Here is a 135,031-nt window from a genome sequence, read left to right as displayed (position 1 = left end):
CTTTCCCTAGCAGCAACAGGGCAAAGAGGAAAAATAAAGGGGGAAATGGTACATAGATCAGTTTATGGCTCAGGGGCATTTAAGCCACCCTTGTGCCATGCCTTAGAACTGGGGTGGGCAAAATTTGGCCCTCCAGATGTTGGACTGCAACTCCCATCAGGCATAGCCAGCATAGCTAATGGTGAGGCATGATGGGAGTTGCTGTCCAACCACACCTGGCGGGTGACAAGTTGCCCACCCCTTGTGCTAGAAGATCAGTAGACTTCAACCTTTTCAGAACTGGGACTCATATTTGGCATCCACCTATGGGAGATCCACTTAAAAACAACAAGTTATGAGACACACTTTCTTTGGTGTTTCTTCTCCACACACGCACCCCGTACAAAACTTTAAAAGCTCAGGAGAGCCAGCGTGGTGTAGTGGCAAGAATGTTGGACTGGGAGCTGGGAGATCCGGGTTCTAGCCCCCACTCGGCCATGTAAGCTCACTGGGTGACTTTGGGCCAGTCACAGACTCTCAGCCCAACCCACCTCACAGGGTGGTTGTTGTGAGGATAAAATGGAGAGGAGGAGGATAATGCAAGCCGCCTTGGATTCCTTACAAGAGGAAAAAAGGCAGGGTATAAATGCGAGCGAGCGAGGTGATGGGTTCGGAGATCTCCCTCCCCCTTAGGTCCATCACTTGAAGAGCAACTACATTACTTTATAAACAGCCATCTGTGTTTCCATTGGAGTCCAGGAAAAAATCAAAGAAAACACACCTTTATCAAGGTCCCAGTAGATCCTCTGATCTTAAAAAGCCTGGGAAACAGCTGAACAATATAGGTACTTAAAAATCTATTTCAGACTCAGTCAAGATGGGGACTTTCTTTTCCACTGCATGTGTGAAATTAACACAGCAAAGCTAGGAAGGTTGTGTTATCACCAATTACTGCTGTTGGGAAAGGTCACTGTACTCATCTATGCATTTCCTAGAAATGTCAAGGACTGCACTTCTTGCATTTCATGGCATTTTCAACCCACTGATGCATGCATGAGTGGACCGTAATTCATAAGGAAGATCCATTTCTGCACGCTGGTGTCTTTGTTGTTAAGATCTCCCAAATTCCCAGCATAGATAAATTAAAATTAGTTTTGAGAGATCTATTCCTAGACTATCTCAAAACAAGCAATGCTGATAAGGATTCAATCCTGGGTATCAAATGCTCTTGCACACTGCCAAGACAAATTGCCACTGCAAACCGAGGTGGAAAACGTTCTTCAGCCACAACAGCTTTTGTGTGACCTACGTGTATTTTTCCTTAAATGAATCCTAGACTCCATTCTTCTCCACCAATTGATTTATACCTCACTTTCTCAGCCGTTTAAGATTTTCATTCCCATGGTTTCCTGAAAGGTGATCTAGTTGTCAACATCTTGTTCTGAAGACACTTTAAAAAATGAAAGCATCACTTTACACACATTCTCTCAACCATATACTCTTGTAGACTGTGTGGCCTTTGTTTACCCTTAATATCCTCAGTCTGAAGGGATGGGAACATTGTTTTCATAACTAGCGTAAATGGTTCAAATCAATTCACCTGCACTGAATTAGATATTTGGAGAGATCTTTGAAGAACTCAGAAATGATCTCTCCAAACTGAATGGAGAAGCAGATGACACTCAATAGTGCAAACACAAAAATCCTAACTTCAAATATATGCTGATGGGATCTGAATTGACCACAAACTACTCAGGAAAGATCTATATATTGCGTTAGAAAGCTAAAGCGGCTTTAGTGTTAGCACTACAAAAGCAAGTTCAGCATTAGAAACTAGGAAAGGAACTGAAAATAAAAGCACGAAGTACTCAAATACCATTATATTGATAGAGCCCAGAATGAGAATACCGAATGCAGCTCTACTTGCCACATCTTGACAGGTAGGGGTGAGAAAAGACCTGGCAAAAGACAGTGAGTAGGAGCTATAGGAACCCTTCCCTATGAAGAAAGGCAGTTTAGGGGGCATTTTTTTAGCAGAGAGGTGTTGGCCTAACGTCCACAGCAGAAGATGCACACATCAGACATCTGGGGAGGGACACTATGTTTCTATGCTAGTGCTAGAAACCTCTGAGCCAAGATGGGAGAGCTGGAGTGCCTGGTTTTAAAGGAGAACTTAGCATAACAGAAACCTGGTGGAATGGAGAGAAGCAGTGGGATATGGTAATGTCTGGATATATACTGTATAGAAAGGACTGGGAAGGGTGTGCTGGAGATGTTGCTCTGTACGTCAAAGAGGGCATAGTGTCAAGCAGACTAGAAAACTTAAAAGGGGCAAAGTCCTCAGAGTGATATTGAGACTGAAAATGAAATCAGGGAGGCCTCCAAACGAGGAAGTGGTGTAAAAATGGGTGACTTCAATTACCCCTATATTGACTAGATAAATGCATGTTCCAGCCATGACAAAGAGGTTAAGTTTCTCAGTGCCCTAAATGACTGTGGCCTAGAACAGTTGGTCATGGAACCAACCAGACGGGCATCGACCCTGGTTTTAATCCTAAATTGTGCCGCCCAGGACTTAGCATGAAATGTGAGTGTTGTTGAACAAACTGGAAACAGCAACCACAGTGTAATATATATTTAAGTAGAAAATTGTCAAGGAAGTCCAACAGAGTTACATTTCAGTTCAAAAGAGGAAACTTCTTTAAAATGAGTGAACTGGTAAAAATGAAGTTGAAAAGGGGAGCCAAGAGGGTTAAATTCTTTCAAAATGCTTGGAGATTACTCAGAACAACAATACCTCAGCTAGAATGTATACTACAGGTAAGGAAAGATAGCATGAAGTCCAAGCTGTCACCAGCATGGTTAAAGAGCAGTGTCAAGGAAGCTATTTGAGAAAAGAAGGCTTCCTTCAGAAAATGGAAGTCTTGCCCAAATGAGAACAAAAGGGAGCACAAGCTTGCACAAAGGAGATGCAAGCAGACAATAAGAGATGCAAAAAAGCATTCTGAAGAGCATATTGCTAAGACCATCAAGGCCAACAAAAAAAGATTTCTTTAAATTTACCAGAAGCAGGAAGCCAGCTAGGGAGGCAGTTGGACAGTTGAATGACAACAAAGTTAAAAAAAGTACTAAAGGAGGATAAGGAGGTTATCGAGAAACTAAATGAATTCTTTTCATCTGTCTTCGCTACAGAAGATGTAGGGCAGATACCTGTGCCTGAACTGGTATTTTCAGGAAGGAAGTCTGAGGAACTGAGGCAAATAGTGGTGGTGAAGTTCTCAGCCGTATTGACAAATTGAAAGTAAACAAATCACTGGGCCCAGATGGTATCCATTTTAGAGTTCTTAAAGAACTCAGATATGAAATTACAAATCTTCTAACAAAATGTGTAACATGTCCTTAAGATCAGCCTCCGTACCAGAGGACTGGAGTATGGCCAATGTAACGCCACTTTTTTTTAAGTGATCTGGGGGGATCCAGGAAATTACAGGCCAGTTAGCTTAATGTCTCTTCTGGGAAATTTGGTTAAATTGAAAGCATTACTAAAGATAAAATTAGTGAGCATATATAGGACAAGCCCTGCTGAAAAAGAATCAGCATGGCTTCCATAATGGTTGGATATGTCTCACTAACCTTTTAGAGTTCTTTGAGTGTCAATAAACATGTGGACAAGAGTGATCCAGTAGACACTGTTTACTTGGACTTCCAAAAGGCTTCTGATAAAGACCCTTGAGCAAACCTAGCAGTCATGAAAGAAGAGAAGAGGTCCTCTTATGGATCAGTAACTGGTTAAAGAAAAAGAGAGCAGGAATAAATGGTAATTTCTCCCAATGAAGGGATGACAACAGCTGTTGTCCCATAGGGATCTGTATTGGGACCAATGCTTTTCAACTTGTTCGTAAATGATCTGGAATTAGGAGTGAGCAACAAATGAGGTGACCAAGTTTATTGATGACAATAAATTATTTAGGGTGGTTAAAACAAAAAAGGATTGTGAAGAACTCTGAAAGAACTCTTCAAACTGGGAGAATGGGTATCATAATGGCAAATGTAAAATGATGCACATAGGGGCAAAAAATCCCAACTTCACATATAATTTGATGGGATCTGCGCTAGTGGTGACTAACCAAGAGGGAGATCTTGGGGTTGTGGTGGACAGCTTGATGAAAAAGTTGACTCAGTGTGGAGCTGCTGTGAATAAGAATTCCCTGTTGGGCATAATTAAGAAACAAATTGAAAATAAAACTGCCAAATAATACCCCCCTTTAACAAATCTATCATGTGACTACACTTGGAATCCTATGTACAGTTCTGGGCACCACACCTAGTAGAGTTGGAAAAAGTACAGAAAAGAGCAACTACAATGATCAAGGGACTGGAACAGCTCCCCTATAAGGAAAGGTTTACAACAGCTGGGATAATTTAGCTTAGAAAAAAGGCGAGTAAGGGGAGCCATAATAGAGGTGTACAAAAGTATGCATGGTATGAAAAAGTGGATAGGGAGACATTTTTCTCCCTCTCACACTAGAACCTGGGGTCATCCCCATGAAACTAGTTGGTGGGAGATTCAGGACAGATAAAAGGAAGTACTTCTTCACACAGTGCATAGTTAAACTATGGAATTCGATACCACAAGATGTAGTTATGGGCACCAATTTGGATGGCTTTAAAAGGGGATTGGACAAATTCATGAAGGATAAGGCTACTAGTACTAATGGCTATATGCTACTTGCAGTATCAGAGGCAGTTTGCCTACATACACCAGTTGCTTTGGAACATGGGTGGGAGGGTGCTTTTGCACTCATGTCTTACTTGTAGGCTTCCCATAGGCATCTGGTTGGCCACTGTGTGAACAGAATGCTGGACTAGATGGACCTTGCTCTGATGCAGCATGGCTCTTATGTTCATGTTAAAAGGTTCAAAAATTAATGGTGTGAACAGAGTAAAGAATTTTCTTCTGTCATTACAGAACTCATTGCAACTCAATGTAAGTCGGTTAGTATTAAGACAATGGGCATTATCCTATACTGCCACTGCACCTCCACTAGGTCCGTTGTGCTAGCAGGACTTACTGCTAGCACAACATGAGCTAGTGATTATGATAGCAACCCTGGAAACACTCATTTCTGGATCAGGACAAGTCAGCGGAGGTCTGCACCCCTAATATAAGATTTCTTCCTGTGGGGGTTCTGCTACACAATATAAGAAACTGCAAATTCAGATTGTAGTGTAGGTGTAGTATCCAGTACTGTCACTCTGCCTCCGCTCATTCTTTTGAGCCAGCAGGACCAGCCACCTGTGAAACAGGAAGCTAGCACTTTCTAAAGCAACTCCAAAAATGAGCAGAAACTCATTTCTGGGACAGGTTAGTGGAAGTCCCTTCTGGGAGTTCTGCTGTCCTCCCCTGTTCAGGACAAAGTGTTTCTGGCCTTTCTGGATGCTTGAGGAACTGCTGGCTTTCCATTGGGCTAGCGGTGAGTCCTGCTAGTACATGGGTAGCATAGGATACTGCTCACAGTATTTTACAAAATATCACAAGTTGTAATGGCCACTATATTAAAGAGCTTCCTCTAGGCCTCTTTTGCTGGGGAGGTGAGGCTGCTTGTGAGCTTTAAGAGGCATCCACCTAACCACTGTTTGAATCCACCGTGATCAGATCTAGCAAGGTAGGGGTTTAAATCTATTTGTAACTGCCCCGCCCCCAAGCGCACTTTCAGAAATTTGGAAAGGTTTAACAGTATTTCTATATATTTCCCCAGCACTAGAACAATCTAGTCATTGAGAAAAAGTATGAAGCGCCAGAGGCTAAATAAAGGCTTTGAGGTACACATGCTGTTACAACACAACAGTTTTGTTTTTTTTTTGTATCAAAGAACTGCACTAACCAGTTTTCAATGCAGAAGAATCAGACACAAGAACTGTGCACACATCAGAACTTCTAGAAAGCTTTGAATGTGGCTGATAGTATCTCTAGGATGTAATATGAACCCATAGTACCATCATGAACACAAATACAAATTTGGCAACTTTTTATTCCAAGCTTATTAGAATTACAGCATTTTATCTCATGCCAAAAGTACAGCTTAATCATACGAAGCACAGAATTCTTTAACCACCACTTTTAAAAACAAATCTTTTCCACAAATGGTTAGTTGGAGTTTCTCCAAAGATGTATTTTATACATAATTGGTAAAGCAGCTTGATTTGCCTACAGCTAGGCAGAATGTGTTTTAATACATATTTTCAATATGTATTCAGTGTAAATAATACATTGAAAAGGGGTTTGTGTTCATGTACAACAAATTAGGCTTTGTTCTCATAATGGGTTGATGTAGTCATAAGTTTACTTCTATAATGGTATCAACTGGATTCCATGAAGTGCAAATGTCTTTCCTTGCGGCTGAACCAGCCTCAGAGGAAGCATCAAAATTGGGATTTTAAGGTCCTTAGCTTTATTTTCTGAGGATTTCAAATCAATATTTATGTAGCCAAAATGCCCAAGTGCTTTGTATTAAGGAAGCAGAGGTGCCAAACATATATAAAGTTAACAAGCCAAAAAGTGACAATTCTAAGATTCAGATCAATCAGCTGCACTATCTTCCCTCTTTCCAGCTGTTTGCCAGCATTAATACAGAATTTAAAGAATATATTAAAATGAAGTTGATCCTACAGGTGTAGGGTTGGATCCAGATAGCCATCTGTGGAAGGGGTGGGGGTGTGTGTTGAAGGCTGACTTTCTAATCCCTCCTCTCTCCACCAGCCCCCAGAGCCTCCCAAATATGTTCCCTTGAGTCAGGGCCCCTGCACACTGCAGTAAGCTGGGGTGAAGGGCAAGGGAGAGATCACAGAAAATCTGGCAGAGATGCCTTCTGTAAGGTATCTGGATTTAACCCATAATCCAGATAAGCATGGAAGTATCAACAAGGTATATATATCTTCATATTGCCAATCTAAGACATTAGTCATTAAACTTTAGACAGGGAAAGAACTTTCTTTGCTTATTTGCTGTGATCAGAAGGAATTCTAAGTCCAATGCCATCATACGAGGAGGTCATTTGGACAATAATCCAATTATTCATATACTTTTGCCAGTAGCTTTTAGTATTTTAAAATCGGGAGTACTGAACTTGCTCAGTCTGTTATGCACCTCTACTCATTTTGCTCAGGTAGCTATCAAGGCACATGCCTGGCATATGATAAATTACTTAAAACTACTAAGGACAGTAAGATGATCTGCTAAAACTTTATTTTCTTTCAGTGCTCAAGAGCACTAAGTGCTATTCTATATCTTCATTTAGGGAAACACTAACCCATACATCTCACACTTGCAACTACTGCTTGAAGCCTATTGTCCTAGTTTATAGCAAATATTTCACAATTTTATCAGTGACTGAGCTACGGTTAGTGAACACAAACTTGGCATGTAAATTTCAAATCAAGCAATAAGGTGGCGTTATGCAACAAGAAAACTATCTGCAAGAAAATCTTTTGAAGCAGTACTTTAGTGTTTGCTAATGAGCATCTTGTAAATATTCCTATGAACAAACCATAAATGCCATCGTCTAAGAAGTCTGAAAGAAATCCACACTCGATGTGATGTTACCATGCCTAGGATTTGCAAGACCAATCACTCAGTTAGAAGCGAGTCCAACAATGTGCAAACATTCCCAACATTCTATTAGGAACAACAAGTGCTACTCAACCAGGAGACTGCTGAGATCTCATTCCACAAAAATCAGTCTCCGTGTCAGCAGTCACAGTGAAGATTCTGAATGAAACATCACCCAGTTCTTCTATGCTGCTACAAAATTAAGACAGCTATTCTAGCATCCTTGTCAATAATGCTAGGTAAAACGTTACTGTTTACATCCAACATATTTTAAAAAACAACTGTCAACTAATTTATTTGCAAACATGTACCATTATTCCAACATGAGTTCAGAAAGTGCTTCCTGTGAGAACTGAATCAAAGAATGATTGGTATCCTGACTTTAAACACTTTCACATGGAGGCAAGACCCACTAATTGCAGTGACTTACTTCCACATAATTGTGATTAAAACAATAGCCCTAACCTTGCAAATCTAGCATTCTATAGCATGAGCATTTCCATTCTGCATTATACAATCTCGTATTTACAAAATACTTAAAAAGCTTTACAAATGACTTACAAAAAAGTGCAAAAATTCTCTTACCCCATTTTCTGAGGCAACAACATTCTTCATAAATTCTACATAATAGCAGCCTATGAAAGCAAATAAGGTGCTTAGCTTATGCTCAGGAGCTAACTGATTTAAGTACCAAAATGCAGTACATTTTGTTGATCAGCAGGTCCAGTTCTTGTATTACTGTCGCAAGGGAGCGCCAGCCAAGTTTGCAAGCTCAATGAGTGCCAGTGCCCCATGCAAGCGTTCACGCTGTTCTTGAAGCCGGCTACAGAGGGCTGAATGTGCAATATTTTTTTCCTCATCCTCATCTTCAGACTGAAGGTATTCCATGGGATCTTGCTGCTCCTGGTCAGGCTTATGAATAGTTTTGCTTTTCAATGTAGGAGTGCGCTGTTCTCTCATTTCCCAGTACCTATCAAGGAATATGAAATGCTGGCATATAAATTATCACAGGAACATTGTAGCCATCCCGCCCCGTAAGGATTTTTCATATTATGAAGATAAGGAAAGAGTTGGTTCATTCAAGGCAAAGACAACTCTGAGGTAACAAAGAGCAGGAAGCCCTTTAAAAAATGTCCTGATCAGTGTGGTATGAAATACTATAGAAAAAAATGATCAAGATAACGTTGCTTTCAAAACTAACTAGACTTCTCTATCCTCAATGCTATTGTTATAGAAAAGACTTACTTTGCCAGCCATTCAGCAACAGCCTTGTTGTCTGCACTTTGCTTTTTATTCAATCTATCTGTAGGTTCTTCTCTCCTCAGCTTTGCATATGGATGCTTGGGGCAATGACGATTTGCATGTGTGAATCTGCTTACACATCCTTATTTAAAGGGAAGGGAAAAAAACACTGAGCATGCAGACACAAAGCCATTACATGATCTTTCCTATGTATAAAACATTTATATTGGGCTCATAATATGTAATATAAAACCATGCACTAAGTTTGCATTTGTCTTAGTTTTATCAAGTAAAGACTAGTGGGCCTGGCAAGCAAAGTTTTGGCTAATGTGTTCTAGTCAACATGTAAAACTCAGGCAACTTCCCAGGCTCCCTCATCCACTGCTTCCAAATTTCTCTTCCATTGTTTTCCCCACACCACAGAACATAAGCTGTATGAGATACCTTCCTGCAGCCACACTTTTACTAGCCATGAATTCATTCCCCTTGTCATTCTTTCCTTCAAGCCATACTCTCCTTAGGTCAGAAAGAAGGGACTCACATGTGCACACAAATTTGTGTACCAAAATAAACAGAAAATAGTCCCATAGTCAGTGCTTTATGTGTACTAGGGTTCCTCAGGGTAAACTCTAGAATTCATTTTAAGTACTACAGAGGCATCTATGCATCTGAGGAACAATGCCTCTGTCCATGCTAAGAGTACATTTTCTGCCCTACTGAACTATAGCTTACCCACTCCATGCCCCCCACCCCCTTTACCATTAAAGATGCAGGCATGACCATCACACACTGGCTTGAGTCCTAGCACCTCTTTTTTTACAAAATAAACACTGCCCCCCATCTTCTTTGCTCACATCATGTAGGATCAGGGAATCCCATTTCTTCTCCACAAAAATTTATCCCTGGTTTCTCCCCCACCCCAATTTCAGTTCATTATAAAGGACCCCCTGCCCCCAATACACAGATGCCACCTTTCAGGGGCTCCACTCCAGATTTCACAAGCACTAACAACGTTATTTTCAGCCATCTTCCCACAACCCCATGTGCTATTCCTGGTGAGGCTTCATCTCTCCTGCTACATTACAAGATATAAAGTGACATTTTCCAAAACATATTTTTGTGTTTCAGAACTCTGTGCAAGTTCCAGCCAAAGTAAAGCACACTTGATATCACCAATTTCAGCTGAGAAATTTCAACTTGTTTAACACCCTCGCATTGATTTACTTTGGCTGGATCATGCCCTTCGTTTTCAAACTATTAGCAGTCTTCCTTCCACTTTAAGGGATTACTTCTTCTGATGTGTATTATATACAGGATGTTTCAAAAAGATGGACCAGTTTGAAATCGCTATATCTCTGCAACCACGAACCGCCCATGAATGAAACTCTTACCACTTGAAAGGGTGGGGTATAGAATTTCAAATGATTACCGCTAGATGCCTCTCTCAGCGCACAAACAGCACCGCCACATTGGCACCTGCAGGTTCAACGTTTTCTAAATGACACGCTGCCTCAACGTTGGATAGGCTGCACGGGACCCCAAGACTTGGCATTACACTCTTGGCCCCCAAGATCTCCAGACATTACACCCTGCGACTTTTTCTTGTGGGGATACGTCAAAGAAAGTGTTTTTGTGCCACCATTAGCAACTAATCTGGATGACCTCAAAAACAGAATCACAGCAGCGGTGACTTCAGTGGAAGAAGACGCTCTGAGAGGCGTTTGGGGCAAATTCAACTATCGTCTCGATATTGTCCGTACAGCAGGTGGAGGGCACATAGAGCATTTATAAAATGGTTAGTAAAACTTGATAACTCATTAAACGGTTTGTAACTTTTGGTGTAATTGTAACATGTTGTCATCACGAAATATACTGCTTTGAAATTGGGTCCATCATTTTGAAACACCTGTACATTTGTACTTCTGATTGTATTCACCAATATTGCTTTTAACAGCTCACCTGGTAGCCATAGGTGACAAGAAATTCCATGCAGAGGAGTAAGTGGGATAGCAGAGGAAGGATGGATCTCTGCCCCTCCACTACTAGTTTGTTTGGTTTCTGTGCTGGTTGTGATGGAAAGAAAGCCTAGTCTTCTGCTCCATCCCTCCTCTCCATCCTCTTCTTCTACCTGCTTGGTTGAAAACCTGGTGCTTTTTTTTTTTAAGACTAACCTGCTAAAAGGCTAGTATCTTGCAGAGCATGGAGGAAGGGACTTCCCCTCCTCTGCAGCCAACATGCAGAATGCTAGCATCTTAGCAGGTGAATAAAGAACATCTGAAGGCTAGTAACATTTTGGGCTTATTTACAAGGCTCTTACTCACAGCAGTTTATTTGAACAAAGGTGATTTTCTCATGGCTCACCGTTTTCTGCACAGACAAAAGGTTTCTCTCCTGTATGGAGACGCTGGTGTGTTTTAAGTTGCCCACTCTGAACAAAGGCTTTCCCACATTCTGGGTAGTCACACAAATAAGGCCTTTCACCTGGGGGGAAAAGTTGAACAACGATCATTTATACCGTCTGAGGTTTTCCAATGATGTGCTGTAGAAATTAAAGCACTAAAAGTTCCTTCTGGAACTGTGTTATTCTTGCCAGAGCTATAATGTTATCAAATTTTAAAATGTGTTTGTTTACTTCAAAAGGATGCTAAAAAAATTAAGGAACAAGAACGCAATAGAAACTACTGAAAACTTAGAATAGAGCAATTGCAAATGCCTTAGTTGGCATGCTACCTGGCCACAGTCATGCCCTAGTCATTTTGACAATTGATATAAGGCTCTTTTAGGACCCACTGGTTTCAGTCAGAGAAAGTTAAGCACATATTTAAATACACGCTTAAGGGCGTAATCCTATGGATGTTTAGACAGAAAAAAGGCCTCCAGTTCCTAGCTTTTCCCAGCCAGCCATGCTGGCTGGGGAATGCTGAGAGTTGTAGGCCTTTTCTCTGTCTAAACATGCACAGGATTGCACCCTAAGTCTTACAATGGCATTTAGAGGCACTTATCTACGTAGAGAGTGGCCAATAATTCCAAGAAAGTGTGAAGAACTTCAGAATGATTTGCCACTTCATTCTTTCAAGATATTCATGAAAGAGCAGAATCCACACAACCTACCCCTAAAATTTAATGAGAGTTTAAGGAAAAAGCAAAAATGCTAAACTTAACCCCCTAAAGCCAATGAGTAATCAGCCTATGCTGATTGTGGCCTATGATTGAAGTGTAAGCATAATTAAAAGACTGCTGTAGTCTTTCACACTGTAGTGAATCTATTGACACTTCAGTGTGCATTAAGTCACAGCCACCATTCCACAGATTACAGAATAGCAACAGAGTTAGAACCCAAATCATTAATACTTTGAAATAAATGGGAACTAAGTCAGTTATGGGTCTATTTTAGGTGTGACTAAATCTGGATCCAATCAACGGTTCATAAGAAAATATGGAACATCAGGGGGATTATTTGAGTCTTCCCACTAATTAAATACATGTACCACTTATAAGCAAGAGAAGAATACGAAGAAGTATTTATTACATGGTTAATGTGAGATAAGGTCTGTTTTCAGTCTTATTTTACTTTTTTAGTCAGAAATATTGAACTTAACTTTCAGCACTCTAGGAATCAAGTATTTCCAAGACATTTCTCCTGATTATATTATCAAACTGCAAAGCAATTTCTGTACTTGTATGGCCAGACCCTATCATGCTACCAAATTTCAGTATATCACATATTCCAGTTAGGTACTGACAAATGGATTAGCTTACTTTTACATTATTCTCCAATGACTGGACTGAAGGCCTGTGTTTGGCTTTACCCCTTGTTGACTCATTCCACTTACCAGTGTGAGTTCTTTTGTGTGCCTGTAAAGACTTCTCACGTGGGAAGACTCTGTTGCAAACATTACAGCGAATCCTGCTAGAAGAATGCTCTCCCTCATTTATTAGATCTCGGACTGTGTCTGCTCTTGGTCGGCCTCGTCTAATCCCATCCTAGTAAATGAACAGGCCATGATCAAAATACTGATGATCAAAAATACCATATAAAAAAAAGGGGTCAGGGGAAGCGCATAAGCCAGTGGAAATATTAGGTGCATTTCTTGGCAGCCCAAAGCTCTGAAATATATCACTGACCATTAATTAATACCTAAGTCTGCATTTGTGGTTCCCAGGAACATGACAACTTCCTCACTTTGTTAAGCACTTTACTCAAGACCAATTTGGCACTGGATTGTTTTGACTTCAGGTACTTTTATAAGCATACCAAAAAGATTACATTCAGATCAGTGACAGCCACGCTAGCTCTTGCCTTTCAGTGTTCCTCTAAAAGGAGGTATTAAATAGTTACAGCTTTTACAGCCACAGCCCTGAGTTACCACGTATTTGGAGGCAGAGGGCCTTAAAATACAGAGGGCCCTATCCTTCATAGTTTAGGATAGGGCTAGGCAACCCAGTGCCCTCCAAATGTTTCGGACTACGTCCCACAGTCCCTGAGCATTAGCCACACTGGCCTGTACTTATGGGGTTGTAGTCCAAAACATCTGGAGGGCACCATGTTGCCTACCCCAGGTTTGGGAAGAGCATCAGCCCAGCATACTACGGAAGCAGCCTGCTGCGAGAGAGGTTTTTTTTTTTTTTTAAAGGGCTGAAAGCGCGCGCACCGCATCAGCGACTTAAGGTCTACGGGGCGAGAATGGCGCTTGCGCTACCTGTCTAGTCGCGCGCCCGCACTGGTCAACGGTGAATCCCGCGTGCGCGCGCGAGCCAGCGCTCGCGGCCGACATTAAAAAAAACGAAATCTGGGTTTTGGCGCGCGGAGGTGTCGTCATCCAGAGCGTGAATCACCCGCGGAAGTGACTTAACTGTAAACCTCCGAGTGATTTCGGAAAGGGGGCGGGGTGGGGGTTGCTCGGACATTTTAAAAGGGCGCTCCTTCAAAGGAGCCCCATCCCTCAACCGTCGTCCCCGCCACGCGCGCCTTTCCCTGCCCCACCCCCGGCTGCCTCCCGTTTTAACCCCATCGACCCCGCCGCACTCACCCTCAAATGCCCGCTGCCCCCGATGCCGCTGTCCGGGCTGCCCGCTTCTTCGTCCTCTCCGCCCGAGCGCCCAGCCGCGCCTCGGGGCCCGCTGCCGGTCCCTCCTCCGCCTCCGAGCGGCTGAGTCGTGGCGGGCGGAGGGCTGAGGGTGACGTTGTGCGCGTTCTCCCCCCAACGCCACGGGTAGACCATGAAGTCGCTGAAGCCCGGGCTGGTGGGGATGGGCGGCGGCGCCGGGAGGCAGCCGGGACCCTCGCCGCCCCCGCGGGGCTGCTTGACAGGAGTGGTTTTGATGACAGAGACCAAGACACGCTTCGGGGAGTCTCCCGGGCAGAACATCACAGGTGGAGGGCCCGGCCGTTCAGACATCCTGCGCCAGCACGCTCCCCGTCACAATTCGATCCGGTGCTGCCGCCGCCGCTTCTGGCTCTTCCTCGGTGCCCGGAGGGGCGCCTTAGGTTTGCATGACAGAGAAAGCGGGAAGGCTCCCTCGTGGAGACACCGACCAGGCGCAGTCGCGCTTCGGTGCCCGAACTGATCGCGGCCTCTTCTTCCCCACGCCCACGCGCGGGCTCTCGCCACTAGCAGCCGCGACCCGCCGACCACCACCGAGCCCTAGACTTTCCCGCGTTACATTTCGCGCCTGGGCGGAACCAATCACCAAGTCGGGCGGAAACGTCAGGAGAGTGACAGACGCTCGAAGCCAATCAGGAGGGGGAGAAAGCGCCAGCTCCTCTCGCTTCAAAGGCGATCGGTTGAGCAAAAAGACGCGTCGGGTTGTGCCTAGCCGTATTCGGGTTCAGCCATTGGCTCACGTTATCCGACGGCAGCCAACAGAATTCGAAAATTGGCTGGAAGTGTAGGGCGCCGGCATCCCACCAAGGCCGGCCCCCAGCCTCCCTCGTGAAAGATTCTGGTTGGCGCCGATTGGCCCTCAGCTGAAAAGAGGCAGGCTCTGTAGTGCTGGCGGTTAAATGCGCAGTAAACATGCTTCGGGAGAGGGAGGGAGCTGAAGTGGGGCTAGGCGCGTTACGCGGCCTCAGGCGGCTGGCCTACCGTAACCGCTAAGCCGGGTTGCTAGGCGCTCTGTGCAGCGCACCATCATGTGATCCATTTAAAGAACGGGAGGGGTAAACAATAATGCCAGCTCCAGAAAGCGTTCAAGTTTACGAGAAATGCTGACGTTCTTTGTTGTTGTTCAGTCGTGTCCGACTCTTCGTGACCCCATGGACCATAGCGCGCCAGGCCTTCCTGTCCTGCGCTCCCTCCCGGAGTGTGCTCAAGTCCATATTCATTGCATCGGTGATGCTATCTAGCCATCTCATCCACTGCCGTCCCCTTCTCTTGCCTGCGGTCTTTCTTACAAACGCGCATATATGAGGGCACTGGAAATCCCGAGGGAAAGGCGCCCACTTTCACTTGCGCTCCACGTAAGCAATAAAGGAGCTCTGCAGTCTCACAGACTGTGCTTGCACACAACTTGGGCTCCAACTGTCCACGCTTAGACTTGGGACTTTCAGCTTTGATGCGCTTCCTCTGCAGGCTGGTTGGGGGAAAACGCAAGCCCGTGTTGATGAGGCGAGCTTGCAGCAAGACACCAGAAGACCCAACCCAGCAGTGCCCACGCCCGTTCTATGTCATTAATCTCATTGTGTAACCACATTCTTAATAATGAACGTTTCTATAGCGCTTTCAAGTATTTAAAGTTATTCACATGCATTATCAAGATATAATCCTTAAAACATCCTCCCCCCCCCCCTTATTATAGGTAGGGGTGCTGAGGTAAAAAGAGAAATGTCAGTGAGTGAGGCAGAGGCAAGTGGGGCTTCCTGATTTGTAGCTCTGCCCTTAGAGGGCATCCCATGCATGTTTAGACAGAAGAAGTCCTACAACATGCTGGCTGGGGAATACTAGGAGTTGTAAAACTTTTTTCTGTCTAAACATGCATAGGATTGCCTCCAAGACTCTAAGCTACAAATCAGGAAGTCCCTTATTTGAATCTTGCCTTTGCCATGAACTCACAGGCCATTTCTCTTTGAGCTTCAGCACCCCCACCTGCAATATAGGGGATAATAATACTTACCTTAACAGTGTTGTTTTAAGGAGTATGCCTTGATAATTCATGTGAAGCACTTTAAATACTTGGAAGTGCTATAGAAATGTTCATTATTATTAATAGCATATTAAAACATCTTAGATATTTCTGGTTATATGTCTGCCTGGACATTTTCAGCACTTTGCTGTAGTGAGGAAGGGCCTTATGCTCCCCCCCCCCCTTTTAACGTGCCTTACTGAGAACTTAATTAGGCATGTAGGTAGCAAGAGATTTGGAGAGCAGCATAATTACTGACATATTTATTACTACATCCAATAGCAATCAACATCCATGTATTGGCTCACCCATGTAATCCTCCTCCACAGCTCAAGGGGGAAGGTTTCTCCTCTCCCATTAACTCAGGCGTGGGGGTTTCCCCTTTCCTCTGGCTGAAAGAGAAAGTGTGCTCCTTGGCTTCCAAGTTGCACAGTGCCTGCTTCACATATCCAGAAGGAATGTGTTTTTACTAATACAATCTGTATTATCTGCTCAGTGAACATACCTTTTATTTATTTATTTATATACCGCCAATAATGAACTTGAGCACACACCGGGAGAGAGTGGAGGACAGGAAGGCCTGGCGTGCTATGGTCCATGGGGTCATGAAGAGTCGGACACGACTTAGCGACTGAACAACAACAACAACAGTACCGCCAATAGCTGAAGCTCTCTGGGTGGTTCACAAAAATTAAAACCAAAAAGCACACAATAAAACAATATAAAATATAAAAAAAATTAAAACCACAGTATAACAATGCAACCAGAATAAAACCAGAGTAAAACCTAGCAGCAATGCAGAGATTTAAAATACAGATGTAAAACAGCAAAGCTAATAAGCTAGCATGCTAAAATGCCTGGGGAAATAAACAGGTCTTCACCTGGCGCCGGAAGGAATACAATGTAGGTGCCAGGCGAACCTCATTATGGAGGTCATTCCACAGCTGGTGTGCCACAGCAGAAAAGGCCTTCCTTCTAGCAGCCACCCACCTCACTTCCTTTGGCGGGGGCTCATGGAGAACGGTTGCTGAGGATGATCTTAAGGTCCGGGCAGGCACATATGGGAGGAGGTGATCCTTCAGATAACCTGGCTCCAAGCCCTTTAGGGCTTTGAATGTTAAAACCAGCACTTCGAATCAGGTCTGGAAATGGACTGGCAGCCAGTGCAGCTAGAAAAGTACTGGCGTCATATGAGCTCATTGGCCAGTCCCTGTTAACAATCTCGCTGCCCTATTTTGGACCAGCTGAAGTTTCTGGACCGTTTTAAAAGGCAGCCCCACATATAACGCATTGCAGTAATCCAGATGAGAAGTTATCAGAGCATGGATAACTGTAGCTAGGCTACCTCTGTCCAGATAAGGGCATAGTTGGTACACCAGCCTAAGTGCTCCATGCCACTGAGTTCACCTGTGCCTCAAGTGACAGCTCTGGCTCCAAGAGCACCCCCAAACTATGAATCTGATCCTTTAGGGGGAGTGCAACCCCCTCCAGAACAGGTTGAATATCACCTAGCCCGACAGACAAACCACCCGCTAACAGTACCTCCGTCTTGTCTGAATTGAGTTTCAGTTTATTGGCTCTCATCCAGTCCATTACCGTGCCCAGGCACTGATTCAGAACAGCCACTGCCTCACCTGGTTTTGATGAGAAAGAGAGGTAGAGCTGGGTGTCATCTGCATATTGATGGCACCTCAGCCCACACCTCCGGATAACCTCCCCCAGTGGTTTCATGTAGATGTTGAACAGCATGGGGGATAAAATAGAGCTCTGTGGAACTCCATGGCATAATTGCCATGGCACAGAGCAATATTCCCTCAGCACCACCTTCTGGAATCAGCCATCCAAGTAGGAGCAGAACCACTGCAGTGCCTCCAACTCCCAACTTAGACAACCTATCCAGAAGGATACCATGGTCGATGGTATTGACAGCCGCTGAGAGGTCCAGGAGAATCAACAGGGTCGTGCTGCCCCTGTCCCTCCCCCAGCAGAGGTCATCCCACAGGGCAACCAAGGAAGTTTCCATTCCAAAACCAGGTCTGAAGCCCAGCTGAAATGGATCTAGATAATCCATTTCATTCAAGAGTGCCTGGAGCTGTCCTACAACCACCCGCTCAAGCACCTTGCCCAGGAAGGGGATGTTGGCCACTGGCCTACAATTGTTAACATCCTCTGGGTCCAGGTTAGGCTTTTTCAGGAGTGGCCTGATTACCGCCTCTTTTAAAGAGGCCGGCACCACTCCCTCTCTCAAAGAGAAATTTACAACCTCCAGGACCCAGCCAGACATCCCCTCATTTGATTTAATAAGCCATGAAGGGCAAGGGTCAAGCACACAAGTGGTCGATTGGACTTGGCCAAGCACGATGTCCGCATCCTCAGGCCTCAGTAACTGAAACTCATCCAATAAAACTGGACCAGACAGTGCTCTGAATGCCTCTACCAATGGAACTGCATTAATCATGGTGTCCAATTCATGATGAATCTGAGCGACTTCGTCTTCAAAGTGCTGTGCAAGCTCGTCACAGCATGCAACCAAGGGTTCCACAGTCTGTCTCCCTGGCCCAAAATGTAACAGGTTGCGAACCACTCAGAAAAGCTCTGCTGGACGACACTGAGAAGATGCAATGATGGAGGAAAAGAACTGTCTCTTTGCCACCCTCACTACCACAGAGTAGGCTCGATAATGAGCTCTGACCTGTGTTCAGTCAGACTCAGCACGAGTTTTCCTCCACCTGTGTTCTAGCCATCTCCCCTCTTGCTTCATTGCCCTCAGCTCGTGTATATACCAAGGAGCTGGCTGGGTTCTGTTCAGAGAGATAGGGTGCTTGGGTGTGATCGTGTTGGTATATACATATACTGGCTTATTTAAACAATCTTCTCTAGGTAAAGAGTAAGAGTGCATAGAATTTTAGTTTCACAACATAATCCAAGCCATGTTTATTCAGAAATATTTTATTAAATTCAGTGGGGCCACTCTGACCAAATAAAGCTAAAATCCTTAGTACATAGAATTCAGTGAGACTTATTTATGTACAGATATGCATCTGAGCAGCTTTGTGACCTGATCCTAACCAAATTTATTTGGAAGTAGGTGCCACTGATGGCAGAGTCTTTAATCCTAGATATAATTCTCCCTTACAAATATAACAAAGGAGACTTAGCTCACCAATATTTGAAACTGAAATGGAAGATTCAGTTTTATCCCAGCTTAACCACATGGGTAATGTCACTACTTGGTAAGTTTTTGCAGACACCTGGAGTCCATGGAATTACTAAGGATCCCAATGACCAAGCATTGGAAAAATCCCTAGTCCATTCTTTCCACCGTTTTTTCACCCAACAGGAGACCACTGGTGTAGTTTAAGGATCCTCATGAAACAAAGTGAGCAATGTGTTTTCCTGGACGTGGAGTGGATGTATTGTAGGTATCTTTTTACAGCCCATGGAGCTGGCCCTACCCATCTTAACCACAAGCATCCCCTATCTCTCTCCATATGTATGTGTGTGTGTGTGTGTATATATATATATTTTGTTGTTCAGTCGTTCAGTCGTGTCCGTCCCTCCGTGACCCCATGGACCATAGCACGCCAGGCCTTCCTGTCCTCCGCTCTCTCCCGGAGCGTGCTCAAGTTCATATTCATTGCATCCGTGATGCTATCTAGCCATCTCATCCTCTGCCGTCCCGTTCTCCTTTTGCCTTCAGTCTTTCCCAGCATCAGGGTCTTTTCCAGGGAGTTTTCTCTTCGCATTAGGTGGCCAAAATATTGGAGCTTCAGCTTCATTATCTGTCCTTCCAATGAGCACTCAGGGTTGATTTCCTTTAGGATGGACTGATTTGACCTCCTTGCAGTCCAGGGCACTCGTAAGAGTCTTCTCCAGCACCACAGTTCGAAAGCATCGATTCTTCGTCGCTCAGCCTTCCTTATAGTCCAGCTCTCACAGCCATACATTACTACTGGGAAAACCATAGCTTTGATTAGACGGACCTTTGTCGGCAAGGTGATGTCTCTGCTTCTTACTATGCTGTCTAGGTTGGCCATAGCTTTCCTCCCAAGGAGCAAGCGTCTTTTAATTTCATGCCTACAGTCACCGTCTGCGGTGATCTTGGAGCCCAAGAAAGTAAAATCTGTCACTGCTTCCATTTCTTCCCCTTCTATATGCCAGGAAGTGATGGGGCCAGATGCCATGATCTTCGTTTTTTTAATGTTGAGTTTCAAACCAGCTTTTGCACTCTCCTCTTTCACCCTCAACAAGAGACTCTTTAGATCCTCTTCGCTTTCTGCCATTAGGGTGGTATCGTCTGCATATCAGAGGTTGTTGATAATTCTCCCAGCAGTCTTAATTCTGACCTCTGATTCATCCAACCCGGCATTTCTCATGATGTACTCTGCATATAAGTTAAATAAGCAGGGTGACAATATGCAGCCTTGTCGTACTCCTTTCCCAATTTTGAACCAATCGGTTGTTCCATGTCTGGTTCTTACTGTTGCTTCTTGACCCTCGTACAGGTTTCTCAGGAGACAGGTAAGGTGGTCTGGTACTCCCATCACTTTCAGAATTTGCCACAGTTTGTTGTGATCCACACAATCAAAGGCTTTAGCGTAGTCAATGAAGCAGAAATAGACGTTTTTCTGGAATTCTCTTGCTTTCTCCATGATGCAGCGAATGTTGGCGATTTGATCTCTAGTTTCTCTGTCTCTTCTAAACCCAGCTTGTACTTCCGGTAGTTCTCGGTTCGCATACTGCTGAAGCCTAGCTTGTAGGATTTTGAGCATCACCTTGCTGGCATGTGAAATGAGCGCAATTGTGCGGTAGTTTGAACACTCTTTGGCGTTGCCCTTCTTTGGAATTGGAATGTAAACTGACCTTTTCCAGTCTTGTGGCCACTGTTGAGTGTTCCAGATTTGTTGGCATATTGAATGCAGCACTTTAACAGCATCATCTTTTAGGATTTTAAATAGCTCGGCTGGAATACTGTCATCTCCGCTAGCTTTGTTGTTATTAATGCTTCCTAAGGCCCACTTGACTTCACTCTCGAGGATGTCCGGCTCAAGTTCAGTGACCGCACTATCATGGCTATCAGGGGCATTCAGATCTTTCCTGTATAGTTCTTCTGTGTATTCTTGCCACCTCTTCTTAATCTCATCTGCTTCTGTGAGGTCCCTGCCTTCTTTGTCCTTTATCATGCCCGTCTTTGCACAAAACGTTCCCTTGAGATCTCCAATTTTCTTGAAGAGATCTCTAGTCTTTCCCATTCTGTTGTTTTCCTCGATTTCTTTGCATTGTTCATTTAAGAAGGCCTTCTTGTCTCTCCTTGCTATTCTCTGGAACTCTGCATTCAGTTGGGTATATCTTCCCCTTTCTCCCTTGCTTTTCGCTTCCCTTCTTTCGTGAGCTACTTGTAAAGCCTCCTCAGACAGCCACTTGGCTTTCTTGCATTTCTTTTTCTTTGGGATGGATTGAGTTGCTGCCTCCTGAACAATGTTACGGACCTCCGTCCATAGTTCCTCAGGCACTCTGTCTATCAGGTCTAATCCCTGAAATCTATTCCTCACCTCCACTGTATATGCATCAGGGATATGATTTAGGTCATACCTGAACGGTTTAGTGGTTTTCCCGACGTTCTTCAATTTAAGCCGAAATTTTGCAAGAAGCAGCTCATGATCTGAGCCACAGTCAGCTCCAGGTCTTGTTTTTACTGACTGTATGGAGCTTCTCCATCTTTGGCTGCAAAGGACATAATCAATCTGATTTCGATATTGACCATCTGGTGATGTCCATGTGTAGAGTCACCTCTTGTGCTGTTGGAAAAGAGTGTTTGCTATGATCAGCATGTTCTCTTGGCAAAACTCTATTAGCTTTTGTCCTGCTTCATTTTGTACACCAAGGCCATGCCTGCCTGTTATCCCGGTGATTTCTTGACTTCCCACTTTAGCATTCCAATCCCCTATGATGAAGAGGACATCTTTTTTTGGTGTTAGTTCTAGAAGGTGTTGTAGGTCTTCATAGAACCGATCAACCTCAGCTTCTTCGGCCTCAGTGTTTGGGGCATAGACTTGAATTACTGTGATGTTGAATGGTTTGCCTTGGATTCGTACTGAGATCATTCTATCGTTTTTATGATTGTACCCCAGTACTGCTTTTCCCACCCTTTTGTTGACTATGAGTGCTACTCCATTTCTTCTAAGGGATTCTTGCCCACAATAGTAGATATGATGGTCACCTGAATTAAATTCGCCCATGCCTGTCCATTTTAGTTCGCTGATTCCCAAGATGTCGATGTTCAATCTTGCCATCTCATGTTTGACCACCTCCAGCTTACCTTGATTCATTGATCTGACATTCCAGGTTCCTATACAATATTGTTCTTTACAGCATTGGATTTTCTTTTCACCACCAGACACATCCACAGCTGAGTGTCCTTTCGGCTTTGGCCCAGCCGCTTCACTCTTTCTGGCGCTACTTGGAAATACCCTCTGCTCTTCCCCAGTAGCATATTGGACACCTTCCGACCTGAGGGGCTCATCTTCCAGCGTCATCTCTTTTAGCCTTGTGATACGTTCCATGGGGTTTTCTTGGCAAGAATACTGGAGTGGGTTGCCATTTCCTTCTCCAGTGGACCACATTTTGTCAGAACTCTCTGCCATGACCTGTCCGTCTTGGGTGGCCCTGCACGGCATAGCTTATGGCTTCACTGAGTTACGCAAGCCCCTTCGCCACAACAAGGCAGTGATCCATGAAGGGGAACTATATATGCTACCTTGAGCCTTTTAGAAGAAAAACATTGTGAAAATGTACTACATAACAATATATAATTCCATATTACTTTAGGTGTTTTTTTTTAAGTATCTGATTTACCTTGCTTTTTTTTTTATAACTCAGATTGTTAATGAGTAGAATTTGTACTCTTGTGCTATTCACAAATGGCCTTCAGTGAAATAAACTTAATTCTAATTCTACTATTTGTAAAACCAGTATTATAATACCCAACCACTGCGGCCTCCTAGACATACTACAAAATATCCCCATAGGCTGTTGTGGTGTTTTGCTTCCAGGTTATGCAGTTTATATGCATCATTAGCTCCACTGTGCCCACACTAGTCAATCTGTTTAAGAGCAGTAATTAACAGTATCTAATTAAGCGGACGCCCTTTTTCTATGTGGAGCCAAGACAGGCCCTAACCAGAGATTTTTATTTTATGTTGCTGCTTTTGCTTCCAAAGCTGGGCACGTGACGCCACAGACGCTCTACGTCATCGGCCAGCGGCGTGGGAAATTGTGTGAGCGGAGGGGATCCCGCGTTTTCATTGGTCAGCTGAGGCGGAAGTGCGCACGCTGATTGGTCAATGCCTCTGAGCGTGGCCGAGGCGCATTATTGGGTATGACCATGAGGAGCGTGGAGCGTGGATTGGTTGTCCGCGCAGGCCGTGGAGCAGCAGCGCCGTGTTCATTGGGCAGTGCAGTCGGACGGGGCGGGCGAGCGGCCATGGCGTGGTTACTTGGGCCGTTCTGAGGACGGCTTGCTTCTTTCTGTCGCATTCGGGAAGGGGCGGCCGTCGGTGCCGCCGCCGGTTGGCGATGATGAAGGGCGCGCTGGCCAGCCCCGTGGCCGCCGCCACAACCATGCAGGAGAGTTTCGGCTGCGCCGTCGCCAACCGCTTCCACCAGCTGCTCGACGACGAGTCCGACCCTTTCGACATCCTCCGCGAGGCTGAGCGGCGCAAGCAGCAGAGCAAAAAGCGCGAAGAAGCGGCCGTCTCCACCGGCAGGAAGCCCGGCGCTGGCGTAGCTGCCGTTGCCTCGGCGGCCAAAAGGGAATCCCAGAAGGAGCGCAAGGGCTCCCCGCTCCTGCAGCCGGAGAGCCCCCCAGCGCCCGGTATGGAGGGGGAGGGCGCGGAAGAGAGCGAGCGCGGCTTGCGGGAGCAGGAATCACGAGCGCTTCAGCGGGCGAAGGCAGGCGCCGGGCGCTGCAGCCCTTGAGAGAGGCGAGTTTACTTGGAAGCAAGTCCCCTTGATCTCTGCGGGCTTCCCTGCAAGTAAACCTGCGTAGTTACTTATAGCGCAACCCTTGCCATGTCTACTCAGAAGGAAGCCCCCTTGAGCTCAATGTGGCTTGCTCCCAAGTAAGAGGGTATAGGAATGTAGCCGTAGCTCCTTTCCTCTTCGACACTTCCAATGGTGTTCTTTAAAGCGCACCCCCCCTTTTGTTCATGTGACTAGGCAAGGGTGGAATAAGGAGAATCCGGATTCAGGACTGCGCATACGAAGACGGGGGGCGGAGGCGAGAGTGGCAGCAGGGGATTCGGATTCACTAACGCGCAGCGCACGAGGTGGTGGCTTGCTGCGGACGTGATGCCGCTTTCTGGGCCCGGGCGTGTGTGCGTTCCTGCTTCCCTCCCTGCGCAGTTCGCGCTTCTCCCTGCAGGCCTGCCCCGCCTGATACGGCAGCGAGCGCGCGCAACTCCTTTCCTTGGAAACCAGGGACGGGGTTGCGCAGCCGCCCGCTGGCCTCATGGTGAGCTCCCGGCTCCTCCCTGAGCGGGTCGTGGGCGAGTCTCCTACCTGGGACGGGGGCAGGGCCGTCGCCTGCGTAAAGGCGCGCTATTGTGGCGTCTGGCGGGGAGCTTTGCAGCAGCTGCCGCAGGCGGCGATTGTGTTGAAGGTTAAGTGTGGCTGAAACTTGGCTGCGTCTTGTCTCCGCCCTCAGTCCCGATGAACTGGGCTGGCCAGCCGAGAGGTAGCAGGTGCTTCGCTTGCCTCCCAACCCATCATTGTTTCTGGTTAACTCTGCACAGGGAAAGTCGTTTCTCTCCAAACGGTCAGAAAGTGCTGGGTTGGCTGCCTTGAAAGCCTCTTCGAGGTGAGCTCACCATGACTCAAGCTACTCTTCAAAAAAAACTTTGGCTGAACAGCATCCGAAAGGGCAGCCTTCCCCAACCTGGTGCCCTCCAGATGTGTTGGGATTATAACTCAGTGGCCATGTTGGCTGGGCATGAGGGGAGTTGTAGTCCAACGCATCCAGAAGGCTCCGGGTTTGGGTCAGGTTTTGGAAGGCTTTCCACATATGTACAAGCATGTTAGTCGATTCACAGAGTGAAAAACAGAGTGTAGGCTTGGCCCCTCAATCACCTCTCCCCTCTTGTGCAGCCTTCTCATGTACAGGCCACACTGGGTTGTCCATGTTCTTGTGAACAACTCTGTATTTGCAAGAACCAGATTAAAAATCATGAGGTTGCGGGATAGTGGTTTTCAACCTGTGTGTCACAAGAGATGCTGATCCGTGTGTGTGCCTTGAGAAATTAAACCTAAATAGGTTTGATGCATCCACTGTTTGATGCTCCTCCAAGCAGGGAAGCCCCATATAGCATTGCTGTCTTCTCTCTTCACCTGCCAATATATGGATGGTACCCTATTGTGGGAACAGCACACTGGCTTCCCTGATGCAGACAGCCATGTGGGAATTCCAGAAGGGTTGCCATTGCTGACATAGCAGTGGCCCACTTCTGAATGATTGTGTAGAGGTGTGGATGGGATGTCAGGAACAAATATTAACTGTTCACTTCTGCCCACCTTTTGTTATGGGAACTGATTAAGAAAATTCATACCTTTTTTGAGTATCACAGGAAGTATGCCTCCAATTTTAGCCCAGAAAAAAAATACCTGGGTCCCAATTATAAGTAGCCTTGGAAATATAGCACGCAAATTGCATATAAATGTAATATAAAACAAAAATTAGGACAAGAAAATGGCAAGGAAGGAGCATGATTTATTACTGAAATGTAAAGTAGGCAATGACACAAATCCATGCATGCCTTGGAATACTTCTTACAGAACCATGTGTCGTATCTGTGTCTAGCTGTTTAGTGTCCCACTGTCTATATCCAGCCACTTCAGTTTAACTTGGGACTGGAGGAGCTGTCCAAAATGTCTGTGTGATACACCATCACTCTCCTTGCAGATACATTCATGTGGAGATTTGGGAAGTCCATGGATTGCAGTGATTCTGTCATTATGGCAGCACTGTTCATCTGTTATGCAATAACATGAATTGCTTTGGTTGGCTATGGCAGGGTGTTGATAGCAAGGGGCATTACACTCTGTCACTTCGCACTCTCTTTGCAAATGTGACTCCAGGAAAGTTGGGGCATATGACATGGAGAATATTTTTTGTCTGAATGGGTACTCTTAAGTTCATTGTGCTCCGGTATTTATACCGTTCATACCGAGAAGAGTGAAAAGGAGAAGAAGGGAATAAGAGCACAAGTTCCTCTTTGATGATGTATTTGCATCCCCAGGCCTAAATTGTAACATTGTCCAAAAGTCACTGGAATAGATCTGCTTTTCCCCTTACCTGGATATCTTTGTCCACTACACAGAATATGGGTGCTCGGCTATGTAGGAAGCAGACTTAAGTAGTGTGATATCCCTACATTACTATAGTGAAAATAAAATTGCTGGGTGGAAAGCAGCAATATTCAGGTTCTGAATATGTGTTGATAGTACAGATGTAAGGGAAACTCTGCTGAATAACTCCTGCCAAAGTAGCTGTCAGTATTTAATGTAACTGTTACACTCGTGTAGCAAAATCACAGCAGACACTTATTCTGGTGGTGTCCTGCTGCTGTCCTGCTTTACTTGATTAGTTGGTAGTCTATGTAAAATGGTTCTTATAAGTACACAGAATGTTTGAGCAATTGTGTGTGCACGATGCAGCATTTTGTTAAGCATACATGCTGCTGCTGCCTTTTCTTACTCTGTAATCTGTTGTGTTTATACAAATTGTTTTTAGAGTCTCACATCTGCATACTGCAGCTAACTAATTTTGTATAAGCTCTTGCAAGCTGGATGTTGGACTAGGTATCACTTCTACCTCTTAAATTGTTCTTTATAGCCCAGGAATTTTGATAAATCTGGAGTATAGCCTGTTTATCCCAGGCATGGAAGCAGCTAGTAATCTTGTGTTTTTTCCAGCTAGGTAGTGTTATTCTGTGCAGAGAATAGCATGTTAGCAGCAGACAATCTGTCTCCAAAGTCATAGCTGCAGTGATTAGCAAAGTCAGTTTTGTATTTACAAAAATGCACAGAAGCATATCACAGAGCATAAGCAGTCCCAGGATTATCCGGTGCTTCATGTCTCACTGCTCTTGATCTCCAAATTGAAATCATCTAGCAAGCCCGTGAGCGATCAGACTTTTTATACTTTCAGCAGGACATGTCTTGATGTAGCTTTTAATCTTCTGCTGTAGCCTGCAAATTATCTTCTGATATACTACTGCCCTTTTCCAGAAACTACATTTGTAGTGAAGTGGGGAAAGAATACCTTTGGATGTTCCCCAACTTCATCATAGATTGCTGTAGTGAAGAAGCGGAAATATGCAGGTTAACTCCCTATGGACATTTGCTAAGGATGCCATGGGAATCGCTACCCTTTTGGTGGGGGTTGCCAGTAAAAGGTTCTGTTGTATCTACAATGCCTTTGTTTGTTGCCCAATTTGCTCAAATCATTTTCCAACTATGTGGCTGCTGTGATGTGAGAAATAAATGAAGCCAAGGTTCCTGTGAGCCCAGAATACCTACCCACTCTTACATGTTCCCAAGGTAAATCACATGTGAGAGTTGGCTAGAGCAGGTCATTATTTAACTCTCATCATCCCTGACCATCAGCTCTGCTGGCTGGGGCTGATGGGAGTTGGAGTCCAAAACATCGGGAGGGCATCAGATTGCTGGCCCCTTACATAAAGAGCTACAAGTTATCAGAGTTTAAAATGACTTTAAAAGGATTGCAAAGCCTGTGAGAATAAAACGGTATTTGCCTGCCATTGAAAGAACAACGCAGATGCCTGGCAAACCTTTCTTGGGAGGGCATTCCGTAACTGGGGAGCTTCTACTGAAAAGACCTGCTCTCAAGTGCCACCTACCACATCTCTTTATATGGCGGCACTCGGAGCAGGGCCTCTGATGACTTCAGGGCTCAGGTAGGAATATATGGAAAGAGGCAGTCCTTCAGAGGCTGTAGTACCAAGCCCTATGAAGGGCTTTGTAAGTTAACACCAGCACTTTGAATTGGGCCTGGAAACTAACCAGGAGCCAAAAATACTGGAATGATAACATTGTAACGCTTGGTTCTAGTCAGTACTCTTGTTGCCATATTTTGTACTAACTGAAGTTTCCAGACCGACTTCAAAGGCAGTCCCGTATAGAATGCATTGCAGTAATCTAAGTGGGAATTTACCAGAGCATTGATCGCTGAAGCCAGGCTATCTCTGTCCCAGTAGGGTCATAATTGGCATACCAGCCTAAGCTGGTAAAAGGAGCTGCATGCCACTGTGGGCACTTGTGCTTCTAGTGGCAAAGATGGATTTGCAAGCACTCAGGGGCTACGAATGTGATCCTTTCAAGGGAGTGCAATCTCTTCCAGAACAGGTTGAACACAATTCATCTGGACAGACAGACCACGCACTAACAATGCCTCTGTCTTGTCTGGATTGATCTTCAGTTTGTTGGCCCTCATCCATTCCTAATTGCAACTGGACACTGATTAAGCACTTCAGCTGCCTTACCTGGATCTGATGAAAGAGAGAGCTGCATATCATCAGCATACTGATGGCATTACACTCTTAAATCTCCAGATAACCTCACTCAGTAGTTTTATGTAGATGATAAATAGCGTGGGGGATAGGATGGAATCTTGTGGGATTCCTAGGGATACATGCCATGAGGTTGAGCAGAAATGCCCCAGCACCACCTTCTGGAAGTGGTCACCCGGGTATGAACAGAAATCTGTACTGCCTGTTCCTAATTCAGACTACCTCTCCAGAAGGATACCATAATTAATGGTATTAAAAGCTGCTGAGAGGTCCAGGAGGATCAACAGGTCATACTCCCTGCCTTTCACCTGGCATAGGTCATCCCACAGAGCGACGGAGGCAGTGCCAAAACCAGGCCTTAACCTTGATTGTAATGGATCTAGAAAATCTGTTTCACCTAAGAGCACCTGAAACTGGCTACCACATGCTATTATACTTTTCTTACCCTCAGATAATCAGTGTAGGAAAAAGAGCACAACCCTATCATTTGAAGCAAGATACATGGGTTTTTCTTTTTAGCAGTGAGTACATGAAGCTGGAACCTGCCCAAATCCTCTGCTTGCTCAATGTGGTTTAAGTGAAAGTAGTGTTTGCGCTGTACTTTGAACCATACAGAATAAGTTCTTTCCATATATGAAATACATGAATGTGGGACAAAATATGGGGAGTGATATGAGTTCGCACGATTGGGGAGGGAAAAGAAGCCACTGTGGCTTATTTTCCCGCCCTGTGTGGCTGTGTAATTACCATAATTATCCTTGCCAGGCTCAGCTTGTCGTGACGTCCGAACCTAGTGGGGATGGTTTACATACCAGCCTGGAGCCCATAGCTTGTTCTAGGGTTGTGGGGTGTTTTGTAACCCCACTTCGGATGTCGTGACAAGCTTGGCCTGGTGAAAGTAATTATGGTAGTTAGGCGTTGTGCAACTGTCATGTGTGGGATGGGAAAATAAGCCACAGTGACTAATTTTCCCTCCCCGATCATGTGAACCCACCTGTAGTAGGTTTAGCCTTTGTAACTCAAATGTGTTTTCTGTGATTTCCTTGTTGTTAGTAGTGGAGCATTTCAATTACATGCTTGAATATTCAAAAGAAACACTTCAGGAACAGTGATCTCATATTTGCCTGCTATTTAAAGTCCATATGAAAAGCAGAACTTTATTTGCATAGACAGCTTAAAAACAATAGATATAATTAATAAATATCTGTTCTGTTGAACTTCCTAAAATAAACCATTGGCAGCATCTGACTATTTAAGGGGTAGGTGGTAACGTTTGAATACTGGGATTTTGACATATTCAAGTGATGTATTTTTGCATACTCAAGTGATGTGTTTGTTACCAAATGAGTTTCACTGAGTTTGAAAAAAAACCCTTAATTCTGATTTTAAAATAAAATTAAAAAAGAACAGCTGCTTCCAATGTGCATTGCTTCTCCTAATATATAGGAGATATAATGACCTGGTTTGCACATATTGCCAATTCCTGGGTTAAACAATGGGGTGTTCCTGGGTGGTTCTGTGATCCGGAGAGAAAGTCGAAGTGGGTGCACCGGAGGCAGCTTGCTCATGCTAACAAACAACCCATATTTTGTTAACTATCTTTTTTTTTTTACTGTGGGATGTATTATGAAAGTTGCAGGAGTGGCCAGTTAGCTCGCAGCTTGCATTTAAAGCAAGAGATGGCAAAAGAGAACACTTCCTTGCAAAAAATACCAGTATATTTTTACCAGGTCTCAAAATTAACACACTATTTGAAAGGAAGGAAGAGGTGGACAGCAAGGATACATGAAAGGCATGTGCCACTGAGCTTTCATCGGGTTGTTGCCACCTCTGACTCCCAAGACACACTGCCCTCATTCAGTGAAAATGATGATGTTGCAGAATTAAACGGGTAGCAATTTATTAATTTTTAATGCTTTCCTTTGAACTTGTTCCCCTGCTGTTATAACTACCAATCAGGAAAGAGATCTTGGGGTTGTGGTGGACAGCGCAATGAAGATGTCATCCCAGTGTGCAGCTGCTGTAAAAAGGCAAACTCCATGTTAGGCATAATTAGAAAAGGAATTGAGAATAAAACTGCCAATATCATACTGCCCCTGTACAAATCCATGGTGCGGCCACACTTGGTATACTTTGTCCAGTTCTAGTCACCACACCTAAAAAAAGGTAGAGCTGAAAAAAAAAGTGCAGAAAAGGGCAACTAAAATGATCAACCACTGGAGGATCTTCCCTATGAGAGAAGGTTACAACAGCTGGGCTTGTTTAGCTTGGAAAAAGGGAGGGTAAGGGGAGAAATGATAGAGGACTACAAAATTATGCATGGTGTGGAGAATGTGGATAGGGAGACATTGTTCTCCCTCTCTCAATCATCCTATGAAGCTGATTGGTGGGAGATTCAGGACAGCTAAAAGGAAGTCCTTCACACAGCGCATAGTTAAAGTATGGAATTCGCTACCGCAGGATGTAGTGATAGCCACCAGTTTGTGGCTTTAAAAGGGGGTTAGACAAATTCCTGTTGGAAAAGGCTATCCAAGGCTACTAGTCCTGATGGCTACCTCCAGTATCAGAGGCAGTGAGCCTATGTACACCAGCGTTGGGGAACATGGATGGGAGGGTGCTGTTGCTCTCATGCCCTACTTGGGAATTCCTGGTCAACAGCTGGTTGGTCACTGTGTGAACAGAATGCTGGACTAGATGGACCCTTGGTCTGATCCAGCAGGGATCTTCTTATGTACTTAACTCAAAATTAGGTTCTCCCGTCACATCAACAGAACGGCTGTTAGACTTTTTGTAGCTGCTACACAATAATACTACTGCTTGTTTTCATATTTGAGTTCGTTAACTTTCTGTCCCTTACTTCCCTGAGTAAATGTTCTCCCTGGGATTTGGCTGCTTTGCGCAGTTCTGATCCTATCAGATTGTGACAGCATCTACATATATCACTATACTATCAATACATTAACAGAGAGGCTGGAAAAATCACATAGCTATGATTGGGCACAGCAACACATGTTCGCATCTAGGAATAATATTTTGCAAGCTCTGTATTACAGCATTCATCTGAATTATGTATATTTGGTACGTTAAAGCAGTGTAGCAATATAAGCTGATTGTCATTAGCTCTGTGGCAAGATTTGATCTTTGCTTATTGTGTTAGGGTTCTCCCTGCCCACCCCCACCCCCAAAAACCCTTTTTTGGGGGCAACAGCGCGTATGTCGAAACAGTTGCATTCAGGTCATAGTCTGAATATTGGACTGAAGTGGATTTGAGAGTTTTTCTTGGGTGAAGTCTCATTTGTGAGTACAGTGTGATGACAAATTCAGAAATCAGGTCTGCTTGAATGCCACTTACCTGCTCACATGTGACTTTAATCTAGTCGTTGTTGCCTTTTTCTCTTCCCCACTCCCTTCTCCTTGTTTCTGGTTAAACATTCACTCCTCTCCTCTGTGCGAGGGTGGTAAACTTTTGAAATCTTCAGTTGCATAGCCTTCTCCTTTGCCAGTAGCTGGGATGCAAACTGAAGTTATTAATAAGAAAACTCCAGATTGTGACAAGGTCCCCAGGCTACATCAAATGTCATGTGGGTGGATTTCTGCTTGTTCAGTGGCACTTCCTAACAACATAAGAAGAGCCATCCTGGATCAGACCAAGGGTCCATCTAGTCCAGCATTCTGTTCACACAGCGGCCAACCAGCTGCACATGGGAAACCTACCAGCTGGAAATGAGTGCAACAGCACCATCTCACCCAGGTTCCCCAGCAGCTGGTGTACATAGGCATACTGCCTCTGATACTGGGGTTAGCTTATAACCATCAGGGCTAGTAGCCATTGATAGCCTTATCCTCCATGAATTTGTCCAGTCCCCTTTTAAAGTCATCCAAACTGGTCGCCATCACTACATCTTGTGGAAATGAATTTCATAGTTTAACTATGTGCTGTGTGAAGAAGTACTTCCTTTTATCTGTCCTGAATTTCCCACCAATCAGCTTCATGGAATGACCCTGGGTTCTAGTATTATGAGAGAAGGAGAAAAATGACTCCTTATCCACTTTCTCTAAACTGTGTGTAATTTTGTACACCTCTGTCTTGTGTCCCCTCACTCACCTTTTTCCTGTCGCTCTCTTCCGTGTATCCTCTTGTGCTCTTCCCAGATATATTCCAGAGGGTTCCCCACATGAGGAGCTGCGGGGGGATTGGGGAATCATTCCATCAGTGGTGTCTGTTGCACTGGCAGGCAGACATCACTGCATATAACCCTCCTGTGGGATTGCAGAAGCAGTTATACATCCAGTTTTTGGCACCACCTTTGAAAATGTACATGGTTTTTCTTGTAAAAATGTCAGCCGTTTAGATTTATCTCTTTGTAATTATTTTTGTAAATGCAGACACAGGATACAATCAGCTTTGACTTTTTAAAACAATGGAAAGCCAAATAATGGTTAGATAAGTAAATCTCTCTGCATTTCTCGAAGGGTTCTACAACCAACTGATCTACATAAGGATATAATGTGCAGTAATATAGTAGATTTCTTCCAATATATATTGAAAACTTCAAATTAGTTTGAAATGTTTTATAAGGAACATGGCTATGTTATTTCCTCTTCATCTTTCAGTCTGTGGCTCTTAACATCCTTTGTACTATTACTGTGCAGTCAGGTAAAGTTCTGGATTTTAAAAAAGCTGGTTTGAGTACATCACATTTATTCGGAAGCTTTGATATGTCATTGGTGGCTTTATTTTGTTAAGTGGCACCATAGATCTTTTAAATCCAGAAAATGTGGATGCTGCTTGCTGAAATACAGGCATGTTAGATCCTTGGAATGAATCTTTCAACATTCTGCTGCTTGGATTATGGTAATTGGTATCATGTCAACACCGGCAGAATTTCTTTACATAACTTTTCTGGGCAATTGTTTTTCTTCACCAGAGTGAAGGTTTGTACGATGTCATAGAAGATGAAATATTCAACATAAGATATAAACAGACCAAGTTTATGTAATGCCTCCACAATAGCCTTGTGCCTCTTTTTTCCATATATTGGAAGGCCCAAATTCATTGCCAAAGGAAGTTCTCTGACAATCTTGCATCTTGCAGGGCTTCCAGTTGCCTTAAGATTGCAAAAAAGCCACCCCGAGTGCAATTTTTGGTAGAAAGGCGGGGTACAAATAGAATAAATGAATAAATAAAAAAGACTAGGAAGTTGTGATATTGTGTATTTATTCAAAGCATTTCTATCTCACTCTTCAGTCAAAAGACTCTCAGAGCAGCTTGCAAGAATCGATAATTATACAGCCCCTGCCCTGAAGCTTACAATCTAAAAAGACACAAGATGCAAGGAAAGGGATAAGAACATAAAAGATCCATGCTGTATCAGACCAAGGGTCCATCTGGTCCAGCATTCTGTTCACACTTTGGGGAATTGGGAGGGAAGAGGAGGGAAAGCATGATGGTTGCCCAGATGGATGGGATGTACCTGTTCTGGAACCGATGTTACTCAGGTTTGTCTTACATCTATTGTTCTCTGCTGAGATGACAAGAAAGATGTTCTTTGCTAGCTGGTTCCTTTTCCCTTTCTTGTCTTCTGTAGTTTCTCTTTTGAATTCAAGTTTTCCTCTCCCTTCCCCTCAGGGAAAGATGTTTCCTCAGCTGCCCTTCTGGTTGAGGGAGGAAGAGGCCACCACTGGGAACCAGATAGTGGTAGATCACTAAGTTGATCTTGAGAGCTAGATGAGCGATAATGCAGTAATTTTCAACAGGAAGTTCAGAGTGCTGATTACATTTGATGTGCTTAAATTGCCCATTAAAAGTGCCAGTAAGATCATTTTATTTTCTGTCTAATCACTTTTGCAGTTGAAGTTGGAGTGGGTGCATCTTCACTGCAGTCTTTGCAAGCTTGCTTCATTCTGTTGCCAACTTTTTGTGGGGGCTTACATTAATACTTACATCCCCAGGAGGACTGCTTTTTCTGTCACCACCTGGGCAGAGTATGAGAATTGTTTCATGGATCCTTGGGAGTATGTACATTAAAAAATGTATTCTGTTGTGTGTGGATTTAACTGACTGAACAGTTGATGTTTAGCTCCTTTAGCCTAGTTTATTATTTCTTAACCCCATTTTCTACTGGAGGTATTCAATATAAAGTAAACTGAGAATGCTTCTAGATAAAAACATCAAACAAATAAACACACCAGGAAACACCAATGAAGAGTACAAATACACAGTCGCATTAAAATAGTTGGCCATAAAACAAAATATTAGACTGGTATTAAAATAGGTAGCAGAAAGCAGAACTGAGCAGCCCAGCATCAGGCAGCTTGTGGCCCTCCAGATGTTTTGGCCTACAACTCCCATCATCCCTCACCATTGGCCATGCTGGCTAGGGCTGATGGGAGTTGTCTGCAAGTTGCCCACCCCTGGTTTAAAATAAATGTACCTCAGAAACTGACTGGAACAAAACATTCTTAAATGGCAGATAGCATTGGCTTGAATCCAATGTCAAGCTAAGTCTCATTCATCTCAGTGGGTCTACTTTAAGTAGGACTAACATTGAATACAACACTTGCGATGATCATCAATTTGATAAAAATTTAATTGATTTTAATGCTACTAATGTAAGTAACTTGGTGCTCCACAGGCCAGAAGCGAGCTCCAAAAAGGGGAGAACAGCAGGGATGGAATGAAAACAGAGGTACAGATGTAAAGCAAGATAAAGCTGAATGGAAACCTTTCAGGGAATATCGTCCCCATGAAATGGAAAGACAAGCAGAGTTTACTCTAGAAAGGTAGGTGCTGTTTGAAGAGATATAAGGTGGCCCTTGGAAGGATTTTGAGTTGATCTTACAAGGTGCCATTTAGTTAGACCTGCAGTAGATGGATTCTAGACGTGGTCAACAAAGTCATGGCTATGACTAACAGAGCCTTGTTTTCTTTCTGTGCTTGGCTGGAGATCCCCATTTGAAGTAAGTAGCCCTACATTCACCTGCTCACGTGTAGGGAGACATGGGTGTGCACACAAGTCCTGCTCCTAGGGTCCCTGTGCTCCCCCTACCCAGTTATCAGGCGGAGTTCGCAACTGCGGGAACTCTGTAAACACCTTCAGCTGAATGTGCTTACAGAGCCCTCTTCAGACCTACGTACTCCATGTGTGAAGGTCTAACTGGGAAACCGGAGCATGGGGATGCTGGGAGCAGGTCTTACATGCACGCCCATGTCCCCCTACACATTTCAGCCCTACATGTGAGCGGGCAAATGCCTGCATAGGGCTACTGTGTCTCAGGTTTCTAGGTGCCATTCCTTCCATGCATCAGATTTGCTTATGTGAGATGGAGGCTTTCTTCATGCAAATGTATCCTTGGTTTACATATTGCTAATTGATAATTCTAAGATGTAAAACCTAAAATCAAGGTGCTGTTTATCATAACCATCTGTAAAACAAAGCAGGACCCTTGGCTGCTGAATCTTGTGATGTGGGTATAAGGTTGTTGATCAAACACAGGGGAGGGAAACCTTCCTTCTGTTGGGGGTAATTGTTGGGGTCTGGATGCTGGCAGTGGATGGAGCCACCCCTCCTCTCTCTCTCTCCCCCCTCTCTTTCCTGCCAGGGGAGAGACAGATCACTTTTGCCAGAGGTGTGAACTGATTGCTTTTGAAATTAGGCTGAGGGCCATGGGCAGTGAATGATGTGCGGTGGAAGATTTTCCAGTTCTTTATCTTTCCACAGGAAATTTTCTATTTCATAATGGAAAATTTGCAATTGTATGCCAATTGCAAATACAATATTAGGTAAGCATGGCAGTTTCAAAGTTGTAATTAATGTCTTTCAGGTGACTATTCCTGGCAAATATATGAAAGAATATGTATATGTCATTGAAATACATATGTCTTGGAGTGTAATAAGTGGCAGCGAAACTGAAGCGGCCCCCAACAACCTCAGTGGAAAAGAGCTGTTGAAGTAGATGCATGGTTGTCAGCATATCAACCACAGTTCTTTGGGTTGCTAAAATCAATTAGCATTTCAATAGTTTTTTCAGTGCCTTTGTTTTTTCTTCTTAAATTTAAACAATGTAAAGGAAGTACATGCTACTGTTTTTAATTTTTTACAAGTATTCCAATAAAAGTTTCTACATAATACAACATTTAAATCACATTGTGTGCTTTCATTCCACACACACAAACCCAACATTTCAAGTCAAATACGTGTGGTGTATTGGGCCAAAAATTAACATGGTGTACTTTTTAAAATGTTCTTTACTAAATGCAATAAAATAAAAATAATAAATTAGATCTGTCTACAGCATCAGAAATTTTTCTGATGCAAATGAACATAATTTTCACTGGAAGGTTTTCCAGTTCAAAATCCTCTGAAAACTTTATCACTGGCCATGGTTTGACCACCCTTGGTCAAACATCATGCCTTGTGGTGTTTGGACATAATGGTCCCTAGGGTGATGCAACAACTCCTTGGTTTCAACAATTTGGGGATAGTCATAGATTTTATTTCTTTTTGAAGCTGGAATTACAAATCGTCCAACTCTGGAGGTGGAATTTTCAGCCACCTTACTGAGCCTTTGGGCTGCCCTTTAGAGACTTCGATTGTAGTCTTTGGAAGGAGGCTTCAGAATTTCTTCCAGTATGCTAGATAATGGCCACAGAATCAAGTCTGATTATTGCTCATTGGAGCAAAGCAATGCAATCATAGCTTTGATTTTGTTTTTTTTAAATCTCAAGGGAAAGCATAAAAAAGCTTTAGTTATGTTGTCTTTTATGTATGTGTAATGGGTTAAATCTGTCACGTGAGCAGACTTCTACTTGTGCAATTTTACTTCCCTTGTTTTCCTCCCCCTGCATCCCCAAATCTTCTTCAGAGGGTCCCTCAACCCTCAAGCAGATTTGAGGGGGTGCACGGGAGGGAGGTGAAATCCGTTCCGCCAGTGGTTTCTGTCCTGCTGGTGGATAGCCAGCATTGGATTCAGCCATGTTTGTATTTCTAGTACATCTACATGGCATTGACCTTTTAAGGTGTGTTAGAACAAACTAAGGTATATTATCTTTCAGACCAATGGACCGATTTGATCGGGAAAGGCCAATGAGGGGTCGTGGGGGAGGAAGAGGTGGAATGCGAGGCAGAGGAAGAGGTGGTGGAATGAATAGGACTTTCAACGGCTTTGATCAGAGAGGGAAACGGGAGTTTGACCGGCAGAGTGGGAGTGACAAAACGTAAGTACGTTCTGTATGTTCTTCCAGTAGCTTAATAAATAGCATCTTAGCGATACTTGTTCTGTGGGTGATCATGAATAGTGGTGATGGGGAGCTGAACACAGGAGCAGGCAGTCTTCAGGCTTGAAGGATCTACTTTGTGTTTTGCTAGAACCCTGTGAACCATCAGTGCGCGTGCAAATGACATATTCTTAGAATCAAAGAATTCTGAGGCTGGGGATGTGTTTTGAGAACCCATACTGAACAGAGTTCACAGTTCTTTGATGGAAATCCACTCCTGGTTGCCTCAGTCTTCCTTAATTTCAGCAGTGTACATTTTGGATGAGGCAGGGAATCATTTTGTTGCTGCCATCACTAAGCAACTGGGAGTCAGAAATCCTTGCCAATCTACTGCAAGTGATCTGGAGATCTACTAGTAGATCCCAATCGGCTTTCTGCCCATCTCTGGTTTACCACACTTGTACAACTTGCTTTTATATATATATTTTCCCTTCCAAGAAGAAGGGAACTAAAAGAATATTATTTCTGTCTCTAGAGGAGTCCGAGCAGAAGACAAAAGGGGTGGAAGTGGACCTCGCAACTGGGGAGCAGTTAAGGATGATCTGAGGTATGATAATATTAGTGATTGTCTTGGACTGTTACCTAGTTGAGAGTGTAGTTTCCAAGTTGCATGTGTCATTATATGTTGATTATGTACTTAGCTCTTCATTTCTGGGTTTGCTACTTGACCTTTGTCTCATAGCTTTCAAATTCTGCATTGTAACAAATTTGGTTTAAGCCCATGGGAGGCAATATAAGGTGTAGGTCATGCCACGCCATGCCACATGTTGACAATGGCTTGAATCCTAAGATAGGTTAACTTAAGGACCAAGTTCATGGAAGGAAATTTTTTCATCCCTTCGTTCCACCCGTACCCTCTGAAAAGCTTCTCCAGAGAGTTGGGGGCCCGCCTGATCAATGTGAGATTTGGCATAGGGACTGCCAGGGGGAGTATGGGATGGAAAATTTTCCTTCTGTGAATTTCCTTTCAGTTAACTGATGTTATGATCCACACCCCATCCCAGATTGTTTAGAAGTGCCCCAGAACCTCTGAAGAGGCTTTTCGGGGACATAGCTGGCTGCAGGTGAGAGGACAGGATAGGAAACTTTCCTTCTGTGAATTTCTATAGGTTAACATAGCTTAAGATCCAAGCCAGTATCAGTGACGCATGGACATGGCTACAAGTTATACCAGCTCAGCACGAAGTCTGTACGCAGCATCAAAGAAAGCTTTGAAGGCCTGAGCTTAGCTCTATAACATGAAAAGTAAAGTGTGGTCTGGTTATGTGAACAAACCTTGGGTATGGCTGTAAGGAGGGGATCAAAAGCTTTTGTTTCTGTTTTCAATTAGCTGCAGTTTAATATGTCCAAAACTTAAAAGCTGATTTTAATCTTAACTATGGCTTCAGGAAACAAGCTAACTTCATATTTACATTCCAGGATTCACCTTGGTACTGAAAACAGATTTAGGAGCTGAGATGTTTGATAAGTCTAGCCCAGATCACAGCAGTTATGCCAGTTTTATACTCTTGTATATCTGAGAATGTTGTTACATGTCCCTCACCTCATTCCACATTCACAATTACTGTTGCAGAATAACAGAATTCCCACTTCATCCATGGGCATGCATTGGGGCACTGTCTAGATCTGGCTGGGCAATTTGTGGCCCTCCAGATGTTTTGGGCTACAACTCCCATCAGCCCTCACCATTGTCTGTTGGCTAGGGCTGATGGGAAACATTGGCCAAAACATCTGGAGGGCCACAAGTTGCCCGCCCCTGATCCAGATGTTCTTTCTCAGGTGACAACATGTTTTGTTCTAGTCATGCTATTTTTTCTTAGCTGGCGCAATTGAGAGTATGATTCTGTACATCAGGGATTAGGAGCCTCTGGCCCATGGTGGATTCTGTCCAGCCCATGGCCTCTCCTCAACCTGCCCCTTCCTTGCTGAGATGTGAGCCCCCAGCCTGCTCCATTTCCATGCTAGGCAGGGAGGAAAAGAAGCCTGGTTCACATGGTCACAGGGTGCTTAATAAGCCACAGTAGCTTGTTAACCACCCTGCGCGTACTGATTGCGTGCTGAGGGGTTCTGGCCAGAGTGGCTTGTTGCTGTGGGTTAAGAAGCCTCCCAGAATCCATGAGGTGTTGTAGGGTTCTGGGTATACTTGTTATCTATGGCAACAAGCCACCCTGGCTGGGGTTACCACCCTGGCTTGGTCACGCTGCCAAGGGTAATTATGCTAATCCCCCCAGTGTGTGACTGGTGCACACAATGGGAGAGTAAGCTTATTTCCCCAGCTGCGATCGTGACTTATTTCCCCAGCTGTGACTTATTTCCCCAGCTGCGATCGTGCAAACTGGGCCAAAAGGGGATAGGAGAAATAAAGGGTGGCCCACACCCACCACTAGTATGTGGCCCTGAGGAAATGTGACCCTCAACATATAAAACAGTCCCTATCCCTGCTATGACGGTTTGTATCCCACCTTTTCCAACTTTGAGATGGCTTATACAACAAAACAGTAAGTCATATAGACTGGACTTGTTTTTTTTACTGAAAACCATGTAAACCATGCAGAATTTACCTTTCCCCTAAAAATTGTTCCAAGAAGATTTGGTAACATGTCTGTGTCCTTTTGACTTGGGGTTTTAAGAGCTGAGAGAGAAACTAGCTTTTGTATTTTTATTCAGTTTTAAGCTACTTCGTCCTTTTCTCTGAACTTGGGAGCCAACATAAGATTTATGCAGAAAGACTTATCAGTCCTGCTTTAATGAAGAATCCAAATCCTTGTGATAAAAGGACCTTGCTTACTGGTAGAGTTCATGCCTCATGTGTGTCTATGTTTCCAGGACCAATATTTGGATTTCCTGCTAAGTGTTGTCTGGAGGAGGGTCTGGTTTTCTTATAATACTGATAGTTATTTTGTTGTTTTGTTTATTACATTTTTATACCTCCCAATAACCAAAGCTCTCTGGGTGGTTATTCAGTTCAGTGCTTCAATTTGCACTTAAAATTACTTGATTACAAAACATTGTAACTTGCACAAAGGGTAAGAATTAGTTTATGGTCGCTCTGGGGAAAACTGAAATTGATACTATGTGAGCAGAAATTTGACTTCTAGCTCCACTAGACAGAAACTAAAACACAAGCATTGACAGAATTGGCACAGACAACTCATGTCTACATGCTAGCTTTGTGGCACAAAAAAGAGCCAAGGGGCAGAGTGGAATTTTTATTTAATAAAAATTTTTAGGGCCACAATTAAGGTATTGTACTCTTTCTGTCGTTCAGTACATAAGCATTATGCTTATTAGTTGCAGAGATTAATATTCTTTGAGCCCCCCGCCCCCCAGACACTAAGGCAGCCTTCCCCAGTGGTCATGCTGGCTGGGGGTAATAGGAGTTGTAGTCCAACACATTTGGAGGACATCCGGTTAGGGAAGGCTGCACCTAGGTGTGGTGCTTATTCTGAACAGCCCATAATGAGGTATGCTGAACAATGCAGTCTTTGGTTTCCAAAGGTACATTAATGTTTTACAGTGAGTTGGAACAAACTGCCCCTATGGAAGAAACTCCAGAAACAGAAGAGAACCCTGGAGCACCTGAGGGAGAATCTCCAGCTAAGTATGGACTGGTTTTGAGTATCTTGCTCTTGTTGCTCCTTAAGTTACCATTAGAAAGTCTGTCCTCTTGGTGGGGAGTTTTATTCCAGCATCATGCCAAGACCAGATTGTGGCATGGTAATGATCTAAAGTCAGGAAAATGGAATTGATACTGGTGTACTGTGCTACCAAGGATGGTCTCAGATTGACGGCTTAATCTTAAGGAGATGCTTTAACTCAGGAGTGAGCAACCTGGGCAGTTGTTGAGTTAACTTCAAGTTGTTTGACCCCCAAACAACCCAGAGTTTCTGGGTTCTCATGTCATGAAATAACCAGAAATGGGGCGTTCCTGGGTTGTTAATTAAAAGCTGAAATGGCTTGCATGTTCTGCTCATCCCCAGCAAGTGGATTAAACAACCCAGGAATTGCTGCCGGTATGTGCAAACCAGATCATAACAAGTTCTGGAAATATATGAAGCTGCACTCTCAACGTGTGATTTAAATCTTTTTGAAAGGTCTTTATCCACAACCCAGAAGGGAGGGGTGGAACAGAAGCTCTTGGGCAACTGGAACTACATGACTGTGTTGGCTGAAGGGAAGCCCTGGTGATTAGCTAGGATTTTCTGATATGGATTTATTAGGTACATTAATGTTTTACAGCGAGTTGGAACAGACTGCTGTTCCAGTTAGCTAATGGCATGGTGTAATTCTCATGAAACGTTAAGGCACACAATGCACAACTGTTTCCGGTGGGCAGAATACATTTGCCTGTCTTCTGGGTTGCCTTTCATCACTTAAATGGCTTATAGCTGAGACAAATTGCTTCCACTTACTCCTCATTCATACTCCAGATCACTGCTGTGTTTTTACCTTTTCATGCAGGACAGAATACTTACTCCTGGCTCCTGAATGAAAATAGGGGTAGACAAGAAACCTGAATCAGCTTTATATAGCCAGGCTTTGAATAGCACATGCTTTATACAAGTGTGTGAGAGAAACTCCCAACTTCTTTCTGAGGACAGTGTGAAATGCTATACAGACTACAAACAAGAAGAGCCCCAGCATACATATTTTTTCCTTTGCTTCAAGATTGCTCTTAATCTTAAATTTGACAAGACTGCTCTTCCAGTTAGCTAATTGCATGGTGTAATCACCACTGGAATTATTGCCACAGCCATGCTGTGTTCCCATCCCTGAACTTGATGAAGTTCTTGAATACCTTTCTAGAAAATATATCCATCGTATTACATTATGCCAGGCTAATTACCGGCAAGGATTAAGGGTTGGCTATGTTTTTCTTTCACACAACAAATGTCGGTCATAGGTATATACAAGACAGCCAAGCTAGTAAAAATGTATGGCGGTAAAGAACAATTTTGGACTTCTTCACAAGGCAGAGATATGTGTCTCAGATGTTCCTTGGGTGAGCTTGCATGCAGCTATTGCACTACATTTACTGAGATTGCTTTTGAATATACATCTTGGACTTGTTATGGCAAAACTAAACAGCAGATCTGTGTTTTAAAAAACTGGTGACATGTCAGCTGAACATCTGCTGCTATTGCAGTACAGGAACAAGTAAGTTTCGTATGTACCTGACTCATGCTGCAGGATAAGCCTAGTGGTGGAATCTTATAGAACAGCCTTGCTCAGCCTGGGTCCTTCCACATGTTGGGGACTACAACTCCCATCAGCCCCAGCCAACATGGTCAGTGGTCAGGAATACTGAGAGTTGTAGCCTAAAAGGTCTGGAGGGCACCAGGTTGAGGAAGGCTGCTGTTGATCTTAACAGAAGTCATGCTTTGAGTATCACAAGTTTGAGTACACTGAAAATGCCAGGTGAAGTACTCATCTGGTCTTATGACCAGGGCCGAGAAGGTCAAGTTAACTCCACCCTGAAAGCAGGTATCCAAATGATACTTTATCCCAAGTAAATACGCAGTGATCAGATAGCAAAACTTAACTTGGATGTATTACCAACAAAATGTAGGCTGTAAAGACTGGTCTAAAAAGACAGTTCCTTGACCATGATTTTACTATTGATGTCACAATAATTGAAAGCGAGTTTCGCAAGAGCATTTGATGTCCAGTTCGGTTATAAACATATTTATAATATCTAAATCAGTGTCCAAAGTCCTTTTTTCCTATTAGTATTTGCTACTAGTGAACTCAGGTGCTGAGTTCTGACAGCTATGTAATCAAAATGGGACTACTGAGAAACAAGAGGGAAGCACCAGCATGCTTGGGGGAACCCTAAGGTGTGCAGAAGTAGAAAAACATATTTAGGAGGGGGCAGATGCTAAATGGGCAACCCTGCAAAACAGCCTGATGAGGACTGAATATGCTCAGTTGCCATGTTCAGTGGTCATGCTGGGGGAGGATCCAGAACAGGTTATCTTGGAAGAGGGCATGGCTGGCTGACTGATTGGAATGCTGAATGGGAGTACTCCATGCTGTATAATTTTGTCGCATGTCCCACTTGTGCAAGCTCTCCTTACCACCATTCAGAAAGGGAAGAACCACTTTCAGCACTGTGTGCAAACCGGGTATCTGCCTTCAATGAAGTTGTACCCTGCCTTTCCCTTCTTGGCATTTCACAGGCTAATGGTTTTTACTTTACAACTATAAACCCTTAGAATTGCTGAAGGAGAACCAGTGGAAGAAGTAGTTCAAGAGATGACACTGGATGAGTGGAAAAATCTTCAGGAACAAAATCGACCAAAGCCTGAATTCAACATCCGGAAGCCTGAAACCACTGTTCCTTCCAAAGCAGTGGTGATTCACAAGTCAAAATATAGAGATGATGTAAGCATTAACTTAGAATTTAGAGGGTTCTTCCTTTAAACCCTCTGTTAAAATTTATGGGTTTTTAATATTGAATTGTAGAACTTTTAGGTCATCACAGCAATATCTGAAGGTTTTTTGTGTTTTAACTTCCAGCAGCATAGAGTTCTTTCTCCATTCTTATTTGACAGCTCAGTCATACTGACCAAACAGAAGCATTTTTGTTGAAGTTCTGGTTTGCTGTGACAACTGAATATCAGTGGTTCAGTTTGCTGCATTTTTTAATCTCTAGTTTACAATCTCACCTGATTGTAACCCTACATCCAACTCCTCCATTTCACATGAACATAACCTGTCCAGTGAACAGGGGGGGAGAGGCGAGGGGAGCATCGCAGCAGCATCCACTCCCACCTTGTTGCATTCAGTGAAGATACGCATAGAGCTCTGAGCAAGTACCTGTCAACAGTTGTAGGCTTTATCTTGTGATCAGGGACCTTTATTGTGCAGACAGAACCTACCCATGGAATTGTGTGTGCTTAGCTCTGCAATAATATTAATATGGGAACATTGGATGCTGCCTTATACCAAGTCAGACTGTTGGTCCATCTAGTCGACGCTGACTGGCAGCAGCTCTCCAGGGTTTCAGCCAGGAATATTCCACGGTGGTCAGGTTTGGATGGTGCAGTGCAACCCCACTGGGGGTTGCATATTCATAAAGGCAGCCACATGTACCTGGCATGTGCTGCAGCTCATCGTGAGTTAAATCACCCATGCTGAGCCTGGCATGTTGTGTGAACCAGGTTACCCCTCAGGCTAGAGATGCTACTGCGATACTGAAGAGCTTGGGAGCGCATGAATACCCATGGGTATTAATAATAGATAGTTCAAAAGCTTTCATAAATATAAGGGTTGTACAATTAAAAGCTACCGTTCAGCATGGTGGAGCATGTTGGCTACTGCTTTTGTAAAGGGCAAAATGTTGGTAAGTAACCATTCAAAGCCATTAAGTGCCCCGTGTCATATCTCTGTTAGAGAGGAGACAATCCATTGAGCCTGTTGCGCTTGGAACTGTAACTATGTTGTACGATGTTCAGTTGGTGTAACATTATTAACACACTTCAGGGAGCAACTTATTATTGTCAAGTGGCTGAAAAGGATACCATAAGGCAGGGGTGGGCAACTTGTGGCCCTTCAGATGTTTTTGTCTACAACTCCCTGTGCTGGTGAGGCATCTGGAGGCGCACAAGTTGTTTACCCCTCCTTAAGGGCTGCTGTCTCAGGATCTTCCTCATATTTTCCCTGCTCCAGTTCTTCTGCCATCTTAAGTATAGTGGATGGTGATTTGGGACAGGGCCTCTTCAGCAGTAGCCCCAAGGTTGTGGAACTTCCTCCAGAAGAGGTCTGTTTTGCTTCCTTACTCCTGGTTTTTCCATAGTTGGCCAAGATGGTCCTCATTCAGACTTTTCATTGTGTTGTGTTGTTTTGAGGAAGTGCTTAGGGCTCTTACTTTAGTGTTCATTTATTGTATCTTATTTCATTTTGTTCTTCTATTTAAGTCAGATTTGTATAAGCCACCTTATAGACCCACTGGGCCAAAAGGTGGATTGGAAATAGTAAATTTTTTGAAAACTTTAACTGTCTCACTTCATGTCCCCTTTCCACAGCTTCTAGAAAGTCTTCGGTGTTCCTTTTGGCATGGTTTTCTTTGTAGATGCCAGGCTTAATGTAGATGCATTCCATTCTAGGTGCTGAAGGAGGATTTTGAGGATGATTCTCACTTTTTCCGAAAAGCAGCAAATGACATCACTTCTCAGCTGGACATAAATTTTGGGAATCTGCCTCGTCCTGGGCGTGGAGCCAGAGGAGCACGAGGTGGGCGCGGGCGTGTCCGGAGAGTTGAGGATTCAGGACCCAGGCCAGAAGTGATGGTAATATTAATAGCGATCTCCTGAATACCTGTCCTTATGTAGCCAAAATGGCACCATCCACGCCCAAGGGGGACATATGGAGGAATCCCAAGATACGTAGAATCATAAAAACTTCCTAGGAAAAAAGCTCTTAAGGGGGAAATTCTCCAAAACATGTTAATAAGAATTGAGTATGTTCAGTGGCCATGAAAAGTTGACTCACTATTGGGAAAATAATGGTCCACACTGCAACATTTCGTTGCAGGCCTGCTTCTGCTACTTATTAATGTTGACCCCCCCCCCCCAATTACCTGCTCCAGGAGAAAAAAAAAGAGATCCTAACAAGAGATAAAATACAGGTTGGCTGTTCACTTCTTTTTTGGCCACTGAGAACTCCAAGATGTCAGGAATGCTTAAAGGAATGTGAGGAATTCTAAGGCAGGGATGGGCCTGATAAGGCCTGGCAGGGTTAGTTGTCCCCTCTGCCTCAGAGTGAAAGCTCTTCTTTCCAATAAGCAGCTGCTTGGAGATGAGAGCTTTCCCCTGTGGGGCAGAGGGGCTGGGGAGGAAGCTGTTGAGTGATTCAGTCCTGCTTCCTTCTCAGCTGTATCCTGCACTGGCTCATCCTGCTTGCTTGTGAGCAGGCATGATGCTCGTGCTTACTTTTGAGAAGACACGCGGAGGCTCGATACTGGCGATGCAATTAAAAGGTGCTGCTGAGTGATCCAGTCTTCTCCAAAATGAAACCTGACCTTCAGGCCAAAAAAGGGTGCCCATTCCTGTTCTAAAGGATTAGGAGTGAACTCAGAAGTGCCTAGAAATAGAAGGGACTGTGTACTGTCAGTGGAAATGCATAAGCAGCAAGAAAACTGTAACCTTTATATTTCTACTAGCATTCCAAAATTTGCAGCCACCATCAGTCAGAAGGCTCACAGATATGGGTGGGAATTAAGAGTTCTGCTTAGGAGAGTGCTGTAAGATGCACTGTTGGTGGAGAAAAGAGCAGTAAGGTGGGAAACCTGAATTTGGAATAAATCAGTTCAGTTATTCTGCTCTTCCTTCAAGAAGTTCAGCCATAAGCTTTGTTTGCTTTAATCTCAACTCATGAGGTAGGATGGGCTGATACATGGGCCAGTTCACATGACAGCCTATTATGGGTTAATTTACCCACAAGGAGCTGTAGTTGATGCCATCTGCAGTTATGAATATGGAAGCCCCAGCCGTGCCTTGCCATGTCATCCGAACCTGGCTGGTGGGGTTTATTTGAGCGTTAAACAGCTCTCACATAATGCTAAAACAGACAATGGGTTATGCAAGGGTTGTTTAACCCTCAAATAACCTTGCCACCTGGGTTAAGATGACACAAGCTACGACAACGCCAGGTGGGGGCTTGCATATTCATGGTGGAGCACCCCAAGGGTGAATTGGACAATTGTGTTGGCCAAGCCACGTCAATGCTGATCCAAGGACACCAAAGTGAACTTCATGGGCTAAATCTGATATGCGACTTCCTTGATTCAAATCTAGCACTCGAATCAAAGTTCTGCGTTTGTTAAGTTTCTGGCCATGGATTCTTAACGGGCTGCGCAGATGGAAAAATGACATGCCTAATATACACTGAAACTGTCCAACCACTGTTAAAGTAGACAGCTCCATTAAATGTTTGGGTGAAACACCAAAATAGAAACAATGACTGACAAAGCCAAATTTATGTGCATCTGAGTAACTAGATAAACAAGCAGTTATAATCTAACAAAAAAGGTGGTGTATAAACATTATTTTAAAGTTTTGAGTCGTGCTCTTCTCCCTTAGATGCACACCACTGCTCCAAATCCTGATGACCCTGAGGATTTTCCTGCTTTAGCTTGAAAAAACTGAATGGCACCTCCAAAAGCAGTTGTGAAGATACCAGTTCTATGTTGCTGTGGAAGAGAATCATCCAAGTCTACAGAGAGAAATGACTTTTGTGTGTGAATTTTGCACTTCTATTGTGTTAAGAGCCTAGACATACCCAGTGGGCTAAGAGGCAAGGTCCAGCACCACTGTTTTTGGATTAGCTGTGTGAAGGCTTATGGTATCGTACACGAGGGGTTTCAAATAAAGGTTCAAGATGATGGTGTCAAACAGGTACAGAGGGATGACTCTTTGTCCATGGTGTCACAATGTAAACTATACAAGATGATACATTGGAGACTGGATAGCAAACCCCTATAGACACTTGACAATTCTTTTCCTGACTTCACTGTGTGAAATGTACCTTTGCCATACTCAGGTAATTGCACAATTTTCAGAGGCTGGCAAATAAAGAACAAAACAGAAAACCTGCTCACTGGTTGGGGTGTGAGGTGCTATTTTTGCATCATTTGTTTTAATATTTGAGGCTGCAAATTGTAGTCTATATTATTTCATTTCCGGTTTCAAAAAGTGCTTTCTCCTGTGAGGTTTTTGGGAGTTAGATGTAAAGTAAGCAAACTATACAACTGTAAGTGCTCAGGAAGAAAAGTGGTAAGCTCTGTACAGGGCCTGTATTTCTTCAGACCAGTGGTGTGGGCTTGCATGATGAAATGCTTCCCTACTAGTTAACATTCATATATAGAAAGCTATAAGGTCAAGGACACTAGGCTAAAATCCTAGTTCTCTATGGAGGGAAGTTCTCGTATGGATAACCATTCAGTATGAACCCCCACCTGAAATGGTAGGGACTGGACAGGTTTACACCACTTCAAAGGGTTTGATTTGCCTTTGCACTCCTGGATTTTATTTACCACTGCGGTAGCCTCCAAGTGCTCTCTAAACCCTCTCTAACTGCATCGGGACTTATCTGTCCAGTTTCTGGTTTCCCACATCATTCGTGAATAATAGTAAAAACTCAAGTTATTTTACAGATGATTGTCACTACTCATTGCTTCCTGCTGAGAGGCAGGTCAAGGTGTGTGAGAGGGTATACTTTGGCATTTGTATCAGAGTACAAAATCCCCCAAGAGAAGTGCCCCTAGGAAAAGTGTTATTTCATACTACACATGAAGAAATTAATGATGGCTCACTTGCAAAAAAAGTTATGAATAAAACTGTAAATACATATTTTCTTAACAGTTTTACTAACTTGTTTTCTGTTGTAAGATAGATAGGCCTAGTGTCTTTCCATCAATCCTGCATACGGGCTTTTTCGAAAGTTCTGTATTATCCATCACTTGTGGTGGAACCTCATATAAGTAACAGCTTTTATTTGTATACAGTTCTTTTACAAGTTAGTCAATATTTATATAATCAAATTACAGAGATTTAATGAGATACATACTACAAATTAAATGTCCAAAGTTAGGTATCAAGTTTCCCCTTAAAATATGTATAGCAAAATAAACTTTTGTCTGATTTTTAAAAAAATATTAGATTTTTTTTTAAAAGATGAGCAATATTGATTACACCATATACTTTGAACAAACGATCTGTACAAGAGTTGACAAGGCAGTACAGAGAAAAAATACAGGACAACATCATCGGGAACTACAAGCGGCAACTCTGAGAAAGCTTTATTTTTGTCCAGTCTTTAAACAGCACAGCTGTCAATATCATAGGTAAATGTTTGGGAGTAACGTTGCAGTAAATGCAGAGTTTGGAAAGTATACTGCAATTGTGCTAACCAGTACAGAGGTGAAATGATTTCATTTGGCATGTAGAGAGTGTAAGAGGCAAAATGTTGGAAATGCCATTCACTCATCAGTTACAAACCTTATGCAATGGAAAAGTACTGAGAACCTTTGGTTTACAAGCCTGGAAAGATGCAACAAACATGCTCCATGTACTTCATCACTTAGAAATTGGGGAGTATTTTCCCAGCCTAATGTCAGGCTGTTACTATTATTTAACTGACAGGCTTAATGCTAGAAGAGATGCCTTCAGTCCATTTCAAGCAGTGGGTTGCACTAGCCCTACCCGCATTTCTATTTTGTTAAGTATAAAGGCGTATGAAATTATGTACAAAAATGTTATAGTTCAGGGTTTAAGGAGTTCAGGGTTTAAGGTAAGCCCCACATATCAACTTTTTGACATAAATGGCAAATGTAATTCCAGATGCACCTGGCAGTAACTGCTATTGAAATCATTGGGGGTTCCTATTTAACATGTTCAGGATTGGGTTCTAAGTTAATGGGGGGGGTGTCCCATTAATGTTTAGTGCAGCAAAGGTGTATGTGTGCAGAATTGGGGAGGCAGCCAGTAAACAGACAAGGGCATGTACTATAGTGGGTTGCAAGGAATCCCTATGTTCTGTCAAGGCCTTACTGCTAATCTTAAAACTAGGTTAAAGCTCAAGCACATGCTATAATCCTACCTTACTATCTCCTTGGATTGGGCTGGTATTCTTCATGAGCATCAAATTATATAGCAAATGACATAGTGGATTGACTCTGAACCTACCAAATGGCACTTAAGGCTACATACAGGCCTTGGATGACTGGAATAGTTTCATTTGACTATTTTATTAGTATTTTATACACTGGCTCACCAGTTAATTTACACAATGATTTCACAAGGTAACAGAACAGCTTTTCCAATAGCAAATTATATGGGATAGCATTTTCATGAGTAGTCATTAAAAGAGAAACCCTGAATGAATTTGAAATATCTTTTTTGTCAAACTACCCTAGAGAGAGAGAGATAATCCCTATGACTTTTATGCTAAAGAAATGGGGAAGAAGTATACTATAAGCTCTTAACAAAACCCATAGCTATCTCAAGAAATGTGCTAGGTGTTGGTCTGAACTTCAGTCCATTAGGCACAGTAATCTACGCTAAGGCATAGTTGGGTTCTTAGATTTGAATTTTAGGATGCAAGCTAAAACTAGATGGGATGACAAGTGCTTGTGATATAAGGCTGATCTGACTGTTCAAAATGCATTAATGGGATCTGTTAATTAATTTGAAATAATCCCAGTCTTAAAAGCCTCCTGAACCTCCAGGGAAACATTTTATCACTGGACATATTTCTACTGCTAAGAATACAAAGTAAATGTGTGCAATGTCAGTTACAGCAGTATAAATGAGGGATTTTTTGGCAGTTACTACTGCTACATGAGTAAAATCAACAATGAACTTGGCTACAACTATGGCAAGGAATGTCTGGGTAGGTTTTATAAAATAATCAGCTGGTAAAAAAACTTTGTACGTCCTTCAAAAACAACACAGGGACATCAGAGAAATCTGCAACAGATTCAAATGAGTTTGGATTTCTATGAAATCCGACTTGCGGATTCTGCAGTGGGCTGGCTTTCCGAGTCATGTGGATTCCATGGTCTGCTAAAAAGGGGGGCAGATTTGTGCAAATTCGCACTTGTGCAAGTGGAACAAAATTCTTGTATGTTATACTGAAAAAAATTCTGATTCTATCAATGAGCGGACGATGGAACAAAAGATGCCTGACAATCCATGAAACACAGACTGGAATGGATTTAACAATCTGTACATCCCTACCTATGTCTTCAGTTTCATGGTTTTTGTTTTACTCTAAACAAAAGTAAAGCAGGCAACAAATAAAATTTAAAAACGTGCATATTCCCATTTATAATTTGCAATGATTTACACTTAAAGTGAAAGACAAGATGTGTATAGACAAGGAGTTCATTCTGCTATGAGATAAATTATTTAGAGCTGTGCGCAAATGGCCTCTCGAAATTCTCCATCCTATTTGTGGGCAGAGAAACTGGGGAAACAAATGTCACCGAATTTCTCCAGCGGGAGGAGAAATTCTCTAATAGTTTCTCACAGGCAGGGCTCACCATTGGCAGGGCTTGTAGCACAGCTGCCTGCGCTTCCTGATCTGAAACAGCCAGATGGGAGGAGTTAACTCTTGATGGCGTCCCCTGTGCTTCAACTGAAGTTCCAGAAGCCAAGGACGCAATGAAAGCTAGGACTCCTGCGCACAATCCTCTGCCACCTCATAAGTAAACACAAGAACCCTGAAGCCAACCCATGATAATTTCTCCAAAAGAATTTCTCCCTTGAATTTCTTCAAAGAAAAAGTGAAAAATGTGGAAGAAATTTTCAATATAACACTAGTATTATTCCTACATGCACTGCTTAGCTGAACACCAAAGTACAAGAAACAATATTTCATAGCAGATGCTGGAGATATGGGATGAGTGTACAGACTGACATACACAATTGGTTTCCCTATATAAAAAAGGAAAACTATAAATGACAAAACTAACATTTTAAACACACCTGCATTCCAGAAAAACCCTTGCAAACGCTATTCTGTAGGGCATGAGCTTGAGTAAATGGCAGCATACTACTGCAGCCGTGGGCCACCTGTGGTACTCTGCCTCATTTTAGAAGCCTTCTGCAAGTAATCAGTTCAAACCTCCAACGGGCAATCTTCTCTTTTCCTGGCAGCCTGCTGCATGGGGAAAGACAACTGGGATGGCCTGCTCACTTTTGGCTCTGGTCTGCAGCCCTCAGCAGGAAGAATAAAGCTGCACTCCCACCGACCCACCCCTGCTCTACCAGGACATATTCTTACGGGTTGTTAGTACTCTTTATAACCTGAGTGGCTGGTAAATGAACTATAACGTACTACATAGACAATACTGAGCAGAGCCCTATCTTGCACACCCATCCAAAGTATGGATTCTCTACTCCTTCAACTCTGCAAAAGGGAGGAATCCAATGTGAAAACAACAAGGGGTATTTCGTTGGGTGGGGAGGGGAGGACGCTGGAGAGGCCAGGATAGGACTTATCTTGAGGCTCTGCCAACCTCCTGCCCTCCCCCTCTGAAACACCTTTGCTAGATGGGCAAAAAAGCCCACCTAGCGAAAAATGCAGGGCAGGAGGATAGGGAGACAAACACTGCCTCTGCCACTCCTCCTGCCCTGCAAAGGATGCTCTTAAGCCTCTGGGTTCGGGGGCTTACGATCATTGAGGGCAGAACCCATAGGACTGTGCCATAATGCTTTAATAAATCAGACAAGGAGAACAGAAAGGAGGCCACCACAACTTTATCCCCTCAGTTACAGCTCCACAGGAACCGAGGCTCAGTAGTAGAGCCCATACTTTGCACAGAGAAGGCCACAGGTTCAACCCCCTACTTTTGCAGGTAGGGCTAGGAAAAACTCCTGTCTGAAATCTAGGAGAGTGACCACAAGATGGTCTTTAATGCTGGGAGAGGTGACGTTTGAGAACAGGCCTCACTCTGACCAACCTATCCATCCAGTTTTAAAGGCTTGGGGAGAAATTGCAAGACTGCCCTAGCATTCCTTTTATGAGATATGGGATAGGGGTGTTTGTGTGTTTATGTATATATGAAAAAGGCCTCTAATGAGTGTTTTGTCCAGTTCTCTATTATCTGCAGTAGCTTTAGAATCATTTCTCTACCCACACACTAGTACCAGCACAGGAGAGCCTATTTCAAAAGCGGCTTCAAAATTCAGTACACTCATTAATCCCCAGATGTTTGTGTTAATTAAAAGTAATAAGTAACACTTCAGGCAGTTGTGTAACTTGCAAAAATCTGAAAATGAAACCATGAAAATAAAGCACTCTTTGGTGTACAGTCATTTAGAAACCAGTTATAGGTGATAAAAATCCTAATAAAATTAGGATAGTCAAACTTGAGCATGTTATGAGCAAAAAAGGTATCTTCCCAGTTCCTCCCTCTCCATCTTGGGAGAGAAATCACATTGAAATGACGTGTAAATTATCAAACAGCTAAGATGCTTCCCACAATCGGTTTGTGGTGGTCAGAAGCTAAGTGATTGCCATCACATTTTGTACACAAGCATCATACAGAAAAGCAAGTTCTCTTGTTAACAAGGGAGTTATTTAAATCCAAGGCTAAAATTTACAGGCCATAATTATCGTTACGTTTTGGAATGCTTCCAACATTTTAAAAAAATCAATCTTGCAGTCATAATACCTTTGGGCCTTTGCAAAAGACTTCTCTTCACCAACCCTAAAAAAAAATCCAACTAAACGTTAAAATAGACCACTGCTTTTTTCTTTTTTTAAAGTTCCTCTTCAATTTTTTAATTCACAGCAATATTCCTTCTAGCAATTGCATCTTCTCCAGTTCCGACTGCTTAGCGCAGCACAGTTCGTGTTCTTAGGATAGGAGCACTGCAGAAATGATAAAAATGGAGTTTATGGCTTGTCGGATATAAATGATAAAACACAAATCAATAACTGAAGCACTGCTAGCAGTTTAAATTAAGCAACCAAACAAAAAGGTGGTTAGAAGGAGAAAGAACCCATTGACTATATTTCTGCAATTAATGCAACTTCAATAGTAAAGAAGGCACAAGCCTGCCACTCAGATCACAAATATTAGACAACAAGGAAGCTCAGGTTTGTAAAGAGGAAGCAGTGGGATCAAAGTACCATAACTGCATTTGTTGTAAAGCATCCCTTTTCCTTCTTTCCCTCTGAGGCATCAGACTGTGGGAAAAGTAGAAAAAAAGGTAAACCAAAAAAAAAAAAAAAAGTTTTAAGACTAGTTAGGCGACTTTCTGTCACCTTTATTCAGCTTCCAGTTCAATAAGAGAGCCAAATGCAACTGACAATGTTAAAAACAGATGGGGACCTTTAGACAATGAATAAAAAGGTCTTCCTTTTTTTAGTTTTTCACTATTAAAAAATACCCCTAAAATAAGTGTAAGTCATTTTTTATTATTTATTTAACAGGATAGCACTTACTGTGTACTTGCTCCTATTCGTCAAGTCTCTTTTAAAATCCATGCTCTCTCCACTCATCGTGTCATTATAATATCTTGTTCCCTAAACTGCTAACTGTAGCAACAAGGCATGACTCTTTCATTTGTAGTAAGGGTTTCCAGACATTTTCAAGAGAAAGAGGGGAGGGAGTTACTTAAGCACCCTTGAAAATCGCGTTTCATGAGTTTATAATCCCGTTTTTAGAACCAGCTGAGATATGCTAGATTCATCTACATACACAGCTTTGAAAACTACTCTACACATTAGCACTGCTTGTGAACAAGCTCCATATAGCAGCTGTGCCTTGCTACACTGACTGCCCCTGCTGGAGATAATGTCTATGTGCCACCAACCACAGAATGGGCCAGGTTGCCCAACAGCCCATCATGGGTTAATTTACCCATAAGGACCTGCAATTTGTGCTGGCTGCCATTATGAATAAGCACCCAACATGGTTTGCCATGACTTCTTGTGTCATGTGAACCCAGCCCGTGGGCATTACTTGATGGTTAAGGAACCCTCACATTAAAAAAACCCGTGGGTTATGCCTGGGTTGTTTGACCCTCAAATAATGCCAGCCGACATTATCACACGACATGACAAGCCACAGCAACTAGGGATGTCCATTGCTGGGAAATCCGGTTCTTCTTTGACTCAGAGTTCCACAGCATGTACAACTCGATTTGTGTTCAAGTTGTAGGCTTTCCCCTGAACTCTAGGAACTGTTTTTGCACATTTTTTTCTTGCAGGTTCTGCAATATGTGCAAATTTCTGAGCAATTTACGCAAATTGCAGAACCTGCCCGGGGGATGCGCAAAATATCCAGAAAATCCATGAACCGCCCAACTCGCTGCAGACCAAGTTGGGCACTGCAGCAGGAACTGGAATGAAGTCTGGGGGCTGAATCCAGGAAAAACCATCGAACTCCACCCTGGAAACGGATTTCTCTAACATCCCTAATGGCAACCCCCAGTTGGGACTTGCATATTTATAATGGCAGCCAGCATGCACCACAGCTCCTCAAGAGTAAATTAACCCATGATGGGCTGTCATGTCATGCAAAACAGGTCTATGTCTGGTGGTAGCATAGAATTTTCTTGCCAACAGGACTACCTCTCCCTTAGCATATTAAGGCTATCAATACAGAAGGTTATCATAAGATACAGCCTAAATCTAACTTAAGAGGATCAGGTGCCCCTTTTCACTGCATCTGATTTCCATGCTATGCATCTCCAGCACATGCTGATCCTTAATAATCCAATTTACTGATGAGGACCACTGTGGTACCAGTGCACGTTGCAGATAATGTGTGGGTAAGCCTCCCACTTAGACTGGAGCAGGGGAGAAGGCAGGGCCCTTCTTCCAAGAAAAACACACTCACTTTTTCTGCGGACACTTGCTGTTCCTGGCTTTGTGTCACAACAAGGAATTAAGGGAACATGAAACTGTTGTGTGGCCACACCAAAAGTTGTTTCTGAAACCAACACTCCCAATTTGGTGCCTCTATCTTTCCAGGCTTTATTCCAACTTGCTCAGCATTCTGTTTCACAGTGATGTATTTCCATAGCTCCAGAGTTAATTTCTGGGCACTTTGCTTAGGTATAGCTTTCCAAATCCACTTCTGTATATAGAATTCAAAGGTATTTATGGCTGAGAAAATGCTCTCAGACTTGGCAGCATATGATAATGTTTTAAATCAAGTCCTGGGATTTTCTCATTGTCAATTGTTTAAATTGGTTAGAAAGGTGTGTGTGAGCGTGCGTGCGTGCACGCACGCACACACACGCTGTTTGTATGTACACAGTTTTTATACTATTGGGTGGTATAATTTCTGGGTTTCCTCTAACCATAGTTTCCCACAATGTCCAAATCAGGCAACTATAGTTTGCTGGGTTTGGACATCCTAGCAAACTATAATTAGAGAAAACCTGAAAATGGAGGAGTTAGCATACGTTTGCAGCACAACTCCAGTCCTCAGTTTAAATCATAGTTGAAATGTGAATCTTGATCCAACTCTTGCATCAGATCCACGCCATTACTGTTTATGTAGCATAACATAATGAAGCATAACAAATTAACTTTTGCTATCTTCTTACTTAACACATCATTTCTAAGATTTTTTCAGGATAGGATGAGCCACACTGTAAAGACATCTTGGAGCATTCACCACACTGGTAATCATGCTTAAATCCCAATCTCATCCTTTTGCAAGTCAACATTTGGGGCAAGGGGGTTCACCATGTTAATTCATGTAGCAGAATGTTACACACCAAACTAATTGGTCAGTAGAGTGTTATTCCAATGCAGTTGCAGAAGCCACACTATTTAGTATATACTAGAGAGCATTTTCTCACATCTGTCCCAGCATTAGTACATCTGATTTTTTTTTAGACAGATGGCCTATAAAGAAGACCCACTGCACAGAATGCAGGTGTATGAATTTACTGATACCTATGATAGACAACTAATGGGCCTGAGCACAAGGAAAGCATAACACAATCAACAACAGCCAAAAGAAGTCACCCGTTGCTACGACTTAGTATTAATCTGCAATGTGAGCATGACAACCTCACCTTTTGCTGAAACAACTTCCACTTTTGCTGCAGCAGCTGAAATGGCACCTTGTGCAAGTTGAGCCAACAAATCCCTAACAACCGTCTATTTCATGAATTTGAGTAAATAAGTAGTGGGCTGTAAAAGTACTGGCAACCTGGAGTACAAATTTTCACACTCAAACAACCAACGCTAAGTAACAGAAACAATTAATTCTACTGAAGTATTTAAAAATTAGTATTGTCCAGATCAGTTTTCCATAGCATGGCAGGCATGGGTGTGGAGGAAGAGTTATTAATTCTAGAAGAGTTACACTCTACTTCTTTTAGAAAATGCAAGGCAGAGAACATGCCTTGATAACATACATCCAAGGGTTTAGTGTTGCAAGAAGTAATTCGATATGAAGTGTTAGCAGAAAACAATTCTAGAAACAGCTGGAGAAGGGGAATAAAGTGCGAAACTGGACACATAAAGCTACTCTCCCACTTAGTATTTCCAAGAGGGAAGGTAAATCTCTGCTGAGGTAAGTCAATGCTGCTCCTAGAACTAGACAGTGGGGGATGGAATACAAAACCAGACTACGATAATCTCTTCTGTAAGGACACATTTCAAAATATCCCAAATTCACACACAAATATTAAATATATGCACATGTACACTGCTGTATTTTCTTGGTTATGGTCAAAGTTACCTCCTTCCATCAAATAAACTTATGGCCAGTCTAATATTTCTTTCCAATACTTTGTCATACTATGGCTGTTACCAGATAAATGAAATCTTAATTGTATGAGCTTTAGTCGACTGAATAATTGACTGAGTTGAAACCTGCATACATTTTTATTTATTTATTTATTTTCATTTCTATGCCGCCCAATAGCCGAAGCTCTCTGGGCGGTTCACAAAAATTAAAACCAAACAACACACAATAAAACAATTTAAAATATATAGAACATTAAAACCACAATATAATACAACCACAATAAAACCTAGCAGCAGTGCAGGAGTTTAAAATACAGATTTAAAACAGCAAAGATAAAAATTTAGAAAGCTAAAATGCTAAAATGCCTGGGAAAATAAAAAGGTCTTCACCTGACACCGAAAGGAATACAATATAGGCGCCAGGCGAACCTCACTAGGGAGCTCATTCCAGAGCCGGGGTGCCACAGCAGAAAAAGCCCTCCTCTTAGTAGCCACTCGCCTCACTTCCTCTGGCAGGGGCTCACGGAGAAGGGCCGCTGATGATGACCTTAAGGTCCGGGCAGGCACATATGGGAGGCACATATTATTTTTACACAAGGAAAAATAAACATTTTAAACAGGGAAGCATACATACCTTGTTTTTAGATGATGTATGCATATCGCACAGCAAGCAGTCTTAGAAGAAGCATTCCACTTTGTCTTTCACACAGGAGGAAATGCCTCTTCTAAGAGGTGTTTGTCATCTGCAGTTTTCATAAATACTTGCAAATATTTTTACTGCTAACTGATTAATCAAGGGCATCTTTTGAATCACTGAAAATATTATAACACACTGTTTAAGCACCTAAATGTTGCAACACTATGTCATATACAAATTATTTGTTTTCTCTAAATACTTATGGAGTGGAAATAAAAATGTATTCCCTCCTTCTGCTCAGCACTTATTCTCCTCTCTGCATCTAAGCTGAAGAGGGATTTAATTCTGTAAACTATCCTTTTTTCTTGGAGGAGTATCTTCGAACTCACCTTTTTTACAAACTCATTTTAAGCCTGTTTTTATGAGAGAGACTAATGGCCCATATGTCTGACAGAACTTTCTTCACAATGTATGCATTCAAAACCCCCAGACTTAACTCAAATAGTTTAAACCTCCATATAGTCTTGCAATACATCAGCAAAGAATACTTTGACTAGGTTTGGATACAACACTGAACCATAGTTTAGCATTACATGCATGAGAAGCAGTGAGCCTTGAGCTCATAAGTTTTCCCCTTCCCCTCTCCTCTCCTGCAGCAGCTGCAAGAAGGGGATCAGAGGCATCCTCTACCAGTTTTAAACCAGAGTCCTAACTAGGTGAATTCTGGTTACTTTAAATTACTGTTCGTTAACCAGCCATGATCATAAACTACACAGTAAACTTTACATCTTGGGTGCAGAACCTTCTGCCTGCAGGGCCTGCCCATGACCTCCCCTCCCCTCCCCACTGTGCTGCAATTAGAGGCTTGAATAAAGCCTTTTCCCAAACCTAACTGCAGCCTGGAGGGATGTCTGTCTGTCTGCCCACTTTAGGTTTGACCCCACCCATCCACCCCTGGCATGTGGTCTCCAGAAGGGAATGTGGCCCTTCAACTAAAAAAGGTTCCCGATCTGTGGTTTAAACTAACCCACGTTTCCCTAGTTCAGATGTAACAAGAAACTCCAGTGAGTTTAAACCTGGAAGCAGATGGTTCTGATCTCCTCATGGCTGCGCCAGAGGATCAGGGAGGGAGGGTGTGTGAGCCCGAGACGCACTACTTCTAACTTAAATCATGGTTTAGTGTTATATGTGAAAAGGGCCTTCGATTTAAAATTGGCAGAAGTGTAAATTTTATTGAAAGTTCGGCCTTCATTAATTGACAATGTCTGGAGTTCAGGACAGTAATTCTCACCTTTTAAAACTGCTTTTTCTTCCAGTGGACCTGGTAGTTCTTTTAGGAAGGCCTGTATTGTCAGAAATGCTAGGTTCAGACCGTTTACTTTTCTGAACACTGGATTGCAGAATTACTCTGAAAAGAGTATGAGAAAGAAAGTTATATAAAACAAGCTAAAAAGTATACAAGGTACAATGAGAATTAATGATATTGTATATGGTTTTCCACAAAGATGCCTAAAAGACAAGATTTTGTGGACAGAGGACTGCAATTTGGTGATAGCAGTTAAGATTCTTGCCGAGTTTTAAAATCATTTATAATTTCCATTCAAACCATTAATATGTCCAATCCTCTTCCCCTCTGACTTCAATTTTTTATTTCTGAGAGGGAGAAGCAGTGTTTGTTGTTGTTATTTTTAAGCATACCAAGAGTGGCTTTATGGAGGACTAAGAGTATATACCATATGCACATTTCCCATCAATGGAAGCAGACTGAAGGATGGAGATAAAACTTCTCAACTTCTTCAATGAGGTGCCAGATGTTGAGTCCACCCAAAATATTAACTGATTCTATGAAATAATGTAAATATAAAAAGGAAAAACGTACCAGTGGAGTTTCTAACTAATGAGGCTAGTATTTGTACACACTGAAAAAATAAAATGTGTAACCCCTGACTGAGGCACTGTACTTACAATGGGTAAACAGTAAACAAGCTCTCTAGTTTTCAATGGGTTGCATCCAGAGTTGCACACAGCTGAGCTCTGTGGATGGGATGATTCCACAGGTGGAAGGGGGAAGCAATTTTCATAATTCTCCCTTCTCTTCTGCAGCCCTCCAAAATCTGCTCTGGAAGGTTGGGTGACGCTCTAAAACAGTGACCTGGTTTGCATGATCACTGCAGCCCACTGTGGCTTATTTAAACCATGGCGGGTTGTGGTGCATGCCAGGCAGAATTTGAATATCCAAGCCACAACTGCAGCTTGTCAGGTCATCGGATCCTGCTGGGGGTGGGTTGTGTAAGGGTTAAACAACCCTCACATAAGTCTAAAACAAGCCATGGACTATGCAAGGATCATTTAACTCTTGCACATCTCACCCCTGCTAGGTTCAGATGACTTGACAAGCCACAGTCACAGCTCCAGTATTCAAAATGGCCACACACATGCGCCATTAAATAAGCCCCGCTGGTCTGTTTGATCGTGCGAACTGGCCCAGTGTGTGAGGTAGCACTGGGGGCTGCAGGGGGAAGGTGTAATAAGCAAAACTTTCCTCTTGCCGGATCCCAGTTCCCTCTGCCAACAGAAGACACTTTCCATGTGCAGATGGTCAAGTCTGAATCCAACCCGGAAAGTCTAGTGAAACAACACTTTTTAAGGCAATTTCCACTTTGCTATCCCATCTTCAGCATGTGAAGCAGTGAAAATTCTCTCCATAATTCCCCCCCCACACACACACAATTTACTACCCAGTTATTAGTGGAAAGAAGTTCGCACAGACACACCTTACCTAATTAGTCCCCTCCCCTCCTTGCCTATTAAGATTTGCTGTCCGTGTTCACTTTCTACATGAATTAAGATCTAGTAGGTGTAGCATGCCCCTTCATGGATCACTGCCTTGTTGTGGAAAAGGGGCTTGCATAACTCAGTAAAGCCATAAGCTATGCCGTGCAGGGCCACCCAAGACGGACAGGTCATGGTGGAGAGTTCTGACAAAATGTGGTCCACTGGAGAAGGAAATGGCAACCCACTCCAGTATTCTTGCCAAGAAAACCCTATGGAACGTATCACAAGGCTAAAAGATATGACGCTGGAAGATAAGCCCTCAGGTCGGAAGGTGTCCAATATACTACTGGGGAAGAGCAGAGGGAATTTCCAAGTAGCAACAGAAAGAGTGAAGCAGCTGGGCCAAAGCTGAAAGCACATTCAGCTCTGGATGTGTCTGGTGGTGAAAAGAAAGTCTGATGCTGTAAAGAACAATACTGTTTAGGAACCTGGAATGTCAGATCAATGAATCAAGGTAAGCTGGAGGTGGTCAAACATGAGATGGCAAGATTGAACATCGACATCTTGGGAATCGGCGAACTAAAATGGACAAGCATGGGTGAATTTAATTCAGGTGACCATCATATCTACTACTGTGGGCAAGAATCCCTTAGAAGAAATGGAGTAGCACTCATAGTCAACAAAAGGGTGGGAAAAGCAGTACTGGGGTACAATCTCAAAAACAACAGAATGACCTCAGTATGAATCCAAGGCAAACCATTCAACATCACAGTAATTCAAGTCTATGCCCCAACCACTGAGGCCGAAGAAGCTGAGGTTGATCGGTTCTATGAAGATCTACAACACCTTCTAGAACTAACACCAAAAAAAGATGTCCTCTTCATCATAGGGGATTGGAATGCTAAAGTAGGAAGTCAAGAAATTACCGGTATAACAGGCAAGCATGGTCTTGGTGTACAAAATGAAGCAGGCCAAAGGCTAATAGAGTTTTGCCAAGAGAACATGCTGATCATAGCAAACACTCTTTTCCAACAGCACAAGAGGCGACTCTACACATGGACGTCACCAGATGGTCAATATCGAAATCAGATTGATTATGTCCTTTGCAGCCAAAGATGGAGAAGCTCTATACAGTCAGTAAAAACAAGACCTGGAGCTGACTGTGGCTCAGATCATGAGCTTCTTATCGCAAAATTTCGGCTTAAATTGAAGAACGTAGGGAAAACCACTAAACCATTCAGGGATGACCTAAATCATATCCCTTCTGAATATACAGTGGAGGTGAGGAATAGATTTAAGGGATAAGACCTGATAGACAGAGTGCCTGAGGAACTATAGATGGAGGTGCGTAACATTGTTCAGGAGGCAGCAACTCAATCCATCCCAAAGAAAAAGAAATGCAAGAAAGCACAGTGGCTGTCTGATGAGGCTTTACAAGTAGCTGAGGAAAGAAGGGAAGCAAAAAGCAAGGGAGAAAAGGGAAGATATACCCAACTGAATGCAGAGTTCCAGAGAATAGCAAGGAGAGACAAGAAGGCCTTCTTAAATGAACAATGCAAAGAAACCAATAGAATGGGAAAGACTAGAGATCTCTTCAAGAAAATCGGAGATCTCAAGGGAACATTTTGTTCCCTTGAGACGGGCATAATAAAGGACAAAGAAGGCAGGGACCTAACAGAAGCAGATGAGATTAAGAAGAGTTGGAAAGAATACACAGAAGAACTATACAGGAAAGATCTGAATGTCCCTGATAGCCATGATAGCGCGGTCACTGAACTTGAGCCGGACATCCTCGAGAGTGAAGTCAAGTGGGCCTTAGGAAGCATTAATAACAACAAAGCTAGCGGAGATGACAATATTCCAGCTGAGCTATTTAAAATCCTAAAAGGTGATGCTGTTAAAGTGCTGCACTCAATATGCCAACAAATTTGGAACACTCAACAGTGGCCACAAGACTGGAAAAGGTCAGTTTATATTCCAATTCCAAAGAAGGGCAAAGCCAAAGAGTGTTCAAACTACTGTACAACTGTGCTCATTTCACATGCCAGGAAGGTTATGCTCAAAATCCTACAAGCTAGGCTTTAGCAGTATGTGAACCGAGAACTACCGGAAATACAAGCTGGGTTTCGAAGAGGCAGAGGAACTAGAGAGCAAATCGCCAACATTCGCTGGATCATGGAGAAAGCAAGAGAATTCCAGAAAAACATCTATTTCTGCTTCATTGACTACGCTAAAGCCTTTGATTGTGTGGATCACAACACACTCTGGCAAATTCTTAAAGAGATGGGAGTACCAGACCACCTTACCTGTATCCTGAGAAACCTGTACAAGGATCAAGAAGCAACAGTAAGAACCGGACATGGAACAACCGATTGGTTCAAAATTGGGAAAGGAGTACAACACGGCTGTAAATTGTTGCCCTGCTTATTTAACTTATATGCAGAGTACATCATGAGAAATGCCGGGTTGGATGAATCACAGGCCGGAATTAAGATTGCCAGGAGAATTATCAACAACCTCAGATACACAGGCGATACCACCCTAATGGCAGAAAGCGAAGAGGATCTCAAGAGCCTCTTGTTGAGGGTGAAAGAGGAGAGTGCAAAAGCTGGTTTGAAACTCAACATTAAAAAAACTAAGATCATGGCATCTGGCCCCATCACTTCCTGGCATATAGAAGGGGAAGAAATGGAAGCAGTGACAGATGTTATTTTCTTGGGCTCCAAGATCACTGCAGATGGTGACTGTAGCCATGAAATTAAAAGACGCTTGCTCCTTGGGAGGAAAGCTATGGCAAACCTAGACAGCATAGTAAGAAGCAGAGGCATCACCTTGCTGACAAAGGTTCGTATAATCAAAGCTATGGTTTTCCCAGTAGCAATGTATGGCTGTGAGAGCTGGACAATAAGAAAGGCTGAGCGCCGAAGAATTGATGCTTTCGAACTGTGGTGCTGGAGAAGACTCTTACGAGTCCCCTGGACTGCAAGGAGGTCAAATCAGTCAATCCTAAAGGAAATCAACCCTGAGTGCTCATTGGAAGGACAGAGACTGAAGCTGAAGCTCAAATATTTTGGCCTCCTAATGAGAAGAGAAAAGTCACTGGAAAAGACCCTGATGCTGGGAAAGATTGAAGGCAAAAGGAGAAGGGGACGGCAGAGGATGAGATGGCTAGATAGCATCACCGATGCAATGAATATGGACTTGAGCACACTCCGGGAGAGAGCGGAGGACAGGAAGGCCTGGCATGCTATGGTCCATGGGGTCACGAAGAGTCGGACACGACTGAGCGACTGAACAACAACAAGGTGTAGCATGGCCCCAACACTCTGAAATATTTTGCCTGTTGAGGGTTACCTCAGCCTGTTCCTGTGAGCAATTAAGCGGGCTGAAAGGATGTTTCTGTTCAGATAAACTCCCTGGGAGAGATAATGGATATTTTTAAAGACAGATGGTGAATTTTCTTGATTACTGGTATATTTTCAATTGATTTCTATGTATTCTATTGATAGCCACTTTAGATCTATAGAAAAGACAACTCTAAACTTATTATTTAAAAAAAACCCAACATTAACATTTCCGTATAGGAATACTTCAGGTGGTAAAAACATTTTTGTCTACAAAGGGATATGATCCAGTTATTGGGAGGGCGTTACAGATGTTAAATCTTTTCCTCCAGCAGTAGCCTCCCACCGCCCCAATTTTTATAAAAGTATGCTTTTCAGGTGAGTAATATATGCTGTAAATTTGCAGTTGAGGTGGCAACTGCAAAGGAAAGAGAATGTTTCAACGTAATTGCCTCCTTTACATTGTAACATGTACCTCTAACTACTAAATCACCTCTCTGAGTTCCAGTTAGGGATGTATGTATTTCTCATACTTCCCTAACTGCAACCCAGTGAGATTTTTTGTTTCAGTTCTTTTAAAATTAGGATTTACCCAGATTTCAGCTTCCAGGCCGGATATGGATTTGAATGCAATCTGTGGTCCAAGCTTGCAATGTGATTCACAGACTAAAAACATTGCATTCAAAAGCATGTGTACATTTGAAAAATGCATCTGAAAAAATGCACACTTTTGAAAAATGTGCAAACACAGTTTAAGCAATGGGAGAAGAATGGGTACAGTTCAAAGATAGGCACAATTGAGGCGTACGTTTAGAAAAATACACACAAATTTTCATGTGAAAAGAGAAAACAAAGATTGTAATCTGATACGGACATGAGACAGAACAGGCTTTGAGGTGGAATTTGGAGAACTTTAATGAACTCAAGTTTTACTTGTACCCACATCCCTAGTTGCAGTGCAGTTCACATTATTGCTACAAGAGAGAAGAGATGTGTTGCCTATATCCCCAGGAATGAATAATCGCACATTATTCCAAACACACTGAGGCTGATGTACATATATAGTGATTATAACCTTGAACTTTTAAAATAAAAATATAGGATATGCTACTTTTCAGCGAAGTTGAAAAGCGAAGGAAATTATCTCAGGCTCATTTTTGTAGGTTTGAATTGCAGCATATGACTTATTAGACAATGAAGGGTGAGGGGAGTTCCAAGCCAAAAGTTAAAACAACAACAAGCAACTGTTCAACACAACGCAAGACCTTCTTATAAAGACAGACATGGGAAAAACTGAGATATTCAAAAGAATCACCAGGGGGCAGAATGCCTCATTTCTTAAATCTTCCCCAATGCAATCCAAGTGCAAAGTATTATCCTGTTCTGTAAATTATTTTTCATTACCATCCTAAATCAGAGATAAAAAGGTGTGATTTAGCACTAATATACACTATAGATTGAAGCCTAGAACAAGGCTGGAAAATATTTTTGCCCTGTTTCATTCTGCCTTAGTGCAATTAATTACTTTTACTACAGCCTGATCGCATGCATGCTGTTTGGAAGTAAGAGCCACAGTATTCCATGTCATTTATTCATCGGTAAGTGAGCATAGGATAACAGCCTTAAATTGCCTGACCTGCCTATGCACAGCTCTTCATATTCACAGTCTGAGATTCAAAGACCAATGTAGGTAATTAGTACTCAAACTTCAAACTATTACAGAATTGATAAACTCAAAGTGACAAAACTCTTTTCATATGCTGACATAAGGGAGCACCAGTCACACAAACACCACATTGCTAGTACACGTTTTTCTGCACAAAATATCCAGACAAACACAGAGACAAGAAAAGACCACTGTTCCTGCAATTATTTGGCAGTTTTCAAAGGGGAATGCTAAAGCACATAAATCATAATTCATGTGCAAACCCCCTTTTTCTTGTAAAAGCAGCTAGAGAAATTAAATGAATTCTTGTAAATTAAAATAAAAGACAGTAAAAGCTTGGTGCACGAGTTAATGAAAGAGGCAAGAAGGTGAGCTACTGCAGAGAATGTAATAGGGACACTTACACAGTGGCTCTCTCAAGGGAGGTTCTCGTGAACCTATGTTCTTAAACCATCTAGACAGAATAGCAGGTTGGGAAGAAAGGAGCCACACACAATCCACCAGATGACAATGCTACTCAGGGTAGAGACCAGCATAGCTAGGAGACATCTAAAAAGGAGTGAGGGTGGGGAGGAAGATATGAACATGACATTAAAGGGGAAAAAATAAGGATTTTAGAAATGAATGGTACAACATTTCAGCCAGTTGCAGTTTAAAAAGAAAAAGGTCTATCAGCTTTCACTAGGGAAAACATTTTCCCCTCTTTGCTCAGAGGACATGCTGCTTTTTAGGGAGTCTTATCCTTCCTTTGATTTACAGGGTATATGCCACCAGAATCTAGCAATGATTCTTCAAATCACTTTCCACCTCAAAAAACTGCCTCAGCGGGAAAATAATCCTAGTCCTGTTCAAATGCCATTTTAAAAAAATACAAAACCAAAACCATGTTCACAATAAAGTCAACCAATATTAAATGCCCTCTGTGGGAGGATCAATAGATTAAAATTACTTCAGCTTCACTCATATTAGTGTATCATCTGTTCACACACACACATACACACTCTTCATACAAAACATAGGACAGAGGGATGTTCTGCTTTTCAACGGTCAAAAAGTGTGGCATTCTTTTGACCAAGTATACCTTTTCTCTAACCATAATACAAAGGACTTTCCTTTAGCCATAAACTTTCACATGCATGAAGCACAATCCATCCAAGCACAGGGACCTGTACTGGCAGCAGTTTTTACCTAAATGTAGAACCCTACAAAGCAAGGATCTTCTGACAAAAATGGTGGTTATGAAAATTAATCTAGAAGAGCCTTTTCAAGTAGCTGACCTTGCTTAAAAATATACTGCGATGAAGAAGCTTTTAGGGGTTGATGAAATACCCAGTTTAAGGAAGCACTTTTTAATCTAGGCAGAGGGCCTATTAAAGTAGGGAATGTGTAGCTGACAGTAGCATAGAAGAGGATTTACTGATAAGGAAACAAGACATTGAGGTGAGAGTCAAATGCAATACATTAACATGTAAGACTTTAAATTACATAAAAGCATACCCAAGTCAATCTTCAAGGAAGAGGAAAAGAAGCTTCAGCATTTATAAAAGAAAAATAAAATTAACTTACGTTAGTGGAATTGAGTTTGTTTTTGCCTGCCTTTTACTTTTCAGGGCACGAAGTTTATCCCCTTGTGTAACTGTGTTTGTTTCTTCTTCATCACTGTACTGTAAATAAATGGTAAGTCATTGGAATTATGCATATTAAGCTTCAAAGCCTTAGTACAGAAGCATCAAATTTAATACACACCCTACCATGGGTGAACTAATGAACTTTTTCACCCAAAACATCAACAGATTTTATTAAACAGTTTACAATATTTTAGTGTCCTCTTTTATTTAAGTTGTTAATGTAGGTGTCAAACCACCAGGATGAGATGGGATATAGAACAAAAACACAGCAGCAGAGAAAGGCATTTCAGCCAAAATACTTATGTATAACCCTTCTGCCCATACCTCACCTGAAGAATGTCTTTTCATCTTGCTCATTTGTTGCATATCTCCCCCTACTCTTGGAATGTTATTAAGAATAGGAATTCAGAAAAGCATACAAAAAGAATCCAGCCACTTTTGCTTTATTATACCCACTTTTCTTTTTTTTTAAGCAACGTTCTAAGATTTACAACAGCACAACATTCGGATGATTACCGGTTCAGAATCTTTCCTGCTGCCACTCTGATTTTTGGAATCATTAATTGAAATGTCATCTACTCCCGAAAGAATTTTTGTAACAACACAGTTTTGGGTCTTCCTTAGCTTTGAACGGAAAATGTCGCCTTCCATCCAAAGTTCTGACTGTTTCCTATTATGGAGAGAAAAGGGTGTTAGAAATCAGCAGTTAATTTATGACTACATTTATAATCCATCAAATAGCTTAACTAGGTTGCAGTAACAGGTGTGCTCACCCAGGCGCAACCTCAACTGTGGCACAAAATGGTCTCAAGAAGTCATGTAATATATCTATTGGATTGCATTCAGCTGTGCCTGCCTTTCGACTTGCGGAAGGGCTTTCAATCCAACAGAGGCCTCCATTCACGGAGAAGGAAGTAATTTTTGCCAATCCCCCTCCAAACTGCAAACCCATTCCCCCTCCAAAATTAGCTCCTAAAGATTGGAAGGAAGGGTCTCTGGAATGGTATGGGAAGTAGCATTGAGGGCTACCATCCCTTCCATTACAAGAGGCCTCCACTGGATCAAAAACCCTTCCATGAACAGAAGAGCACAGTCAATGCAACCCACGCTGATTAAAAATGATGCTAAATACTTTAATTCCATCCTTGGATGTTTTACTAAAAGCTGGGAGAGAAACATTTCAGATAGTTTTCTTTTTGGTTTAGAATAATCAGACATGTTTTCAAGGTGATCAGTGACAAGATTCCTATCAGTCTGATGGTCTTAGTGAGTGCAACAGACCAGGTAGAATGATACATATGCAACCACACAGGCTCAGTGTCTACAGCCAGAGGAAGCAATCTTATGGGGATAGGTGGCCGCCTCCAAACTCATAAGCGACCGCCTATCCAACGTAGAGCAGGCGAAGTGTGGAGGGGATCTTCTCCTCTGTGCTCTGGCTGCCCTGCATTTGTGGCTAGATGGCCAATTTCAGCTGTCTGGCCAAGGGACTTCGGAGCGGGGGGAGGAGGCTGAACGATGCATAAGAAGCTCGTACTGGCACTTCTTCACTCCCCGCCCCTGGGAATGCCCCTTTTTGCCCCACTCTGTGCTACTCTTCTGAGAGTAAAGCCCAGAGACAATCCGCACTGCCGAGGCAGTGGAGGAGGGGTGGGGAGGCAGTTCCTGGAAACCAAACTATCCTATGGTGGTCTAGTGACTATAGGACTGCGCCCTAAGTCAGTAAAGCACATTCAGCCACTGAATATTGCTGATAGGGTGGAAAGAGTCAAGAGACATGCAGCTCGGACCAGATACGGTTTGTAGGTTGTTTGTACCACAGCTTCTGATCTCATTCTGATCTGTAAAGCAGAAAGCAGCAGAAGCAGTCCATCTAAGCGAGATGCAGGCAATTTGTGGCCCTACAGATGTTGTTGGACTGCACCCATCATCACTGGCTATGCTGGCTAGGGCTGATGGGAATTGGAGTCTAACAACATATGGAGGGCCACAAATAGCTCACCCCTAATCTAAGCAGTGAGACACACACAGCCAAAAATATTCCAGAAAGGACGATGGCCACTAGAAGTGTGTGTGAAGCCAAGACCTAGAGAGAGAACATGAATAATTAGTCATTTCAGTACTGAATCATTTATCTAAAGATGTGTGTTTAAAGGTCTACTTACTCTAACAAGAAGTGCTGCTGTGATCCAATCACAGAGCCAGGTCTGCATATTCTAATCCAAGCAATAGTTTCAGCAGCAGTCATCCTGTAATGCTTCATAATATAACAGGCTATAAGTGTGCCAGTTCTGCCAAGACCAGCTGTACAAAACACCGGAAAATCCATTCTTATTCAGGCATTTGTAGGCAGTCCCTCATTCAAGTTTTAACAGCAGCAGAGTAAACCCTAAAATTGTTTTATGTTGCCTCTACTACTAAACAATTTGGGTCCCACATACCTTAGATCTGGCCTTCCCAGCATGTCAGGCCACGTTTGGGGGGCAGGAACTGTAGCAGGAGGAGCAGCGGAGGTGAGTCTCACCTCTGCTGTGCCTCTGGTGCTGCATTTTAGCTAGACAGGCTTTTCCCCCATCTATCTGGGGCACTGCAGGGGGGGGAGAGGGAGGCTGGAGAGACCTATGGATAATGCATAAGCCAGCCTCTCCAGTGCCCTCCCACCCCACTCATGGAAACGCTACCTCTACCTCCTCTCAGCTGGTGCAGTTCTCTCCATGCCTGCTGTGAGGCAGAGGACGTGGGGAACATGGATTCCCGAGTCCGAGGTGGGAGCGCTATCTGTTCTATGTTTGGTTAAGACTCCTCAGTTTTCAGCTATCTTGCCTCTAAACTGCTTCTGCATCTCAGAAACAATTTTATGTAAGTTATTAATTTAATGGATAGCAGTCCATTAAATTTGTAATCCCATATTTGTATTGTTTAGCATGCATTCCATTTTAGGTATTAGGGGAGTGCAATCCTGTTGGTTCTTCTGGACCTCTCAGCAACTTTTGATACCATCAACCATGGTATTCTTCTGAATCGTTTATCTGATCTGGACTTAGGAAACATGATGTTAAAATGGTTCCGGTCTTTCCTGGAGGAGCAGTCTCAGAAAGTGGTACTGGAGGACTTCTGTTCCACCCCATGGCCATCAGCCTACAAGGTTCCCTCTGTCCCCCATGCTTTTTAACATCTACATGAAACCATTCAGGGAAGTCATCAGGAGGTTTGGGCTGAAGTGTCATCAGTGTGTGGATGACACTCAGCTACATCTCTCCTTTCCATTTACACATCTCAGGGAGGCTCTTGAACTTTTGAGTCAGTGTCTGGAGGCTGCTTGGGTTGGATGAGGGTAAACAAGATGAGACTTAATCCAGACAAGACAAAGGTACTGTGGGTTGGTAAACCAAGTACTCTGGATGGAGGTTTACAACTGGTCTTGGATGGAGGTTTACAACTGGTCTTAGATGAGATTGCACATCACTTAAAAAAACAAGTGCATAGTCCTCTTGGACTCTGTGCTAACTGGGGAAGCCCAGGTGGCTGTAGTGTCCAGGAGTATGTTTTACCAGCTTAATCTAGTATGCCAGCTGTGGCTCTATCTTGAAAGGACAGACCTTACCTCATTTATCTATACACTAGTGATGTTCAGGCACTGTAACGTGCTGTATACGTGGGGCTGCCATTGAGGACAGTCTGGAAACCTCAGCTGTTTCAGAATGCAGCTGCTCAAACTTTGGTGGGGGCAAGGCAGTCATATAAGACCTATATTTCTCCAGCTGTACTTGTTACCAATGTGCTTCCAAGTCCAATTTAAAGTGCTGGTTTTGACCTTTAAAGCTTTAAATGGTTTGGGAACAAATTACTTGCAGGACCACCTTCACTCATGCTTCACCCTGTTTTCACTTTAAGATCAACAAGGGAGGCTGTGATGAAATGGTATATTGTTTCATGGTTTGTCTATTATAATGGGAGCCTCGTGTGGCGCAGAGTGGTAGGCGGCAGTATTGCAACCGAAACTCTCCCCACGACCCGAGTTTGATCCCAGCAGAAGCCGGGTGTCAGGTAGCCAGCTCAGTGTCAAGGGCTCCTTGGAGGGCTCTCTCAGTCTAATCCAGTAGCTAAGTCCAGACACAGACAAAGGGATTCCTTTCAAAGCTTTATTCTTCTTTTACAACTTAACAACTATACCATTTGCAACTAGATCTGAGCAGCACAGTACCTATGCCCTAAGTTGGAACAGTTGGTCCCCGTTTGAAATGGAATTACTGGCAGACCCCTGAACTTAAGGACTAGGGAGAGTCCCTCCCCTTTTCCCTTGGAGCCTCTGGGCGCAGCCGTTGTTTGCGCGCCAACCTGGCACTTCGCCTCCTTTCCGCGCCCTCCATCTGGCGCCGCTCTCTGCGTCTGCGTCGCGCATCCACCAAGTCTGCTATCTGTGCTTGGTCACTCCCTGGACTGCTAACTAAACTAGGAATGCTGGTGGGAGGAATCTCCATCAGCTGTTGGTCCTGGGAAAGAGGAGCGTGCTCCTCTCCCAGGAGTGACTGCTCTTCCTCAGAATCAGAACTACTCTGGGATTCTATGGGCTCAGTGTCCACCCTGACACTCAGGTCAACTCAGCCTTCCATCCTTCTGAGGTCGGTAAAATGAGTACCCAGCTTGCTGGGGGAAAGGTAGTCATGACTGGGGGAGGCAATGGCAAACCACCCCACTATAGTCTGCCATGAAAACGCCAACAAAAGCGGCGTCCCTCTAGGAGTCAGCAATGACTCGGTGCTTGCACAGGAGGAACCTTTCCTTTCCTATCATAATGTATGTTTGCATGCTTGATGTATTATAACATGTTTTGTCTCTTTAAGACCTTGGTAAGTAGGTGGGAGGCGGAAATTGGAATGTTCAGAATTTAAATACTTTCTCCTGACTGGCTGTGGGTTTTTACCATTGGGAGGGAGGGAGAATAACAGCAGCTGGGTTCATCTTGAGTGTTAAATAGAGTTTGGTGGCTTGAGGGTTAGGAAGGATTCTGGGCTCCAGCTTTGGGGGTGGCTAGATTCCCTGGGAGGTGGAGGGAGGTTTAATTATTATTCTAAAGACTATTATTAGATGGGGTAGAGTAGGCAAGGATTTAATAAAAATGTGAAACAACAATTCTTTACCACAGGTTACACCAACTAACTTGAAACATTTTATCCTTTGTAAATAAAGGTTACTTTTTATTTTGTTAATACAAACCACATCATTCTCGGTCTCATTATTAACAGGAGAAAAGATTGATGAATATAAAAACTTAATAAGCTACAGTCACAATATACAGAGAGAGAGGGAGGGAGACAGAAAGAAACTGAAGGTTCCCTCCTAGGTAAGAGGAGAGTGGTGACAGTGACAGTTTCAAAGGTTTGTAAACGAAAAGAGGTTTTTCTCAGCAGCAGGAGAAAAACACTTCTGTAGTGGATTCTGAGGTTATTATGGTTGTATCCCTTCCTCACACACTCACTCTCTGGTTTTCCCTGAAGGAAGAAGTTGAGAGAATATAAGGTATCGAGAATTCTAGAGTTAGAAGTTGTACCTGATGCTGTGGAGATTTTTATGAAGAGTGGTGATAATAATCACATGTGGGGATAGGGTGGATATGCTACAGAGGCCTTTCTCACTTGCCCACCTTTGACCTTAGATGGGTATGTACATGGAAGAGGGCCTTTTCGTCAGTGGCACCACACCTCTGGCTGGAATGCATTGCCATTGGGAGTCCACTAAGCCCCATAAGTTGCAGGCTTTTAGGAAGGCCATGAAAACCTGTTTACTTTGGCCTTCCCCCGATTATGTTTTATCAGACTGGGTTGTAGCTGCAATTGTGTGTCGCAGATTTTGTCTTATGCAGGGATCTGTTGCATTTTTTTCATGTTTGCTATTTTTATTACTGCATCAGTTTGTATTATATTAATTTTATTGTTGTACACAGTTTTGGGAGGGCTCCTGTGCCCTGAAAGGTGGCCAAGAAATATTATAAATAAAGAAATTAATGTACTTGTTACATACAATGGGTTGCATCCAACAGTGTCCTTCCGTTCTCGGAAGGCTCTTTAATCTAGTGGAGGCTTCCATAAATGGAGGGATGTGGTTCTTCTTGGTTCCCCCTTTCTCCTGCTGCGCCCCTTGCAACCTCCCACACTGTCCCAGAAACTGGTCCCCCCACCCTCCACAGCAGATTATGTAAGGTATAGGTGAGCTACAGAAAGAAGAGGAAAACCAGTGAAAACCAAGAATATTAGCTTTAAAAAGAAAGGTTTTTAGCTATACATATCTCTTGGTTGATCTATGATGGGGTTTGCCTGTATCTGCTCTTTTAACTTATGGAGTGGTTGTGTTTTAGTGGAAATTAGGAGTTACATTTTTAAGTGTTTACATTTTGTATGTAAAATGTATAAACATAAATGTATAAATGTATAAACATAAAATGTATGTTGTAAGTTGCCTTGCTTTTGAGAAAGATGTCTAAAAAATCAAAAGAATAACAACAACAACAATAGCTTACTACCTATTTCTGCAGGTCACTTCGACTGAACATGCTTATTACCGTAGAGTGGAGTCCACTGGAACAGAGGTTTTAAGTACTTCAATTAGAGGCCTGCTGCTTACATTTCTGAAGCTTGACCTAAACCATGTTTGATTAAGCAAGCTTCCACATGGAACTTGGCAAAAACCCCAACAGTATTAACCTAGCAAGAACCCACAGCAGTTGGCGATGAGATGGAAGAAATGCATGCCTCCAGTGTTATAATGGTGAAAAAAACTAAGTATCATCCCACTTCAAATAGCTTCACTTTTTAAAGAGAAACTGGAGTAATGTTGGTCAAATTGTTTAAAAATGCAGCCTGAGGCAATACTTAAGTAGCCAAGTCTGATGAATGCACAGAGGTTGATAATGCAAGTTATAAAAACTATTAAAATAAGTTTAGACATCACATTACGGGTTTCATCTCATCATTTCTATACCTTTGCAATGAACTGCTATAGCCCCTTCAGCATTTTCACAAATATTTAGAAATGTTTTGACGATAGTATCACTAGGTATACTTCCATCAGCAAAGAAGAGATCATAATGTTCAAAGCCTCCATCTCTAAATCTTCTTGCATCGTACACTCTCTTGTTCAGGCGGATTATAGTGGTAACATTATGTCTTCTGAAGTAGGGAAAATAGGCCTCAGGGGCATGATGTGGATAACCTGGAAGGAAAGAAATGAAGAAAAAATATTCATGGCAGTGCAGAACATACTTGGTTCACATGTCATGACTACCCATGGGTTGTTTAAACCATGGATAGTCATAAAGGAGCAGGGGCGAGCAAGTATGCTGGCTCCTGCCCACCCGCTCCCACTGAATTAAACCACCCAGGGATGCTCTTGGGGTTGCTGATCAAGATGTGGGTTGCTGGGGGTCAGACAACCAAGAGCTGTAACCCAAGAACAAACCATGGGTTACAACTCTAGGTTGTCTCTCCCCTAACAAATCAGAATATTCAGTTTGGATGTCATGATCAACATTATTTCGCTCCGCCCAGCTGTAGCAGGAACTATCAGGTGGTGAGAACTGCTTCTTCACTCACAACTTTTGTGATGTGTGAACCAGGTCAGTAACAAGCACACCACCAAAAACAAGTAACCATACCTGTACATGTTTTTGTTTGTTAAAGTTTATTTGTACAGCTGGTAACCCAATAAGCAATGACAAGCAGCCATATAAGCGGCCCTTCTCCGCAAGCACCTGCCAAAGGAAGTGAGGTGGGTGGCTACTAGGAGGAGGGCTTTTTCTGCTGTGGCACCCCGGCTGTGGAATGAGCTCCCTAGTGAAGTTTGCCTGGCACCTACATTGTATTCCTTTTGGCGCCAGGTGAAGACCTTTTTATTTTCCGGGGTATTTTAGCATTTTAGCTTTCCAGACTTTTAGCTTCGCTGTTTTAAATCTGTACTTTAAATTCCTGCACTGCTGCTACGTTTTATTCTGGATGTATTGTTATATTGTGGTTTTAATGTTCTATATATTTTAAATTGTTTTATTGTGTGCCGTTTGGTTTTAATTTTTGTGAACCGCCCAGAGAGCTTCGGCTATTGGGCGGTATAGAAATGAAATTAATTAATTAATTTTAAAAAATATACTCTTTCTGTTCCACACCCCTTTTGTCTTTTAAACATACCATTTTCAATTCTACTTCTTGAGTGAGGTCCACTGAAGGCAATGAATTTTCGAGGTATTATCCAGTTAAAGTCTCCGTTTTCTGCCCTCTGTCAAAAAAACCAAAGTAACTGTTCACTTTACCCCTGAAAAGCCCTGGCATTAATCATATTTGCTTCAGTGAACAAAGTGAAGATGACAAGGAATGCTGATGTAAGGTTTTGCAGTATAAGAATGTGTAATTCCAATTTCATCTGGATTATAGACCACATGCTCTCACACTGTCATGCGACAGCCTTAAGTGTATTGAAACATCTTTTTGTTATTTACCTTACTTTCCTTGACTCCACATATTTAGATATAGACTATCTTGAAAACAGAAAAAATCAAGAGCTATAAGTAATGCATGCCAATTTTATGCAAAGACAGTCTCAGCAGTAATTATAAATAGTAACCAGTAAAGAGAATGGTATTTACCTCATAATGCTCATATTCATCTACATCAAATGTATTGAAATCAAGGAAGCCATATTGCAAAGCCTAAAATCCATAAGACAGAGAGAGCTAAACATGAAGAAGCCTTGTAGAATCAACAATAAACATGTTCTTTCAGGATGTGGCATTTTCCAGTCATCAGTATACAAGGTTTCGTGTCTGAACTAAAACTTTACTTATATATAATGCATTACACATATGTGACATATCATACATGAGGCACTTTGAATACTCAAAAAGCACTATGGAAATGCTTTTGTTTACAGATCAATAAAGTAGATCCAGGGAAACATGAGCAGAGCTCTGCTCCCACAGAGCTTTCCCTCCTCACTGCAGTCTAATAAAGACAGACATCTCAATCTACTGGCCAGGGAAAATCAACTTGAAGGCCATAGGACCCTCTGGAACAGTATGGGATGGGACATGGGGGGTAGGACATCTGAATGGAGCATGGGAGGACATCTGGATCTACTGGCCTGTGAAATGGGGGACATCTGGATGGAGCGGGTGGGGGACACTTCGATCTACTGGCCAACGAAAATCAACTCTTGAAGGTCATAGGTAGGGATGGACCAACTCATCTCCATCCGGTCCTATCAGGTGATGGATGAGCCGCTGCCACCCACCTGCATGAGCCCTTTAAACCTGTAATGTTGAGTCATCACCCCTTTAAGGCAGCTGTAGATGCAGCATTAGATTTGCGGAAGTAACCAAGCTGCAATTTCTGCACACAATAATGACTTGGTAAGGCGACAGACAGCCTCGCAGCGCTTCCCACCAAGCAAGCGAGCAAGCCCCCCACAGCCTGGTGAGCAGGGTCTGGGTGGTCAGGGGGAAGAGTTCATGGGACTCCACCCCCTCCTTGGACTCTCACACCATCCCTAGGCATAGAATCCTCTGGAGTAGTATGGGATGGAGAATGGGGGAAGGGAGGGGAGGGGCTGCAGCAAGAGTAGTAGGTGAAATCTGGAGGGGGGATCTTCCTGCATGCATAGAAGTACTTTCCTGATCTTGCAAGGCACCCTCACATCCAACTTATAATTTGATTTGGCTTATTTTACTCCTTCTTCACTCTCCAGTCTTTCAAAGAGTAGCATTTTAAATTTAAAGTTGTTTGGAGTTCCATAGGGTTTTGAATGAAGTACAGGCTTCCAGATCAGACAAACAAGGAATGTGTTCTACTAACCTTATTGATAGCATGAAAACAGTCAAGCAGCGTCAGATGAAAACTGCAAGTACCAAATGCAGCATCCCTGCAAGGCACACATATCTGAACTTATTTTGAAAGTTGGAGTAATTTGCAGTTTCCTAAGCAAAATAGTTTACGCTTCCTAATCTGGCTACAATACACTCTATTCAGTGTTTTCTATAAACCAAATATTTATATGTGAATTAAAAGGGCACTTAACAGTTCTCCAGTGTTGTAGCATATAGTTATTGCTTTTCTAGAATCTTACACCAAACTACTGGGGATGCAGCAGAAGAGCCCAGATTCAAGGATCTCCAGGTGGAAAAGACCCAGTTTGAAACCCTGGAGGGCTGGTGAGTGTCATTGTAGACCAGGCATGAACAACCATTTTGGCCCTGAAGGCTGCATTGGGCACTGCTTGGGGGCCATGTGTTCGCACATACACACACGATTTGTGTGTGGCAGGGGAAGCTCTTTTGAGGGTCACTGAGGGGGAGTCCACTGGGCATTGCTGATTTTGCACCACCATTAGCAGCAGTCCCAGCTGCTCTGGGGTCACTGGGAACTGGAAGAGACTTCAGCTTCCTTCTCCTCCTGGAAGCCTTGATTGGCATTGCTGCTTTCACATTGCTAACAGCAGCAAAGCAGAAGCAATACTGGCTATTGCAGGATCGCTGGAGGGAGGAGGGGGCTTAGTCCCCAGTCCGGCAAACCCCAGCCAAATTGAGCACCTCCTTCCTGCCCTGCTTTGAGTGCCAATCGGGGCATGAGTGGAGTGGGAAGGGACCCAGTCCTGCAAGCCCCTGCAGAGTGTGGGAACATCCTCTTGTTATCTCCGATCTCTGTTTGGCAAGATCAAAGAGATTCCCCCTGTTATCTCTGATCAGAGATAAGAGGATTCTTCACCTCAGCCCAGGGCCCGGGGCTTGGGGAGGGGCCTGCGGAAGGTGCCAACCCTCCGCAAGCTGACTGGGCAAAGCCATGGGTTGGATGAGGCCCACAGACCAGAGGTTGCCTTCACCTGCTATAGAGGGTGACACCACAGATACCTCTGCCTGCACTGGCTGGGTGGAGCCAGGAGTGGGGCTCCTAAACTGGAAAAAAAAACCCTGCAGTTGGAGCTTCGTCTAAGACCTCAGGGAGGGGTTTTTGATCAATCCTGTGGCCCCTGGGAAACTGTCTACTGACCACAGGACTGCAGCCTGAGTAAATTTATTTACCTCCAGAATATTATTTCTAACACATTGATCAACTAAATAAACTAGACTAATATGTACATCAAATACTGTAAGTCTATTACAGCTGCAATCCTATACATACTTACCTGGAAGTACATTCCATTAACCTCAAAGGGACTTAACTTCCAAGTAGGTATGTGTGGGATTACATTGTGACTATACTAAAGAAGGTATATTATTGATCATACATTTCTCAATTACTACATGACTATTCACATACATTTTAAAATATTCAGACCTAACTGAAAACTGAATCCACTTTCATAGCGATGAGAAAGGTTTTCAGTTAAATCTGGATGATATTATTATTCTGCAATATCACCAGAAACTTTCAAGTCATCAATGTAAGACAGTTACTAGCATTGGATTAATTATCAAGACTCAAAGCAAGGTTTCCTAGGAAATCTGTGAACTTAACTAGAGCAGCCCAATCATAATTAAAGTAAGTCAGAGCTGGCTCTCAAGGTTCTGTCAGACTCTTGATGTCACATCAGGAAATGGATCCCAGGATGGTCCTGCACAGCTGAAGGGATGGGACTTTACAGGTGGGAGTAGCTAGCTCAATCCTCAATGGCTCTCTTGCAAACATGAGACAAAGTAAATGGGCAACAATCCAGGCATCACTAGCTGTATTTAGACATTCACTTGACACAACTGGCCATCATGTAGAGGAGAGCAGTGATGGGCCCAGAGGCCTCACTCCTCCACTGTCCACACATTGAGGGGGAAGAATGTCTGTGGAGAGATGCATGTGTGGGTGCATGCCTTATACACACAGACCTCTGCTGTGATTTGGAACCGTGATTGTATGTACATAATGCAAGCTCCCCTGCTCTCCCTCTCTCCATTATTGTTAATTGCTTGGAAAGAATGCCTAAATAAAGCTATTGGGAAGGTGTAAAGCTGTACCTTACCTCAGCTACTGGAGGCAACAGGAAAGAGGACAGGCATAGCGTCCACCCTGTAGCATCTTTAAATGCACCCCTTTATTGGCTCTCATGTTAAGTCTGCCATCCAACCAATGAGAAATGAACTGGTCTGGGGGTATCTGCCCTCTTCACTGAGGAGAAAACTTGCTTCCTCTCCCTGCTCCCCATCCCCATTAAAGTTTTATTTGTCACGTCTGCATGATGCACACATGCATACTGGGCGAGGAAGGGCCCATGTGCATAGATGCGAAATCCAAATGGCCTCCATGCACAGTCATTGGTTCACTACACCTCCCTCCCTGCTCTGGTGGGAAGAAGCTGCATGTGGCTGGTTTCGGTCAGGTTCCCTAGCCTTGACTCATGCTCAAGCATCGTGCGGGACAATGGGGGGCACGCTTCATAAGGAGTCACCCCCCCACACTCAGAGTTCTTCCATTCCAGGCCAGAGGACATGGCTTTACCAGACTCCTTAGATACAGAAGACCCACTTCCAGAGCAGTCTCCTGTCACCCCCATGCCATAGGAGCCAATGGCTGCAGAACCATTGGCTCCTATGGCCCTTTAAGGGTACAAAAGCTCCTCAGAGGGGGCAGGGACAACACCAGGACTAGGCAGACCAGACTTCCTAATGCCCCTGAGCTTCTGTGAACTCTCCAGCCAGCTTTCTCACAGTGACCTGTCCAAGGTTCTGACTGCTTCTGCCCCTGTTGGACCTTGCCTTGACCTGACCGGATGTGATTTTCCTGCCCTGCTGTTACACTTAAGTGCCATTGCTGCAGTCTACTTCCCCTATGAGCTCAGAGCCTGGTCAAAATAGGACTGTGTCCTTACCCTTTTTGATCAGTGCTTTGGGCATCAGCAGCAAGGAGAAAGAGATCCCAGAGAAGAGCCTTGTTAGCTCACTCCACTAATTTGAGTCTGCCATTGCCACCAGCCCAGTCCTGGTGCTCACACACAGCCTGGGCCGCTGCCCAAAAGCTCTCTAGTCACAAGTTGCAGCACTAGCCTGCCTGAGGCCCAGGCTGACCAGCAATGGTGGAGTAGGAGCATTCTGCATCCACCAAGACAGCCAGACCACCCAGCAGCAGAGAGGAGAGGAGAGGATGGCGGCAGTAGCAGCCACGGCAGGGGCACATCCTATGTGAGTCTAGGTTCTGGATGCTTGGCTCACTTTTTGGAATGCTCTGTGTGCATTGAGTTCTCTGCTATGGATTTTACTCACAGGTCTTAGGAGTAGTCAGCCTCAGTGCTCCTCAGCTGTAAAATGAGTACATGTTTTCTAGATGCTTAATTCCTTGACCATGTACTGTTACATGTATGACACAGCCTGTGGCTGGGCTCAGTTTGTTGAGTTAATTGCTCTGCAGATAGGCAATTTCTTGCTTTCTGACTGTGAAACAGTTGTGGCCTAGATTGTGTTGTGATCTGGAGGACTCGGGGCTCATATCACATATGGTTGGTACTGCCTGATGGCAAGTAACTTGTAAACACATGCAATAGCTGTATGTCTTACTGCTGCAGGCTCTACCCAAGTCCAGGCTCTACCCCCAGGTGTGTGAAGGCTCCATGGAGATACTAATTGTTCCCCGCTCCAAAGAGTTTGCAATCCTTTAATACCCCATACGTGAATAGCTGTCATTCTCTCATATGGGAAAAAACAATTGCTGCAAATGGAGACCATTTTACAGAGGCAGCATAACCCACCAGCCACCTATAACAATAGAAAGCTAACCTGGTCTGCCCTCTATCAACAGTGAATTAACAGGCTGGTTCACTGTGTCTCTCTGGGGCTGTTTGCATGTCATATGGCTTAACTAAGCTGCAGGGGCTGTCATGTTGTGCCGGGCACCATTTTTGCATGGCATTTGCAGGCACCCGGCTTGCCGTGGCTTGTCATGTTGAGTGAACCCAGGTGGCAGGGGTTGTTTCAGGGTTAGACAACCCTCAAATAACCCTAGAACAAGCCATAGATTATTTGAGGGTTGTCTAACCTTCGAATAGCCCCTGCCACCTGGGTTCACTCGACATGACAAGCCATGGCAAGCCGGGTATCTATGGGCACCATACAAAAATGGCTCCCTTGAGTGTCCGGCACAATGCAACAGCCTCTGTAGGTAATTTAAGCCATGCTGGACTGCTGTGTCATGCAACCCAGATTTCTGTGTGTAGGACACTCCCACCCATCATATGACAGGCATTTAGCTAATATAAACACAAAGCTTAAATTTTGGGATAGCTGTTGAGGGATTTTCTGCTACTTGTGTGTTCTGTAATGTTGCAAATTGGAATAATTTTTTTAATTGCTGAAGTACTGACTTTGTTGTAAGCCACACTGAACTCCTCAGAGATTAGGAGGGGCATACATGTTTTTAGATAAATAAAGCTGCGTAGATTTTTACTGGACAATGGCAGGTAGTCCTGCTCTGGGCTTTCTACCATATTTTATGGGTGAGCAACTCAGCTGCAATGTGAAAAAGTCTGGCCTCTACACATTTTCTCAGAGCAAACTGCATGGGACTCCCTCACCTCTATCCAAAAATGATGAGGTTTGGGTTGGTGTTGTAGTTTTAAGAGCTGATGGTACTGAGGTTCACAGGTCACATCAAAAGATGTAGGAATAGCAAACTGTCAGGGGATCGGTGTCCTTATCATGTCAAAGAAATGTGTAAACATGGAAAATTTGAATACATGCTTTTTATTTACCTGAAAGGAAGATATGATACATTTCCAGATAATAAATGCCTGTATACCGTTTCTGGAGATTCTCTCAGATATATTATCTATTTCAGAAAGAGAGGGGGGGAGGGAAGAAACATTCATATAGTACTTCTGAGAAGTTACGTACAAGATAAAATTTTCTGTATCCTGGCCACCACCACAAGTAAGATAAAAAACAGAACAATGGATAACACGCACGCAGTGATGCAGAGGGCTGGGAAGCAGACTAGGGATAATGTAGCCTTCCCTAACCTGGAGTCCTCCAGATGTTTTGGGCTACAACTCCCAGGACTCCTGACTATTAGCCATGGTAGCAGAGGGATATGGAAGTTGAAGACAAAAACATCTAGAGGGCACCAGATGGGGGACAGCTGGTATAATGTAACATGGTGGCCACCATGAAGCCAGTGATGTGGTAAACGGAGCAAAAGAACAAGCCATTACACATATGTAAATACTTTTCAAGCTCCAGTAGTGTTACTGCAGTAGAACGGCAACTCAAAACTAGATACCTATTCAAAGAGGTGTTCTAACATGTTCTTCACAAGCTACAAATTTGGCCCAAGAAATGCTCAAAATCACAAAGCTGCTGAGTTTTTAACTAAAAGGGTCAGTACAGCCAGGCCTTTCAGGCACAACAACTCTATAGCATGTAAGCAACTACACCTAGATTTCTAATTACATGGTGACCATTGGACACCATTTCACCAAAACTGCATTTACCAAGTGGCACAGCACCTGCATGGAAACCATACCATATCCACAATATATCTGCTGGACCTGACTGCCACAGCCGGCCTGCATCTGATAGAAAGGGAAAGGTTTTGATCGAATCTATCTATCTGTATTATTTACTTTGTGGTAAACTAAAGATTTCTGGCAACATAAAGCTAACTTTGTCAAAGACATACACACTGGAATGTGATCTTAACCATTCCCATCAGCACAAGATATGAAGTGTGACTATGGTCATATCACTTATTTCATACTAATTTATAATTTAAAATTTACAGATATGCCACACTTAAAAAATGAAAACAGGAAATATATGCCTTATTAAACTTGAGCAAGAGTAGATTTCTATCAAATCTCAACCAGAAAAACATTTCAATGTTAAAAAATATTCTAAATGTTAGGTGGTATCATTTTGCAATCAGTCTCCCCAAACAAGTGAGTTCTCCTACTACGTGAAACAAAGGCTAAAATTATAATTCAGCAGTTGCAAGTCTTGATTATCCAATTAGCATTCCCAAGGCACTATAGCTGTACACAAGGTAATTATCCATTACATGGCTTGAGGAGGCAAGCCATGTTTCAAGAACATTCACCTCCTGTTTTGATGAACAGATGCTACACACGCGGCAGTACAACAAGCTATTACTGTTAAACTTGAAGGGGAGATTCACTGGCCATGTGCATTGATGCAGTCAATGTGTAACAGCCCCCCAAGAATTTAGAAGCTCTACAGTGAAAAACTACACCAATATGTTAGCTACAAGTGTTAGTGTTAATATGCTCAACACAAGACCATCCTATATACAAATAAAATACCACTACAAGAATGTGCAGGCAGATCTGCATTCATATTATGCGTGCGCGCGTGAAGACAGAGGGTGTGGGAATGCTAAGTTATTGTATTCTTTACAACACATTAACACTATCTCCTGACAAAGACCATCTCTATGGTAAGAAAGCTGTAATGGCAGCATATAAGGGAGGGCAGTGAGAAAAAACACATTTTTAATGTGAGACCCATCATTCTGAAAGCCATCCAAATAAAAGAAGTGATGGTCACCCCTTCCACCATGATCTATTTGCCCAAGACTGCCTCCTCCACCTCGCTTTAACATGAGAAGGAGGGGTAGCTGTCATTAGCATTCTATTACATTCCCTCTGCGTAGTGATGCTCTTTCATCCATCCAGGGTGCTAAAGGCTTGAGCATGCTGTATTTGCCATAAAGGATGTCACAACCTGTAATATTTGCAGGTGCACAGGACAGCACTTTCGCATTGAGTGTCTCCATAGCCAGCACAAGTCACCTGTGTGCAGGAAGAACATAAGCACACATTCATATTTCAGCACAATGTAGGCCGAGTATGAATTCATGTTAGATGTCTCTTACCTTGCCAGAGGCAAGACAGACAAAACAGCTGCTGAATCCTGCTGCGTTTGGCAGGTTGGATATGTGCAGATAACTTGCAGGACACAGTCTCACTCTCTCTCCCTAGAGACACGCAAAGCAGCTAGTAACCTTTGTGACGTTCCAAAGCTGGGCGAATACAATAGACTTGCTGGACAGAAGCTATCCTCAAATGTACTGGTTTCTTTGAAGTTAATATTATTCATCAAGCCAGCTAACATTTCTATTAAAAGAAGGGCTTAAGTACAAGCTACGTAAAAAACAAAATCCAAGCTCTGGTTTATCAGTACCTACAGTTTTAAATAAATTATTATTGCTTCTATGAGAAAGGAATCAGTTTCTCACAGGAAGGTAGAGAGCCCTAGTTATAAAAAGTAGTAGTCTGGCATTTGAAAAATTAGATCATCAAGTAGAGCTGGGGTGGGGGGGAATCTGGTAAAGCTAGAAACTCACTCATATTCCAGTAATAATCTTCTTGGAAGTCCTCTACATTTTTTAAACTGCTGGGTATCTACTATAATGTTACTTATTCTATTTAGAAAAATTCTTAAGAACACAAGGATATTTCATCCCAATTTTTATAACACATTACACAGGCTCTATCAGTCCCTCCCAGGCACTGATAGAGTCCATACCTACTTGGTTCCAACAATGCTTTAGCAATGGATTCTCATAGGCCATTTGCTGGCCTAACTACTTTATCACTTATACAATAATTACTACTTCCACAATTATATACAAACATGTAAAAACATTGCAAATCTTTAGAACAGATTATGTTTTTAAAAAAAGGTGCTGCATCAACCTGGAATGAAATTCTACACATTCATAATTTATCATCAACCAACAGCAATTAAATTAGGAACGTTATTTTTTTCATCTTAGTCCAAGATCCACTGCAGACATAATGCTAGCTGACTGCAACCATAGTTAAAGAATTAAAGTTAGGCCATGGCACTGCACATTCCCTCCCCCAGTCCTTCTCTGCTTGGGTGTGAATTTCCCCTGCTCACCTTAATAAACCTTAATGTTGATGGAGATATGATGCAAAACCACTGTGAATGAAGGCAAGCAGATTCAAGTGCAAGAAGAAAGGGCCATCCTTGATCCCTTAACCACAGTCAACAGCTGGATAACAGTTCATCTGCAACAGCCCCAAGTGGTATATTTAGCCAATATTTCTAAACCCCAGTCAGTCATACAATATTCTGTGGGAGGGGAGGGGGATATGCAATGGATCTGAGTTAAAGTTAAAAAAGCTGGCTTATAATTTAAGTCTGTGAGAGAGACAGATCTGTGAAAGGAAAGTGTTTTTTGTTTTTTTTTAGAAAAAAGAAGAAACCAAGATCAGCTGGTGTTCGGCTTATGTGTGTCCTCTGTATTCTACAGTTGCTTTAAAAACAATGTCATTTTTCATGTTTTACAAAGGGGAGGGGGAAGAGAAGCTATCTGAGAAAGACAGAAAAAAATTAAACAGAAATCAGCATCCTAAGCCACTGTACAAACGCAACTGCAAATTAAACACAACAGAAGCATTCTAAACTAGCATAAAAAGGGAAATTCATTTATGCACGGTGAAAGCAAATCTTGAGACCTAGTGAAGGATAAAGGACATAGGAATATATCATCCCTTGGGAAAATGACACACAACAGCACTACCTGAAATATATATCCAATGAAGAAGAAAGCATTATAAGAAACAAACAAACAAAAACACAAGCCACATACGATTTGGAAAAAGACAGGCATTTTTTTTCTTAAATGAAGAAAAGGCTATCAATGCCTAGACACAGTGCACATGAAACATACCCCTGGCATTATTTCCCATGCATTAACCTAGAAATTAAAACTGATTTTTTCCGTTTATTTAATTTCAGCTACTACTGAAACTACTAATAGAGAGGTTAGATATTTGAATGCTATGTCAGAGATGATGTTCCTGCTTCAGCAGCTCCATCTAAAACAAGACTACATCTAGAAATGTTGGCAGATTGAACCTAGGAAGGATTTTTTTTTTTTTTTAAGGGACCACAAGAAGGAAACTGCTTACCCTGAAGGAAGATGAGAAAATAAAGTACACAGAGATGAGTCCTGGAGAAGATGACCTGAATTACAGCAATTCTTGGGGGTAGGACCCAAGAAAGGTGCCCCTCCAAAAGGACATAATTAGTGCCAAGCCTGAGAAAAAGAAACACTGTTACTAAGTTAATGCAGGGTTGGGAAGGAACAGCCAAGACAGAGGCAGAAGGCAAGGTGGAAAGATAGAACACACAGCAGCTATTTCTGATTTAGAACAGACAAATGGGGACAGAGGAAATGAAATTCTCTCTTAATCCTTGAAATATTAGCGAGGATCAAAAGTACCCATGGCAGAGGTCAACTCAAAGTTTTATTCTAGCTTGCTAACATGAAGAACTGCAAACATCTTCAAGGTAATACAGTTTTGCCTTTTAAATAAGATGAAGTTCCCGTATTAATTTTTAATTAAGCAAAATAAAAGCCATAACACCTTATTTTAGAACAGCACTTCTACCCTGTTGCTGAACATTCTTTATATTCTTTTCCAGAACCTCAACACTGGGGCCATTTGATACAGGTGGGTAAATAAGAGATGTCACAGTTATATTCAGATGATTAGTAACGAAATACCCAAAATCAAATCCAGATCATTAATAGAATATAGGGATTAGAAAACCTTGATGATAATTATCTTGGGTTATTTCACATTTGAAAGACTTCTTGCTTTTGTGTCAAAAGTTCAGGTCCCTAATATAGTCCAGTTTGATACATTACACATGATTACTTGGATAATCCATTCTGAAACACTTATTGAAAGAGCCAAGAAAGCAAAGGACCTGGCAGGAAGAAATAACAGGAAGAAAATGTCTCCCCTACAAAGACTGAAAACACACACAAAATTAAAATGCCTTTCATTATTATGCTTCACAATCTTTATGGAAAGAAGGAGCAACCAGCATGGTCACTGTGCCTCAAAATGCATTTTCTGAAAAGATTCTAGATATGGCTATGATAAACAGTACTCCAGTTCTCTTAATTTGAGGCTTACTTTCTTTGCTTAAGTTTGCATGTGGCAATTTGAATTATACACACTTTGAAAATCCAGTTTTCACTGGATGCAATCCAGAAGCCAGCCAGCCAGCCAGCCAACCAGTTAACACTCAAGACCCACCAACTTCAAGGTGTATCTTTCTCTGGATCATGTCCTCATTTTCCTTCAAGTATTATGATTCTGAATGCATAATTGCTTTTTTTCTAAAATAAAACTTGTGACAATAGTGCTCGGGGATTTTGAATGTGCAATGCTGTGGAAACCTGTATAATTATATATAATTCTTGTCTGTTAGGTGTATCCTGAGATCAAAAGCCCCTCAGTAACAACACAAAATCTGCATTTGATACATTCATGAAGGCATATGTCAAATGTGTAATTTCTTTGGGGGGGGGGGAAATGATATCAAAGTATCAGAAGGCTAATGTAAACACCAACTTAACTGATTGTAAAAATATCCTTTTAATGTTAGTCCTCCAACCAGTACAGAACATGCTTGAAAGCATCAACATTCTGGTGATAGCCACAGGACAAGTATTAATTTCATACTTCTTTAGTCATGGTAATTCATAATAGTATGTCAAACTTGCAATTTTAAATTTTTTTAAAAGCTCTGTACATACAGAACTCTACACAAAGACAAGCATTCAGAACAGCCACACTCAGTAGAGAGCTAGAGCAACACATCTTGTTTAATATCTCTTACAATCCTACTGAAGATTTTCAAAATGTCCTCTATAAACATCTAGTAAAAGACAAATGTGGAGACAGCCAAGAAATACAAGGATTTTACAGCTATCACAAGTTCTAAGCTAGCAGTGGCTCAGCACTGGATAATATGATACATTTCCACATTAACTACAAATAAGCATACACCACTCCCTCTTGAAATAATTATCACTATGTAATTCCACAAAATGGAAAAACTGAAATACTTCCATACTACAGGACAAGTCACAGAATACCAGAGTTCAAAAATAAATAATGCAGACAAATTGACTCTTGTGTATTTAAACACCCCCCCCACACACACACACACACTGATGAGCTAATTCTCAGTAGCTGGAAAAAATAAACCTCACTCCTATTAACTATCACGGCAATTTTGGCAGCAACATCAATTAACTGATTAAATATTTAATATTTGCAAATGAAAAACATAATTTTGAAGAATTTTTGTTTTGAGATGATACATGGACGTGTTGCAGCAGACATTATCTTAGAAGAAACAACAGAAAGTATTGTGGCACCTTAAAGATGAAGGCCTAAATCCAATGTACAGTTAGTGAAAGAAAATGCTGCACTAGCAGAGCTCAGCTGCCTTTTCCCATTGTACAAGTGGAACTTTAGATGGATTCTTTCCTTGCACATAGTTCAGAACTTGTTATCTGCTATCACAATGTCATTTGCACTAGTGGAATGACACCACTGGATACATCTCCAACAATTTTCTTACAGCATAGGCTTTCATAAACACTGTCCACTTCATCAGATGCATGAAGTCTTAACCTCAAGTTGGTAGATTTATATACACATGCTTGATGTGGGATTGTAAATAGTGAGGTCAGAGAGAATTGAAATGCAAGAACTACAGTCAGTGATAACTACCTTAACAGGTGCCAGCCACAAAAAGTTATTGGGTGATCACACATTATCGCATTGATGAATAGATTAAAACATGCAGCATGATTTTAAAAAAATAATCAAAGGGCGGTATCCAATGAGACACAACTACTAACAAAAATTATGCTGTGCTAGTGTAAGGAACCTCTAATAGCATTAGCTGGTGCAATGGGATTCCCCCCAAAACCCATCATACCAGCTAAGAGTATTAGTGTTGTGCTAGAGGTCCCTTACGCTAATGCAATGTAAGTTACGCTAGCACTCATGTTGCATCGGATACTACCCAAGAGATTCAATTCTATTTTCTGTGGTTAGAACAAGGACAAAGGTGTGTGTGTGTGTTTTCAAAAAAATCACACTACATGTGTTAATCTGTTCACTAATGCAATGATGTCTGTGTTATCACCCAACAACATTTTGTAAATGGCAACTGTTAACGTTATTATCTTGGTCTGTACTTACTGCATTTCAATTTCAATGACTTATTGCATTTCAATTTCCTCTGACAACACATCTTATATCTCCCCACCACATCCCAAGCATGTGTATATAAATCTGCCAATTTAGGGTTAACACTTCATGCATCTGATGAAGTGGACTGTGTCCATGAAAGCTTATGCCTAATAAATGTATTAGTCTTTAAAGTGTCAGAAGGCTCTTTGTTTTTACTGCCAACAGACTAACACAGCTACCCCTCTAGAAAGCATCTTAGAAAGCATCTTAGAAGAGATGTGCAGGAGGAGAAGGAATGCCTCTTCTAAGATGACATCTTCCACCTGCAGTTTTTATAAGAATTAACACTTTAAAAAATGTATTTCCCAATTAATTGACAGCAGCTTTTTACTTGGTCAAAAGGTTTTTAAATCAGGTAATTCAATCAACTGACTAAATGTTGGAACTCAAAAACAAACAAACATTAAACAGTTCATAGGAAAGCTGTAATCAAGACTGCAATGTAGCAGCTGCAAATGTAGCTCTGCCTAGGGGCAGAAATACACACAGTTGTGTCCACACCTCTTCTAGCACTAGCCTCTCCTGCATCTTGACACAACTGAGCAACACTCTAGTGTGGATACTGTTTATTGCTCTAAGTGGTTAGGACTAAGCAGGAACCATGTCCATGCCAACGTGTGATGACTGCGTAACAGGATACGAATAGCATGGCTGTTTGGACAGGAATCCTACCCATGCTGTACCACAGTTATCACATGCTAGCTTAAACTGAAACCTTTCCAGAATGGGACAGGTCAGCAGAGCTCCCTTCTGCAAGCTCTGACCTGCCTCATTCCAGAAAAAAGAGTTTTGCTCGTTTCAGATTGCTGTAGGATTTACTAGCTTCCCGTTGCATTAGCACTGCGTCCCGCTAATGCAAGGACTGTGTTGGATACCGCTCTATATTATAATTATGGCTCCAAATCTCATTGCTGCTAAAAACCATTGGTCATCACAAACATACATCAAATTACAACAGACATTTTAAGATGGAGGATCCCCAAGCACATTGAACCCCATTTTGTATAATAACTTTGTGTCTAATCCACTGGGCACCATTATTGTTTAGAAAAATCATTTTTAAGCTTTCTATCTTCAGTAGGTAAACCCTTTCATATTGACTCACTTGCTGAAACAGCTCCGCACATTGCAAGGGAAACCAGGATACATGTAGGGCAGGGGTGCTGAACAGATATGTTGAGCATGGCTACTTACTCTGCATGAAATGAGTGAGCCCTAGAATTCACTGCAAACTGCCCTGCATAACCAGCACCAGAAAGGGGGGTGGTGACAGGGGAGAAGTAGCTCACAGACAAATACCTTGCTCCCACCCCATCCTTCCCTCCCTGCATTGGATAGGGGGTCGCCTCCAAGTTCAGAGGTGGCCACCTATCCCAATGGGATTTCGCCCTTGTTCTCTTTTTTACCACTGTTCCCTCAAACAGGGCCCACTCCGTTTCCACTGCCCCAAAGCTTTTTTTTAAGCTTTCCAACTTTGAAAGTCCAGACTGTTTATACAGAAACCATTCCGATAAAAGAAAACGAACATATGAATAAAACTGTAGAGCAGCTTTATCATATTAATGTATTCTTTTTCATGTCTTGTGGACAAACACATATAAACTTCAAGGCATTTGATCACTAAATGTGATTCCCACACTGAAAGAAAATCACAGGCTTGTGGGCCTTGTCAAGCTTCAGGTTAGACATTAAAACACTTACTGTGTAACAGCCTATGAGGAAGGCTGCATTGGCTTGTTTTTTCGGATCAAAGCCACAATAATGAACAATCTTCTTCCTTAACATGGTAAAGGACTGTATCAAGAAATGAACAGAGTTATAATTTGGCTCCTTGAATTTTAAAAGGTTGCACTTAAATAACTTAAATAATAAACTGAAATAGTCTCACCGTACACAGACACAGAAAACAGCCTCCTCAGGTAACAAATAGTTATGTAAGTTTGTATCCAATGGTATCATTCCACTGACAGAAGTAGTTCCATCAGTGGAACCAGGAGGGGGTGATTTCCTCCTCCCCCTGTGTGCCCTCAAAATCTGCTCCAGAGGGCTGGGAAACTCTCTAAGGCAGATTTTTGGGCAGTGTAGAGAGCTGCAAGGGGGTAGGAAAGAGGGAGAAAGTCTGGTTGTGCTAGCAGACTACTGCTACCATGATGTTGGATTTAATCCATAACATTTAAGACATAACACAGTATTACTTCATTGTCAATGCCTATTACAAGAGGATGCCACAGGGACCCATTATGCATAGTATCAAGATAGGAAGTTGAGAGGAAAAAAATTATTGAATTAGATCTAGTATCTAAAGCAAACTCCTAATTTAATGAAATAATTTTAAGCCTGAAATACATTTAGTAATTTGGGTCAGGCACAAAACACCTACATAACCATGAAGTTACTACATGAGGAGCAATTTGCTCAGTTTTGCTGTTTTGAAATAGCACTCAGTCAGCTTTAATTGTGCTCTATGTAGTGTGTAATCTCTTTTTACACCTCAGAGATCCATTCGTTATTTCTAACAGGGCAATCAAACACACACACACACACACACACACTAACATAAATTAGCACCTGCTGTGCTATATACCTGAAGACATGTCCCTAGAAAACATCCTAGTTCCTAAGAGAGCCTTCCCCAACCTGGCACCCTCCAGATGTGCGGGACCACAACTCTGATAATCCCCAGCCAGTGTGGTCATTGGTCTGCTGACTGGGGATGATGGGAGTTGTAGTCCAACACATCTGAAAGGTGTCGTGTTGGAAAAGGCTGCTTGCTGTAAGCACACTGCTTTACTCATTGACAAGTAATTACTACAATACAAGAATTTTGATGAGTAATTCACATACAAGGGTCCAAGAAACATGCCACAGCCAACTCCTCACATAATATTTCATATCCTTGACTTACAATTCAGGTCTGCACAGCAAGCAAAGCCTTCGATCTTGCAACTACTGCTAAATGTTGACTAGCACATTTCGGTTTTCACTTTTCAACATAATGTTGAAGGTTGAATGAAAGCATCTTTGCAACCTCCATTTTCCACTCTGTGGAACTCCCTCAATAGGGAACTCCGCCATGCCCCCTCTTTAATGAGCTTCCGCTGTCCATTAAAAACATGGTTGTTCAGGCAGGCATTTGGGGTGGGTTAGGGTATTTTAGGAAATGTTTTTACTGTAGAATTTATTGTTTTAAACTGTTTTATTGTATGCTGTACATCGCCCAGAGTGGCTGGGTGACCAGCCAGATGGGCGATTAATAAATTTAATAATAATAACAACAACAACAACCTTGCAATAAATAATTTGAGAATGTATGGAAAGGCCTGGGAAACAGTTTGACTTAGAGAAGACGTGTTGCTACTAGAGTATCTCGGAACTGCCATCATTTCTCAAACTGCTACATATTAATCTAGTTCCAAAGGTTACTGACACCATAGGATACTATTTTTGTAAATACTTGAAAATAACTGGTTAGTTACCACACAGTCCTGTTAGCCATTAATCTGATCAGTTACAATGAAGAACAAGGAAAATAAAATACAAGCTTATGGTACCTGATTTGTATCATGGGACAACAGATAACAATCACAGTAACTAGGTATTTGTTCATACATTACAGCATTTTCCAAAAGAATACTGGGACTACATTTTCTTACAGTATTAAGCTTTACAGGGTGTGTTTATTACAAAGAATTAGTATTTCCCTTCTTGGAAATATGAGTAACCATTGTTAAGAACATTTTTAAAAAACCCTAACATATTAAAAGAAATATGTGCTTTTGTGCCCTAAAGCTTTTCAGACATTGGCAGGTTGCCACTAACAAGGAATTCCTTGGGGAGGAGGCTCTCCATTCCAAGGAACGTTTCCTAATAAGTTTCTTCTGTTCATAATATCACCAGGACTTTACAAATTCCATGGCTTTGTGCTTCTTGGCTTTTGCCTTTAATGATTAACCACAGAATGAATTCCAAGATATTTGTACTTTAAAATAAAAGCAAGCAAGTTCTACCACATTATTCTTTCCCATGCTTCTGGCAAACACACACAAACATATCCCACGTTCACTGGACTATGAACATGAGCACAAACCTAGACCCGTATCACTCTGTATCTTTTTTTCAAGTGTGTACAACCAAATAGAAATAGTGTACATATACACTTCAAGTGAAGTATGTTCACCCCTCCAACATTTTATAAAGGAACTAAATTCAGAATAGGCAAACTATTAAAGTTTACAAAGCCATTTTACCTTTAATTTTTTAGTTAGCTTGCAACAGTATCTGTAAATCATTGCCAGATTGAGTGGTCCAAAATCTGCATAGAAGCTTGGAGAAAGAGGTGGGGAAAAGAAAAGAGAGAGGTGGGGGAGAAAAAAAAGTGTGCTTAAATTGCAAGACCTCTACTGGAATGGTTGTTCAAAAAACCACATTTTCCCACGCACCCACACTCCCCCAGCCCTGCTTACATTGCAATAAGTAGGCTTTCTAGCTGGCATACTTTTTCTACAAACTCTGTTCTGGATAACTGTTGATACGTGTTGTAATTATTGACGGAAAAACAAGTACATAAGCCTGATACATACTGTAGAACAGCTCTGCAGTGTTTCCTAGATTACAATGTCATTGATAATTGAAACATTTTTGGATCCTGCAACAAAATATTTTGCAGGCACTGCTTTAAGAATACTCCATATGAAAGGTAACAGAAATTATAAGTTCTGAAAAGGGTACTGATACCTTTTTTCCAGTAATCCATACACTAGTGAGCTGTAGATAATAAACAGATTAGACAATGAAGGGCTCCTGTAATCCTAAAGTACCAATCCACAGAAAGAGCTACTTGATTCATCTTTACATGATTTACTGGTCTGGCCTTGAGTCCTTCCTATCAACCTCTGCTCCAGACAGTCAGTTCTTCCCCAGGTTCACATTCGTTTCAGGTGCAGCACTCAGTCACTGTAGTCACAGAGGCACAGCAGGAGTACCCACCAAAGGCAACCCAAAGATGGTGCTGCTGCCTGTTGCATCTCTGCATGTGTCTCTGCTCTGAGCCTGTCTCCTTTCAACAATGAGGCACAGCTAGAACAGTCACTTACGCACGAACAAAGTGCACAAGTGTCCTGGCTGTGTGAAGCCCTGAGATATGAACAGCTACTCACATGGGGGGGTACCTCTTCAGACAACCATACTTAAGGCACAGGGGATACAGGGCAGGGCTAGCTCAGCTAGGAGTGGGGCCAGCACCATAGCCCCACTCCCTAGTCATCAGATGATACCCTTTCATGCAAGTAGCATGTGAAGAAGGTTAATATGCATTCTTATAAAACAGCCCAGAGGCAACAACACAAAACTATTATTTCCAAACAGACAAGACCCCTAGCTTTGTCTGTTTAGAAAAAAACAAGTCACCATCCAAACAAGTTTTTAGTGCACATGGGTGGGGGTTTCTTTTAAGCTCCAACAGCCAAAGGCACCAACAGCTTTTTAAGATGAACAGCAGTTTACCTTTGGCACTCTGAAATGTTTTGGGAGAAACTTCTCGGCAGCTTCCCTTGTATGCACAGTTCCCCACCTGCATACCAGTGCTGTGGGGTGGAAAATTTCCCAAAACGAAAAAATTTCCAGATCTTTATTTTTCTGCAGAAAAGTTTCCATTTCAATAAGTTCATTAGTAAAAATGCATGTATGCCAATAACAAATACGATATTAGGCAAGCTTGGCAACTTCAAAGTTGAAATTAATGTTTTTTATGTAATTATCCTTAGCATACATATATGTCATTGAAATATACGTACATCTCAGAGTGAAATGGAACTAAGATACATAAATTTTTGTCAGCATATCACAGCTGACAGTCCTTTGGGTTGCTAAAATTAGTGCATCAACAGTTTTCAGTACCTTTGTTTTTTTCTTAAATTTAAACAACCTAAGGGACGTACATGCTATTGTCTTTTTTTTTTTTTTTTTTTACAAAAATTCCAATAAAATAGTCTACATAACATTTATTTCCCCTCTCAAATATTTCAGGTGAAATACTCGTGATATATTGGGGCAAAAAAATAACAAGGCATTCTTTTTTAGCTTTGTTTACTAAATACAAGTAAAATGAACATGCTAAATTAGATCTCTCTGCATCAGAATACTTTCTGATGAAAACTGAAAATGTTCCAATGTAAATGACCCTAATTCGCATTGGAAAATTGTCCAGAAAATTCAAAGTTTTCTGAAAAAAAAACCATTATGGCTGCATACATGTATAGATTCTGTTGGACTTCAGCCTTAAGCCTACAATCCCAAGACACTTTTTCTAGTGCATCATCAACTGCTTCTATCACCTTCCCCTTGAAACTCTGGCCTTAACACAGTTATATACCGCAACCCTCCCAAGTTAAATACAAGCTAGTCCTGCCAGGTTTTGGCTGTTTATGAAAGCAATTCTCCAAGAGTACGATGAGACACTTAAAAAGATATTGGCAGCTCCATAGGAACTGTCCTTGAGTCTATCCAGGGTGAGTACCTGTGCAGATACTCATATCAAAGTACCACCCAATGACAGTACAAGGCAGCACCGCCCAATGAGTACAAAAAAATCAGCCATTTTGTGCACTTTTGGAGGATTCCTCCTCAGGCCCTTAACAGAATGCTGTAGGCCAGTCTTCCCCAACTTGGTGCCTTCAATATATCTGGACTACACCCGCATCATCCCTGACCATTGTTTATGCCAAATGGGGCTGATGGTAATAACTGAGGTACAAAACATCTGGAGGACACCAGGTTGGGGAAGGCTGCTGTAGTCCATAAACCCCTTCTCGTATCTCCTCCTTTTTTGACCTGCTTCTTCCAGAGATGCGAGCAAGGGAACCACTGCCTAAAGAAGTCCCCATCACAAGATGTTGTGATAACCACCAACTTAGCTTTCAAAGGGAATCAGATTCATGGAGGATATGGCTATCACTGGCTACTAATCATTATGGCTATACATAACCACCAGTATCAGAGACAGTATGCCTCTCAATACCAGTTGTTGGGGAACATGAGCAGGAAGGTGTTACTGTTCTCATGTCCTCTTTGCAAATTTACCATAGACATCTGGTTGGCCACTATGTAAAACAGGATGCTGGACGTCAGGTCTAATTCACCAAGGCTCTTCTTATGTGTGTTTGTTTACCATGAAAACATCTTGCTTGGTCCATTACATTTTTTCATCAGTGCCAGACATATATGCCATCTTGTCAAAAAGATTCCCATTACATCCTCATTCATGCTGTTGCTAATATTACTTTATTTCACTGTCTTGGCAGAAGAGAATATTCTACTTACTTCTCATATATAAATTCATCATCTATGCAGAAATAGTGTGTGCTTGCACTACCACTCTTTGGTTTATGGAAGAGAATGGCAAAATAAAGACGATCTGAAATAGAAAAACAAACAAAATATCAAACTAGTGCTTATTGTGAACACAGAGATAACTGTAGAAAATATGTTGATACTATGATTTTAAATTATTTAAAACTGCAAAATTAAATTCTTCCATTCAAATTTCTGGAGCAGGAGTAGGCTGTAAAAACAATCACAATTAGTTAGTGCAGTATAGTGGCTGAAGTGTTTGATTTGAAACCCAAGTTCAAACGAGCATTTCCCAATGAAGCCCACTTGGTAGTCGGAGGGAGCAATCCTATGGCTGCTAGTCAGCAGCTAGATGGCCATAGGATATGTCGGTTTCTGGGAACTGACCTCAGAGCCCGTGCTCCGAGGGTGGTTCCTGGAGAACTGACCTCCCCCACCCCCCGCGCTGCCTCACAAGCAGCTTGGAATGGCCCTGCACTCTACGCTTGGAAGCGGAGCACAGAGCAACAAAAATGGGGCGTTCCGGGGCAGGGTAGGTGGAAATGCCGGTAGGACACATCCCATGTGTCATCCAGCAGCTGCTTCCCCTGCTCCACCTTCCCACGGCTAGACAGCTGACATTGGCTGCCTAGCCGAAAATACAGGGCGGCTGAAGCGTGAAGGGGACGATCCCCTCCCCGCTTCTCCTGCCCTGCATTGGATAGGCAGTTCCCTCCGAGTTCGGAAGCAGCTGCCTATCCCCATGGGATTGCACCCTTAGTCAATTAGCATAACCAACCTGACAGAATGATTTTTTCTGATGCTAGAACACCAACATTATGTTCCATTATAAGGAGGACAAGATAAACATGAAACTAGAGACCCTTCATGCATTCATCATGCGAAGGGAATCACATGTTGGATGGTGCTGTAGACAGGAGCTCACTTCTGGCCCTACAGCACCACTAGTATCTCCCTTGATGTTCACACGTTAGGTATGGATATACGCAAGGTAAAGCCTACAGGTGGAAGTCTCCTCACGCAGCCAGACTTTCTCCTTCTCTTCTTCCTGCAGCTCCAAAAATCTGTTCTGGAAAGTCCCCCAACCATCTGGAGCAGATGGGGGTGGAGAATCACTCCACGTCCTGGTTCCATTGATGGAAAGAGCTCTGTCATTGGGAAAACATCACTGGATTTCACCCTATGTTCATACACCTCTATGCATGTAGGCTATCCCTGAATTCTGGAACCCTGCATGATCAAAGTTTCAGAACATGGGAAAAGCCTACAGATCTATAGCTATGCAGGGCTTTCCTTGCAGTTGTCTATACCAAACTTGTGGCCATTAGGCCTGGGGCCAGCAGCGCTGCATGATTTCAGGAATGGGCGGGGCCAGGGGTATGGCCCTGCAACACCATTCTCATGTGTGAAGGTGCTTAATTATTTAAATTATATAATCATGGAAATATAAATTATAAATCGCACATATGGGCTGTTTAATGCATCAGTTGAATTTTCTATGGTTGTCACTGATGTTTCATAGTTGAATCTTAGTATATAATTGCTTTAGCTGTTTACATTTTGTATGTTTTAATTTTGTTTTACATTGCCTTGAGTCTCTTTTGAGAAAGGCATCTAAAATACTGAATTAATAATAGTAATGGTTATTTTTGATACATTTTTGGTTTCTTAAGGAGGAAAAGAGTGGAGCGGGAAAGTCTGTCACACAGTTAAAAGTCTATCTAGGCCATAGCACAGGTCAAACTAGTGGTTTTGAAGACATAATTACTGCCCTTCTTTAATATGATGGAGGTAGTCTGAAATATAAACTAGGGGAGGAATGAGAAGTGGAAACGTTTTCTTAAGTTCTTTTTTCAAAGCAAAGCAGCCTTTATTTTTCACATCATTCTCTTGATCAAAGTAAACAGAACTCTGAATGTTTCCAAATAAAATAGTTTCTAACAATAACATGACAGTTTGTAGGGTGCCATAAGTTTCTTTGTTATATTTCTAAACCAACTTATCTAATACCCTACTGCTAAAACTTTTCCCCCGCAAGTCCTAGCGATTTCTAATGGGTCTTACTTCCAAGTAAACATGCATTAGGGCAGAGCCTTGCAGCACAATCCTAAGCATGATAGGATATACAGATTTTATTATGATCACAGCACAGCACATAAAATGTAATCATAAGCAAGTTTACTCAGAAGAGTCACAGCCTTAAGCTATGCATCCCAGCCATAGAACATGGATGTCCTACTGAAATCAATGGAATTTACATGGCTAGTTGCAAGTCATATTCTTAAATTCACCCGTTTTGTCCTGTTGTGGTCCATATTTTATTTCAATTGTTAAGGAGCATTGCACCTACAGGGCTGTTCATGTTGTGTGTGTGCATGTGCGGCAAATACGATCTGCGCGTACACACACACGTTCAACCACTGCAAACCTGCAATTCACAGAACTTGGTTAACCAACCCACCACCACATCGACAATTCATTTCTACTTACTCTAAAGATTGAAATGGCTTACAGATTGAGCTCTGTCAAAGAAAGAAAAAGCAATGGCCGTTCTTCAGCCAAAGTTCCTTTGTTATGCGACAAACTTGCTGGCGGGGGTGGGTGGGTGGACAGCTGGTGTTTTTTGTTTTATCCTTATCAACTTCCAGCTACCAAAATATAAAAAGGGCGTGAAACGGGTGCAAAAAACAAACGAAACAGCCCAGGTGACAGGCTACCTCGGGTCTCGCACACACGCAGAAAACTTCTGCCTGGGAAGATGCTGCTAGAATGACTCTTGTACGGGCACAATCTTAATCGAAGTTTAGGCGGGGAAAAAGTCTTACAACTCCCAGCATCCCCCAGCCAGCCATGGGAGTTGTAGGACCTTTTCCCCTGTCTAAACTTGCATGAGGATGGCGCCTGAAAGGACCGAAAGAGGCGACCAGGAACATAAAAGCGCAACTCGAAAACAGCGTTTTCTCCTCCTCTCTTCCGCCCCACCACGTATGACCAGTTTAAAACTCCGTCTTTTCCTCACCTCTGACCACCTCCACGCACAGGCGCAAGTCCTTCCCGGCGTTCATTGTTTACAAACATTTAAGCCCAGAGCCTCCGGGGCTGGGCGAGGAGGGCCAGGGCAGCTGGAAATGGCTGCAGCCGCAGGAGGGTCCTCCCCTCTCCGGAGTTCAGCGAGAAAGTTTTTTTCCCTCCCCCTCCCGCCGCCTCCAACACGCCGGGAGGCGCTTCCTTCGCCCCAAGGGGCGCACCAGAAGGCGGCGCGGCCCGAAAAAGCGCCGCCGCCGCCGCCGCTATCCACTCGCACGGGTGGTTTCCCCCCGGGTCTTCGCCGCTCCTACGGCACACAAGCGAGCCCCGAGCTGGTGGTTGCCGCTGCCGCCCAAATTTGCAGACGCCCGAGCGGTATATTTTCGCTGAAAGGTGGCCTCCGACCCCGGGCAGGCCGAGCTGAAAGAAAGAGCGAGCGCGCTGAAGCTCCAGCCCGTCGCCTGAGAGGCTCGCCTCCTACTGCTGCAGCCCGGACGGGCTCCTTCAGTTACTGCCGCCGTCAGCGCAGCCCCCTTCCGTCAATAAAGCGGCTTTCGAGGCCTCCACGCCGAGGGGCTGCCATTGGCTGGCGAGCGGGGTAGAGACAGCCGGCCCCGCCCGCCAGCTGCTCTCCCGAGACAGCCACCCCGCGCATTCCAGGGCGCGGAGCGGCCCTTCCCTGGCCCAGAAAGCTCCGGGGAACCTCGGCCCAGGCCTCTGGCGACACAACTTGAACGCTGGTCCAGCCCCTGCCACGCCAAGCCCATTCCTTGGCAGCGGCCGCCTCGTGTCTTCTTCCCCGCCGCCTGAGGGCAACGCGCCATTGTTGCCAAGCGTCAAGACGCTGAGCAGAAACATCTCGACTCTCTGGGAAGTAGCCAGTGTTAGTCCTACTTAGAGTAGACCCACTGAAATTAATTGGACTTGCGTTACTCATGACTGACTTGAATCCCATTCATTTCAATGGGCTAACATTGGATACTACGCTCTCCACAAGCACCATTTTGGGCCAGGCTGTTGCAACACATCAGATTTTAAATGCCTCTGGAAAAAGCCACAGAAGAACAGGGTGCAAGCTTCTCTCTGGAGCCCGTGCGCGCGCGCACACACTTTCTCTTCGTGGTTTTGTTAGCTACACTAAGCAGCCACGCTAATCTCAAAAATTGGGCAGCCATTATGGAAACCAAGGCTGGTCCAAGGCATTTTTTTCCCCTAAGCACAAGACAGCTCCCCCACCCTCATTCCGTATACAGAAACTGATCAGAGTGTCCACTGAATCTTATTTTGACACTGGTAAATGCACAGCATCCTCCTGAGGGCAGGGGGTGCTGGGAAGCCCACACTGCTCTGCTAACATTTAGCATCTCCCTCAAAGGCAAATGCAAGGATAACTTTCTAGCATGTTTACAGTTGCAGCCTGCACTGGAACTCTCCTCTTATTAGCTCCCTAGGCAGCCTTAGGCAAGCCACTCTCTCAGCCTCAGCCCCCTTCTGCAAAATGGGGATAACAATTCTGATCTAATTTACAGGGCTCCTGTAAGCATTACTAGATTAAAAATGTGAAGTGCTTTGGATTATGTCCTCATAATCTCTTTGGCACCATGAAGTTTATAAAGTACTGTGCAAACCTCAGTTTTATGGTGTACATATCTAATGTTCCCATTTTAATGTGAGAGAAATTAGAGGAAGTAATTTGCCGTAGGCACCAGGCCTGAGTTGGGATTAGAACTAGGGTCCAATTCCAGCTCTGTCCTCTGTTGGGATTAGAACTTGTGTCCAATTCCAACACGCTGTTCTCTAGCCATAATAGCTCTCATAAGTGGATTGCTTTCCCATGAACAAGACTCCCATCTGTGGATCTCCAATAATGACAAAAGGGGGAAATTATAATGCACTCTCACATTTACTGTGCATGGATATCCCTGGAAACGGAACTGCACACAGTAGTAATTCCACAACTGAAAAATATAACGTGCCATGCTTGATTTTGCTCTCCACTGACCACTTCAGTCTGAAGATTGATTCATCACATCCTGAGTGTGAAAAAACATACAAAGAAGTATGCTGAACCAAGATGTGGCAAATTGTGATCTCAACATGAGACAAAGCATTCAGAATCCCTTTTCCCTGAGTCTTGTGCCAATTTAAGGACTAAGAAATTGGAGTCCACTTCATCAGATGTATGAAGTGATATGCTGAGTTTCTAGTATATATACACACGGCTGAGGGGGAGGGTGTGGATTTTAAAGAGTGAGACCAAAGGGAAATGAAATGCAGAAAGTACAGACAGTGGTCATTACCTTATTAACAGTGGTTATTCATGAAACAGTTGTTGGGTGGTAAACATCCCCTTTAAATCACACATGTAATTTGATTTTATTTTTTTTAAGGCTTTGTCCCTGTTCAAGCCACACTGCAGCTCTGCTCACAGAACTTTGCGTTGTGAGAATAGGTACTAATGATCGGAGTATCATTAACTGTCATCAACATCTGCCCAGATCTACTTAATCTTTGGGGAGAGGCGTATGTTTTTATTCCATTTGGCGTGGCAGAGAAGGAAAACATCTGAGAGGTCCCAGTTCTCAAAAAGCCTATTTAGAATTACATTTTTAAGTTGTCTTCACTTTCTGCATAATGTTTTCCTGTACTTCTCACCATTTTGACCCTTCGACGGGCAGCAAACTATGAGTACAAGAAAAACATTGCACATTTATTCACTTAGAAGCTGAGGGCTCCCTTCCTACCCAGCAAGTGGAAGTGTGTAGTATTATGAAGTAAGTAATAGCACATTTAAGAAGCTAATTGTAGGGTGTGGAGGTGTTGTTTCAGAGTGCTAACTTTTAAGGAATGCTGATGGCTGAATATTTTTACAATTCTTTACCATGCCTATTACTATAAAAGAAACTCAGTGTTGAAATAATAACAAAACAAAAACACCAACCCTACAGGAATAGATGCGTCCACAATGAACACAGGTCAGTTGCAAAGGCCAAATCAGAAGTGGACACTTATGTGCAGGAAGAATTCTAAGTTTGCCGTTGTTCAGATATTAGGTATTTGTTTTAACAGGCTAACTGCAACATCACTCCTCCCAGCCTGAAAAGGAATGTCAGGGTGGGGCAGCTTTGTGTGCAGCTGCAGGGGGAGGTGAGACGCGTGCCAGGGATGATGGCTGGGAACATGCTAGGTGCCATGGCTGGACATGTGAGCTTATTGCAGGGCTGGCCAACCATGGGGAAAAAACTGTCAGAGACTATATAAAACTTGGTCCGGCCCTTCCCTGTGCAGTTTCTTTCAGTCTTGGCAGGAGCAGCTTGAGACTACAAGATGGAGCAGACAGGGATGTCAGATTGAGCAGGGGATGTGTGGAGGAAATGGCATCTCCATCGCTGCAGCCTGACTTTTAAAAACACACACACAAAGAATGGGGAAGGGACTAGGAACAACCTTTCCCTTCCAGGCACCAAAAGCTCAGGGGCTGGTGAGGTTTCAGGCCTTTGGGCCCAGTACACCACAACAGGCACTTCCGAGGCCTACGACTGCCAGCCATCAGCAGCCCCTATTTGTAGTGGACACGCTGGGAAGTGGTTGGGGCTCAGGCCCAGGGATCCTCCGGCGGCCCTTTAAGGTACCCATATAACGTCTGTCACAGGTATTAGACATGTCAGGCCCAATGGACCTTTGTAACAGGTGTGTGCTAACACCAGCTCCAGTTGATGAGTCTTCCTGGTGGTTATTTAATGTGTAACCTGCCTTTCCACTAAAAAACATTACAGTCTTTAGAACAGGGTTTGTTGGGCCTTCGGCACATTTGGCATTTTGAACAAGTGCCCTGGGCACCACCACAAATTAGATGCTGTAGTGGGGTGGAAGGCCAATCTCAAAAATGTTAGGAGTGCCTCCCCACACCTTGTTTGTGTATGTGCACGAATGTGCACCCTGTGCGTATGCTACTCTATGGCTTCTCTCTTTCTCTCTCACACACACTCACTGGCTCTTTTCTCTCTTTCCTTCTCTTTCTTTCTCTGGCTCTCCTTCCTTCTTCTCCCTCCCCCTCCCCCTGGCTCCTCTTTTCTTCTCTCTCTCTGCCCCCCTGCAGGTCTTCCCTCCCTCCTTCTGTCTCTCTGGCTCCCCAGCCTCTCTCTGGCTCCCCTCTCTCTCTGGGTCTCCCCCCCCCGCTCCTTCTGTCTCTCTGGCTCCCCCCCCTCTCTCTGGCTCCCCTCTCTCTCTGGGTCTCCCCCCCCGCTCCTTCTGTCTCTCTGGCTCCCCCCCCTCTCTCTGGCTCCCCTCTCTCTCTGGGTCTCCCCCCCCCGCTCCTTCTGTCTCTCTGGCTCCCCCCCCCTCTCTGGGTCTTCCCCCCTCCTTCTGTCTCTCTGGCTCCCCCCCCCCTCTGGCTCGCTCGCTCGCTCTTTCTTTCTTTCTCTCTCTCTCTCTCTCTCTCTCTCTCTCTCTCTCTCTTTCTTTCTTTCTTTCTCTCTTCCCATCCCCATGCAAGTGAATGGAGCAATGGGCAAGAAAAAAAAAATGGCTGAACGTTGGCTAGAGAGGGAATGAAGGTCACCCACTGCCAAGGACCCTGTTGCCCCAAGTGTCCTTGGTGAGGGGTGACCTTGACCCCTTCAGACATTTTTGGCAAGGAAGACCCCCCCCCTCCATAAAAGACAGGAAAAATAGCTTGGTGAGTACCTCAGTCTGGCCTTTTGGGTGCACTGGCACCTGCACACACCATATTGGGCACTCCTGTCTTAGAAGCTCTCTAGTCCAGAGGTTCTGAAACTTTCTTTCCCCAGGGCCCCCCTGAGAGCTCAAAATTACTGGGCCCACCAGTCACAAAATGGCTGTCAGACACTGCCCAGGACAGGAGCTACATAGCTCATCCCAGGATTTATCATATGCTTTGAATAATCTTTAAAGGAGTGACTGCATCAAAATCTGAGGTGAGGGGAAAATATTTTCATCTCCAAAGTGGCTTGAAGGTGTTCATCCTAGACTGGGGGAATGGGGGGAGGAAACTAAGCACACACTTGCCCCTGCTCCCAGTGGTATGAAAAAGCAGAAAATAAAATGAGAAAGGCATTGGGCCAGATGTAATAGGAGTTGCCTTAGACTTGCAACTCAGGGCTGTGGGAGCAGGGAACGGAACTCCTCCAGGGATTTTTGATATGAAACATTCAGGAGCTGTGGCACTCCTGTGATGGGATGTCGACAAACCCCCTTTAACAGAAATTGATATGTAGCAGGAAAGATGGAAGAGGACAATCCTGCCTACACCAGTTGATTTGCCTGCTCTTAGTTTTGTTTGGCTGCAAATCCCATTTGTGTAATGTTAACTGAAATTGTGGCCGTAGTTCTATCCAGTACTGTGTGTCTTCTTGCCTCTTATTCCGGGTGTGAGTACAAATTGCTGCAACTTGTTTACCATATTTTTTTTTATATAGCTCACCATATCCTAAGGCAAAGGCTGGGTACCGTTGCTATCTCTTTCATCTTCACAACAGTCTCCCTAATGACAATGACATCACTATTCCTATTTCACAGATTCAAGATGACTTACCCAAGTACGTTGTTCTCAAGTCACATCACGCTACTCATTTGTTCTGTGTTAATGTTATATATAAAAAATTAGCGGCTTTAATCTAGGGATAGGCAATTGGTGACCCTCCAGAAGTTTTAGCCTACAACTTCCATCAGCCCTAGCCAACATAGGCAATGGTGAGGGATGATGGGAGTTGTAGGCCAAAATATCTGGAGGGTCACAAGTTGCTCACCTTTAGTGCCTTTTCTGAAGTGTAGCTGTAAGGTACAGTGTTTGTGGGAACTAAATATCACAGTATTCATTAAAAAGGTATAAAACCCCTGCCCTTTACCCTTTAAGCTTAAGATACATTCTACTTCCTTACTATAATAGATCATAAGTCAATAAAAACAACACTCCATGTTTAACTAGGTACTCCTCCATTTCACAACCTCCTATAGCTGCCTCTCTAAGTCCTTTAACTTCACTACATATTAAGGGAGAGTTCCACCTACTGTCTCTTGTACCTTTGAGACTTCAGCACTTTCATACATCAGTTGACAGTGTTTACAGAGTAACAGCTGCAGTTAGAGTGACTAATGTGTGTCATGAGAAAGCTTTGCAGCAATCAGAACAGACACCTGCAGAGCAATATCCTTGACTTATGAAACACTTTGTATTAAGTAAATACCCACAAATGGGAAACGTTCACTGACCAATGTAAATTAGGCTTAATCCTACGCACAGTTACTGGGGAGTAAACCCAAATGAGCATATGGGACTTCTTTCTGGGTTAATATGCCTAGGACTGGGCTCCATGCTTTTTGGGGTCAGGATGGGGAAGGGAAACAAGTCTATCTCCAGGTGATAAAAAGACTTCTTAGTACTTAGCTCCTTGGGGGAAAGATCACCATCAGCTCACTTGCAAGTTTAGCTAGAATATACTGATGTCTTCCTCTTTGCATTACTAGATTGTCTTTGCCTGACCCATACACATGCTTAGAAGCAGTTTCATTGTGCTGTAAAGAGCCCCATCAGCTGCAATATATCCCAACATTCCATGCCCTCCCTTGCTCAAGTTTCCAGCCCCTTGCAACCCAGTGCTTTCTTTCTTTTTTTTTTTAAGGTCAGTAGAAAACTTTCCACTGATGTCAGCAAACTGATGCTTCTTTTGCACTTGAAGTATTTAAAGGGAGGCTCTCAAATCATGGCCTGCAGCAGCTTGTCTCCAGGTCCAGAATGCTGTGCCACCAGCATTCTGGACCCTCAGCAAACCAGGCAGATTTGTCTCTGTGGATAAAATGTCCTCTAGGTCAGTGGTGGGCAGAAGGTAGATCACCAGATGTTTTGAACCTCAACTCCCAGAAGCCCCTGACACCATAACCAAATGGTCAGGAATGCTGGGAGTTGAACTCCAAAACACCTATCTACTTTCTGCCCATTCCTGCTCTAGGCTGCAGTTCCAGCCTGAATATTGTCAGCTGACCCAACAAACCTATTGGGGACACACCAAGCCTTTGCATCCAAGTCAGCTTCTAGTTTGAGCAACTCACCTTGCTTCACCCAGTCTGCTCCAGAAACTGGCCCCCAATCTGACTTTGACCACATCATTTGTCTCTGGCCATTTTGATCCTCATTTGCACACCAGAATGAGACCAACAGCTGCAGCCTGTCTCCTACTATAAATGTAGGGGATTAAATCCAATGTCATGCAAGTAGACTTCTGCTCACACAACAGGACTTTCACTTGTTCTCCTTCTCCCTGCAGCTCCCCATCCACCCCACAACTCTGCTCGAGGGGGGAGGGGGGAGGGGGGAGGGGATGCTTCTGCCAGTGGTTTCCATTCTACTGGCTGTTAGCCAGGTTTGGATACAATCCAGGGAGTTCAGACAACATCCGTCACACACCCCACCAGCTGCATTCTGTGTGTCATCTGAACTCCACTGAACTCAATGGAATTTATTTCTGAGTAGGCATGTATAGGATTGTGCTGTTAACCTCAAACTGTCATGGATGGTGTCATTAGAAAGGCTGTATAAAGCTATTTTAAAGACATTCCCTCTATAGGTTAAAAAAGGGAGGCATGCAAAATATATACAGTGAGGCACAGAAATGCAAAGCCTGCTTGTAAGAATGAAACAAGATAGTGTAAATAATAGTTGTAAATTAACATGGTTTAGTGGTCAAATCTGCACCATTGTTCAGAAAATATGAAAAAGTTTCAATGGGAAATTTGATTTAAATTTGTGATTTAAAACAACTTTTTTTCTTGCTTATTTAAATCATGAATTAAATCACTGATCTAAATTGACTCAATTTACTGCTAGCTATGTATTGTGGCCTGCCAAATGTTTTACCACACATACATTTTGTTGTTGTTACCTTCATTTCTTCTCTCTCTTTTTGCAGTTTGAGCAAATGGGGCTTACTGAGCCTCAGCTGGCTGCCATCCATGGCTAGTGCACTGCATCCAGCTTGATAAACCATAACTTATACAGGCTCATCACAGGATCAGAACCACATAATTAGTGGCTTTTTTTTCCAAAGGGACAAAGCCAGTTTAAGTATAAGTACTGTGTATTTGTGAATAATGCCACAAGTATAGCAAGTACAAATGTCTATATTTTTTTCATTTATTTAGGGTGCGATCCTATGTGGATAGGCCTCCTATCCAATGGAGGGCAGGAGAAGCACGGAGAGGATCATTCCCTCCACGCTTCTCCTGCCTTGCATTTGCGGTTAAACAGCTGATTTCAGCTGTCTAGCTGCAGGAAGGCAGAGCGGGGGAGGAGGCTGCCAGACGACACATAGGATGTGTCCTAACGGCATTTCTGCTTTCCCAGCCCCGGAATGCCCTGTTTTGGCTGCTCCACGCTCCTCTTCCAAGCACGGGGCTGTTCCGCACTACCTGCAAAGCAGCACAGGAGGGTGGGGGGAGGTCGGTTCTCCAGGAACCGACCTCGGAGCACAGGTTCCAAGGTTGGTTCCTGGAAACCCACAGCAAAGGGCTGGATGTGCTTGACCTGTTCTGATCTCAGCAGCTAGGCAGGGTCAGTCCTAGTTAGTACTTGGATGGGGAACCACCTGGGAATCAGGCTTCCTGCACTGAGCAGGTGTTTGGACTTGATGGTCTTGTAGGCCCCTTCCAACCCTATGATTCTATATCCTATGGCCACAGGATATAGAACTAGCGGCCATAGCATTGCTCCCTTATTTATTATTCACCATTTATGTAACACTATTTTTAACAGGCAAATATGTTTAAGAATTCTCTCCCACACTCCTCAGATCCCTTCAAAGCAAGTGATTACTATTACTCTTCTAGGGTTGGACAACTGACACTAAGAGAGACCTAACAAGGCCAAGTTACAACCTGAAAATCATTTTCTGAGGAGGGTTTTACACATTACTCAATGCCCTATGGGACTAATTACTAATTTAGGGCATCAAAAGCCTTACATGATTTTAAATACAAGGTTTAAAATTATGTTTTAAATAAGTAGTAAACAATGTGGTAGATGGTGCTACTTATAATTTTTACAATGTTTATATGTAGCACATCTGAATTAAATCACTGACTTCTGTCAAGTTTCCAGTTTTCTAATTTATATATTTCTTGAACTAATTTGTTCAAGAAATATAAACGAACGCTAATTTGTTTTTATAACAATTAAAACATACTGTTCATAACTGAGTTAAGTTTTTTTTTTATTACCAAGGCGTGTAATCCAAAACGTCTTGTTATGTAGCTCACAAGCCTTTTTGCACAAGAGCAGCAGTGTTGAACCTCTTTCAACTAAAGGGCCAAATTCCATTTTGGAGACGCTCTCGGGGGCGCATTCCAGTGATGGCTGAGGCCAGAGGACGCTTGGTCAAAGGCAAAAGCAGCGAGCCAAATATACAAAACAACTTTATACTTCAACTTAAAGCTCTTACTGCCAGCAACTAAGCTTTAGGATAGGCATTTCAACTTTTTAGAATGAGGAAAAAAACTGCACAGAAGCTGGCAAACCATTAGATGGTGAGGGAAACGGGGTGTGGCCATCTGGAGAACCCTAGATGGCCAGACTGGGAAGGCTGGCAGGCCAGAGTTGGCCCTGGGCCTGAAGTTCCCCACCCCTACACTAGAGAATGTATAGTAGCTTAGAGACAGAGAACTAACTGTAAAATTGGTTCTCTCTTACATAAGTACAAGGTCGAGCACTAACTTCAAAGCTAAGACCAAAATCATACTTGCAATTTAAACTGCTTTAATTATCACTTGAGAATCTTGACACGTAGGTCAAGGGTTGTTTTTTAAAAATCATGGGGTTGATACAGACAATCTTTCTCACCTCTTCCTCCTTGCTGCAGCTCCCCTGCTCCTACTGCCTTTGTGGACCTGTTATTGGAGGGAGAATCTACAGAAATTAAGAGCCCTATGTGTGACTGATGTTGCCCCTGTAGGCATTTGTGCCAAGAGTGCAAATGTCTGGAGGGGATGAAAGTCCGGAGGGGATGTCTATGAGCAAATACCTGGAAGGACAATGTCCCAGGAGCAACGTCAGGGGTGAGATGTGCACCGTGGCCCTGTTTGTGCTTTGAGGTAAGCAGGTTCAATAATGCCCAAATAGGGCTAAGGAGCCCCCTTTTGCGAGAGGATCTGTCTTCAACTCACAAAAGTAAACCCTTTGATCCACCCCAATGACTACACACCAGGGGTGGGGAACCATTTTTTGGTCCAATGGCCACATTCCCTTATACTAACCTTGTTAGAGATATATTTTATTTGTTTGTTTATTTCAATGGCAGTGGTCAAAACGAATGTGTGCTAGGCTACTCCCCCTCTCTCATACACACTCACCCACATCCATCCCCAAACACAGGACACACACCCATTCATACACACACACACATACACGAGACAAACATTCATAATATATACTCATTCTCACACCTAACACATGCACTCACACGTAGTGTAGACTTTAAACAGTCTGAATTCTTTTCACTCAGATGGTTGCTCTTCTGCCCCAACCTGTCATGCTGGATAGATGGAGAATCATCTATGACAGCCAGCTCACTACTATCTGTGCCTTACTTATTGATCAGCTTTCATTTTCCTTCAGCCCTTACCAGGAAATGTTATGTACTGTCTTAATGCACACAAAATTTATCTATGCAAACAGGATGGATAAAAATGAATGAATGACTTTTTAAATTTAAATTGAGATAATTAAAGGAATGCTTTACCATGTTTTAATAACTAAAGTACTACCTGAGCATTAATTTGTCTCCCTAAAACATGTAGCTATAACAAACAGTATTGTAGATTTTTTTTTGCAAAAGTATACTTCTTACATTTATGTATACACAATAAAACATTTAAACCTGAAAATACGCAGATTGAGAATTCTGTCCTAATTTCCAGGGCTGGAACACCTCTAAACTAGAAAAGAGCAGTTGCAGTCTATCACTGTTTACACAGATACGATGTCTAAAAGCTCAGAACTAGCACAAGAAACAGTGATACTTTCCACCACAAATCCAACAGTGAACAAATCCACCACAAATACAGCAGGGAATTTAGTGGCCAAGCAACCCAGATATCCTTTTGTTCATGATTTTGATGTCAAAAGAATTATGGATGCATAAAAGATACTTGCACAAACAGTAGCCAGGAAAACAAGCAGCCACTGAGCAGGCAATAAAAAGAAGCATTGTTTCCCTGCACTGGCATACCAACTCTGGAGAAGCAGCAATTTCTCGCAATGGCTCATAACGAGCAATAAGAGAAGGAACATCCCCGCCCCCTTCACCTTCATACAGGAGACATGGAACTATCCTCCAAAGTTTGATCAGTAATCTGGGCACAACAGAGGCAGAAATGTTTGATCCATTTGTATTTACAAGTCCCCCGTAGTCGCCCCCCGTAGTCGCCAAAGCCCTTTTTTAAAACAACAACAACAACCCAGTAATTATTCGAATTGGTGATCAAAGGGATTAGAAACCCTTGCGTTTATTTAGATTTCAATCCAGCTTTAACTCCAAAGGCTCGCGGGCACCTAAAACGTTTGGAAACGGATAAAGCCCCCATACACAAACACACTTCCGATCCGGATCAGGCCCCCTACGCCTACTCTAGAGTAAAAATGAAAAAGAAACCAAAAGAAAGACGTAGCTGCGAGATGCGGATTTAAATTAATGTCTGTTTTGGCCCTAATAATCCAGACGCCTGACCCGTGCTTGTTGTGTATACATAGCCAACACGCGCGAGCCTCCACTGAAATGGACCTGCCACCATGGAAGCTCCACATCTGGGCAACCTAGGCAGCACTTCTTCACTTTGAGAACAACAAAGAGCCTTGTGGCACCGTAAAGACTACCGCGCTGCCGATGGCAGAAGCGTTCGTGGACCGCCACAGCCCAGCACTTCAGCAGATGCACGACTTTCAAGGAACTCGACGGCAATGCAGGAGGCTTGTTGACAAGTTTCGGGGATTGCGACTGGGGAGGAACTTGGTGGCTCATCCCGCCGGCCGCCGCCGCCGCCGCCTTCGTGCGGATTTGGGTCTGAGAAGGCTGCGCTCCCGCAGATCCCCCCCCAATATGTAAGCCCCACAGGACCCCCCCCCCGCCACTCAGGCTTTGCTGGCGTCGATCCCGGCCGCCGCCGGCGCCCCTCCTCACCTGTGATCTGGAGGCAGACCTCGCGCCGGAGGGGCCGCGGGGCTTGCTCCTCCGCCTCGCCCACCAGCGGCAGCGTGGCGGAGCTGCGAGTCTTCTTGACCGCCGGCGGCGGCGTGGCGGGCAGAGTGGCCGGGGCCGAGTATCGCCGGCCCCCCGCCGCCGAGGTCTTCCGCTTCATGGCGGCGGCGGCAGCGGAGGAGGAAGCGGCGGCAGGGCGCCCGGGCTCATCCCCGCCGCTTCCCCCCCGGCAGGGGTCCAGGCAGCCCAAGGGGAGCAGCAGCAGGAGCAGAACGGGGCGGGGAGGCTGCGGTGGCTTTTCCCCAGCGCCGCCCCCTGCCAGTGCCCAACCTGCCACTTGCCGCCGCCGCTCCCGCTCTCAGCCACCTCGCCCCTCCGCCCCTCCCGCTCGCCTCTCATTGGGCCGGGGCGGCGTGACGTCACAGTCGCCGAGCCCCTTCCCGGGTGATGTCATAGTGCTACTCCTGAACAACTGCGTCACGCGCAAGGGGGTGGAATATCGCTCCATCGGAGCACGGAAGCCTTCTACGTTCTCCCCTGCCCACCCGAGTAGCTCCTTCTCACAGGATGTTTTCCGTATGGACTAATCTAGAAAGGGCTTGGGGTTGGCGACCAGAGAATGGGAGATACGATAGGTCAGGCAGTATTGGATGGATGTAAGCTCTTTGCTGGCCAAAACCCATGCGAGTCATCAAGTTACATGGAATCTGCAGCCATCCAGATTTTCTTACTCAGAATCTTTCAGCTCTTGACATAAGACGTGCTCGACTGACTCTTCATGGAATAGGAAATAGCATAAAACTTCAAATGCATTTGAGGGAAGTTTCATATGTCACACACCTTAAAAACCCTTCCCCCTTGCCATACTTTGCCCTATTTTAATTGATACTCCATCTGTCATTTATCCCAACTTTGCCATCCCTTCTTTTCCCATTAATACATTATACTTTATGGGATGAATGCATATTTGTTGTCTGTAGTGGTTAAGAATTCCATCAGGCCTGTACAACATGTGACCCATCAAGCTAATACAGCATACAAGAGGGCCAATTAACCTATTTTTGCTTCCTGCCTGGGACAGCAAAAATAGGAGGGGTTAAGTTTTTGGCATAATTCATGGCTGGTGGGCTGCATTGGTGAGTCATTCCAGGTGTAGGCAGGAAGTACATTCAGTATTCATATAAAGGAGGTGGTGGTTGACATATAAGTCACTTCTATGGAGGAATTATGATTGTGAGGTTACTTTTGCATTGTACTTAGCTGGAAGAGGCACTGATTAGTGGATTCAGGGAAATTGTTGAGCTCCATAGTTGTAGCCAGATAAGAGCACTTAGCTATTTCATATCTTGTTTCAGCACATGCTATAGTAAGTTAAGTAAATCCTATATTTTAACTTTGAATTTCCAGTATATACATATTTTTGTGTTGGCTTATGTTGTACAACAGAACTTCTGGGGACTGGAACAATACTGAAAAAATGGGAATAGCTCTACAACAGCTGTAGTTTCTGTTGCTTAAAAGTATACTTGTTGCTGGTTACATTCTTTTAATAATGCCCTCAATCAATGCAATGAAAAAGTAGTTAGAAAATATATGATCCCTTGATCATAAACACAACCACGTGGAAGGAGCCCTCATCATTTCCATGGAGTTTGCACATTCCAGGCCTATGCACATATAAGGCATAGGCCTGGAATGTTAGGAGCTCTCCCCTAACCCCTACCCTACACCCCACTTTTTCTGAGCACACCAAAGTACACATGCTCTTCCTCCCTTTGTTTCCTTTTGGGATAAGTCTGCCATCTGCTGGATATTCAAATACTATAATTTCATTTCCTTTTCAAAGACCTATGTTTTTAAAACATAAAATTCCACAAGCACCGCTGTTTAAATCATAGAATCATAGAATGGTAGGGTTGGAAGGGGCCTACAAGACCATCGAGTCCAACCCCCTGCTCAGTGCAGGAATCCAGGGCAGAGCATCCTCAACAGATGGCTGTCCAGCCTCATCTTGAATGCCTCCAGTGCGGGGGAGACCACTACCTCCCTAGGTAAAAGAAAACTATGAAACACCTAGGAGACTTTGCTGTATTCAAAAGTATATACACACATACACATATCAGACAGTCTAAAAGTTACTTGCATTGGACTCAAGGTAAGCACCTTTATTACGCAGTGTTGTTGTTGTTGTTCAGTCGTTCAGTCGTGTCCGACCCTCCGTGACCCCATGGACCACAGCACGCCAGGCCCCCCTGTCCTGCGCTCTCTCCCGGAGCATGCTCAAGTTCATATTCATTGCATCGGTGATGCTATCTAGCCATCTCATCCTCTGCCGTCCCCTTCTCCTTTTGCCTTCAGTCTTTCCCAGCATCAGCGTCTTTTCCAGAGAGTTTTCTCTTCGCATTAGGTGGCCAAAATATTGGAGCTTCAGCTTCAGTATCTGTCCTTCCAGTGAGCACTCAGGGTTGATTTCCTTTAGGATGGACTGATTTGACCTCCTTGCAGTCCAGGGGACTCGTAACAGTCTTCTCCAGCACCACAGTTCGAAAGCATCGATTCTTCGGCGCTCAGCCTTCCTTATAGTCCAGCTCTCACAGCCATACATTACTACTGGGAAAACCATAGCTTTGATTATACGGACCTTTGTTGGCAAGGTGATGTCTCTGCTTCTGACTATGCTCTCTAAGTTTGCCATAGCTTTCCTCCCAAGGAGCAAGCATCTTTTAATTTCATGGCTACAGTCACTGCCTGTGGTGATCTTGGAGCCCAAGAAAGTAAAATCTGTCACTGTTTCCATTTCTTCCCCTTCTATATGCCAGGAAGTGATGGGGCCAGATGCCATGATCTTTGTTTTTTTTAATGTTGAGTTTCAAACCAGCTTTTGCACTCTCTTCTTTCACCCTCAACAAGAGGCTCTTTAGACCCTCTTCGCTTTCTGCCATTAGGGTGGTATCGTCTGCATATCGGAGGTTGTTGATAATTCTCCCAGCAATCTGAATTCCGACCTGTGATTCATCCAGCCCAGCGTTTCTCATGATGTACTCTGCATATAAGTTAAATAAGCAGGGTGACAATATGCAGCCTTGTCATACTCCTTTCCCAATTTTGAACCAATCGGTTGTTCCATGTCTGGTTCTTACTGTTGCTTCTTGACCCTCGTACAGGTTTCTCAGGAGACAGGTAAGGTGGTCTGGTACTCCCATCACTTTCAGAATTTGCCACAGTTTGTTGTGATCCACACAATCAAAGGCTTTAGCGTAGTCAGTGAAACAGAAATAGACGTTTTTCTGGAATTATCTTGCTTTCTCCATGATGCAGCGAATGTTGGCGATTTGATCTCTAGTTCCTCTGCCTCTTCGAAACCCAGCTTGTACTTCCGGTAGTTCTCGGTTCGCATACTGCTGAAGCCTAGCTTGTAGGATTTTGAGCATCACCTTGCTGGCATGTGAAATGAGCGCAGTTGTATGGTAGTTTGAGCACTCTTTGGCGTTGCCCTTCTTTGGAACTGGAATGTAAACTGACCTTTTCCAGTCTTGCGGCCATTGTTGAGTGTTCCAAATTTGTTGGCATATTGAATGCAGCACTTTAACAGCATCATCTTTTAGGATTTTAAATAGCTCAGCTGGAAGACTGTAATCTCCGCTAGCTTTGTTGTTACTAATGCTTCCTAAGGCCCACTTCACTCTTGAGGATGTCCGGCTCAAGTTCAGTGACCGCGCTATCATGGCTATCAGGGACATTCAGATCTTTCCTGTATAGTTCTTCTGTGTATTCTTTCCACCTCTTCTTAATCTCATCTGCTTCTGTTAGGTCCCTGCCTTCTTTGTCCTTTATCATGCCTGTCTTTGCACAAAACGTTCCCTTGAGATCTCCAATTTTCTTGAAAAGATCTCTAGTCTTTCCCATTCTGTTGTTTTCCTCGATTTCTTTGCATTGTTCATTTAAGAAGGCCTTCTTGTCTCTCCTTGCTATTCTCTGGAACTCTGCATTCAGTTGGATATATCTTCCCCTTTCTCCCTTGCTTTTCGCTTCCCTTCTTTCCTCAGCTACTTGTAAAGCCTCATCAGACAGCCACTGTGCTTTCTTGCATTTCTTTTTCTTTGGGATGGATTTCGTTGCTGCCTCCTGAACAATGTTACGGACCTCTGTCCATAGTTCCTCAGGCACTCTGTCTATCAGGTCTAATCCCTGAAATCTATTCCTCACCTCCACTGTATATTCAGAAAGGATATGATTTAGGTCATACCTGAATGGTTTAGTGGTTTTCCCTATGTTCTTCAATTTAAGCCGAAATTTTGCAACAAGAAGCTCATGATCTGAGCCACAGTCAGCTCCAGGTCTTGTTTTCACTGACTGTATAGAGCTTCTCCATCTTTGGCTGCAAAGGACATAATCAATCTGATTTCGATATTGACCATCCGGTGATGTCCATGTGTAGAGTCGCCTCTTGTGCTGTTGGAAAAGTGATTGCTATGATCAGCGTTTTCTCTTGGCAAAACTCGATTAGCTTTTGTCCTGCTTCATTTTGTACAGCAAGGCCATGCTTGCCTGTTATCCCGGTGATTTCTTGACTTCGTACTTTAGCATTCCAATCCCCTATGATGAAGAGGACATCTTTCTTTGGTGTTAGTTCTAGAAGGTGTTGTAGGTCTTCATAGAACCGATCAGCCTCAGCTTCTTTGGCATCAGTGGTTGGGGCATAGACTTGAATTACTGTGATGTTGAATGGTTTGCCTTGGATTCGTACTGAGATCATTCTATCATTTTTACGATTGTACCCCAGTACTGCTTTTCCCACCCTTTTGTTGACTATGAGTGCTACTCCATTTCTTCTAAGGGATTCTTGCCCACAATAGTAGATATGATGGTCACCTGAATTAAATTCGCCCATGCCTGTCCATTTTAGTTCGCTGATTCCCAAGATGTCGATGTTCAATCTTGCCATCTCATGTTTGACCACCTCCAGCTTACCTTGATTCATTGATCTGACATTCCAGGTTCCTAAACAATATTGTTCTTTACAGCATCGGATTTTCTTACGCAGTGTATGTTACTGTAAAACACCCAAAAGTACATTCAGAACCCCTAAAACTATGTTGATCTATAACACACTTCAAAAGCACTCTTGAGGTGCAAACGTGGTTTCATCTTCCAGATATGTAGTCTTTCACAATAAGGAGCTCTTAGTTATGTTGTTCCCATACTCCATGTAGCAACCTATTTTACAGATAAATGCTTTCACATCATTTTTTTTTTAGAAAAAATCATTACAGTGTTTGCAATTAGCTTCTCATTCTTGAAATGTGCTGGTTAATTATGTGTTAGTTACATTATTAGTTTTCTTGCAGCCCTTCTCCCTATTCACAAAGAACTAGCAATACTGAGGATTGTATATAATACATGCAGCCCAGTCCTAAGCATGTTTACTTCGAGGTAAATCCCAGGGTTCAATGGAGTTTACTCCCAAGTGTGCCTTGGACTGCTGCCTTAGTACTGCTTCTGTGACAAAGCAGGAGAATTTCAAAGCGCTTTAAAAAAGTTATTTAAGCCTCACAACACCCCCTGTGAGGTAGTTATAGTACTGGTATTAAAAAGAACTAAGCCTTTGTGTGTGTGTGTGTGTGTGTGTGTATGGCACAATCACACCACAAGTGTTCACCTCTTGCTTTCCATGCATTATTAAAATCTATTGGCATCATGGGACAGAGGGAAATAGTTAAAGCAAAGTGCTGGGTAGATTGCTGCTCTGCCAGAGTAGGCAAGTAGTTTTGGAATGTTTATACAAATGGCTTGACTGACTAAACCTCTTGCCACATTTTAAACAGGCATACGGCTTTCCCCCCCATATGCACACGGATGTGCTTCTTGCAGTCTGTTAAGGTCAGAAAAGTCTTGCAGCAGATTTTGCAGGCATATTTGCGAGCACCTTCTACTACCAGGATATAATGTTCAGATAAGGCCTTCTTACATTTTGAAAGGACATCAGCAGATGCTCTGGTCAGCTGTGGTGGTCCAGGTTGGGAAGAATGCCAATTTTCAAAAGAGGAAGTGGCCCCATTCATTAGCAGCTGAGAATTGGGAGCACTGTCCAGAATTTGAGAGCTCCTAACAGAGGTCACAACAGGCATTTTGGGAGCTATGCAATGATACCCAGGAAAGCTGTTGGCACCACCTCTCGAGCTCATGACTGCCCTTGATAATGAATGCAACCGTAAGCTGGATCTAGCGAAGTCCATCCCAAACTGCTCTGCTGCCCAGTAGCTAGAAGTCTGTACACAAGGAAGACCCATTACATCCTGCATAGGCCTAACAAAATGGGAGTCTGTGCTCTCATTGAATGGATTCCCTGCATGAGACACAGTAGCAGAGGAATGACCATTAGCAGGTTCAGATTCTGGGCTAATTAAGAAGCATCACCATCTATTCTGCAGGCACTGGTTGCATTGGAATGTCGTCCTCATTATTCTGGCCAGGACCAAAACTGCTGGCTCTGCTCTTATTCAGAAAATTTGAAATACTGAAGGTGGACTTATGTTCCAGGTTTGCTACTTCCATGATATGGATGTCTCCCACCCTGCCAGTACTAGACTGTGGATCAGAAAAGCTACGGTCACTACTCGCAGGGCTCAGTTCTATCTTTTCAGCATTTACTCCTCCCCCTCCCCCTTCCACTTCAACAGACTCACTCCCCTCTGCTTGGAAAGTCACATCACTCACTTCATCCTGAGGCTCTGGGGAACTCAAAGGCTCAGATCTCACGACTACCCTCACGTTTTCTTTTTCACTTAGTCCAACTTCAGGATTCTCACACAGAAAGTTGTTTTTTTACGAAGCAGTTTCCTGATCATAGCTAGTTTCAACTTGAGTTGCCTGTGATGCCATAGACATCTAAGAAATATTTCCCCCACTGTTGTCAGACTGGCTGGCCACTTAGGCATCTTCTTGGGTACTAAAGGACTGATCAAACATAATAGCATTATCTTCTTGGTTGTCAGTTACACCATCAGGCTTAGAATTGTCCACAATTTTCAGTGAGTCTGGGGAAACAAATTCATCTCGTGAATGAACCACAGTCTGTACACTCTCTGGAGTAACATCCGACATGATAAAATAATCTATGGTAGGTCTAATGCTCCAATCGATTACAGCAAAAACAAAAAGGAGTCTTGTGACATCTTAAATCTTAACATTGTGATATAATTCAGCCCACTTCATCAGGTGCATGAAATGGATCCTCAGTTGGGATTTGTAAGTATAGGAGGGGGAAGATAGAACGAGGGAGCATAAAAGGCAAGCAGTAGCCCGTGGAATTTTATGCAACCTTCAGACCTGAGACCATAAACAACAGCAGTCATTCGTGATACCACAATCTTCCCTGCTTTGCTAGGAAGCATAGCAAAGCAAGGGAGATTGTGCCATCACTAATTATTGGTGCTGTGGATGCCCACTTACAGCGGAGCTAATCTGGTATCTGCACCTTAGTTGCCTTTTTGAATGACATGTGCCAGACCGGGTCTCCTGGACCCATCTGTGGCTTTTGATACCATTCACCATGGTATCTTTCTTGATCAACTAGCTGTCTGGGGCCATTTTGTCCCAAAGGAGCCATTCCCATCAGTTCCAGCATCTGGTGCAGACTGTGGGACTACTGCTCTGTGCCATGGCACTGATGCTATGAAGTTCTGCAGGGCTCCGTTTTGTCCCCTGTGCTACATTTTTAACATCTATCTGAAACTGCTGAGTTAAGTCATCTGAGGATTTGAAGTGAAGTGTCATCAGTATGTGGATGACACCTGGCTCTATTTCCCCGTTTCTTCACATTCAGGTGTTTAACAACAATGGTCTAGATGAGGGCTAATAAACTGAAGCTCAATCAGTTTAAGATGGAAATACTGTTGCTAAGTCATCTGATCAGGGAGGTGGTTGTCTTCAAACTAAGTACTTCCTTTTCAAAATAAACATGAACTCCCATACCCAGTGTGATTCTGATCATGTCAGAAGTCCTACTAAGTGTCATGAGACTTGCTTCCTAGGAAGAGAGCTCAGGGATTGCTGCCTTACACTGATAAACAAGTCCAAAGCAGGTATCTTTTTAATGACTGCTACTGCGTTTAAATGCTTTTTAGGGTGCATTCGTATGTGGCTAGTCAGCGGCTAGACAGCCATAGGATACGTCGGTTTCCAGGAACCCCCCTCCCCCCTGGTGCTGCCTCATAGACAGCATGGAATAGCTCCACACTCGGAAGAGGAGCGGCAAAAATGGGGCATCCCTGGGGGCGTTCTGGGGCAGGGAAGGCAGAAATGCTGGTACAACACATCCAATGTGTCGTCCAGCAGCTGCTTCCCCTGCTCCGCCTTCCCACGGCTAGACAGCTGAAATCAGCTGTCTAGCTGCAAATGCAGGACAGCTGAAATGCGGAGGGGACGATCCCCTCTGCACTTCTCCTGCCCTGCATTGGATAAGCGGTTGCCTCCGAGTTCGGAGGCAGCCACCGATCCCAGTAGGATTGTTCCCTCCATGTGTTTAATGTCTTCAAAGGCTAATCCGAGGGTGCTCCTGCCCATTATGGTGTGAGGGGCGGCTAGCAGGGAAAGAACCTTTGTAGTACCCTGCCTCCCCCATCTCTGGAATGCCCTTCCCAGGAACATCAACCTGTTGTCTTCACTGCTTATATTTAGATGCCAGGTTAAGACCTTCCTCTTTAAGCAGGCAGTTGACCTTTAATTTGCTGCTTTATTATCTTTACCACTGGCTGCTCAATGTTTCTAATATTTTTAGGGCACAATCCTATGGAGATAGTTGTCAGCCTCCAAACTCTGAGACTGACAGCTATCCAATGCAGGGCGATCCTCGCCTCCATGCTCCAGCCACCCTGCATTTTTGGCTAGACAGGTGATTCCGCCTGTCTAGCAGGGGAGCTTTGGTGTGCAAAGCGGGGAAGCCACGTGGTGCTTAAGAAACTATATAATGCAGCTTCTCCTCCCCTCTCCACCCCAACGTACTACCCCCTTTTCCCCGTCTCCAAGTGCAGAGATGTTGCCGGAGCGGAGAGGACTGCACCAGCTCCAAGGGGGCAGGGAGCACAGTTTCTGGGCTCCATGGTTGGAGCCCTGGTTCTAACTTTGGAGCCCAGAAACCAAAAAACCTTATGTCCTCCATACACTGTCAAGGGGACATAGGATTGCCCCCTCATGTTTAACATTGTATTATTTTGAGACTTGTATTGTTGTATTATTTTTATTTATTTTATTATGCTGCCATTGTTTGGTTTTATGATTGTAAACAACCCCAAAGGCATTTGGCAGTTGGATGGTACACAAATTTAATAAATTAATTGTATTTAATGTATACAAATGAACTGTATTTAATTTAAAGGAAGCTAATAAACTATATTTGTTTTTATTTTGGTTTTATTGTAATTGTTTTTATTATGTATGTTTGTCTACAGGGAAACTCATAAACTGAACAAATAACAATGAAATAAGTGTTTTGTGGACTGCAACTCCAGCTTGTAAATATGTGGTTGTTTCCCACAATTAGTACATCAGTGTTACCACATCCTTTGCAATTAATTAGAAGCAAATTAGTAGCAGGCTGCAAGATAAGGCCCATTATTGCATCATTTCCCCACACCCCTGCAGACTACATAAATTCTGCATTTTGGGGAAGGCAACAACCTACAGGCTTGGGGTTAAATGTTTTCGGCAAAATTTCCTGCAGTTTTTTTTTTAAGGACACATTTAAAGGAATAGTCCTAAAATCACAGTTTCTATCTACATTATAAAGTAGTTGGCAGTTTTTTTTGTTTTCATTAGCTTTGCATATACAAATGTTCTTTAATGTTGCCAGGTATGGAAAATATGACAATTTTCCCATTAAAAAAGTGCAGTTCCCAATATTCTTAAAAGAAATCTTCTTAAAGAAATGTAATGTCCATGCATTCACTCCCAATTATTTTTGATGAAGTAAAAATGGAGCATATATACAGCAGTAAGGTGCTGTGAATTTTGCTACTGGTAGAAAAGGAGGGGATGTTCTGCAATTGCAATTACACTCAATAGTGCATTGTCTGATTATTGCTTGCTTTCTGGTAGCAGGCTACCAGATGGAGTAGCCTGCTACCATTCTTCAAATGGAGAAGAAAATTTCAGCTTATAATATGCAGATGAAAGACCAGGCCTTAGGGCTCTAAGAGCTATTTTTAAGTGAAAACTGAAAAGCGCATGTTAGTGCTATATATATATATATATATTCTGCATCTTTTCCATGATGCTCCCACAAATTATTTCAGTACACTGTGCATTTTGTCCAGTCATTTTGAACCCTCTGGGACCCAAATTAGGCAAAAGGTTATAGCCCCAAATTCTAACACCACTCGGGTACAAGATTGGATTTTGGGAGTGTGGCTTTAAATGTGTCTTACCAAAAAATTGCAAGAAGCTTTCAAAAGAATTTTTAACCCACGCTCTGGAGGGTTATTCCCTACAATAAGATTACGTAGTCCTCTGAAGATTGCTATGAAATTCATTTTCTAAGCATTTTTTTCCAGTTTGTCCTATGGCTTACAGAGTCCGAGTCAAAATTCTTGGAGAGGAATACAGATTCTCCAACACTGCTTCATTAAGATAACCGTTCTATTGAGACTCTTCAAAGACGCTATTATGTACAAATAGTGGAAATTCAGATTCTTATTTAGATTTGTAGGCAAGTATTTCATTTTATTAAATCCTAGAGAGGGAGTGGTAAAAAGAGAGAATGTTGTCCATGCTTTCCAATTAGAACAGGCTAAACAATCAACAAGATGCCATGAATGGAATAAAACTTATACCCTGTTTATGACAAGCAACATTTACAATGCAATCCTATGCATGTCTACTCAGAAGTAAGCCACAGTGAGTTCAATGCAACTTCGTTCCAGGTAAGTGGGTATAGGATCGCAGCCTCAAAGTATCTTTTTGTGCAGAAGGTTTATAGAAATGATTTCTTGTTAAATGCATCGTAGCGTGAACATTGCTTCCTTGAACACAATATTAAGCATGAAGTTCTTTTCTTAACTACTGGAAACCAGTCTGCCTAATAGCCAGGGATCTTCCATTTAGCGAAGTTACAGTAACCTCATCCCAGTGGTTTGCTGGAATAAACTTTTGCCACCTGGAGTTTTCTTCTTCTGACCACTCACACTTCAATAACCTGAGATCTGTGGGTGAAGTCTACTGTTTGAACTCCTGCACGTTGCAAAACAGTGTTAATGGGAGCATGATCCAACCTGTTCTTGTCCAGGTGCATAAAGTGGATTTCATTGCCTGGAACAAATTCAAAACCAACAATATGAATGCCTATCTGTACAGAATACTGCTTCCTCATCGCTATATTTTCCAGCAAATGTGGTCTGGTGCCTTGAGTGTGGAATTTGGACTAGGGAGATGGTGGTTCAGATTCCACATCGGCCATGGATTTAATGGATTTACTTTCCAGATGACAAAAATGCCCCATTTTGTGAACAATCCTATACTCCAATTACATAGCAGTGGGGAGAAAGGTAAACTGTTGCTACGCTGGCACAACAGCCATTGTATCCTATACATTCTCAGCATTGTTTAACCCTCGCATAGCCCATGCTCACCAGGTTCGCATGACAGAACCCCAAGCGGGGTTGCGTAGTCAAAATGGCGGCTGCATGCACCCCGCATGTGCTGCTGCCTCAGAGTGGGCTGTCATGTCATCTGAACAAAGGGAATGATGGTCAAGTCCTTTGATTATTAAGGATGGGAGGCAAAGAACCCTGTACACAAGTAGAAAGCACTTCCACGCAAGCACATGGGGTTGCTGGTGTGTCACATCACCCTCAGAAATGGCTTTTTGGTGCAGAACTGGGAAGTAGCTGAAGAGATGAGGCAAAACCCCCGCACTGTGCATGCAGAACACTGCAATCAGCCCTCTGGGTGCCAGCCAATTTCTCCTAAGATGTATGCTGGATGTGTGAACCTGATCCTAGTTTCACAGATAAAAATCACTGCTGTCTTCAAAAAGAGACAGATGGAGCCTATGCCCCATCTTAAGAGGTGATCAATACACAGGGTTGGATCCAGGTTGTCATACTTAAAGGAGACTAACTGAAATCAGTGGGACTTCAGTTAGACATGACTAACTTCTAAGTATAACAGACTTAGTTCGCACATAATACAAACACATGCCTTATTTAACCCACGGGTTATTGAATTCTGGGTTATGATGTGCGAATCCAGCCGTGCTAACAAACCATGGTTTGTCAACCACAAACTAGCCAGAAAGAGAACCCAGGGTTTGTTGTTGGATTGTGAACTCTGGCTTGTCATCATGTGTGAACCCAGAACCATGTTGTTTTTTGATTGTTACAGAGGCGGTGGGCGAGAGTGGTTAAAAAAACAACACCCACTCTACATGCCAGTACTATAGTGCCACAAAGGCATTTGGGATACAGGAAAGGAGCGGGTGAAGGAGGGAAACAAACAACCAAGAGACTGAGAAAACAACAGTTTGTTCAATCATCTGCCAGACAAATCCTGTGTAAGGCAACTAACTAGGGGTTAAATAAAGCATGGGTTAGCATTATGTGTGAACCATGTCTAAGTCCAGATTCTGCCAAGAATGTATTTCTCCTTTTGTAACCCAAGACCATTTTTCCATGGAGAACCACAAAAGTACAGTCAGGAGACAGGAGGCATCATGTAGCAGCACAACTCAGAAAAACGTCAATTTTAACAAACAGTCTTACCTGGACCTACAATCAGAGTACCTCCCTGCTGAGCTGGATCTCCTTGAAAATCAAATGCAGGGCTAGCCATTGCTCTCCACATGCTTTTAATGCTTCCTGATAGCAAGTTGGATTTAACATGAGGGCTCTGCACTAAAATAGTACAACAGAGACGAGTAAGCACATTTGGCATGAGAGGTTTGCTGTAGAGGAATTTGGCTATAATCCTATGTGTCAGTGCCACCTCCAGGTGTTTGAGGGTCCTTGGGCAAGACACCCTACATGGGCTCCCTCCTTCCAGGAGTCTGCCTTCTCACCACCATGGTCATCAGCTGCTATCGCTCCCTGACACCACTTGCTTGCTTGACAGGCACAGAGCCAGGGAGAAAGCAGGCCATGGCATCTACTGATCCTCCTTCTCAGCATCACTGTTGTCTGGGCCAGAACAAGAGGCAGGTGAACAAGAGGAGGTGGAAATCCAAGGGGCTCTTATCAGTGGGCCCCTGCTGGGGTGTGGAAGGTGCCCGACGATCCCCACCCTTGACGCCGGCCCTGCTATGTGTAATTACTTACACCTAATTCCATTGAAATCAACAGACTTAATTGCACGTAAATGTGCTTAGGATGAGGCTATTTCAGAAACCCCAAAAAGGAAAAGTGGGAAACGCTTCTGCCGCTGTTAGCACAGCACATAATTTTTTTGCAATTGGAGAACGAGTTCAGGTTTGGGTCCCAATCTGGGGCTGATGGAAGGTGTTAGTGGTTCTATCCCCTTCCCAACCCCAATAACCAGGGGCACTAAGAAGAGATGGGAGGGGGAGAGAGAGTGGAATAAGAAACAAAGGCACCTGAAAATTGGGGACTGAGACAGAAAAACAGGATTTTCCATATTCATAACCCCAGCAAATTCATTTTTCACTTTTCTTTCTATAGAGCCTGCAGACAACACATGTAAGACTTAACAGTCCAAGCTTATGACCTGGTTCACATGTAACAACAACCCATCGGTTTGAAAACCAATTGTTTGTTGTGCACAAGTGAGAAAGCGGGCACACCGCCTGCAGCACACTCACCACTTTCTCTTTTACTCAGCAACCCACAATTTATTATATTTCTTGGCCGTCTTTCAGGGCAGAAACCCTCTCAAGGCGGCTTACAACAATAAAATACCTAAAAACAGTTAAAATGTTAAAAGTAATAAAAACATAAAAACAACAATAAAAGCCAACAAAAAATCCAGCAACGATCTTAACAGCAATAACATTAAAAATAGCAGTCATATCAAGAGAAGGCCAAGGTAAAATAATACATTTTCAAGGCCTTCTTAAAAGCTTGCAATGACGTAGCATGGTGGACCTCTGATGGCAGCTTGTTCCCACGATGTGGGGCCACTGCAGAGAAGGCCCTCTCACATGTGATCACTCACCTGACTGCTCTCACAGGTGGGCAAATGAGAAGGGCCTCTCTTTCTGATCTTAAAGTGCAAGCAGGCCGATATGGGTGAAGGTGGTCTTTCAAGTAACTTGGTCTCAAACTGTTTAAGGCTTTAAAGGTCAAAACCAGCACTATGAATTGGGCTTGGAACGCACTGGTAACCAGTGCAGCTGGCACAGTATAGGCATTATGTGATTGAATCGCCTCGCCCCCACCAATACTCAGGCAGCTGCATTCTGCACAAGCTGGATTTTCTGAACTGTCTTCAACGGCAGCCCCACATATAGCACATTACAGTAGTCCAGCCTGGACGGCACTAGTGCATGGATAACTGAGGCAAGGTCCATCCTCTCCAGATAGGGTCACAGCTGGCGTACCAGCCTGAGCTGTTAAAAAGCACTCCTGGACACCGCAGCCACCTGGGCTTCCCCAGTTAGCTCAGAGTCCAGGGGGACTTCCAGACTGCATGCTTGGTCTTTCAGGGGGAGTGCAACCCCATCATAGACCAGTTGTAACCCTCCATCTGAAGTAGTTGGTTTCTCAACCCACAGTACCTCTGTCTTGTCTGGATTAAGTTTCAGCTTGTTCACCCTCATCCATCCCAAAACAGCCTCCAGACACTGGTTCAAGAGTTCCACAGCCTCCCTGGGATGTGCAGATGGAAACGAGAAGTACAGCTGAGTATCATCCGCGTACTGATGACTTTTCAGCCCAAACCTCCTGATGATTTCCCCCAGTGGTTTCATGTAGGTGTTAAAAAGCATCGGGGACAAGACAGAACCTTGCAGCACCCCACAGGCTAATGGCCATGGGGTGGAACAGAAGTCCCCAGCACCACCTTCTGAGACCGCTCCTCCAGAAAGGACCGACACCACTTTAAAACTGTGCCTCCCAAGCCCAGGCCAGATAACAATCCAGAAGGATATCATGGTCAATGGTATTGAAAGCCACTGAGAAGTCCAGAAGAACCAACAGGGTTGCACTCCCCCCATCCATTGCCCAGGGTAAGTCATCAACCAGGGTGACCAAGGCTGTTTCCGTCCCATAACTAGCCCTGAAACCTGATTGGAATGGATCTAAATAATCAGTTTCATCCAAAACGGCTTGGAGTTGTGAGGCCACCACATGCTCCAGCACCTTGCCCAAGAATGGCAAATTTGACACAGGGTGGTAATTATCTGGAACCATAGGATCTAAATTTGGTTTCTTCAGCAAGGGCCTCATCACAGCTTCTTTCAAAGCTGCAGGGACCTTGCCATACCACAAGGAGGCATTTACCACCTCAGAGGTCCAGATATCCAGCCCAGCTCTGGCCGATTTCACAAGCCAGGAAGGGCAAGGATCTAAAGGGCAAGCAGTAGGCCTCAGTCCTCCAAGCAGTTTGTCCACATCCTCAGGTTGCACAAGCTGAAAGATATCCATAACATGACTAGATGGTGCAGCAGCCCCGTTCATATCAGACTCTGTCAAAACAGTGGCATCCAAGTCAGCACAAATACGAGCGATTATATCTGCAAAGTGTCTGGCTCCTGCTAAGCATGATTTCCAATCCCAGCAGTTACCTGGTTTGTGACTGGATTAACTGCTGGGTTGTTTAGCCCCTAAACAACCCAACCGTCTGAGTTTAGACGTCATGCTCAGCAGGAGCAGATCGTGATTTGTGGAGTAAAGTGGAAGAGGTGAGTCCACTGCAGGCAGCACAGACAAACATCCCAACAACCCATCAGTTTTTACACCAATGGGTTATTGTTACATGTGAACAGCCCCTCTGTATGTTTACTCAGGGGTAAGTCCCCCTCTGTGCAATTGGGCTTGCTTCCTAATAAGTGTCTTTAGGATTGCAGCATAATTTTTGCAGCAAAGATACTTCCTTTGTCATCTGATTATGTACTTGACATTGAGCATACATTCCGTGTGCCAAATGCTAAAGGGACTGACTATACGATTATAGTTTAATTTGCAAGAATCTCCACAAAAAATCATATCCTGCACTTGGCAAGACAGGGGGAAATCTCTTTTGGGCATCAAAACGAAATAGAGTTATGTTATTTCTGGATTACACCAAAGAAGTTGTTGATAAAAGAAGCTGTTCACCTATTTACCAAGGTGAGAAACCTGGCAAAACAAATAAATTTACAATATCATTAAAATATCCTGCTACGTTTTGCATTTTCTCTGAAGGTCAGATGAAGACGTTTCTAAATCATGAAATGGCGGCGGTGTGGCTAATCAGAAAAACACGCGAGACTTCTGCTCCAGCTCCATGAACTGGAATTTACAAACATGTTTTGTCAATTGGCTATGTTTTGTCTGTAAGATTCAGGCTAGGCCAGAGACAGCTGATTATCTATATCCATTTGTTTCTTTCATCCTTTTCTCCCCCCCCCCACTTCTCTTAAAATGGATATGATAGATTGTATTTAAATCTTCTGTGTGAGGTTGTACAGAAATGTGCACACTCATTTATATATTTAGAAACGATACTACCTAAAATATATAGTATAAAATATATTAGTGATTATTCTATGTTTTTATCCTTTATAATCTCTTTCTTTTCAACTATTATTATCAATATTATCAACATTATTATACTAGGATTAGCAAATATTTCTGGCGGGTTGTTCTTAACCTTTATCATTTTATAGTAGCTAAAATACATGATATGGCCAATGGAAATGAATTGTAAGCTTGCTTCATTGTTATAAGCCTGAAGATACAATACTGAAATTGATTACTTATGCTGTATTGACCTGTAAGATTGGTACAATTTTTAAGTAGAGTGATATTTGAAATGTATGTGTAATGTAGTTTAAATTTAAGTTTGTTATGTAAACTTCTGTTTATATTTTGCTTTGTTTTCCCGTTTTCCCTTCTTTTTTTCTGTTTCATTCCCCTTTGCCCTTCTCTCTCCTTTTTATATTATCTCCTTTCTTTTCTTTCTCTTTTTTCTCTATTTCATTATTGATGGGTCCTCTTAAGAATACTGTAATGTTGGAAACTACAGAAGATGATTATGTTGTTAGTATTCTTTCGTTCATTTCTAAAGATAAAAGTAGAATAAAAAGTATTAGAGAGAGGAAAAAAACAGGATTGCAGCATAATTTTTACACTGCATTTTCAGTAGGATCACTTCTGCAAGAGATTCCTGTACTTACACATTGACGGAAAAAGTAATATATGAATAAGTTCTTGATGGGAATTGCTTCCTTGCAAACCCTAGGGTTCCAGTGTACACATTCATAAGGGAGCAACTCACATTTGCTCACTAGTTCCTGTCATTGAGGAGAAACGGGAGATGAGAGAGGGAAGGGGGGCCATTCCACCAGGCCTGCTCCTCCCTCAACTGTGACCACCAGCTAGGGATGGCAGAGAAATCCGCCGCAGACTCCAATGAGGTCGGATTCAAAGGAATCTGGCCTCCGCAGTCCGCACCAGAGCGGCACCACTCACCTCGGCCCCCCCTCCCGGAATCCTATGGAGCCGGCTTCTCTCTATGAGGCGATTCTGCGGAGCCAAAGGCCGGCTCTGTATCGCTGGCCTGGCGAATGGATACAGCCGCAAGTGGTATAGTGGACACCACTTGAGGCCATAAAGCCCCTTAGTTTAACCTAAATGCAGCCGTAAATGGCTGCATTTAGGTTAAACTAAGGGGCTTTACGGCCGCAAGTGGCATCCACTACGCCACTTGCAGCTGTATCCATTCGCCAGGCCAGTGATATGGAGCTGGCTGCTGACCTGTGGCTCCACGGAATCCCCACGGAGAGGAGCTGGCTCATGAGGATTCTGGGGGGAGGAATGGATCGCCTACCCCTGCGGACGGATTCCCCACAGACTGGCAGGTAGGGAATCCGCCCATCCCTACCACCAGCAGCCATTCCAGCAGGCTGTATGGAGGGAGATGAGAGGGAGAAACAAAGCCATTCCACCAGCCCTGCTGAAAGGCTTAATTTCTTTCTTTCTTTCTCATCCCTCCCCATTCCTTTTTCCTTGTGTGTCGTGCCTTTTACATATTTTACTGACGATACATAAGGCGCTCTGGGAGCCTTTTTGGCTGAGGAATGGGACAAAAATACTTTAAAAAATAATAATGATGATAACAGTAATTAATAAATAATACATCACTTTTACATTAGTCTTGACATTGACATACCATGACCTGAGACTTGAATGGCCCTTTATGATTTTATGTCTGCTCGAAAGGAAATAGCTTGTAGACTACACATCTTTACATAGCACTGTGGTTTCTGATAGCTACAGTTGGCAGCACCACCTTACCTGAGGTAATGGATGCTTCCCCCCTTTTCATCCCAAGTGTTGTATAAATTTCCCTTTCAGGATCTACGTACATTTCATGAGGATAACCTGTCAAATTGCAAAATGGCTGCAAAAGACATGCATAAATATCAATAGAATATATTGTAAAATCTTTTATACTTCCTGGAACACTAAGGCTGCAATCCTAAGCACAACGGGATAACCCCATCACAGTTAAAGGGACTTTCTTCTGAGTAAACATGTGTAAGTCTGTGCTGCATAACTGTAGTCCTAAGCATACATGCTTGGAAGGAAGTCCCACTGAAATGAAAGGGGCTCCTTTCCAAGGACTCCAGTATCAGAGGCAGTATGCCTACGCACGCCAGTTGCTGGGGAACATGGGTGGGAGGGTACTGTTGCACTCATATCCTGCTTGTGGGTTTCCCATAGGCAGCTGGTTGCCCACTGTGTGAAGAGCGTGCTGGATTAGACAGACCCTTGGTCTGAACCAGCATGGCTCTTCTTAAGCACTTCCGTTCATAAGAACCAGGATGTAAAATGCAGCTGTCCAGGAGGGCTTAAAAGTATAAATTCAAGTAAAGCTTCCAGTAAAATTGGTGGGAATCTTTCTTAAATAAAAACTGTAGTGTTTGCCCTCAAAGACACTTGCAGCACAATCTTGTAGATGTCTACTCAAAAGTAAACTCCATGGAATTCAATGGAATTTACTCCCAGGTAAGTGATTATAGGACTGCAGCTTTAACAGTAAATCCATTGGAAACCAACTGTGCTTATTCACATGAAGGTGTTTTAGTAATAATATAGCAGACCAGCAGAAGTGACTCTCCTTCTGCCCCTCCAAACACTTTTCTATATCTTTTTTTTAAAAAAAAATATTAGGCTAAAATTCTATACACACTTACCTAACAGTAAACCCAATTGAATTCAATAGGCCTGACTTCTGAGTAGACAAGCAGAGGACTGCACTGTTATTTATTAGATTTTTATCCCATTTTATTACCAAAGGTCTCAAGGCAGTTTACAATTTTAAGATTACCAGTGCAATCCTACAGGCTCTAGTCAGAAGTAGACTCCCAGGTAAGTGTCTTACAGCCTAAAACAATAGCAAGCATTAAATAAAACAACAGAACTCCCCTTCTAAAATAAATCCAGCCAGTAAAAACCGATTACAACATCAGTAAGCAAGCAGCAAAAGGTAACTAAAAGAGTCTTCAGAAATTACTAAGAACAATTAAAGCATGGGACAGATAAAAGCAAGTACTTCTTCACACAGGGCATAGTTAAACTATGGAATCTGCTACCACAAGATGTCCTGATGGCCACCAATTTGGATGGCTTTAAAAGGGGATTAGGCAAATTCATGGAGGATAAAGCTATCAATGGCTGCTAATGATGGCTATACACTATCTCCAGTTGCTGAGGAACAATAGCAGCCGAGGGCTATTGCCCTCATGTCCTGCTTCCAGGTTTCCCAGAGGCATCTGGTTAGCCACTGTGGGGACAGAATGCTAGTCTACTGATTACTCTGTAATCAACAGAGGCTTGAATCCAACTGTGTTGTTCTGGTGCCAGAAGTAGTTCCAGGAGGGGGGCAATTCCCACTCCCCCTGCAGTCCCCCACGCACCCTCAAAATCTGCTCCAGAGCAGATTTTCAGGTGGTGTGGAGGGCCGCAGCAGGCAGGTGAGAGGGAGAAAGTCCCTGGATTTCACCTAGAATAAATCTGACTTCCTCTTGTACTTACCTTAATATGGTGGTGTGATGATTGTCCAATAACTACAAGTCTGACATTTGCATCCTAAAAGGAAAACAAACAAAGAGTACACATCTCAAAACTGATTTTTTATTTATTTTATTTATTTATTAAATTTATTAACCGCCCATCTGGCCGGTCACCCAGCCACTCTGGGCGATGTACAACAATAAAAACAGTTTATACAATAAAATTCAACATTAAAAACATCACATTTCTAAAATTACCCTAGCCCACCCCAAATGCCTGCATGAACAACCATGTTTTTAATGCATGGCGGAAGCTCATTAAAGAGGGGGCATGGCAGAGTTCTCTAGGGAGGGAGTTCCACAGAGTGGGGGCCACCACAGAGAAGGCCCTCTCCCTCGTCCTCACCAGCCTAGCTGTCCTGGCTGATGGGACAGAGAGAAGGCCATCCGAGGCTGATCTCGTTGAGCAGCCTATCTGGTGTTGCTGGAGGCGCTCCTTGAGATAGGCTGGGCTGGAATCGTATAGGGTTTTAAAGGTCAAAACCAACACCTTGAATTTGGCCCGGAAAACAACTGGTAGCCAGTGCAGCTCCTTCAGCCCTGGAGTGATGTGATTTCGCCGGCAGCTGCCTTTAATCAGGCGAGCCGCCGCGTTCTGTACCAGCTGCAGCTTCCGAACCATCTTCAAGGGTAGCCCCACGTAGCGTGCATTACAGTAGTCTAAATGAGAGGAGACCAGCATGTACTACCGATGGAAGCAGATGGTCGGGAAGGAAGGGGCGCAGCCGCCATATCAGATGGAGTTGGTACAGTGCTGTCCGGCTCACAGCTGACACCTGAGCCTCCATGGACAGCTGGGAGTCTAAGATGACCCCCAAGCTGCGGACCTGGTCTTTCAAGGGTAACCATACCCCATTCAACACCAGGTCAACATCTCCCCCAGCCTCCTCTTGTCTCCCACCAAAAGTACCTCAGTCTTGTCAGGGTTCAGCTTCAGCTTGTTCCTCCCCATCCAGCCACTCACCATCTCCAGACATTTGGACAGGGATTCTACAGCCAACCTTGGTGAAGATTTGAATGAGAGGTAGAGCTACGTGTCATCCGCATACTGATGACACCGCACCCCAAACCTCCTGATGATAGCCCCAAGCGGCTTCACATAGATGTTAAATAGCATCGGGGAGAGGATGGAACTCTGTGGCACCCCACAAGTGAGCGGCGACGGGTCCAAAACCTCCTCTCCCAGTGCTACCCTCTGGTACCTGCCGGAGAGGAAGGGCCGGAACCACTGTAATACGGTGTCTCCAATGCCCAACCCTTCCAGGTGGTCCAGGAGGATACCGTGGTCAACGGTATCAAAAGCTGCTGAGAGGTCGAGGAGAACAAGGAAGGAGCATTCGCCCCTATCCAGAGCCCTCCTCATATCATCCACCAAGGCGACCAAGGTCGTTTCTGTCCCATGCCCAGGCCTGAAGCCCGACTGAAATGGATCTAGATAATCGGCTTCTTCCAAGTGTGCCTTCAACTGTATTGCCACCATCGCTCAATCACCTTGCCCAGAAAAGGCAGATTTGAGACTGGGCGAAAATTGTTCAGAACTTGGGGATCCAAGGAGGGCTTTTTAAAGAGCAGTCTTATCCCTGCCTCCTTGAGGGCTGATGGCATCACTCCCTCCTCAAGGGAGGCATTCACCACCACCTTGATCTCCTCACCCAGCCTCTCTCTGCAGCTCATAATGAGCCAAGATGGGCAAGGATCAAGTAAGCAGGTGGTTGGCCTTACAGATGAAAGCACCTTGTCCACTTCATCAGAAGGAAGAAGCTGGAACTGATCCCACAAAACCGGTGTGCCACAGACCGCCTCCTGCTCACTAACTGTACACCAATACAAAACTGATACCAGTACAACCTGATTATTGTGCCAACACAAAGAAACACATAGTTTGGACTATCCTCCCCAAGATGGGGGATATTTGGCTCAACAACACTACAAGCGAGAAAGATCTTGGAATTGTTGTAGATCACAGCTGAATATGAGCCAACAATGTGATATGGCTGCAAAAAAGGCAAATGCTATTTTGGGCTGCATTAATAGAAGTATAGCTTCCAAATCCTGGGAAGTACTAGTTCC

At 43.3% G+C, this 135,031-nt stretch overlaps 4 protein-coding genes and 1 pseudogene across 21 annotated transcripts in view; 1 reads left to right on the top strand and 4 right to left on the bottom strand.

Moving 5' to 3' along the window:
* Positions 1-5,993: 5,993 nt before the first annotated feature.
* ZNF367 (zinc finger protein 367) lies at positions 5,994-14,492 on the bottom strand. The gene is made up of 5 exons (XM_084834092.1): positions 13,861-14,492; positions 12,664-12,814; positions 11,192-11,311; positions 8,834-8,972; positions 5,994-8,558 (listed from the first exon to the last, which is right to left on the bottom strand). Exons 1-5 carry the CDS (start codon positions 14,227-14,229, stop codon positions 8,324-8,326), a joined length of 1,014 nt encoding a protein of 337 aa, XP_084690218.1. The 5' UTR covers positions 14,230-14,492; the 3' UTR covers positions 5,994-8,323.
* Positions 14,493-23,408: 8,916 nt separating this feature from the next.
* Positions 23,409-52,864, top strand: HABP4 (hyaluronan binding protein 4). The gene is made up of 8 exons (XM_084834091.1): positions 23,409-23,825; positions 35,172-35,319; positions 37,592-37,753; positions 38,289-38,360; positions 41,331-41,414; positions 44,029-44,197; positions 45,922-46,104; positions 47,896-52,864. Exons 1-8 carry the CDS (start codon positions 23,528-23,530, stop codon positions 47,950-47,952), a joined length of 1,173 nt encoding a protein of 390 aa, XP_084690217.1. The 5' UTR covers positions 23,409-23,527; the 3' UTR covers positions 47,953-52,864.
* Positions 52,865-53,885: 1,021 nt separating this feature from the next.
* On the bottom strand, positions 53,886-113,106 carry CDC14B (cell division cycle 14B). 18 transcript variants are annotated; one of them, XR_014787735.1, is made up of 16 exons: positions 112,720-113,106; positions 97,478-97,571; positions 95,663-95,794; positions 94,408-94,483; positions 91,862-91,954; positions 82,799-82,875; positions 77,926-77,992; positions 76,722-76,784; positions 76,267-76,354; positions 75,068-75,298; positions 70,255-70,393; positions 68,606-68,759; positions 68,028-68,125; positions 66,866-67,010; positions 59,968-60,084; positions 54,084-54,193 (listed from the first exon to the last, which is right to left on the bottom strand). XR_014787735.1 is itself a non-coding variant. In XM_084834079.1 (16 exons), exons 1-16 carry the CDS (start codon positions 112,895-112,897, stop codon positions 54,125-54,127), a joined length of 1,833 nt encoding a protein of 610 aa, XP_084690205.1. In that variant the 5' UTR covers positions 112,898-113,106; the 3' UTR covers positions 54,084-54,124. The 18 variants fall into 18 exon arrangements, 12 of the variants coding, with proteins under 12 accessions (XP_084690214.1, XP_084690216.1, XP_084690205.1 ...); XM_084834079.1 differs by lacking the exon at positions 66,866-67,010 and adding an exon at positions 58,430-58,586; XM_084834081.1 differs by lacking the exon at positions 66,866-67,010 and adding an exon at positions 54,455-54,511.
* Positions 113,107-118,399: 5,293 nt separating this feature from the next.
* LOC146352466 (zinc finger and BTB domain-containing protein 5-like) lies at positions 118,400-120,092 on the bottom strand (annotated as a pseudogene).
* A 2,076-nt stretch (positions 120,093-122,168) lies between these two features.
* The window catches only part of PRXL2C (peroxiredoxin like 2C), a 16,550-nt gene continuing 3,687 nt past the window's right edge, over positions 122,169-135,031 (bottom strand). Inside the window, exons 3-6 of the mRNA XM_084834077.1 lie at positions 132,924-132,977; positions 131,181-131,286; positions 125,493-125,624; positions 122,169-124,041 (exon numbers count right to left, since the gene is read on the bottom strand). Of these exons, the coding sequence (XP_084690203.1) occupies positions 123,914-124,041; positions 125,493-125,624; positions 131,181-131,286; positions 132,924-132,977 (420 nt within the window). The 3' untranslated portion in view covers positions 122,169-123,913. The remainder of the gene's footprint in view (positions 124,042-125,492; positions 125,625-131,180; positions 131,287-132,923; positions 132,978-135,031) is intronic.

The sequence above is a fragment of the Heloderma suspectum genome, chromosome 2 (assembly GCF_057233095.1).
Source record: "Heloderma suspectum isolate Gila_16-S chromosome 2, 16-S_ref, whole genome shotgun sequence".
In the NCBI taxonomy this organism is placed as follows: Eukaryota; Metazoa; Chordata; class Lepidosauria; order Squamata; family Helodermatidae; genus Heloderma; species Heloderma suspectum.
This window is presented reverse-complemented; position numbering and strand designations above follow the sequence as displayed.

What these genes read in the sequence shown, in the direction of transcription:
- ZNF367 (XM_084834092.1), bottom strand. Translation starts at nt 14,229, where the DNA reads ATGTCTGAACGGCCGGGCCCTCCACCTGTGATGTTCTGCCCGGGAGAC. An exon ending in GGGGCAGCGGGCATTTGAGG is followed by an intron (nt 12,815 to 13,860) that starts GTGAGTGCGGCG and finishes TTCATTTACTAG; the next exon opens with GATGGGATTAGACGAGGCCG. An exon ending in GTTGCTGAATGGCTGGCAAA is followed by an intron (nt 8,559 to 8,833) that starts GTAAGTCTTTTC and finishes ATTCCTTGATAG; the next exon opens with GTACTGGGAAATGAGAGAAC.
- HABP4 (XM_084834091.1), top strand. Translation starts at nt 23,528, where the DNA reads ATGATGAAGGGCGCGCTGGCCAGCCCCGTGGCCGCCGCCACAACCATG. An exon ending in AGTCAAAATATAGAGATGAT is followed by an intron (nt 44,198 to 45,921) that starts GTAAGCATTAAC and finishes ATTCCATTCTAG; the next exon opens with GTGCTGAAGGAGGATTTTGA. An exon ending in GACCCAGGCCAGAAGTGATG is followed by an intron (nt 46,105 to 47,895) that starts GTAATATTAATA and finishes CTTCTCCCTTAG; the next exon opens with ATGCACACCACTGCTCCAAA.
- CDC14B (XM_084834079.1), bottom strand. Translation starts at nt 112,897, where the DNA reads ATGAAGCGGAAGACCTCGGCGGCGGGGGGCCGGCGATACTCGGCCCCG. An exon ending in GTATCATATCTTCCTTTCAG is followed by an intron (nt 77,993 to 82,798) that starts GTAAATAAAAAG and finishes TGTGCCTTGCAG; the next exon opens with GGATGCTGCATTTGGTACTT. An exon ending in GCAGGAAAGATTCTGAACCG is followed by an intron (nt 68,126 to 68,605) that starts GTAATCATCCGA and finishes ATTTATTTACAG; the next exon opens with TACAGTGATGAAGAAGAAAC.